This window comes from Hesperophylax consimilis, chromosome 1, assembly GCF_061612785.1.
Source record: "Hesperophylax consimilis isolate HC1 chromosome 1, BYU_Hcon_1.0, whole genome shotgun sequence".
In the NCBI taxonomy this organism is placed as follows: domain Eukaryota; kingdom Metazoa; phylum Arthropoda; class Insecta; order Trichoptera; family Limnephilidae; genus Hesperophylax; species Hesperophylax consimilis.
Genome location: NC_142836.1, coordinates 36625196 through 36769374, shown reverse-complemented (window position 1 = coordinate 36769374; position 144179 = coordinate 36625196). Strand labels below are relative to the sequence as shown.

The following is a 144179-nucleotide window of genomic DNA, read 5'->3' as shown; positions in this document are numbered from 1 at the left end:
CAACACCTCTGCCATAGGTCACCCCAAGTGGTTCGCTACCCTTTGGTATCTAAGCAGGGGTGCCCGGGTTCATGGAGTGAGGTTTGTCCGGGCCTTGGCGGCGAATGCATCTGCCCACCTACTGCGGGTCGGTCCAGATCGGAAGAGACTGGTTGAGGTAGATTTTTTTACCCCTCCAACAGGCCTTTCTCGGAACATCGCCTTCCACCACAGTAGTAGGGATGGATTCATACATCACTTCTGGACACATTGAATCCTACCCACCCCTCTTACCTTTTTCCTTCCCAGAACCTTCTCTCCTTACTTTCCCTGAAAAGACCCTCCACACAGCATCCCCAAAGATGATCTAGACCAAGGCTGCCCAACCTTTTTAACAGTTGGGCCAAATTGACGATTTTGAATCACTGGCGGGCCACTGAATACCTGACGGTTCCTATTTCCATGGGGGGGGGGGGTTGTTAGAGAATTTCTATAAAACATAATTCCTCACAAAAAAGTTCGAAATGAGTGCTCCCCACCAAATATTTAAAATCTATGGGGGGGGGGTTTGTTACGGAACTTCGCTGAGAAAAAATTCCGCGCACCCAAAAACATCATATGTGATTCCCCACAACAATTTTTCGAATTCCATGGGGGGGGGGTGGCTACAAGATTCCATTTCGGACGCAGGCCCGCGACACTTTTTCAAATTGGCGGATTGGCGGGTTTTTTTTAAATGGTTCACACGGGCCACTTAAAATTCGTTCGCGGGCCACATTATGGCCCGCGGGCCTGGGGTTAGGCAGCCTTGATCTAGATGCTGAGGGAATCGCATCGATATAAACCGAGTGCTGTAAGGCCCTGTGCAGAAAATTAAATTGCTATAGTAAATAGTGGTCTGCAACGCAGTTCAGTGTGGAACTTTTTTGAGCAAGGTCTTATGGTTATTTGGTTTGTGTCGATTGCTTACCGACCCGTGGGACGACAGGCAAGGTGACAAATTTACTGTATTACAGTTACTTGTGCGTCTTAGGCTGAATCAATTGGTTTAAGGCGATGCCATACGTAGTAATGCAAAATCATTTGTTTTTGATTTGAAAATTTGGTCGCCTAGAAATGTTTCAGATGCTTTAATTAAATGCTGCGAGTAGAATACATCTTGGCCTTTGAAATAATCGAGTATTTTTTAGATAAGTCTTTTTATAAGCCCAGAAAAAAATAATGTATAAGGCCTATGAAAACTGCTTTAAAGTTAAAAATATCCTACTTACGAACCCATTTTCAGTTATGATTTTATTGTATAATGTGGCAAATTAAGAAAAAAAATTTAAATATGAACATATTTAAATAAATGAAAAAAAGCCTAAACATCCACAAAATAAAATAAAAGGCACTTTTTGGCCATGTTTTTTTCTTGCATAAATCAAAACAGGCGGATGGTGTTAAGCGGGAATTTAAACCTTATCGCCATCTACGTAAGGGTTGTTATTGATAGCGGCTCAATTTAAAATATTACACGACGTAGTGCATCGCCTTAACACCCTGACCTATAGTATTATTTTATAATTAATATTTTTTAAATGGATACAATTTTTTTATTAGACGTGAGATTTAAAAAAAATAATTATTTGAATTCCGCACAAAAGAGTTCCAACTGCTACAACCGTCTGGAGCCAGTGAGACTATGGCATGGGAATTTTGAAGCTGAAGGTATTAGGGAGGGAAAGGGGATGGGCAAGAGGAAGTATCTGGCTATACAGATCTGGTCACCAAATACAACTAAAGTCATTTCAAGCAATATTTGAATTACTAAGTGGTGGTCTTACACCAGGGCGATACTGAGAGTATTTTCCACTCTGGAACATTCCGCAAATATACTACATATTTATAATTTTAATGAATAAATTGTGAAATAACACAAATTAATCATATTGAATCATATTAAAAAACACCAACTATGTTATTTTTTTTTGAAAAATTATCAGTGCAATCTATCATAAAAATTAAGGTTCTCTGAGCGTGCTGGCAGACTTATTTCGCCAGGTTATTTCGCCAGCAAGTTATTTGCTATGTATTATATTAATTGAATTATTATTTTGAAAATCATTTATTCATATTTTTAAGTATTAGTAAATAGACAAAGTGAGCAATTGAATTAGTTAATTAAGAATATTTTTAATGCAACTATTATTAATTCATTTAATTGCTTTATACACAGACATATGAATATTAATAGACTAGAAATTAAGGATGAGGGGTAAAATCAACTGTTGAAGAACGAAGAGGGTAAAGCTGACTGTGATTCGTCAATAAATCAATCTGATTTATTGACATTGTTTATAAAAACAAAAACATAAAATTTCATACAAAGACGTACCGTATCTTTTGAATGTGGTCCCGCCATTCACTCGGCGTGTGTGTACTTAGGCCACTGCGTTGATAGACACAAGTGGGACACCATGATAACTTTTCATTTTTTGTTATGAATGACATACTAGTACTAACGCCATCCGTTGACAAAAATGTAAACTAATGGACTAAAAGGCGCACTTGATTACCGATCTTTTTTTATGAAATACAATTTTATTTTTGAGAAATTCTTGTAGACGTTAGCATCGTGATAGTTCTACGAATGTCCAAGTGAGCAAGAAATACATTTATGATGAAAGAGCGCTGGAATATCAGCCGTCAAAGTTTTCGTATCAACTGTTGATACAGCCGCGTGTGAGTATAGACTTTTTGCCGTAACAACAGTTGATACGGCCGCGTGCAAAGAGTTAACCAGCTATTCCTTAGCATATTTGGAGTAAAAAATCTTATGTGCACTTTGCTGTCCGGTAACGTTTTTTTTTAATAAAAAATTTACTATTCATATTTTCACCACATGTCACCACTGTTTTATCCTTTGTCAAAGTTTGAAAACCCATCTGGCAAATATTTTATTCGAATTCCGTTGAATAATGCACGTGTGTACCTATATTGGCGCACTTTTACAATCACAACGAAATGGCACGGCACCATTCGTCTCATTTTTAACTATTATTATTTAGTGTGTGCGAAAGAGCGAAGACGCTTTTTGAAATACTTGCTTATAACAGCTGTTGAACACGAAACGCAATGCCAATGACAGTGATCTAGTGTGGAAATTTTAATTTTTTTTGTTTTTAATTGAAAAAAAAAATGCTACCGGACCGCAAAGTGCCCATAACATTTTTTACTCCAAATGTGCTAAGGAATAGCTGGTTAAAGTTTGTCGGGTTAGTGCCGATACACCCTGTATAGGCTTAGCAATTACTGTCTTACTCTTTAATCTTTAAAGTCTTATTTAAACACAATTTAAATTTGACCAATCAGAGGGCCTACATCATCCAGACGCTAGAGTATTAATACTATCAGATTTTGAAAATGACACTTACATTCAAAGCAAATTCATTAAACCAAAGTTACGCAGGATGCATAGACAATGCAAATGAGAATTTTATATTTATTTTTCAAGCTTATTGATAAAAAAAAAATTTTCACTAAGATTTAATAATTTTCACCAATTGTTTTCAAATGAATTGCCATTTTGTCAGAGCGGCAGTTGAATTTTGGAAGTGACATATTCCCGCCGCACGCCGTCAGCCGGGTTTAGTGCTGGCTGCCCCACCAGTTTGCATATTGCCGAGATGGTCCTGGGCCTGTGCCGGTGTAGATGTGCCACCCCGCTTTTATTGCCATACAAATCATTACCAGCAAAAAAAACTGTCCGGTAAAGCCAGTGAGTCTGTCAGCACATTAATATATATAGTACATATTGACGGTCCCAAAGAACAATGTAGGATGTGCAAATTCGTAGTTTTGCAGTAAAGTTTTTTGAAGTTTTTTTTTTGCATTTTTACTGTTATTGAGATCAAAAAATATAGTGTTATTCGATATTTATTTAATTGGCGAAAATATTACAAAAACAGTAAACATGCAGAAAATAAACTTTAACGAGTGGATGGGTCTCCAGAGAACATGGCATCATTCTAATAAACTTTAACGAGTGGATGTGTCTCCAGAGAACATGCCATCATTCTAATATTTTGCTCCTTAGAATAATTTGTGATGCCATTTCAATCAATGTTTCAAAAAATGTATGAAAAACATAATTAGCATCGTTTGTGCTAGTAAAACATTAGTTTCCACTTTGATTTTTATGAATTTTCACTCTCTGGAGGCTTAACAATTATTTTTCTATTTTAACCTCTGGCCTTCAACAGGTCAAGAACAGAGGATAAGGGAGGACAAACAATTTATGAACAGCTCTACTTCAAAACTACAAATTTGCGCATCGGGCATTTTTCTTCAGGACCGTCGATATAATTATCGTATTTTATATGATTTGGAACCATCTATGAAAAAAATTTCGTTTTTCATATTGTCTTTTTTGTTGAATATGTACTTGTTTCAATAATTATTAATCACTAGCTGTACCCCGCCAAGCGGTGCTGTGGCTCAGTCTGTCTGTGCAGATAGAGAAACAATAGCGCGTGTTGCTTTTACGTCCAACAGTTGGCGCTGTCTTTAAAAAAGCATGTTTGTCCAACAGATGGCGCTGTTTTTCAAAAAAGCATGTTTTTGTCTGTCACAGGCAGTCGCAGATGACATCTATATAATATAGGTATATAAAAACATGTAGGTATTTGAATGCAAAGTTGTGTCAAAATTTCAAGGCAATCGATGAAGAACTTTCACAGATTTAAGATTTTGAACAAAAGAGCTTTTACATTTTTATCAAGATATTTGCGGCCATATACCCCGTCTCCTGACTCTCAGGTGGTTCATCACAAGCACGGCCAAAAGAAAAATGCTAGGACAGAGTCACAGACACGTAACGACCATAAATTGTCATAATCCCACTTGCTCAGGGCAATGAAACTCTTGACAATATTATAAAAACAACTTCATCCCTGAAAAATCATGGAAAGGTTCTCCTCCTCTATTATAATGAAGGTAATTTATTGCCACTGTAGCAATGATGAACCAAAATTAAAAATGCGTCATTTTATGTAAGATTTATTAATTTTTTTAACCCTAAATTATGTACATTTATATAATTCATCAACTGAACATTATCAAGTGATTCGCTCAAACCAGTGAGAACCTAATGGGGCCACCACTGGCTATAAAATTGCATAAGCAAATTTTCCACACAATAGATAGGATATTAAAATAGGATAATAACTAATCTTTTTATAATGTTACTCCCTAAGAACTCATCAGTTATTACTAAATTGCAAAAATTATATAATATATTCAAAATCTTAATAAATAATAAAACATCAATCATAAAGCATTGCATATCATTTAAAATACTTTGGAATATTAAAAACTTATATCTAAGGAACATCTAACTTGATCCGTTTATAACATATTTTTAAATCATCTACAATCATATCATTGAAAAAAAACAATTTGTACCACCCAAGCAACGAACAACCCAGTCAATAACAACATTATGTAATTGTAATATTTATTAAAAAAGCTGATGTTTAAATTTTAATAATTTCCCTAAAGAAGTTATTATGATTAAATGAAACTAGTATGGCAAATTTGAATTTTACATATTTTTGATAAACACATAAAAGTGATTTGGTAAATTAAACAATAATAAGTTGTTGATGTATATACTAATGAATATAATTGTGCTAGTGTGCGTTTACTCGGTTTTAAATTTCTCTACTATGGATATTTAGTTTTGAAACAGATAATTAATTCATGGTGGAAATCTATTTCAAAACGATTTTTAATTTTAAAAACCCTTAAGTGTATGTAACTTAGTAACAATTAGTTTCGTCACTCGATGATGATTTATGTCTTTGTGATTGATCATTATTAATCTAAAAGGTGGCGCTAAAGTCTTCATCTTATCGGAAGTTCCTTTCATTTTTGCAAATGGCATTTTATGTCGTCACCACTTTACAATTGTTTGTGAAGTCAACAGAAGCAGAATAAACATTGACAACCATTGATCGCTATACTCATCAAGTATGCGGAATAGTTGTTTCATAATAAAAAAATATTTTTATTTATAAATAAATCGAGTAAATCGAGTGAGGACGCCACCTTATAATTTTTTATTATCATTCTTTACTTCTATCTACGAAACTTCAATCCTGCGTAAAAAAGAAAGCATGTTTTATGCTTTGTAGTTAATGACGTTGCTGAAATTGGAAGTGCGTGTTAGTTCACCCAGTTATATGCATTGTGTATTGTGTAATGCTACATATACATACGCGAGCCGAACTGCCGAACTGAACCTCAACTTATGGGAAAGGAACAAAGCAACCGCAAAGGGCGCGAAAAGCAGGTTGCAGTTGCTTCGTTCCTTTCCAGTAATACGTGGCTCGGTTCGCGTTCAGGTTCGCAAATGCATACGTACCATAAGAGTGAACCATAAAAGTAAAGAGATTTTCAACTTATACAAGAATATTTATTTAAATATGAATCCTATAATTTCTATACCCGCTATATCCGATTTTTTGACAAAATGATCTGAGTATGACATCTTGTTCACATTTTTGCGAGCAACAAGAGGAGCCTAAAATTGAGTTTCAAAACCCTCCTTTTCGCGACCAAAAACCATGTTTAAACTGCGAGTGAGAAACCAAATCCGCTATATCATACAGAAAGTTACTATCAAAACCCGCTATATCGGATTCAACGAATCACAAGCAGTTATTTTGCCAAAATACAATATGGCCGCCGCTCTGACGCCACGCTCGTGTGTCAAAATGATCTACGCGTGAGTTTCTAAACCCGCCATGTCGGCTCAGTTGACTTTCAAAATCACGAAGTGAGTATCAAAATCCGCTATATCCATTTTATTTATCGAAATAACTTAATTATTGCTAGACATATATAGAAAAATAAATGCTTTTCGAAATTTTATTACTCCAATTCATTATATAAAAAATTGTAATGCATTTACTTATGTACGCTAGAGATGTGACAGTTTTTTGCGGTTTTCTCCAAATCAATGAAAGTTGATATAGCGGGTATAGAAATTACACGACTCATATGTACTACATAACTTTCATGGCTCTCATTGTGATACAAATATATTAATAAAATTTATGTTGTGTTTCATTTTATTGTAAAATATAAGGTCAAAAAAATTTGACTTGATTGAATTTGGAATTGATTATATATTGACAATATTACATTTAGCAAAAAACACAGCACTAAATGTGGTAGCTTGAGATTAGACAGAGCAGCAGATTTTCTGTGATGTTTTAGTGATTTCCAAAAACCAAGAACACAATTAACGGGAATTCTTCCTGCCATTGCTTCATCTGAATTTCTACGACTCTATATGTTTTACTTGACAGTATTATTAATAATAATTGCGAAATATTCTTACTAGCTTCATGCAATTAAATTAATTAACGGAAAAAAAGATTATGACAAATTATGTATTTACATTGTGGTATGTACATATTACAATAAAATTAAAATATAGATGGTTTACTTAAATCAAAGGGAGGAGTCTTCTCCATATTCCAAAACAGGCAAATTCTTGGATTCGATTCCGGAGGCTGCGTATTCCATATTCAATATCTCGGTGGTCATAGTGTATACGGGCTTGTACCGGATATTGATTCCGTGCACTTTAAATACGTGATTGTTGAGGTTCACTTTATAGGCAAAAGACACGGTGCACACCTGAAAATTAAACAATATTTGAAGAAGAACAATAATCAGAAAATAAGCAATAATTTAAACAACCTCTCCTTCTATCGCTAACAATAAAGGTAAAATAGGATGTTCCCATAAAAATGACAGTTACTGTCTATTATTCAAGAAGGAAAATAATGGGCAAAAAACCAATTAAAAACATATTATCAACCAAATTGAAGTAAATACATATTGAGAATTGATCTAAATAACTACTGCATTGCAAAACTAAAACCATTGTAGGTTATACATTTCACACTCTACACTAATCCGTCACAGGATTTCACTATAACCGTCACAACCTAGGAACATTAAGATTATTATTGATACGGAGAGAGTTGACATAGTTATCCTAAGCACACAAGCCTAATGTGCTACCTCCCATATTGCACCTAATTCCTTTGACAATAGCCCGGTCTATTTAACAGTCAGCATCTAAAACTGCACACTTTGTAGTCTGCAAATGCAAGAAATACTATCAATGATTTAACTGTAAATTCTATATGGATAGTTAGGAAAATGAGAAGCATTTATTTATTTATTTATATATATATACGCCTAAAGAGGCTTTTACATAGAAGTGATACATGATGCAGTATACATAGGAGAATATGTATTATACAGGAGATATTGATAGTAAATAGATGTAATCCATTTTAAAGAAGGTACAAAATACACACTTGTAAAATTGTGATTACAAGTATAATGAGAAAATATTAAAAAATATGAAGCAATATTAGTAAAACGTAAGAGTAACATAAAGTAAAAAAGAAATTAAAACAACACTACATATAAGAAAAATCATTAAAACTAATTTACCAACGCTACTCTAATTTGTAGGATTCAACAAAGTGTTGGTGTAGATTATGCTTAATTCTATATATGGAGTCAATAAATAAATCAATAGCATCCCCATACTTATTGCCCAGATCATGCATCCTATTGGTCAGTGAGTGTGTCTGATAGTTGGTCGAGTATGTATTACAGAAGAATGTTATATTTATGTTCTATACGAAATACATACTGGAGTTTTAGGTAAAATGTTGGTATGTATTTCATAGAATTTAAAGGATTTCGTCATTGGAAAACCTTTTACATTTTCCTAACTACCCTTATAAAATTTACAGATAAAACATTTATAGTTTGCGTGATTAAGGCCATTTTGAGTACTGGTCATTTGAAGTTCACCAGGGTTGACACTCGGCTTTGGCGATATCTCAAAGTGGAATGTGAACAAACAATAACAAATCTGGATATCTGAAATTTTGGAGGAGGTTAATATTGTGAGGATGTTTTACCTCGCAGGTGTACGGCTTCTCTCCAGTGTGCATGCGGTTGTGGTTGATGAGCTGGTGCTTGGCGTTGAAGGTCATAGTGCAGGTTTCACATTTGAAGGGCTTGTAGCCAGCGTGGATCTTCATGTGGCGTGTCAAGTCACAATTCTGTAAACACGTATGAAACAATATTATGTATGTATAAATTCGACGGCTTAATGTCAAACAATATTATCTACAAAACCATGCAAGCAATTCTGGGACTTAAAGCCAAGCAACGTTATCCACTAAAAACATACCAATAATTCAACGGCTTATAATCAAGCAATGATAATAATAATTATTGGTATCAATTTTCGTAGATAATATGTATTTTTGTAGAGAACGTTGTTTCACTTTTAGCCCTCAAAGTGATGTTTTGTAGATAATGTTGCTCGACTTGTAGCCCTAGAATAATTTGTATGTTTTTTGTAGATAACATTGCTTGAAATTAAGCCCTCGAATTGTTGATGATAATACAGATGATAATGATAGTTAGAAGCACTTTCAAATTAAATTCCTCTTCAAAATTGAACGACAATAAAACAAAGCAGGATTACTAAAGTATTTTTAAACAGCTATAAACCCGTAGTCCCTTTCTTATTGTAGTGATCGCTACCAGAATTCAGTATTCGGATTTCACGAATATTTCCGAGTAGGGTTGAAGCATCGCCTGGAACTGAGTTACAGAGAGCGCCGCAGCAGACGAATTCTAGCATTGAGTTAGGACGGCCGCCTGTGGCCCTTATTAGATATTCATGCTTGTAATCTCGAACTATTAAATATTATTGTGATAAAGAATCTTTGCGTTTTTTTGAAGAGATAATCGTATCGATAAATAACACTAAATACAACATAACACAACTGGAACAATACCACACTTATAAACGTAGTGTAAATATTATGTGGCACACAAGGTCAAAACAAATGAAAAGCTTGACTTATTACTAAGGCGTGGGTACAGTTAAACCGGTCGTAAAGTGGACTAAGGCCACTTTAACTATAGCAATGCTAAACCGGCGGGTAAATATCTAATAAGCAAGAGGAGTAAGGTACATATAAAGATGTAATACTCACTGCAATAAACTTCTTGGGACACAATGTGCAAGGGAAGGGTCGCTCTCCTTTATGAATTAGCATGTGTCTGGAAACAAATAAAAGTTTATAAATTCAAATACATTATTTCATTACAGCTGTTGTCTTATAGAATGTCTCTATAGGCAGTGATGCCATGCAGCAGAAAAGTCAGTTGAAAAAATCGGTAGGTCGTCAAAATATAAATCGGTGCTGGATTATTATTAAATATTTATATAGGTCAAAATATAAATATTTCACAAATGTTAATATAATGGGGGGGGGGGGCTAGAGAATTTCCAAAGATATAATTTCTTTATAGCGCATCCTGAGGGTGGCTAGAGAATTTCCAAAGAAAGAAGTTCTCCAAAATCTGCGTAACTTCAAAAAATCCAGTACATCTTTTGTGAACATTGGTGGATTTTAACAGAACAGAATTAGAATTTTTTTTCAATCAGTTGATTTAGACAAATTCCCAAATTTCGGTAGATTTTCTATGAATATTGGTAGATTTTGGCCGAAATCGTTAGTACTACTGAAATTTCGGTAGGAATGGCATTACTGATTACAGGCCATATGAGGAGTTCAAGGTGCTGATGCTGCCTAACTACCCATACAAACAAGAAGAACATCGGGATTAAACTAGTCACCATCCAAGTCAAAATTAAATATGAAGATCATTACTCTACCAAGGCATAATAACTTTTTATTTTATTATTATACAGAGTGTTTGGGGGGTAAAGCGCGCTAACTTCGGTAGGTGATTCTACATTACGGTAGAAGTAAAAAAGATAAACAAGTTTTTTCGAAATTCCAATGTTCCTAAACAAAAAAAATTCCAGATAAGAATATTTATTTTCCTATGCAAACAATTCATCTTTTTTCACCTAAAAACTACCTTAAAACATTTATTTATATTTTTTACTTCTAGAATCATGTACATAGAATCATCCCCCGAAGTTAGTGCACTTTGCCCCCGAACACCCTGTATAATTTAATTTATAGCAAAACTATGGTACCTTATGACGGATCTGACGAAGTAGAATGCAGCCCCGCATATTTCACAAATTTGGTCCTTGTTCCCAGAATGTTTTTTCATGTGCATATCCCAATAGATTTTGGAGGAAAATGATTTTTTGCATTCCTCACAAGAGAACGGTTTAACCTCTAAAAGTAAAATAAAAACACATTCACTGTACAAAATTATTCTTGAAAACATCACATAAAGGGATATAAGAGAAAAAATATATCTACTACATATTATATTACAGTCAAACTTGGTTATAACGATCATGGCAATAAATCCACGGCTTTAACGAGCAATTATATAATGATATTTTAGTCCAGGCTTATCTTTATATATAATTGTTGGAGACCATTCACTCTGGTTGAGCGGTTGTATCAATCCGGTTCAAGTTGAATGTAAGTTTGAACCGTGTGGAGATGTGTTGTATGCGATAAGAGGTCGTGGCTATCACGTTGAATATACCTCCATAGCATCCAACCACCATTCAACAACCCAACCGTCTAACCAAGTTGAATCGCCTTTAGCGCGGTTGAACTGTTGAACCAACTTTACTCAGTCTGCATAGGGAGCCGTCATGTTGCTTGTGGGCGTACGTACATTCAATGAATGAAAATAAATAAAATGCCAAGCATGATTAATGAATGTAAAGTTTTTGACGGATTTTTTTGCATTACAAACGTGCTTGGGTGATTCTACAAGCAAGACGTACTTTGATAGAGATGTATTGAAAAGGATGCAATGAATAAAGTCACAAAAAGCATATGCCTGAATTTTTTTCACTCCATGAGCCATTTTTTTGCCCATGTTTGTCTATTTCTTTTATAACGATGACGATAACGATGCTACTAGAGCGATCGCATTGCGTGTGTTCCCCAAAGTAGTAACTGATGAAATTGAACCAACCGTGGCGTCGTCTGTATTCAACACTCAATGGACGGTTGAAACAAAACGGTTGAACCAACTAAATTGAGTGGTCTGTAGGAGCTTTCATAATGAGGACCATTCGCTGATATACCACAAAAAAATTTGTTAACACAATTTTTAAATACATAAATAGATCGTTCAGTCTGAAAAATATCCCTAACCTTGAAGTAATTAAAAAAATTGTGTTGGCATAACGCGCAGCAAGCTTGGCGCAATTTCCTTAAATCCCATTAAAGATGGATTAACATTTTCATGGCACTACCTGTGTAAGATTTTCAGCCTTGTGAAACTTTCCTAACCATCGGCACTGTGTACTACGTCATTTAAACAGAATACATCAGAAAGACATACCAGGAGAAGGACAAGATCAAACACAACATGCAACAGTGTTTCAGTGTCAAATTGCAAATAAATACATCAAGTACCTTCGTGGGTCATCAGATGTTTGGCCAGAGTAAATGTAAGAATGCCGCATATGGGACACACATGTTTTTCCTTTTCCCTCCTTTTTTCCCCATTGACCTTAGAGCATTTGGTATCGTCCGTGTCCCAGTTGCCACTGCCTCGTTTAACCTTAATAATGCGCTTAGGAACACTTTTCTTGTGAATCGCAGATTCTCGGGGTTCCGTCAGCACTCTCAGTCTGGCAGCTGGATACTTGTTTTTACTCTCTTCAGCCGCATCTGTGATTATATTAACAAGGAGATAAAAAATTAAGAAAGGGATAATAGAATTATTACTGCCTACCTGGTAGCAAAATATGATTTATTTATCTTTAAAGATATATAATATGTATTACATTTTCATCTTAAATTTAAAATTTAATCTTTCCGAAGAGAACAATAATGTATGAAAATAATACGACATCAGTTAAATAATATAATGCATATCATTACATAATGTATTTCATAACATTTCAAATAAATTATTAATAGGAATAGCTATTAATTGGCTGATTGTATAAAAATATTGACTGTAAGAAACAAAAATCATTGCGTTGTTCCACAGTGACTTCATTTGATTTTGTATACTTACAATGCGCATAGGAATTATTCCGGTCTCTGATAGGAATCGCATTTGTTTTTGGGAATTTCCTTTCATATGAAATTTTATCTGGGTTCAAGATCTTTATTTGTACTGTTTTGTACTTGTTTTCTTTGCTCGTCTTTTTAGGTGTTTTAGGTGCTTTTTTGGATGATTTTTTTACAGCAGGTACATAATCCGTGTCATTATCGTTATCACCATCGGACAAAAGAAAATCGAGGTACTCTTCCTGAGGAAACCATAAAAAATACACAGTATTACCATCATTAAAAGTAATACAATATTTACTATATATATTGCTTACAACAAAATATTTATTATGTTGTATTATAAACTGACAGTGGCCACAGAATAAAATGATTTTCCAAAGCAGTTTTGACTTTTTGGCTTGATATTTTAAGTTATTTCAAGAAAAAAGTATGAATCGATGCTTTCAATTACATTAAAATTCAATAATACTTTATTATGATAATAAATAATTTGGGTGAATTTACAAATGAAATGTTATTCCTTGGCGTTTTCTAGTGTAATTTTACACAAGAGGACATTCTGGAACTTTTATGCAATTTAGTTAGAGATAGCACACAACCTTACGCGACACGTGAGTTTAGTACTAAAAGCATTAAAACGAAAGTACTCCAATTAACACTACTTGCCAATTTTGAAATCTCTACAAGGTATGAAAACACTAGGCTTCGTATTAAGAACTAAAAACTTTAATTCTTTACAAGCCATTAAACTATTATATGTATCTCTAGTAAGAAGTCTAATTGAATATAACTCAGTAGTTTGGTCTCCATCTTACAAAATTCACATTAACAACATTGAGCGAATACAAAAAAAATTTCTACGTTTTATAAATTTTAAATTAAATATCCCTGTCGAAAACTTAAAATACAATTTCTTATTAAATACTCTAAAAATACATACATTAGAAGATAGACGTAAAATAAACGATTTAACGTTCTTATTCAAAATACTTAACTCTAAATTCGACTGTTGTGAACTCCTGCAACTTATAAACATACATACACCCACAGTAACAACACGACAAAATACAATATTCTACAGCAGCACACATAAGCGTAACTACATTGCCCACTCTCCGATACAACGACTTCACACCATGGGAAATCATTACTTGGGTGATGTTGACATATTCAATACCAACTTGGCAAGTTTTGTGGATCATTTAAAACATTTATTTCAACAATACTCCTAAACACATCATGTAAACCTACAAATAGCTGTAATTTTATGTTTTTGTTTCTTGTGTTTGTATGACTTGTTGCATAGCTTTTATCAAATGTAATTTTATTCTTATTTTTTATGTTTCAAAGTATCTGTCAAATTAAAATTATACTACCAACCATGTAAAAGCCCTATGGGCGTTAAATAAATAAATAAATAAAAATATAATTTTTTCATTTTAACATGTCTATAGTTTGTAATGCAACTTTTCTTAATTGATTAGAAGATTTTGGAACTTCAAATTTAAATATTGTATCAAATTCCTTTTTTTTCAGTCCACCAATATATCATTTCGATTGAATGCATTACATTTTCAGATGAAGAAGACTTTTTAGAAATAAAATGCCATTTTAAAAAATATTCTCAGACCAAACATCATAAAAACAATAAAAAAGATTACCTCCATTTCAGGAATTGGTGAAGTACTTTGCTTGACTTTCCGGATGCTTGTATTACAAATGGAAACCTCTCCGTCTGAGTTGAGGATGGTAATGGTTTCGGTCTTGGGAACTTTTTCAATAAGCACTTTACCATCGATTTTTTGCTTCAAGTCATCCATATCATCAAACTCCACCTTCAAATTGACATGTCTTGTAGACAAGTCCCTCATCAGCGTATTGTTTGAACTAAAAAATATATATTATTTAATACATAATGGTAAAAATTAAAAACGAAACACAACCAACCATACAAATATAGAGATAAAAACTAACAGCGTGAAATACAAATTGTAAATTATTTCGGCGTGCATTTCTGGAAACACCTATGCATCACCTCCTCAAACCTCTGCAAGCTAAGTCCCGTGTCATAGCAAAAGTAACAATTTCATAATTTCGTCACTTCTATTAGTATGTATAAATGATAGGCCAAAGTAAAGGTAAACCCAACACTGATTATAACTTCTTTTTAACACTACGACATCGAATTTTCTATGTCTGCAAAGAATTTAGGAATGAAATGTGTACTTACTCTTCGGCAAGTTTCTTGAAATTGTAGCATATTTCCAACGTTCGCTTGCATTTTAAGCACATTTTGTTCGGCAGTTTGTCGCCAAACCTAACCTAAAGACAAACATAGGTTATAAAAATTGCTGTAAATTTTATTAATACTAAGTAAAGATTTAGACAACATTTTACCTGCAAATTGGCACAATAGTTGAGCATGTCACTATATAATATGTCAGAAGTGGAACTGATCTTTTGAAACAAAGGTAACATTATCATTTCAGGTTTTAGGCATATTCGACACCCAGTCGGATCAAGAGACATCTCCAACATTATGATGTTTGTGTTATACTATTTGTAAAATATATTAGAATAGAGTTAAATCACAAACACAACGAAATAAATGCTCCAAAGCGTTGTTTTACTGATAATTATTAATAAATAATAAAAACTCTATCTCTGCGAAAACGTCAACAAAGCGTCAAACCAAATCTGTTGAATTTTTTCTATGGATTTATCAATGGCCGGAAATAGTGTAGGACGCATTCGAAAGTCCGTGCCTATTTCCGAAACATATTTAAAGTCACTCTCTATTGTGATTTAAAAAAATCTTCCATTAAAATCACAAAACAATTTTTAATTTCAAATAAATTTGATTTTATCAAGTATTTTCAGAACATAAACATAACGAAATTATCTATGGATCTATTATGGAATCTAATAATAGGAGCATTACCAAGGTTCGCAGAAAATGTATATGAGTAGGTACTTTACGAGATGCGCTCATCGAGTGGAAGAGCGGTGATTGGTTAGAAAGTCGTGACGTAGCTTAAAGTTCATTTACACCAGGAGATTTGAATTTACTGCAATGCAAGTGGAGTCAAGCGACTCTGCATGCACTTCCAATAGATATATTTATAATGCGTTGGTAATATTATACTAATTTTTATATTAAAAAATTTAGGAAAGTTACTTCTATATTAAAGGAAAGGTAAATTGCTTTCGTAGACATTAAAATCCAAAAAATGAAAATCTCATTTAGCAAACTATCATGACAGGGGAAGTATTTAGAATAATTTTATTCATAAAAAGAGTGGCACAGGATTGAAGATACTTTCAGTAACGCCGATTACGAAAGTCGTAAAAGACCATCATTAGGAATCGAAACGTTTTTTAAAAATGGCTTCTGCCGTATTTGGTGACCATATTTGAATAGCCAGTTACTTCCCCACTTTCCTCTTCCCCATATCCTTCCTCTCACAATACAGAAAAAACTCTTTTTTTATCACAGCCATAATAAATTAATAAAATTTGCTAACAATACAACATAATATTATCGAAATAAAACAAATTTTAACATATTTAAATTTGAAAATAATTTAGGAAAGTAATTTGGATAATAAAATAAACATGGGCCTTGAAAAGATCTATGTTTTAGGAGGTAGGTAACGCGAAAAATTTTCCACAGCTGAACTGTTGAACTCAAGAACATGAGATAAATAATGTCAACCAAATATTAATGTTGAGCGTGCGTTTGACGTGTTTCCCAAGGTTCCATGATAACTCAACACAGTGACAACTCAACACACTTTTAAAAAGTGATATAAAGTCATTAGAAACGATGAAAAAAATTTTTTTTAACCTAACCTACAATAACTTAGTAATAAAGTTTTTGTTTCATCACTTTATATAAATTTTTAAAGATGTGATGAATTATCATTGTGATGATTTATCCTGTTACCGTTTCCCAATTGTGCACCGGTGTTGAAGGCATCAATGACGCTAGTTCCTCGGAGCATCTTCCATTGAAATACCGGTAGAACAAGGACATCATTCCCACCCGACGCCTCTGCTCTAAAGATTTCTATCCGTTTGCTTCTGTCTTTATGGGGAGGGTTTTTTTAAAGGTATTTTGGGACTCCAGATCAAAGGTGGCTGCTTGCTTAGTTCAAAAATGGTTAAATAATGAAACAGTGATGTATTTAAGATTTGTAGTGCTGTACAAACCTAGTCTTCCTTGGGGACGTCCCAGACTTCTTCGACCATTCGCTTCCACATCATACATTCTCCTTACAACCCTTTCTTAGTTCATCACATAATCCTAATTTTACCATGCATAAGTATTTGTTTCTCTTGATGGCGCCATGTCTTCCACGACCATCCCCGACTTTTCTATCATTCACTACTGTACTTACACCACATTGTTACTGTTAAAAAACTACATTAAAATCGATTTTAATTCAACTTTGTTTATCATTCCAGTGCAGAGATAAGGCGTTAAGTCTTCCTTGGGCATCCCCTACTTTTTCTACCATTCACCGCTGTATACCGCATTTTAAGTGTTAAAAATCAATACAATCGTGTGTAAATAAGTGGGAGGAAAATAACAAAGAATTAGCAAAAAATTCTATTATATAGTGAAAAGTGAATGAAATCGTTTCTACTGGACTCCAAACTACGTCACGAGCTTACGTGCGGCCGGATGCATTTTTATTTCCCGAAAAGTGCATGAGAGATTTTTTACGAACGCCGTTGCGGTTGGCGAAAATAGTTAACAACAATATTAAATGATACTTCAATATTTGGGATAATACAACATTTTTATATTGACTATGTTTTCTCAATGATTATAAAACGACTAGCGATAAAACGTGAATTTGGTGAAGTGTTTTTTTTTAAATGTAAACTTTTTGTAGTGATTATGAACAATCACCACCTTAAAACCTCGTATTCCCAATTTCTACCTATTTATAACAAGTTTCTCGGTAACTGTTCAAGTTTTTAAGTTCCAAAAAAATATATTTTTTAAGTAATATCTATAAATTTGTTACGCCGAAACATTAATCATATGAAATTTCTTCGATAGAAAAAAATCGCAAAGCTCCGAAAATGATTAAAAACGCATTTTTTCTGTTACTTAAATGTTATAGGCATGAAAAAAATCAGATTATATCTTTAAATGCAACTAAAGTCGTGTTTTATTAAATATTTTCACCATTTTCGCTTAATTATTATCATTTTTTTTTAAATATTATCAAGCTCTATCTAACATTCGTATTAAAACAATTATCTTTCAAACCATCTTTTAACGCTTACTACGGGGCCATACATCACAGGTGTGGTTAGTGACAAGGTTACACCGTATGGGACATAAATATACCACTCTCGTATGGGAGGTACCTACGTTTCAAGAAGCCTGCCTGAACTTTATAACTTCGTATCAACACCGAGTGTCCGCGTGTGGCGAAATTAGGAACTACAACGAAAGTCAAACAGATTAAACAGTCAAAGAGTGGTATATATATGATGTAACTTAAACTATTACCCTGGAATATTAATAATACGCCTCCACTCGAATTAAATGTTGGCTGTATATTACTTGCATTAGCTGGCAACGCTGGCCGCTAGAGGCGCTAGTGTAGCATGTAGCTTCCAGATATCTAATGGCGGCAGATAATTTATTTGTGTGTACTTGGTTGCGGTGGTAGGATTATAACTGGTAACAGAAACCTTAATGATCTAATATTTATATTTAAATTTCCGATTTCTATAAGTTGTCGTAAAATAATAAAATATTTCATATAAAATCCAATGCATGAAAGAAAACCAACCCGCGCCGCTAGGGGGCGCTAGTACTGTTTATTTATGCACTAATGTACGGGATATGTCAGAAGTAGATGATCGGATGGTGTTATCGTTATCAAAAATGACAAATTAGCCGCAGTAATAGACACAAGACAGATGCACTAACTGTTAATTGTCATGAACCCTATTTAGTTAGAGGATTACCAAGAATCAATAAAATAAAATTAAAATAGTCTGAGAGAAAACGATACCACTATTTTTTCTAGGTTTTTCCCTTGTGGTTTAGCAAAAGAAAATAATTGAAATAATGGGTGAATTTATAAAATAACATACTATAAACCAGAGGTTCCCAAACATTTTTGCCCCGTAGACTACATGCCAATTTTTTTTTCTAGTATTACACCAAATGAAAATGATGCAGGATAAGCAACGGGAATTTCTTTCTGTAGCTAGCCCTATAGAACTGCCCCTTAAGTTCTTTGTCAGTGCTTATTCCGGTCATTTCTTCTCGTCACACGATTTCCGATTCTTCGACGTTCCATTTCCATAGTCAAAATGTCTTCAAACTTAGTTTTTAAGGCTGTGTGAAATACATTTAAATGTTGATTAACGTTACCATGGACGTTTTTCAAAAACAAGTTGGTGATCTAGGAAAATTCGCGGCTTCCGAAATGAAATATATAATGTGTTCCTTTATGAAATATAAAAATACAAATAAGTAATTTTCAGTCTATTATTAGTATTACGTAAACTGTGTTATTTGTGTTAGGTGTATTGTGTCATTTACGGAACTTCTAAATGTTGACTTTAGGTAAATGGGGGTCGGCTCGTATGTAACCCATTTGAATCTTGTGGACACCTAAATTTTTTTCACGCTGACATGGACCCCCAGCAAGCCGATATCGACCCCTGGGGGTCCATATAGACCACTTTGGGAACCTCTGCTATAAACGATCAGCATCTTTGAGCAACTATAAATGAAGTACGAAAAAAATTTATCATTTCATCTTTGGTTGCCTGCAAGGTTTACGACTGTTATCAAATTTTTCTGGGCTTGCCTACAGTGTTGGGTTCGAGATTAAATTAAATTTTATTTGAGAAAAGATTTATTTGTGGACGCTAGAAACATTTCCAGGTTACGAATTGTCTGATAATATTTGAATTATTCCGACTTACATTGTCATAAGCGGAAAACGTTGCTTGTGCAATGGTGGAGAACTTACGGCTACTAGAAAATTATCAGCCGCAAATCAGGGCACGCCTAGTGCCATTACGGAAAACAATGTATCACTTGTCACTTGGTCGATGCGCAATAAACACAATTTACATTACGAATTTGTATCACATTTGATGGAAATTTTACACTGTCTTATCGTTTTTGGAAGAAAATTTCGTTTTTAATGGTTGTGGTCTTGGGTTATGGCACAGCTCTATAAAGAGCACGCAACTGCTTCTACAACACTGCGAAAAATATTTTAAAAGAAAATGCAAATAAAATGATTAGTAGTTTATTTTACTCATGTCACAAAGCTAGGCAACATCAAAACACGCTATTTAGAATTAAGTACATTATCCGAAAACCCTTCAACATAATTACATATTCCATTTCCCTTTCGTTCAACAATAATTCAAGCCTCAAAGTAAAATTATTATTTACTTTTCCTTTCCGTAATAATATCCACTCGCAAATGATATACATGAAACACGTGTGAAACACAAATTATAAAATTATATTATCCAGAAAAATTATGCGCTTACGAGTATTTCAATTTTTTACATTAATCCCACACGGGCGGTCCTTAGGAAAATAATTTCTCTTAGGGTCTATTGTCATCTTTTGGGATGCTGTATAGAGAGTCTTTTTTAACGAAAGGAAGGAGACGCAGTTCTGGGAAGGTAAAAGGTATAAGAGTTGGATTGGAATCTAAGGATCAGTGTGGCCAGGAGTGACGGAAATATGAGTATATCATACATGTTGCATTGGTCGAGCGACCAGTTGGAGAGATCAAAGGGTCTCCCCAAACCAGCCCCTACCGATCAGGCACGCCACGCAACTGGGGGGCAGGCGCATCCTGAACACACATCAACCGATGAACCCGGGCACCCATGTTAAGTCACCAATCGTACAGAACCACTTGGGGAGACCTGTGGCAGAGATGTTGGTTATCCAATAAATGGTTCTTGGGACGGCGGTAAACAAACCCCCTTCCTAAATTGTCAAATTGTTAAATTTATTTTAATAATATTCAAAGTTAAGTCAAAGTTCAATATAATATTTTTTCCCTTCTGTCCAATCAAAGCTGCATAAAAAGTAAACCATTTGTTGTTTTTTTTTATGAAAAACATATAAATCAACCCACGAGATACCTACATTTCCGCCGAGGGGAAATTATCTATCCGGTGCCTAGCGAAAGATCGATTCGTCTGACTTGTATGGCCTCTAGCTAAACTTTCAGGCAATACCTAGGGTGCCTACCTCTAAAACTCTTCTATGATTTTTGTTTTATTCGGAATAGGATTGTTTCAAATTCACCTAAATGATAATTCATACATTCCAGATTATCAATAAATTATTTAAAATTTCGGACTTTTTCCCATAATATTATTATTATGATGCCGGAACCATGCATCATACTCGCGTACATAATTGTTGGCCACGCGCACCAATAAATTCTCTCGTGAATAATACGAATTCTAGACGTTTGTTGTGCTGGTCGGAGAAGGACCTATTTCCTGAAAACAACACCTAAAAATTAAACCGATTCTGGTCGGGCGCTATAGTAAAGTGGGTATAATGAAAACAGTGAAATTTTTATAACATAAATGCCTAATGCAAATGTTGGTAAACGTTTTAAGATGTGCAAGCGATGCGTTAATTTTTTCAATTCTTTGTTGTTATTTATCTGTGAATTTAAATTAATTAAAAAAAAAGTTTTTTACTGTAACTGTACTAACGAGGTAAAAAGCGAAAATACAGTTTTCTTGCAAATTCATTTAATAAAAGGAGTATATTTTTGTTTTTTTTTTTAATTCACTGAAATTTTTCGAAGTTTTGATTCAAAATGTTTGTGTTAAATTTTTGTTTTAACTTTTTCATGTTTGAAAATAAAATTTAGCAATATTTAAATATTAAAAGTATATTTTTTAAGTAAATAATCTAAAAGTTAATTTTGTCTAGTTTCTGAAATGGTATTTGTTTTAATTACATCTTCAAAATGAAGAAATTTATAGAACATTTAAAATACTTTGAAAATATTCTGAAATTATTATTATTATATTATATCATTTTTTTTTAATTATAAACCAATGTTTATAAGATAAGGTTTTTATGCGTAGCACGAAGGATAACAGAATATTATAAGCAATAATTTGTGGGACAAAGACAGGAAAAAATGTAATAAGCAATCATTTATTGTCGAATGAAAAATAGTAGTACATGTTGAATTATTTGGCGGGCTTGTAATAAGCCGACTTAGCTTAATGGTTAGAGCAGCTGAACGGCAATCCGAAGGCCACGAGTTCATTTCCCGTCGGCGGCATTATTATTTCTCGGGAGATTTTTTCAATTTGTATATTTCTGGGGAAAAATTATTGCTTGTAATAATTTGTTATTACAAGTTTAAACAACAGATAACAACCCTCTTTGGCTGGATATGCAATGAATATATCTTATATATCTTTCCGTGAACTATTTTAGTTCAGTTTCTATTTTACGTTTCAATTATTAAGGTTTTCATGTAGACTAAAGCCTGTTAATATTTTGACCCTTGCTATGTAAAATATCATATGGGAGAGAAGTTTACAGTTTATTTTGTCTACTCAAAATCCAAATATTAACCTATTAATTTGTTTTCGTATAAAATTTTAATGTCAATTAATAATGTGTCAATAAAATTAAAGATTTTTGTGATAATGCACATACGACTGTATACATAAGACAAAAAATTATGACAAATATCGTATTTATCAAATTTACGCTGAGGTTCATTGATTATGTTTTATTGTATGTATTATGGTACGTATACATTTGCGAACCTGAACGCGAACCGAGCCACGAATTACGGGAAAGGAACGAAGCAACTGCAAGCGGCGTTTCGCGCCATTTGCGGTTGTTCTTTTCCCATAATTTGCAGTTCGGCTCGCGTAGCATAAGATACCATAATTTACGTGGGGATTGTGCAAATATTGGTTATCGTACATGCCATATACGCTTTAATACTTTAGGGAGTAAAAATATAATTAATTTTTGTAATATCAATTAAAATTAAGTTTTTTTTTAATAAGTGTTCTAAATTTATCCAAATTTTTTTAATATTGCCGGATAAAAAAAATAATTAAAGTATTCGGATGCGCCAAAATCGCGAGGGATTAAAACGGGTCTGAGTTAAGACTTGCAATCAGTATTATTATCATGATTATTCTTCAAATGAACGTAAAAATAATTTTAAAAATGTATTTTAAGAACTATAATAATGCCACTGTTAAACTATTTACTTCAAGGTGCCTAGCACGGTCGATCGATAAGGGTTTTATCGATAATTTCGGTAACTTGTAATCGTTCTTGAACATGTCTGCAGACCGGCAAGGAACAAACAATGGTGCACAACGACTAGTGTGTTTTTTTAATTAGACGTGAACTGCTGTTTTGCTGTTTATACGTTAAAGATCAGCAGTCATGCTCGAAAACGATCACAAATTATCGATAAATCCTTTATCGATCAACCGTGCTAGATACCCAAAAGGGATAAGTTTTTTTTGGACCACAAGTGTTGATTGTTACACCTGAAGTAAAATAGTTAATACAAGATAATTCCTATTTGTAATTTATTTTCAATGGATTATTAGAATAAAACATAATGTTTACTCCGTTTTTTCCATTTTATTTTGCCTAGTCGCATCTCGTAAAAGTGAAATTATAATAGTCCGTATGCTTCTTCTATTTTACTACTTTGTATTGTTTACTATCTATTGCAGCCCACTTGTCTATACGGTAGACCATCTAAGGTAGAGTATTATTAACCTTTCCCTTACTGTGCTAAAAAAATACACGCGTTCCGGTGCTGTGTAGTCAATACACATCTTAAAATAAGCGATTTTAAATCGGAAAAATATGAATATTCATAGCCAATCGCTTATGTTTATTATATTTTATGTCAAAAGTGATAATAATTGTAATTTAATAGCTGAAAACATGAAAAAACCATCGGCAGATGCTAAAAAAACGTGCGAGAAGTGCTTATCTAACGACGGTCCGTGACCGAATGGCGGCTGATTCCGCTGATGGGCGCTGGACTATACGCATACAGCTTTGCGTGTTTACGCTGCCAGTCTTGCAGGGGTTTCAAACTTTTTTTTTTTTTTAAATGAAATAAACAAATGTGTAAAAAGAAATATTATATTGAGAAACTAAACATTAAAAATTCCACATGCATTATATTTAAGTATAACAGCAAAATTATGTAAGAACAAAACAATACAGCGAAATTAAAAATAATAAAAAATTTAAACCAAATATATAAAATTGTTAATCTAAATTGCATCGCAATTGTGGCAGGAAATATATTTTTTTTCTTTTCTGTGGCTTTTGCATACAGATTTTTGACAAATATGACAAAATATGGTGCTTCTTTTTTTGTGTTGTATGGGCAAAATCTGCAAGTTTTCGACGGTGCTCGGGACACTAGTACATTTCTTGAATCACTCGTAATATCATTCGTAACAGCAGTTGCGGGTGGTGTTTCTTGATAATATGACAAAACTGTCTCGAAAGCATCTTGTTGTTGTTTGTGAAATTTGACCGTGCTGTTTTTTTCTTTTCATTACATTGGGCTTAGCCAACTCTAAACCTAGCTGTCTTATGAATAATTTCCTTTTACTTCTATTATTTTTTTTCCACTCCGGATACTTTTGAATCCATAATAAATATGTGTTCAGTGCAGCAATGTCTAACATTTCCATGAACAAGCGAAACGGCCATCTTCTTGTCGACCTTACACACGAATACTCGGAGGTCATTTTGTCCCTTGTGTCAACAGCACCTTTGGTTTCATTGTAATGTAAAATAATATCTGGTTTTTTTGTATCAGTTTGGCTTATTTCATTTCCAAGGAATTGAGTTGATAGCAGCAAAACTGCTTTATTTTGCTGAGGCACATATGACACAAGTGTTTTATTTGATGTAAAACCAAACTGGCTACTGTACAATGGCCTTTCTTTTGATGGCAAAAACTCTTAAGGGATTTCCCTCTTATTTTTGCGAAGAGTGCCAGTTATGGTCAGATTTTTAGACAGAAGATTGTCCGCCAGTGGTACTGACGTAAAAAAAATATCTGTGGTTATGCCTCTATTGGTGCCATATTGAGGTTCCACCAATTCCATAACGACACGATTGCCTTGATTTATTTCTCTTTTATTATTTATCATACCGCTGTATATTTGCATGTTACATATATATGCGGTTTTAGCATCTGCAGCGATCCATATTTTGATGCCATACCTGACTGGCTTTGACTTCATATATACCCGAAATGGACATTTACCTCTAAACGCCGCCAAACGCTCATCCACGGTTATATCAAGCGATGGAGAGTAATTTGATTTACACGCATCTACCAATTTACTGAAAATCGACTTAATTGGCTCTAGCTTGTCTGAAGAAGCTTCAAATCTCTCTCGTCTTGTATCTCTATTATCAAAACGGATCTGACTATAAATATTTATGAACCTGTCTCGAGACATAGCTGCCGTGAAAAACGGCTGACAAAATGAACTTTCACTTGTCCACAACTCATTCAAACTTAGTTTTCGGGTGCGATTTCTGCCGGAAGCAAGCATTATACCGATGAAAGCATAAAATTCATCTTCGGATAATTGCTCAATCATATCCCCGGGTAAACGCCTCAATTGACGATTCGTTTCTTGGCATATTTCTGTCACCATATCTGCGCTTATAAATAAAGCAAACATTTCTCTTATTGTGTTAGATAATAAACTACCATTTTTCAGGCCGGAAGTTTCATTGACAATATTGCATTGCCGACGTCTCGATGATGATGGTGGTAATACACTCCATTCGAATCCGTGTTTTGAAACTAGTATTTCTCCCTCGTCTTCATTTTCACTAGTCGATTCCGAGTCCGATTCTTCTAAATGTTCAACCAAATCTTCAGTATCTGATATGTCATTGTTCATTTCAAACTCAATATCACTATCATAATCAAGTTCTTGCGCTATCTCTTCTTCTTCTGTCTCAAATTTCTGTCAGTCATTATTCTTCCTGAAAATGGAAAGGTTTTTGTAAATAATGTAAAACGCAGAAACTGCTTGCTTAACTGAATATTATAACGAATAAGAAAAAAAATCTAAAATTTGAAATAAATATTCAAAAATAAATCTTAGATCAATGATTAAATGATGAAAGCGCACGGATAAATAGTTACGTAATACACACTTTTCAATACTATAATATAAGGTAATAGTATAACACAGTATTCGGAAATAAATGAAAAAGTACTTACAAAAAATTATGAATTTAATTATCGAACGGAAATAATGAATCACTTTAGTACCCCTGCACAAGTTGGTCACGAGACGAAGCTACACAATGCGGCCGTAGGTATCGATGGTCTAAATAGAAAAATAGAACTGGGGACAAGTGGATTTCTCATGTGCACGCATAGCGAAGTAAAGCGGGACATCAATAGCGTGTCATTTCCTCGCACACTCTTCGCGTAGCAATGGCACACGGTTGATTGTATTGGTATATTTGCTCCCGATTTCTTACAAAAAACTCTGATTTTTAATTGAATTTGAAAACTATGTTAAATATTATTTTTTAATTCAGTGCATAAATGTATAACGGAGGAATACCTAAAATCTGAACCCAGTATTTATTATATTTATAGAGTTATTAAAGATATTAGAAGCAATGTGTAGTAAATACACACCACAGATGAGGAAAGGTTAATACGGTTTAATTTTTTTAATTATTCCATTAACAATATGTCGTTAGTATCTGTCTCGGAAATGAATGACTTATTTGGTTTGACACGAAACTCAACTTTATCAACCCTTGAGGTGATGTCTCACAAAAGCGGCGCTCTACAAATTGTCCAATATTATTATTATTATTATTATAGAAATAATAACCAATAAAGCTTTGAAAATGTTGGGATTGATTTTAAGGGTATCTAGTGATTTCAATAATGTAAATACTGTAAAAACATTATATATGTCACTAGTAAGGAGTCATGTAGAATACAATTCCACGGTTTGGTCACAAATTATGAGGTTCATTCACATGCGATTGAAAGAATCCAAAATAGTTTTTTAAGATATGTAAATTTTAAAATGGGCATTCCTAGAGAATAAGGAAGTTGAGTCCATTTTTTTTATTTTTTTTTATCAATGTTCGCATTCAAACTTAAATACTGGTATTTTTTTTTTTTTTTTTAAAGTTTGTTTTCATAGTTAAATTAATTCTCAAAGTTTAAATTTTATTAAGCCCGCCAAAACGAGCGGAATCCGAGCGGTAACAGGCGGGGTGTAGTGTGACGTCATTAGAACTGTGAAAACCACGTCGCTTAAGCATTATGTATGGAAAAAAATTTAATTCTTCAACAAGGAATTCCAGTAATTTTTTTACCAATGTTAACCGTCTATTATAATTGATGTTATTAAAAAAAAAAAGAAAATTGATTAAGATTTCATAGTTAAATTAATATTTTAAGTTAGAATATTTGCTTTTCACGCCCGATACGGTACTTGTACGGTATCGCCGTCGCTACTTGTTGACGTTCCCCGCGCGAATTCAGGACCACCGCGCAGAAAAGTAAAGACCAAAAGTAAAATAACGGTTTACAGCCCAGTTCACTGTGAGACTTTTCTGAGCGGCCGGCGGCCTGAAGTGTATCACATGCTTTGTGACATGTATAATAATAAAAACATCTAAGTTATGCAATAAACAACATATTATTATAAAGCACTATACGAATATGTATCTTTAGAAATCCATTTCATATAATAATAATAACAAATACGTACATATATTTGACAAACCCAAATAAACCTTTGGCCTATACACCTCTCTCATCTAAATCGACCATCTCTCATGTAATAGAAAGAGATGCACCATAGGTGTTCCGTTGTACGTACAAGTCACGACACATGTGACGACAGAATTCTTTCGACCAATCGTGGAGCGTATACAGTATATTGCTATTGAATGCTTTTTCAAGAACGTTTAACTAATTGTAAGAATAATAATATAGAAATATATTTATATATTTAGAATCGATATTTTTTGATCTACATGAACATATTTTTTATAAGTCAAAATATTTTTCACTCAACTTCCTTATTCCTAAATTGCGATAACGTACTTATATGATATGTACTTAACGTACTCATTAAATTTAATAAAATTATCTGATCGTCGAATCATTTCCGATTTAACCTGTTTGTATAAAATTATTGATTCAATATTTGATACCCCTGATTTATTATACGTAATCTCTTTTCATACTCCAAGCAGGTCAGTTACAAGACAGTACCTACCATATTATTGTAGCAATTCTACATCAACGTCCCAATATTACACTCCTATGCGACTGATTCAACAGCTAGGAAACAAATACCCCGATGTTGTTGATATATTTAGTACATCAATTTTACATCAACATCAATTTCAATATATTATATAAGCATACCTTATTCAAGTTTTTTTCATCAAGTGGGTGAATATTTTGATAAAGATATTTAAATTGACTAACACATTAACAGTATTTTGACGGCTGAAAGAAAAAAAATATTTTGGATTTTTAATATTTTTTACCTACTTTATATTTATTTTTGTGTATATTTGAGTTTTTTAAACAATATTTTTCTGCACTATTTACGAGTATAATTTCGTAAATATTGTTATATATATGTTAAAGCCTTAATAGGCGTAAAATAAATAAATCAATAAATTGTTCTTAATCAAAAATTCTTAATTTTGCTTACTTTTTTAATTACCTATCTTTTGCGAGTTTAGGGGTCCGGATAATGCAGTTTTCTTAGCTTCACGGGACCAATTCAACTTAACCTTTGGCATTTATGGACTGAACTTGTTTCAATGTCAAAATTCAATAAATTTGTAACAATTGTAAAAAAACATCTTTTTACCAGGCATTTAGGAGAATTGGGGTCGATTGAAAAATCCACTGAATCTTTGGATTTGTCATAATTTTTATGTACACTACAAAAGCAAAAACCAAAAAATACTGGTATTTATTACAAAGTCAATATTGATTACAAAAAAAAGATGGACTGGAGTTTATCGTTGCTTCAAGCAATGTATAACCGATGTGTTTTGAAAAAAAAAATCATGCACCTATTGTTTTAGGAATCGAAATGTTTTTATGGTTAGTAATCGAGTTTATCAAAAATTATGTGCCAGTTCCCTAGTTACTATGTATTACTAAATGTTGAGTTGAATTTGAACACAGGTCACATTCGCCTCCTTAGTTATGGGGTGAAGAGAATTATCAAGTTTTTTTTTAATTCGCATGTCGCTGATATCAGTCCGCTCGAAAAATATGGGGCACCTACTTACTTATTGCCATCGAAAAATGAAACCTTAGAAAAACATAATAAAAGTAACAGTGCTGAGTGTTTTATCGTGCGACGAAAAATTAGAATGCAGTTATGTTGGTAGTTTTAAATACGAAGAAAGAACTTTTGAATCCCATACAGGAGACATACAGGTTTCTCATTCTTGCCAAGCAACCTTCTCAACTACTCGAGTACGGAGAGATCATCTCCCACATTTCCTATCACGATCTCCTCTGGACCGCCTCCTGCGGCAGGTGATGCGGCCGAAGTCACGGGGCGACGTTGCGCAACTAAATTATCGACCGCCTCTACCGCCCTCCGCCCCCCCGCCGGCTAAACGGGGAAATGGAAATCCCCAACCTCTTCCCCACCACACCCCATACCCCTTCTGCAGCGCCCGGAAAGATCCGCGGGAAGTAACCGAGCGCCGGCTACCACTCGACACATCTGTTAGCCTGGCACTTTTCTCCGTACCTAAGTAACTTGCCAAATAAGAGACTTACGGGTGTTTTAAAGTAGGTACCTACTTATGATTTTTTTTAAATCTATCTAAAGCAACACTGTAATAATTCTCACAGAATAAAATGCTGGCACTGACGTTTTTTTAAGATCATAAAGTTTATGAGTAGGTACTTACGTAGACACAGGTAGTAAAAATATGTTAAATACATTTCATAAAGTATTCAAATCTATTTGATGCTTCTTTTGCACTGGCGATACATTATTCTGGAATGCTCAGCCATAGATTTATCGACACTTTTCCGAGTGAAGAGAGTACGTGAGCTTCTCTCTCTAAGCAATAATCGCGCAGTTATGCTTGGATTATTATCGGTTCTGTATTAGCTATTTTCGCCCATTAACAAAGTACGTACTTCTTTCTTCTTTGATCTTTAACTTTGTTGAGAAAAAAATCTATAGGGGATCGAAAAGTACAAGGTGACGATCAGTATCGCTTGTTGCACGTAATACCTAGGTAATATTTTTGTTTCCGTGGAAGTTGTAAGATGGAAGAATCAGGTATATAATTGGTGGATTTTATATCCACCCCATTATATTTGATCTTGCCTACTCCATAAATGGCGAAAATATTCCCGAAATAGTAATAATCGTTAATACAATATAATTTGTCATATTACGCGCATTTCAAAACACAATATTTGCATATGATAATCAGGTAACTAATAAGACAGTACTGATAAAAATTTATCGTATTTACTAATACATAGTGTATAAACTTGGTATGAATAAAAATATGATAAGTACAACAGAAAATTCATCTGTATAGTATCATTGTAAACTAAAAAGTACCGTGCCAAGTTTTCTCATAAAGAAAATCATTATAAAACTTTGAGAAAACCCTATACTTTGCTTCCGATTTAACCGTCTGGCCAATCATGTACCAGGAATGAAAACTAACGCTCTGAACTGTCAAAGTGTTAGTAAGGATATCACAAATACGGAGGAAGGAACTCCGGATGGAATTTGCTTTCAATTTTACAACTTTCTCTAAGTATAACTACATTTTGTTTTAAATACGTACAATATCTTCAGAAAATTTGCACAGCCTCGATTTTTCTTCTTATGAAAAATTGTTAGTTAACCTTTAAAGAACTTTCAGAATTATTTTTAATTAGTGACAAAAATAATGAGGATTGTTATTTAAATAAAATAATCCGCAACTAATTATTACGTACATTTTTATATTTATTATCATTCTAACCTGCTATACTACTATAGTTAGTGTAGTTTGTCAGCAGGTACACATTGAATACATTTTATGTAATAACACGCTACATTTTAAAATAATTGGTTCATAAAAATGATGATGATAAATTAACATAATAGTATAAGTGGTTAGTACATACTCGGGAAAAAGGTTATATTAAGTGTTGTTATTCAATTAACAAACTTTTGTAAGCCGAACAACCCGAATCAGTATAACAAGGGTAATAAAATAATAGAAATGTTGTTAAGTGGGACGTATTAGAATTAATGTATCAAGTCATTGAATGCATTCATATAGTGGGCTAAGTGACGACAAAACAACTTGACGTCAAGTCAAATTGGCATGTGAAAAATCCCGCCTTGTCTTTCCCGCCAACAGACAGGGCGCGCTGTCAATTAGCGCTGCACTCGAGGCGCGCGCACCCGCCACTGGCGGGGGGAAGGGCGGGGAGGTTCGAGGGCGGCGGCAGGAAGGGAGCGAGATAAGGCCCACAGCATTCAATAATCAATATCGCAGGGCCGCGGGGTGGGCAGGCCTTGCGCAATATTTTACGCTGGACGAAAAGTGATGCGAAAAAAGCGAAGTGTCCACCGGTCGGGCAGGTGGCATGCCTGCCACCCGCGGTACACGCCGCAGCCACCGCCGGCACCCGCCACCAGCCACCAGCCACCCGGCACCCGGCACCCGCCTGTGCCACCCTGGTCACGTTACACGGCCGGTGACGCGCGGGGGTGGCTGCCGCAACCCTTCAACACTCACCCCCTCTCCCCACTCCGAGTGGACCGTGCAGATTGCAGACAGCCGCTGCAGGCGAGACGAAGACCTACCATCACTATTTAAGAGCATAGCCAACCTTCTTTATTTTAACATGATATGTATTGTTCTTCATTTACTAGATATACCCGAGTTATATAAGCCCTTTGTAAATAATTTTAAAAAGCACCATTCAAAAACACAGCCAATCGTTCTTAGCTTCGATTTGATTCACCACAATATTGTCACGTGCTTACATTCTATTTACATTATTAGTCCTTCAATGAAAACAAAGCTATGGCGATTTATCTCATAAATCTTTCGCTAGGTTTCGAAGTCATACTAGGATGCACTGAATGATATTTTACCCAATCAAAAATGATCACGTTAATAAAGTTATAATTTTATAATGTTTGTACATATTAAGCAAAGACATTGTATATGTACATAATGCTGCGTACGAATAATGGGAAAGGAACGAAGTAACGGCACATAGCGCGTTACGCCGCTGCGGTTGTTTCGTTCCTTTCCAATACTTCGAGGTTCGGTTCGCAAATGTATACGTACCTTAACATATAAACCTGTTAAAAATTATTTATAAAATTTAAAAAATTTGTATATAATTTTACAAAACAGTCTTGTCGATTGCGTGTCAAAAAGAAAACGTATGCATTTTTATTTGTAACTATAGTATTATCTAACAAAGGTACAACATTTGTTTGCCTATTTTAATTTTTGCCGGTAAAACATTGAATGTTTTAAAGCTTTGAAAAGTATGACAAGAGATATCCGGAAACTATCAAACTATCTCCGACCCGGAAAACTCCTAATGGATTACGGATTCCGGCGAACAAAAAATCCTGACCTGGACACTAAAAACTTTTCCTATTGAAAATTGTTTACAACAAAGATGTTTTGAGGTTCTTTACACGAAAATGCTTTCAATAAAAACAAGAACTGAGCTTAGGAAAAGTCTAAGGGAAAAAAGTTTGTTATCTCATTGTGATTATTGCTGAGGAGGGGAAAGAGATGGGAAAACAAAGGCTGGGAAGCTGGCTATCCATATCGAGTCACTAAATACGATTACAGCCAATTCAAGATACGTTTCTATTCCAAATAGTAGTCGTTCACCAAGGCAATACTAAGAGCATCTACCACTCTGAAATAATATCGCAGTTGTCTTCTTTCCGCAAAAATTGCTTGAACCTCTGGCGAAATATTAAATTATATCTACTATTTATTGCGACCAATAATATCGTTTTTTTTCAAACAATATTGGCGTTTATTTAATTTGGCTCCCGGGCCTCGCTTGCTGCTTAGTAAGAAACAAGAGAATTGAATCGAGCACACCCATCGGAAAAATTGGCAATATCCCTACACGTATCTATCTACACGTGTAAAACTACAAACATGTGAACACATACACGTGTGCGCAGACGGTCGGCATGCGGCATTGGCGTTCCCACGTGCGAGAAAAAGGGGAGAGGCCACCAACACACTGGCGTACAGTCTGTCAAAAATTTCTGCAATACATTAGGAATTTATTAAAAGTTTATCAGGAAACGGCTTGCTCTCCCGTTTTTGCCAATAATTTGAAGAGATTCTTAATTAGTTAGCAATACTCATTTTTCTCCGTGAAGGATCCGTTATTTGTTTTTTGAAGGCATGTAGTTGGGTATCGGTTTTTAAGTTGTCAGAGAGAAGGTTGAAGATTTTAGGATATATTACTGTATTATTTAAAAAAAACTGATATGTAAAGAAACAATAAGACTATCCCGTGATTTTTCACCACTAAATTCTGAACACCGTTTGATAATGAAGTGAAAAATACTCACTTGAACAAGAGTGCCTGTTTTAAAATAGTTTTTTTTTCTTTCCACCATCTTGGTGTTGACATTTAAAACCATGTAAACGATCGCAGCGCCCTCTTTTTTGTCTAGTATTTGTTGACAGACTGTACCTCGGCCCAGTATCCACGGTACCCACCTACGGCCCAGCCATGGGCGTATCGATTGCCCCCGGTTAATGGCACTCCTCTACCTGTATAATATTATCATGCAGATAAAAAACCTACTGTTCAGAACACTTTGTTGTGGGTTTGATAAGGTGTAATATTGCTGCATTGTAGAGGGCTGCGGACAAGACTAGAATAAACAGCTTTTATTTTCAATTCTACAAAACAAAAAATCATTTTTCCCATACAAATAATTTTTTTATATTCATCTGTGGTTACCACCCGGCTTCTTTTGACATTGAAAAAATATATTTATAACTTGTAACTCATGATAGGAAAAAAATACTACCTGAAAATAACTGTTTTTATCTAGAAATTCCCGACGCCGGAAAATTTTTTGATGCCAGAACCCAAAAAATTATTTTTCTACTTTTTAATTATTTTTCACAAAATTTGAACAATTTATCGAATTTCTAAGATAATATTCAAGTTTTGTGAAAGTTCTATTAAAGTTCTGTTAATGTCCAAATACTGTGAAACATCTGGCCGTTGATAAAATAATGACAGAACGTTCAGAAAACTTGAATTTTAACTGAAACAACTCGTCCTAAGTAGCTAACAAGTTCACAGACTCTATAACTGAATGCTTTGGGCATTGTATGGATAAAAGCTATATTGTGCACAATTTATTAGTTTGATGTGACTGGAGTTCTCCAGGCATGTTATTTAGAAAGGGGAGACAAAGTTTAGGCCACCTGTTGAATTTGAAAAATCAATGAGTTTCCCGTCGTGCCGAAACAAACACGTAGTTGCCCAAACTTGGCTCAAAACGTAGATCAAAAAGTCGCAAAATAAAGCAATAGAAAAGAAGTTATGTTGTTAACTAAGAACCGAATGGAAAAGTAAATAATATAGGTAATAATAACTACTATTGATGGCCTCCGTGGTTGAAGGGTCTTGACTTCGAATAAGAAGGTCGTGGCCTCAAATCCCGGTGTACGCAATTAAATTTTGTTCCATTAACTATGTTTTATAATTTATTTATTTTTATATACGCCTAAAAAGGCATTTACATAGAAGTGATACATGATGCAGTGTACATAGGAGAATATCTGTATTAAACAGGAGATACTGACAGTAAATAGATGTAATCCATTGCAAAGAAGGTACAAAATACACAATTGTAAAATTGTGATTACAAGTATAATGAGAAAATATTAAGAAATAATTTAAAAAAAAACTAAATATGAAGCAATATTAGTAAAACGTAAGAGTAACATAAAGTAAAAAAAGAAATTACAACAACACTACATTTAAGACAAATCATTAAAACTAATTTACCAACGCTACTCTAATTTGTAGGATTCGACAAAGTGTTGGTATAGATTATGCTTAGTTCTATAAATGGAGTCAAAAAATAAATCAATTGCACCCCCATACTTGTTGCCCAGATCATACATCCTATTGGTCAGTGAGTGGGTCTGATAGTTGGTCGTGTATGTATTGCAGAAGAATTTTATATTTTGTCTTGTATTCCTAGTCGGCACATGGAGTTTAATAGTGGCAAGGATGGCAGGACATCAATTAAGTTGTTAATGGCTCTGTGTAACACAACCAGACCTGTAATAATTCTCCTGTCAGACAGTGTTATTAGATGCAATTGATTTATTCAAACTGAAATAATTAATGTAATCAATAGGAATTCTGAGCTTAAAATTTACGTACCTAAGAATTAATTCATTAAAATAACATACGGCATATTTGCGTCACGTTTCAGAGTGGAAGATAGTTATTTGAAATGGCTTTAGCCGTGTTTGGTGACTAGACTTGGTGGATGCCATATTCTCATTTTCTCCAGACAGTTGGGAGCATTTCGGACTCTTGTGCGGTATTTACACTAATTTTCGATCATTTTTTAATGGATAACACTCTATTCAATAAAATAATCAATAACACAAAAAATTATAGAAAAGATATCTTTTAAACACACATTTAATTGGTTCCGTGATAAATGAACACGATGAAAACTGAACACACCTTTTTAAATAAGAGATAAAGTCATTAAAAGCGATGAGAAAACTAACATATTCAAGAACGCTACTAATTTTAGAAAAATCTTTGGTTAAATATCGAAAAGCGCCCATTTATATTGTACACAGGTTCCTATTTTTATAATTTTGTGAAAACCTACTGTTTCCAGCTCTGTACCGTTTATGTTAAGTATGTTATGTTATGTTTATGTTATGTTTAGTTTATTTTTGTTACTTTATATTATGTTTATGATATGAAATCAATTTTATTCTGTAATTTGTTGTGTTTATGATATGTAATCAATTTTATTCTGTAATTTGTTGTATTTATTAATAAGAAAAATGTTAATTGTGTATGGCCAAGATCACCCCTAATGGGTGAAAGCCAAAATAAAGTATAATAAAAAAACCTAAACTGTTTAACCTATTTTTGTTTCATTACTTTTTATGACTTTTATTGCTTTTTAAAGGTGTGTTGAATTTTCATTGTGTTGAGTTATCTGGCCACCATTTTAATTCATTATGTTCTTACGAAACTGCGTAGGTATCTAATCAGTATGATTGTTATATATCACTTTTTGTTAAATTAGACCAAACCATTCACAACACAGTGAAAGAACCATTGTATGCATATTTCAAAAGGCGTCAACGTTGTATTTGTTCCAGGCGCCATTTGGCTCAGGATTTGGGTCGACCTCAATTTACCAGATATCGTCATAAACAACGTTCTATATTATCGTTATTTGTTACAATATTCAAACCTCATCAGTTAGCGAATTATCAAACAAAGGCACCCAAAGTTCTTCCTAGGACCTAGGCCTTACCTTTGATAGCCAGAACTTCCTGGTTGTTATCTTTAAACTAAAAATAGTTATGATTGCATATCGTTCAAATTATGCCACCATTTGTAGAAAAGCAATAATTTGCGTCAAAACCCCAACGAACATTTAACACGAGAGATAAGCTGCATTCCGTAATCCACAGGAACCAAAGGCATACCAATAAAAGCTCAGCTGAAACCTCTCCCTCTTTCCAAAAACAACACATGTATCAGAAAGAGAAGATTATCCGGTCAATACATTTGGCTTTTCTAAACAATCAAATTGTAATACTTTCAGCCACACGAATTAGCGAAACCTTTTATATATATTATTTAGATCTGACAATGCCGACAAAAATAACATACAAGTATTATCATATAAATGTGACAATTTCATAATAAATTATACAAGACCGCGTATTGACACCGGAAAGGCAAAAAGGCGTAAGTGATAATTTAGTCAAAAATGATTTAATAATACAGTTTTGATTATATTTGTTGTCTTATCAAAACAGTTTATTTCTCATTTTTGACTTAATTATCGCTTACGCCCTTTTGCCTTTCTGGCGTTGATATGACTAGCGAAAAGAGTATACTATGGGTGACGTTTCATGAAAGAGCTGTTATGTAATAATTGGTGAATGAAAAAGGATTTACTACGCTATTAGTTTGTATTTACCAGCGAGTAGTTACCAGTTATGGCGGTACTTGCAAAGTAGGTGTTCATATAATTTACAGCTTGAATTAACGCGTAATCTAGATTGAATGTCATAACAATCAAAGTTCACACTGAAAGCACAGAATGATTACTTCGTAGAGCTGTGCGCGTTTATTATAATAGGCTTAAAAGACGGAAAACTTGTAATTCGAGAGTCTTTCAAAATAAAAAAAATTATTAATATTCGCTAGTAATTTTAATTTTTTTTTATTGGATACAATAACTTTACATTTTAACATTATATGATAACGTGGGCCTCACCCGAACCGAGGCCCTTATTTTACAATTTAATAAAATTCAATAAAAAGTTAATATGAAATAATATATTAAAGAAAATAAAATATAATAATAGAGGCGGTAATGAAAAGAAGGCAAATATTATGAGGTACGGTTGTATATAATGAACTGTGATTTTTTTTTAATATTGCGTATTTTGTTTAATCCATCCATCCTTTTGTACCGAGTGAAAGATTGTTTAATGCTTTTATTGCTTGGTATTTGTGGTGTCTTTGTCCAAAGCTTGTATTTACCGTCGGAGTTTATGTACGCTTGTCTAACTGGTCTATTGATGATAATTTGTGTTGATTGAAATTCGTTTTTATGGTCAAAAATTTAGTATAATTGGCGTATATCAAGTACGTTAAAAATGTTGAATATTTGGTCTGTTTCAGTCATTCTATGTTTTTTAAGTGTTACCTTTAAGATTGTTTTTTGTACGATTTCTGTATGACGGATTGTTGAAATAATAACGATTTTTCCGGCACAATTAACAATTTTTGTCTGTGTAACAGATTTTTTTGAATAAAGACCTAAACCTAAAGAGGCTGGCTTACAATCAATATAGTTACGTTATCTGAAAAATCTGACAGTTAAAGCAGTGCTAATTTCATCATATCATATAAATCACCATTTTAGTGTATTTGTTGCATCTTGAAATGAAATTCCTGCAATATAGTTAAGATTTTCTTAAATATGTTTGATACAAAAATTTGTATAACAACTGTTGATTTTGAGATGGTTCATTATATGAACAATAGCAGACATTTCAAAATTCAGTTTCATTATATGTATTTTTTAAATTTCATTGCGTTAGTTTTTGTAATTTTAACTCTTTTTCAGAAAAAAATCGTCTCATATTAAAATTATTCTCAGTATATACATACTTCCACGATAAAAAAAAATATTTAAAAAAACTGTGATGTAATTTCTTACAATAGGAAAATTAACATTACTGTAATCTTTTCTAAATCATTTCAAAAACCCACATTACATACCTACTTGAAGAGATTAATACATATTTTATCAAAGTTATTTTTTAACATCGCATCCTTGACATGAATTGACCTTTGAAACATTTGACGTAATATATTATGAGCCTACATTTGGTCGCAGCTACGATCCATACGCGCTACTTCACGGAACACGCCACGTCAATAAAAGGAGCGACGCAAATGCTGCCTGTCATCCTAAATGCCAGGTATGAAATTCAATCTGTTTAAGTAGTGGCAAATCTATTGATCGCACCGTCTGGAACAAGCTTATGTTTCGGCAACACGGAGCAAGCTGAGCAAAAAGCTTGTCGGAAAACTTGAGAAAAGGGAAGAAATAAATGCGATGCGGGGATAGGAGTAGTAAGGAGAGGTTGGAGCATTCTGTTGGGGTACCTATATAAGATTGAGTTACTAGAAAGGGGTCGTTTAAGACGTCGCGCCAACACCACCTCTCTTTCCTCATACATTCTCATTACCCTGTGGGGAAACTGACTCCGATACGGTGACGTCATGGGACTCTACTTTATCCTAGTGCGACGTCATCGATCGTCCTCTCGCCTCCTCTTTCCCTCCGCGCGAGGGGCGCGCGGGGCGAACAAGGACGGCCATACAGTATCGCAGAAATCAATGCGGTTCGCTATCTCGGTTGCTTGGCACTTGGCACACGAGGAGTATTGAAAGCGCGGGAAGCGGGTGACTTTCCCGCCGGAACCAACTGAACTATTCGACGAACCAAGACTTTTACCGCTATCCTGATATCCTGAAATTAACAAAGTTTTAGGCTACATAATAATTCAAAGCCATTAACAAAGCACACACTTACAGATCATTCGATTCCGTAAACAAGCTGTTTTATAGATTTTTAAAGTATTTCATCAAAAAGTCATAAATTATTTTATCAAAAAGATCTCTATGAAAGTATATGTTTCCTTGTGGCATTTTCCATTCCTGTGGTATACAAATCATATTCCTTGCAGTTCTGCGTTTTCTAAAACCACGTGATTTTGCTTTCTGAATACGTTCTCTCCCACAGTTTCTGCAGGTATCTTTTTATTTTTAAAAGACTTCATGTAACATGTGTTTCGCAATGTCCAGCTATGAAATTCTTCTGTTTTTTTGCAGGTTGTTTATGTTTTTCTCTCATATATTGTGGATTTCATTCCTCTTTCAACAACTTTAGTTACGGGGGAGTAGAAAATGATTTAATTTGGTTGACAGGGACGTTACAATCTCATCACCTATTTCAGTTAAGAGAGGGTATGTACCCATCTAACTCAGACATACGTTGAAATACCACCACTTAAAAAAGGAAGAGAAGCGTAAGAACGCTTCTAATGATAGAATAAAACTAAAAAAACCATTTGTTTGGAAGTATTCTATAATATAGTGCCAACGCCATCCCAAAGCGTTTTCAGTATATATTGGTGTCATCTGGGCCAATTACTCTGTTCAACTTTGCGAGGGTCACAAATCTCGTAATCCACATTCTTAGTAAAATTTTGAATATTTTCATTAAATTGTTGGTTGTCGTGATCAGTTGTACGATTTGTATTTCAAATAACAGCTGTGACTTAAAGAAATAATTAACTTCAGTTGGTCTGCTAATAATACGCTGATAATAGAATTGATTGTTGCTTGACAAACTTTTCTTCTTTCGATCCGCTGTAAAACTGTGAAAAAGTTTTAAAAACCTTCAGAAAGATTATCTATCCAGGATTTAAAGGGACGTAGACGTATTTCAACCAGTGATTTCTGATAATATTTGTAATATAATGATGTAGAGAAATACAGTAGTAATTGGACAGCTAGGGTCGACGCTAGGGATTGAGCGGTTACTCGGCTGAGTTATCAGTGACGACATGTGAAAGAAATTATTTTTTAATTTGAAAAAATTCAAAATAAAAGCATTATAAAAGTCACCGGAGACCAAAATATTGTCAGAAATCGCACGTTCAAGAAATTCAAGTACGTCCCTTAACATAATATAATGGAAAAAACCTGTTTTCAGTTTATTCTGAAATATTTGAGACTTGCCATTGAGGAGATTAACTGCTAAAATAATTAAGTTAAGTTCAAATATTAGTTACTTGTGAAATTGGCAATACGCTGTGAAATGTTGAAAGTGTTTTTGGCGCCTAAAATCATTTTAATTGGTCTGTTTTCGGTCTTGAAGTTGCCAACCATTTTTCCACATTGGTATAGATCACTCTTCTAGAGATTGTCTGTTCAGTGTGTAGTGTTATACGAGTATCTAAACTCACAGAGTTTATACATGCTTTAATCAGAAATATGCTTAGTATATTTTCTCTACACCCACCTGACCCACCCTGAAAAGGGGTCCAGCCTTACCCAGACATCCCCGAGCAAGCAGCCCCGAAGATGATGTGTGCGTGTCCCGCAAAGCGCAGATCCGCTCCTCGTCTTCCCGTGCTGCTGAAACGTTTGCAGCGTGAGGTCGTGTCTAAGTAGGTCGATCGATGCACCGACTGTGTGAAGGGACGGGGCCGGGGGATGATTAGGGTGGCGCCCTGGCTCAGGGGTTGCGAAGGGTGGCCCGCGACCCCTCGTCGATGCGCGCCGCAAGACATTACTCACCACAGTTTTTATCACAAGTGACAGTTCGATACGCGAAAGTTTGTGGTTGGGGAAGTGCAATGCTAATTAGAGAATATATCAATCAGAGCGAAATATCAAATTATAACGTCATGTTTTTATGACTTTAGGCATGTAGCTGTATAAAATTTGAAATTTAGAATGTTTAAAAATAATTCCGTCCAATTACATTATACACATAAAATGTACAGTAAAAAAGAATATTTTAAAAAAATTCAAAAGATGTTTTTCGATTTTAGAAATTTTATTTGTTTTTTTTTTGTTTGTTGTCTCACTAATAACATTATGGCAAACGTACTAACAATATAACATTAAAAGAGATTCAGGTTTATTTTATTATAGACAACTAATAACACTATGGCAAACGTACTAACAATATAACATTAAAAGAGATTCAAGTTTATTTTATTATAGACAACTAATAACAATATGGCAAACGTACTAACAATGTAACATTAACACAGATTCATTTACACGTCTAATCTATTATCCAAAATACTTTGGTAAACAACATTTTATCATATTGAAAATCTTTAAAACAGATCGTCTTCTTCGCTGCAAAATATTAAAAGACTAACTATGCATCTGCTTAATGAATAAATTACCCAAATGATATCTCGCACAAAATTAAGTCCGAGCGCTTTAACATTTAAACTTATAAAAACTTTTCAGTGGGCGTTCAGTCCTTTGCGGCTAATTGATTCCTTCACAAGTGTTTCAGGAACCAGTCCTCCAGAAGTGCTGCAGACGGTCCGGGGGAACGCGAGAAGGCTCCACTTCACGCCCCCTTAACCCCCATCCTTCTAAACCCCCGCCCCAACCCACAGGACCCTTTAGACACAACCTTCTGGCGATACCGTCTCACTTCATAGGGAAGACGTGCGCACTGTCGCCTGCAACAGGATCTAGACACGCTTACATTCTTGTCCTGTCCTGATGCCTCCCTGTGTAGGTGTATCTATAGCATCCTTACCTTACTTGGAAAACATTATATTTAAAACAACAGGCTGGATGAGAATATTAATAAAATGATTTTTTTATATATCTTTAGAATGTCAGCTATTCGCATGATAAGAATAGGTATATATTTGATATTTAGCAAAAAAACTAGTAAGGAAATACGTACATTCAACGATTTAATTATTAGCTATATAATCATGAAATTAAAGCTTTAAACCAGTTTTTTTAATGAGCTGGCTACTATTTATTGAATTATTTGAAAGGTCAAATCGTATTGTTAGAGATAAGAAAAATTTACTGTACACAATGTTTAAAATATATATTTGCTCGAAATTTTCTTTTTATAAAAAATGAAAATCGGTCTAGTAATAGGGTAAATAATGTATTTAAAGTTCCACTGTGCAAAACAAGGCTTGCGCAAAGACATGCTTATTTTATTACACCAAAAATTTATAATGCACTCTATACCAATACAGAAATCAAATGTGAAAATATATCATCCTACAGGAAACATAAAAATGTAATAAAGTCTTGGATAAATACCATAGATATTAATATTTACCTGCTGTAACATCTGATCTTAATCTCTATTAACTTTTAACAAATCCTTATTAACTTTTATTTTTCATATTTAATCCCGTAAATACAGTAAATAATGATTTTACTATAAATATTTTCATTCTTTTCTTTTCAATTTTCTACAAAGATAAAATATGTATATTTAGAGTAATTTTAACTGAACTGCCTTAAAGAAACACAAGTATACCCACGAACTGGCGATGCCTATGTGGGATTTTTTTGCTATCATACATTTATGCATATTATTATTTTTTATGTATATGCTGTTTATGAACTCGTGTGTGTGTGTACGTGTATTGTGTGTGTATGTTATGTATGGTGTGTAATACACTATATATGTATACATATGTTCATGTGTACATATACTTTTCTGTAATTCGCATTGTTTCTTTCTTTTTTTAATATGTATGTAAAAAACATAATTTGTATTTTAAAACCATGTATGTAACAAAAAAAAAAAAAATAAAGTATTAAACTAGACAAAATTTATTTTTTATTTATATTTGTGACTGTTATTTTTCATCTTATCACTTAGCAAACTAACTTTAATTTGCCAGTATATCAATAAATATGTAAGTTTCATTCCACCCAATAATATTTGGTTTTTGACCTCATTAAAATAGAGCGAATAGAACTATTCCAGTATTCTGTTTAATCAAAGAATATTCCCATTTATGCAACCTTCGTGATAATAAAATCAATATAACAACAACAAAAATACATCATACTTGCTCTACGTCGTACGTTGTTATCTTGACTTCCCCTATCGATTAACTTCTAGCATTTAGTTCACGCTGTACATCCGAAAGGAAAATCCTATAGTAGCCAAGTTTCATCTAAAATCATATCCTTCACTATCGATTTTGAAACTAGTATTTTACAATAACGTAATATACAAACTTGAAGCTTTAATGAGAATCCATTTGAATAAAAGACAAGGAAAGGATTGTAATCTAATGATTGGCAAATAATTATATTATTATATATTTTTGTTAGTATAGTATTTAATGTCAGTTTCGTATCTTTAGCACCGCTAATATAGTGAAAAATCTGCTACGACAGTAAATTATCGGAATTTCAGACAACTTCAGCGCTCTCCCGCGCTAAGTTTCCACTTATCGCGTCTCTCCCTCTTTTTTGAATTTGGCGCTCGGTCGATAGGGGCGGCGCGCGCACACCGCCCCCTCCCGCCGCACTTCATCAATAGCCCCAAAGGCTGTACAAGTGTAGGAGTGTAGGATATAGCCGTAGAGAGAAGCCGGCAGATGGGATTTACCGCCCAGTCCACTCGCGACTTCCCGCCCATGAGCACTGTTAGTCAGGGCGGTGGCTTGTACCGCGAGCGCCGCGGGTTTTGCGATCTTTAAATACAGTGAAGAATTAAATCAAGTAAAATGAGACCTTCATTCTAGCAATCATTTGACACAAAATCCTAGTTTCTACGATGCTCGAACTAATTAAGGCATCTCATTGTCAGTAAATGGACTAGAAATAAAATTTAAAAAAAAACAATATTTACATATTATTTTTTCAATGCCTGCCAGGATTATCTCGGAGAATATAATATTGTAATCCATTCCACTAATTGAGAGAAATAGATGATTTAATGTAGAAACATGCAGGATAAGTCAATGGGTATTACACGAAGTTATGGTGATAATGTGTTGTTTATATTTTCGCCCCGCCCCCTATGTTTGCTGCATCAATGTAACGATTTTATTTTCCCGCCAATATCCTTCTGAAATTTTCAACGCGAAAATTTATTTTGTCGATTTGATAATCAAAAACAGTTTTAAAAATCAAAAAGTAAAATATGATTGGCCGCTCATCGCAGTTTTTTTTATTGAAGAAACATTATGTGATTTCACCGCATTCTTATTTGAGTTTTTTTTAAGATTCAGTTAACTTCAGAGTTAAATATTAAATAAATAAATATTATAGCTAGATTTTTAATTGTTTTCAAAAAACATTTATTTTAAAATCTACGTGATAATTGCGAGGTTTCATATTCAGGGTAAATTATTACTTATTATTGCATATTTTAATGAATTAGATAGATAAAATAGATAATTTTTCCGAATTGACTAGTAGTTTTTTTTTTAAATACGTTTAGATGAGTTTAGAACATTCACAGCTTAATCTACGAAAAAAAGTATTTACCTACCGAACCATATAAATAATATAATGATCTTGAAAGAAAATCTCATCGTTTCATTCAAAGCATTAAACTTTAAAATCCATGATGAGACTTACCATCGAAATACCGGAAAGCTTTCAAACTGTTTTCATTGGATATCTGGATTAAAATTCCATGGCTTGGGGGAGGGGGGAGGAGAGGAGATTCTTTTAGATACTTTTCATTCATGCAAAAGTTCCGTTCTAATTGTTCATAAAATAATAAACTTAGATGCAGATCTATTATTTTTGCTAGACCAAACCATATTAAGTCACATCAATATAGCTAGTATTCACATAAAATTTCACGTTGTATCAGCATTTAAAAATGTATCTGAAATTTTTCTCTCTAGAGCTCCCATCGTCAATTGCCATTAAAATGATTAGTAAAACGGCATTAAATATTAGCGTTCTGAAAAACAGCAATTTCAATAGAAGATAAATTAAATAGGGCATGTTTCCCACAATCAAATAAATCTGTTGGAACCTACTTCGGTTTAGTATCGGCAACCGCAAATACGTTATGCGTCGTAGCACGTAGCATTTTATTACCCTTGTTTGAGAGCTAAGTACATTGTGATATACCACATTTACAAAAAAACTTAACACTATTAGTATCCACATAAACCGTAAGATGGAATTTATAAAAAAAAAACAAAATATTACAAAATTTGGCGTTTTCGGATTTTGCTTATAAACGGGTATTTAATCGAAATTTAACTAACTAACCATCACACCGTTTCCCCGCAGGGGTAGGCAAACAGGACGGACCGCAAAATAATTCGGTATTGGCACACACTTCTTGCCTCATTCACATTCATACATACTCTTCCATTATTCTGACTGTTGACATGGCCCAACTCAAGTATCTGATTCACTTGGTCGTGCCATATCTTCCTCGGGCGTCTCCTACTCCTGCTACCAATATTGAAACTTAAATCAATAATATTTTTGTTTTTTTAATTACTGTGCAAATTGTTTATCAAACAAAATATCTTTACTTGCGTAAAATACTCTTTAATTCATGGGAGGAAAAAACAGAATAAAATAACGATTTTTTGCTAGACTTTTGCTAGAGATACATTATAATATTTAAGACGCTTTTCTAATTCAGTATATCTTAATTCTAGAAGGTGTCTCACTGGAATTAAAACGAGAACTGATAATGATTATCAAATAAGTCTTTTGTCGGTTTTCGAATAAAAAATATTACCATGCTAATAAAATGTTTTTTTGTGCAGAAGAGGATTTAAATGATTACAGGATGACTTAACAATAAAATATTGAGTGAACTTTGAAACAGATGCTGATGTGATGAAACGTTCTTGAAATAATTGAATAAAGAAAATCTAACCTAAAAGTTGTTTAAAATTGATACGTTGTACTTGAACAAATTGAACATGTACGCTGAACAAGATGTGTGCAGATCATCAAATTGACTGATTATTGATTGATCATTGCATCGTGATGGATTGCTGCAACTACCCCGAGTACAGGGCAGCCCCCTACTACTACTACCCGGGCCAGTACCCGCCCTACTGGGGGGGCGGCGGGCATTACGGGGGCGGTAGCGGGGGCTACCAGGAGTACGGGCCGCCGCCTAGCGCCTACCCCGCCCACCACCACGTGCAGGCGCCGCGTGACGTGGACTACCACTCGCAGACGCACCACATCCCCACAGGTGGGTCCATTGTTGACGCATTATAGCGACTGTTTCGTGAATTCAAATCAATTCCATTCAATCACTTCATACTTAATATAATGTACTTACTTACTTATTATACGGCCCCGTCCGAAATTTCAAGACTTTCGAGTTATTTGAACTCATCTCATCTAACTAACCAATTGAACAAATATATATTTTCTTCAGTTTTATTCATTGACAGTTCAATAAATATAAGTTTGTTAGCTCATTATAAAACTCATATCCCAGGTCGAAGACCTAGAAATAATTGATAGAAAGATTTTGTAAAATCTCTCACATATCTTCTGATTTTCTAGGGAACTATTGTGGGAAAATACTGTCTAACACTCGCGCTGGGTTAATTTTTAAATATTAATTTAAATTCTAAAAATATTTAGACATTTGGACAGTCCGAAAACGATCCATGCTTGCATTAGTAATTTCAAAATTAGTTTTTATTGATTTTGTTCAAAGTTCACAAACAAACATTTATAAAATGTCTTTTTGATGAGTACATTATAAACCCCCACACAATAAATAGTTTTTCATGTTAAATTATGTCTATAATTAATAATAATTTACTCGCTTAAAATTATATTCAAATACCAAAATTGAAATACAATGCTATAAGGTTTAACGCTTGCCTAGCCGGTGCTATCTCCATACAAAACTTTACCGCGCGTCACAAGAACAATTTTGTGAATAATTATTATTCTCAATACAGATCGATGTCAATATAGTAATATTTTCATTTAATTTAAGCTCAGGAATTACTTACTATTTCTAATTTCGAAAATATACACTTTTAAATACACAGGGTAATAAATATAAAGGGTGTTAAAGGAAGTACTTGACTTACTTTAAACCACCGATTCCTGACATAATTAGAAGTAATAAGTCTCCGGTCATATTTTTGGGTCAGGGTGAGGGGTTAGGTGGTTAATTTGACGAGTAACCAGTGACAAAAAATTGATTTTTTTTGTTTGGTTTTGAACAAAAAAAAAAAGAAAAAAAATGAATAACCAGTTAAAGTAAAAAGATATGCCCCTTAACACCCTACATACATATATAATATATATATTTAACTGTAAAGGTATATCTAATTACCACTGGAAACATTTTTAAAAAATCCGTGTTCAATGAAGTCACCCAGTTTTATATTATCACACCTAATATTATTTTGAAGCTTCTGTATACACCCAGCGCACAACACACTTTATTCGTAACTTCCTTTTAATGCTTGTGATGTTGATTATTTGTTAACTTATTTTAAAAAATCATACAAAATTAGTCTAAATTGTATTTCCGTGAATGAATAACATAATTGGGTAAGGAGTTAATATTCGGACAACAATAACAATCTATTGTATATATTATACATGTATATATGAATACATTTATTTTAATACATAATCGTTAAGCATACAAAAACTTTTGTTTTGTGGTTTTTTTCTCATTTAGAGACGCGTTTAAATTTTGATTTTATCCCATAAGTTCAAATAGAGGTCAGTCCGAAGAAAACTTTTATTTTTATTTTTTTTAAACATAACCCGTATGTATCTTTTTCGTTATTAATTTTTGAGGTATTGTGCCGTGTTGCGCTTTCTCCACCTTTATGCTGTGGCGCTGTCCGAAACATTGGCTAAAGGAGGATGCGCAACACGGAACAATACTAAATAATTTGAGCCGCGAAAATCCTTAATCGAAAATCTCTAAGAGAAAAGGTGAACACATTTATAGATGTATTATAATAAAGTAAAAATATTAATTAATGTTCTTTTAGATTACGGCTATGGTGGAAAAGAGAGGCTTCGACGGATGCGCGATCGTCCTGGAGACAATCATAGGGTGAGTGAAAAATATATATTTCTTATAAATCTTTTGACGTATTTAAAAATATAAAGGTCATAAGATAATAAAATTATGATTATTAACATGATCAGTAATATATTGAAAAAAATATCAGCATTCTAATCGAAACTAGAAAGTAAAAAATATGGTAACTAGAGTAAGAAAACTAATTTACATTTTCATTAGATTAAAAACAATTCCATCATCAAAGTCATCCAGTGAAAACCATCGACATTTCCAACCATGCAGCTGTTTAACTATTTTAGGGTTCTTTGTTTAAACAAAATTTTCTAAAAGAATGCACTGTTACAAATTCACAAAAACCATTTTTATTCAACAATTTCTACAAAAATAAATAATCGATCAAGATCACGTGGTAACTAAGAAATCCCTAAATGTAAAATTAGTGCATATGAACACCATTATACTTATCAAGGTATAATTTTTTAATGCACTTCCGGATAAAATCCAAACTAAAAAACAAATAAAGTTCAATTCTCAAATCTAACAACTTATATTATATTCATCAGTAATCACAAGTTTTAATTGCATTTGATATATTTTTCACAAATTGATCATAAAAGCCCATTTTTAATTTGATTCATTGAATCGTGTTATGGAACCTAAGTGTAATTAATCAATCAATTAATAAGTCATTTAAAAAATACATAATACAATATTTAAAAAAACGATATATTTGTTTTACATATCCTCTAAAATTATTATATGTGCTTCGAAATATTTCTATTGTGTACTACCTACCTTATATTATTACCTACCTAATAAGTACATTTATGTCTATTTTTTATAAGTTTAATAACTATTGTATCATTTAAGTTATATTTTTTTTAATTTAATTAAATTTCTTCTAATGATATTTGTATTAAGTCATTTTTTTATTTTATGTTTAGTAATTATCTTTCTGTTTGGCACTGATATGTAATCCACCGTAGATGTTAAGTTTATTATATTTCTATTCTGTTTTTGTATAGATTAGTCAACAACATATTATGTTATCTAAATTTATCATCTAGGTTTATAACCATTTGTTAATTATTATGTATCCCAATTAATGAAATTTTACACCTTATATAACATAATGACGTCACTCCCCAATTCAAATACGAGAAATAAATTCTCATTTGAGTTGGGGAGGTTCGTTTAAAAAATATAATTTTCTTCGAAATATCTATATTTGTAAATTATTTTAGTTGTGTATTTCATAAAAAAAATTTGTAACAGCCTTACTAATTAAGGTGTTTTATATTTTACACATCTGATAGTCAATTATTTGTGTGTGGTAAACGGTTGTTCATCAGAAGTGTAAAAGTTTAATTGTAAGCCGTTAATAAACATAAAATAACCTACGTGACCTACCTACGCATTAATTCTTTTTTAATTTGTTGTTGTTGTTTGTTTTAAATTGCGACGCACGATATTGACGACCTACGCCAGCCAACTAGTTACGTAAACACTAACCGCGTCATAAACGCCGTCTATTCTCGTTCCCGACACAATTCGTTTTCGGCGGGCTTCGGGACATCAACAGGTGATTCATAAACGCGCTTAGACGCTTTGTTCCAGCTTGATCGTAGCTATAACTGAAACTGAACGATGACATTTATCAGTTTTTTTTAAGTTATTCGATATAGTTGTGTAGATTTAGCAATATAAGCAAATAACTAAAGCAACCTAATAACTAAATTACAACAAAAAGTTTTAATTGTAATTTACTTTATAATATTTTAACATACTTACAAAAACTTACTTAAAATTTTAACAAACTTAAATTTTTTATTACCTATTTTATAATACACACACAAAACTATGCACAATGTGACCCTAAAACGGGGTAGTGACCCAGTAGGGTCTCATTCTTTTCGAGATTCGAATGAATATATATATTTAAAAATGGTAAAAAACGTAACATAATAATCATAATTTGGTGAATAAATGAGAATTGAACGAAAATCTTTTATGAAAAATGTATAAATTAAGTGTATTATATATGTACGAATTCAATTCAACTTATTTTCTATGATATGGATCAATGAGAATATGGTATCCCCAATAGGGGTACATTGTGAGGCTGAAGGTAGTAGGGGGGGGGGAGAAGACGGAGAAGAGAAAGATGGTACCTGGATATTCAGATTACCAAATACGGCTAAAGCCATGTCAAGCAACGGTTTAATACTGAATGATGGTCTTATATCAGGGCGACACTAAGAGTATATTCCACTCTGGAACGTGCTGCAAGGATAATATATATTATTTTTTAATTACAAAATAACGCAAATTTGTAAAAATAAATTTCACCTGACTTGAACCCACAACCTTCGTATTGCCAATAAAGAGCCTTACCCCTCGGCCACGGTGGCCGTCATACTCGAATATCGAATAAATAAAGAAACATGAAGATAATATCTATTTATACCCGTAACATTTCTCATTGGAACAATGTATTATCTATATCCAATTAACTAAAACTAGGCAATCTTACACGAGCTTTCACTCAATATTTCGGTAAAGTTCCAGGAAATTATCACTTTCCCGCCATTCACTACCCCCTTCGGGCTTTAGGCGTCGCCCCCTCCCCCCCCCGCCACTGTCGTCATGGCGACGGCCGCCGCGGCGCCAGTAGAGACAGACGCCTCTCGCAACTGCCCATTACCATGAGGGGGACTTATTCAAGGATCATTTTACTTTCATGCAGTGGCGTCATAACTAATTTCTCGGGAGTATAATTTAACCACTTAAATAAAATATTTTTAAAACAATCAGCTAATCATTATATTCATTTTCATTTTAATATCAGAGAACAATTTTGTCGCAATCATTATTAAAATTTAATAATCACATATTTTTAAGAAGCTTCCATAAATATGTAAAGAACTTGAATATATTTTTAGAAACTATCTCGCTGTAAAAAAATTCAATAAGATATGCATTAACTTTTATCGGAAATGTTGAAATTTTGATCTACTGTTAGATTTGGAAAAGGGTTCTAAATTATCCCTGGTAGATTCGATCGATATTATAGCTTTGAAGGACACTGCTGGTTATCACTTCACAAGCTTACCTAATAGACTCTAATTAAACGCACTAAGGGAACACACGTGTACACTGCGCAGGTTTTCTTAACAGACTGATCATGCGTAATAAATTGTTATAATGTCACTGATGTCGGTACTCCACACTGTCAGATAGGGTCAGGTAATTTGGGTTACAGGTAATTGGGTGAAGGAATGCAGGAAGGATAGTTACGTCAACAGAGACAATAAAAAGTGATCAAAAGCTCCCAATTATTAGACCACATAAAGTACAATCTGGGGAGTCAAGCACATGCATTTAAAAAAAGGTGAAAGGAATTGAAGCAATGTCCAATTCTCATTCGAATACGCCAGAATTTTTTTTTTCCAAAAATAGGGGAATTGTCGAAATGTGAAATGTAATGTGCCAACACTCTTCAAATAATATTTCTTTGTAGTTAAAACTTCAGAAAAATATAAGGTATTTCAGGTTGGCCGTGACTTTGCTACGTCTCTGCCATTACACCTTCTATTTGTGAAGGAAATGTTCTCAAACGTAGAAATGATCACTTTATTAATGGAAAGCTTCCCGTTTTTATTTACCGTATAATTTTAACATTCAATAAGGAATTAATTATTCATTAATGTCAGAAACCGGAGGGACATGGACTCGTTAATATTTTTATTATCCATTAAACATAATTTTGTAATTTTTTCATGGTCTTTAAGTATTTAGGTACATGATAAAAAGTTGTTTTACTACCATGATTAAGTGAGTGTACTCGGAGTATCTTGTATTTTTATTTATTGGCATTTATTTTGAACATTTTATAATGGTACTGAAGTATATATATTTTTTACTTAAAACAACGATGAAATTTGGATAACATTAAAACAATATCGTCTTTTCAAATACATCTATGAATTTAACGTTTTTTCTGTAATGAATGAATACAAATCTTGAAAGTGGAAACTAACGCACTTTCCGACATCCGATAGACCTGAAACTCAGCAGATAGAGTCGGTGGAACTAGTTGAACTTTTGGTAACAATCACGCATACATACGCGGATATTCTTATTTCTCTGAAATTGGATGACATTAAAGAGCAGTTAATATACGGAATAAATGTCGGTTCTACCCAATCGGAATTCGACTCAGTTGTGAGCGTGATTTACTCCAGTCCCTGGGGAGGGAGTAAATCACGCAAACCTGTTCAATCCTCACAGTTCACAGTTCAATCCTCAGTCAAACTTTTTTTAACGCATCTATTAGTAAAAATAGATGAAAAAAAACCTTTTTTTCCGGGTTATTTTTTGTTTAAATGTGAAAACCAAGTAATATTACACAATATCACACGAGAAATTCAAATCTTAATAACTTCCCCCATTTAACTATGTTTTGTTAATTTTGGTAATTACTGCGCATTTATTGCTACTTGCAGTATTGTCTCACTAGACGTTTACCGCATGTATTCATATTTACAAGAATAGTTGTTCAGATGGATTGATTAATTATAAAAAGACAAGCATATAACGATTTTCACTATTCTCTAAATTAAACCAATTCAAAAACGTGACAGGTTGAGAATAGTTTTGAACTTATGCTGCTTAGACAATACAGGCACATTATTGGCAATACAAACGAAGAAGAATAAATACCAATAAGTAGAAAACCCACAAATAAATAATACAGACAAAATAAAACAACTCCAAAACAAGCATAAAATATTATTTTCAATTTGTCGATAACAAATTGAAAGGTGAGGGAACTTGTCACCGACCGAAAGATATTTTGAATTCATTCGATTTACTTACCATAGAAGATTTGGTTTTCGAAACACAATCCTAGAATTTTTCTCAAGTTTCCTGGGAAAATCGCTACGAGCGGAGAGATTAAGCGGAAAATCCATATTTCCTGTGTCTCGGTGGCTCGGCGGGCTATCGATCCCTGGCCCCTGCACAGTGGCGGAGCTGCAGTCCCCCCTGTTGGCTGGTTGGGGTTATTGGAGGGAAGGAGGGGGGGGCACTTGTCAGTCTTCTCACCCTAAACTCAATACCTAACTTTTCAAAAACAATTATTATGACAACCGGTTGTTTAAAAATCGTTGCGCAATGTAGTTGATGAATTTATTTTTGATGAAAAAAAAATTTTTCGTCGAGCTTACAAAAGGATAATTGTGTTTTTAAAAAGGCTTCTGTCTAGGTTTTAAAAAACAATTTTTTTACAAAAAATATTCAAACAAGGCAATATTATGTTTTTTTTTCAAACGAGTTATAACTAAGTTGTTCGAACCACATTGTCCGGACCTAGTGGAACTATCAGTTTCAGTTTCAGTGCCGGCAACCCGGGCGTTTATTTAAGGTTGGTTCTGTACAGATGTTTTTGTGTTTCATTACCCTCCTCACTAGACATAGTCTGTTCTGAGGCTGGTAATTAACAATTTATATATAAACCAAATGTTTAGTAAAAAAATAGTAAAATAAAAATTATAAGAAAAAATAGAATAAAAACATGAATAATATAAAAATAAGTGTAGTACTATATGTGTTGAAAAATTATGTATAAAAATATGGAATGAGTATTTCGTATTATAATTAATTGTAAAATTTTGTAATTTTGTTAGAATTTGTGTGCAGTATGGTTTGTAAAATGAATTAGATGTTTAGAATATTTCTAATATCTGTTCTTTCTTTTACCATCAACCAGTTTACAAATCTTTTGAAACTATGGTATCCCCATTTGAGAAATTCTTCAAAAATCAAGAAAGTGGGGGGAGGGAGGAAAAGGCAATCGGAAGGTTTGGATTTCCAATGTATCTGTGGGAGATTTGGTCGCCAAATTTAGCTACGGAAATCGATCATTCGATTTTGCATGGTTCTTTGAATCTTTTGAAAATAAATGGAATGGAATCTACTATATTTAAATTGGGTAATCTACTATATTTTTACCAAACATGATAAAGTTTATAACTTTAGTTCGTACGTTCTAACATTGACATTGAGGGATCAAGTAGCGTTTCCGCTGAAATTGTAGCTTTCTAATACATCTCCGACTGTCAAGATAATCAATACAAAGTTAGTATCTGTCAAAAACTCCCACGATTTATCACACAATACGCTTATCCTGAAGTACGTATCAGATACGCCAGTGCGATGTGTGTGCTGTTAAACGGTGATAGCGTACATACGCGTATACGGTATGCGTTACAGCCGGGCATACATGCTCGCGGCTCGTAGATCACGAGGCTATGTAGGTAGGGCTTTAAGGGCTTGGGGGCGCGCGTGCGCGGTACGCCACTGGCTGGTCAATATCGCCCTTCCACTAGAAGGATGGCGTAGTCTGACAACTATAGTCACATAGGGTCATTTTCATTACGTATTTTTACTAATAGCGCAGACCCGAGAAAAGAAATATTAAAATGATTTTTTGTTAAAATAAGATATTATGGGTTGGTGCCTTCTGTATTGCTTGCCTGAATTAATCTTCAGTTCCAATTTTGAATAATCAGTTTGTACGGGACGTGTTTGCCTGCACAAGAAAAGACTGTAAATAATAAGCACCGGCACACATCAGTCCTCAGCCTGGGTAATGATTTAAGTAAAACACCGTGAAGTGTTCTATCCAAACCATCATAAAAGAAAGACGATTCAAATAAAAATTCACATTTTAATTACAAGTATTGTACTGGTATACGGAACGTACAAAGGGGTGTAGCTTATAGGTACTTCCTATTTTTTACAGCCAACCCAATTCACAAGAAATAGTTATATGTATTTCAATACAACTGGGATTTAAACACAGATAGAAAACTGAGACAATCGGATTTCTTTCAGCGATAATTTAAAATTGGAGCACATTGTGCATCATCGCGCCATACGATACAGCAAATGGCGTAGGCGACTGCTGGAGCAGTGGCCAGTTCAATTGGTAGCAGGAATCGGCCAGCTTCTAGGCTTCAGAATCAATGGCTAATTCAGTCGGTAGCCAGGAAAAATTGGCCAGCCTCTAGGTTGTCATCATCAATGGCTAATTCAGTCGGTAGCCAGGAAAAATTGGCCAGCCTCTAGGTTGTCATCATCAATGGCTAATTCAGTCGGTAGCCAGGAAGAATTGGCCAGCCTCTAGGTTTTCAGCATCAATGGCTAATTCAGTCGGTAGCCAGGAAGAATTGGCCAGCCTCTAGGTTTTCAGCATCAATGGCTAATTCAGTCGGTAGCCAGGAAGAATTGGCCAGCCTCTAGGTTTTCAGCATCAATGGCTAATTCAGTCAGTAGCCAGGAAGAATTGGCCTGCCTCTAGGTTTTCAGCATCAATGGCTAATTCAGTCGGTAGCCAGGAAGAATTGGCCAGCCTCTAGGTTTTCAGCATCAATGGCTAATTCAGTTGGTAGCCAGGAAGAATTGGCCGGCTTCTAGGTTTTCAGCATCAATTGCTAATTCAGTTGGTAGCCAGGAAGAATTGGCCGGCCTCTAGGTTTCAGCATCAATGCAGCAGGGATTGGCCAGCCTCTAGGTGATCACCGGCAGTGGGCAGTTCAGTCGGTAGCCAGCAGGTATTCGTCAGCCTTTAGGTTGTCAGCATCTGTGGCTGGTTCAGTCGGTAGCCAGGAGGAATTCATCAGCCTCTAGGTTGTCAGCATCAATGCAGCAGGGATTGGCCAGCTTCAAGGTGATCAGCGGAAGCATGGTCATTTGATTATTAGAGCCGGCACACGGAGACGCCCCATTATTGTAATGATGATAGATGCGTCTGGCTCAGCTGATAGAGTGCCGGCCGTAAACAGCTCGTTAGAAATAGTTGTAATCTTTAAAATGATTGTGCCGCGATGGAGGAACAGAAGCGACTACTGATTTCAGTTGACACTTTATAATTATAACTAACAAATCGCGTTTTGACTGGAGGTGTTCCGTCTACTCGTGTTAATTTTTGAATTTTGACTGCCAAATATTGTGGTGTTTTTAGCTATTTATAATTTCTCTAGCAAGCCTTCTTGTGACGTCAATATCTTTACCACAACTTGTCGTTTCAGACGCAGGTGTTTTTAGGTGAGAATAATAATTTCGCCCAGCGACTGGTTTGTCAATATTTTGATTTTTCTCCGGCTTGATTCGCCTAGTAACCGATTATTTTGGTACATTTTTCAACTCGTTAATTTTATAATATTAAATTCAATAAATTCGTGTTTTCATGTTCGATACACAGTTAAATTAAAATCAAATATGAGTTCATTGAACGTGTAAAATTTAAAGCGTGAATAACGCACACCATAAAAAATCAGTCAATATGTTTTATGATGTGTACTCTTGTCAAGATTTATAAAATAACTCTTTATAAACATGTTTTTATAAAATGGATTTTTACTGAAAATACAGATATTCCATTTGTTTCAATCCTTTGTTGTCAATTATTTTTTTAATAATAAACTAATGTTTATAAGACAAGGTTTTATGCATAGCGTAAAGGATAACAAATAATTATAAGCAATAATTAGTAGCCTGAAATATTAATAAAAATTGAAAATATCTCCTGAGTAAACGTAAATACCGCCAAAGGGAATTAAACCCGTGCCTTCTGATGTCCGGTCAGGTGCTCTGTAACCACTGAGCTATGTCGGCTTATTTCCAATCACTTTACCAAATTTTCGTGTCCCTGCATTTCCACGCTCCACGTATGGTACCAATATCAAAATTAAAAATGAATACATAGATTGTTATAAAAATCTCCACAAATTATTGGTAATGCGGTTAAAAACGAAGTTGCTGGTTGTTTCCTTATAAACTTTTAGTAAATTTGAAGACGTGTTTATGCAGATGAGCTGCATTTGTTTTGATAATATACAATGATAAAATTCTAAAACATTAGAATTTTTATGAACACACACCGACAATCTGTACTGACATCGTGATAAAACGTTCGTATTTTACTAAAAGCCTATTACAAAACCTATCAATTCATCCGTTAAGGGCTTCCAATACCATTTTTAACCGGATTACAAATATATTAAAGAGTTTCTTAATAAATTAGTAATATTCAATAGTAATATTTTTTCTCGGTGTAGTAATATAATTATTTACGGTAAAATTTGTTTTTTTAAATTATTGTAGAAAGCAATCACTTTTTGGTTTGACATATTTTATTTTTATTCTTTTTTTATAAATTGTCAATGCACAAAATACCTACAGTGGTTTAAAACATGAATAAAATATTAGAGGAAATAAACATTAAATTTAAACTTCTCGTGTAACACAAGTTCTATTATGCGCATTTCATAATGTGTTCTTTGAAATATGAAATTCAAGAGTAACCGACCTCACCGGAAGGAACTATAAACTTTTACTACTTAGGGCAAGAAGTCGGAAGCGCGCCTTCGTAAGTTTTGCGTACACTTTCCTATCCGCCCACCTCCCTCTCCCCCCTCCCCCCCCCAACACCTCCACAAGGATCCCTCCACTTTCAACTCCCCCCTCGACGAAACAATCAATCAGTTTTCCCGCCAAAAGCACCACGAGCGGGAGCAACAGGTGGCGCATGCGCGGAGAACCAAAACAAAAGCAGCGCGGGGAGGGGAAACCGGGAAACCACGTGAGCTAATCGTGGCTTATTTTTTTGTAGATGGCCAGGGCGAAAGAAAACAATGTGTTTATTTGTTTATAACTAAAACATATTTTATTACTCCTAATACAATTTAATATTATTAACTTTTATAACATAAGAGTTTGCAATTCTGAAACCCCATTACTCATTATAATATATACAGACACTCTGTATATATATACAGTGTCCGAGGGTAAAGTGAACTAACTTCAAGGGGTGATTCTACATCATTTTAGAAGTAGAAAAGAAAAATAACTTTTTTAGAAATTCGTTCGAAAAATATTTTAAGGTAGTTTTTAGGTAAAAAAAGTTAAAAAATTTGATTATTTGTATGGGAAAATATTTTTTTTTCTATGGCAAAAATATTTTAAGTATGGGAAAAAAGAGGTAATTTATATAAATTTATCTTCCTCCGTAATGTGTTCCGAATGTTGGATTTTTACTATGAGTTTTAAATTTTACCAACTACCAACTCTTTGTTTATTGTTTCACAGTGTTTTGCTACATATTTATTTAAATGCATACCAACACCAGTGGCGTAGCTATAGCATTCGCATGGGGGGGTTGACTATAAGGGGTTACCTTAGTAGGCGGGCAATGGAGAAAGAAATTTATTAGAAAATTTTTGTGACCTCCTTAACACTTATTATTTACATTGATAAAAGAGATGGTGCAAATAATCTTGTTTTCTACGGGAATGTAATCTACGAGCACGATTCTCTTTTCTACCTAATACACCCCCTTATAAACGCCCTCGACCGAAACTATTTAAATAATTTAAAAAAAAAATTCTAACATTTCAGCACTGCCATAAAAATTTTCACTGTTCTAAATTAAAAAATAATATGTAGGTATAAATGAAATCTATAATGAGTAACAAAAACCAGTGATAAAAATATTCACCCATAAACGAGCAAAATAGTTTGTAAAAAAAAATGTATAATTTAAAGTACGTACAATATACTATATTCGTTTTCTAGTAGAATAATTCCAGATTTGGGGCCATGTAATTAATTATATTGCAAATAGACCTCTGATACTACAAAGCTGGGATGACTGGAAATAGTTTAATTTCTATAACGACAACAACGGGAATTGGGTATGCATAATTCCCTTCATATTACAATTAAAAGACTGATATTATCTCATTACAGGTTAATGCGCCAGACCACGTATTCACTGTTGAAATAACACACTATCCCCGGAGACATGACTTTGCTGAAATTACACGCAATATAGTACACGAGTACCTTGGTTGTGTAAACCTACGACGGAACTGTACAAATTAACAAACTTATTGTTACCACTGTAGTCAGTGGCGCACCCTTAATTTTATCTTGGAAGGGGGGTAAGCCAAATTCAAAAAGCTACACAATTATGGACCTAAATATTTTACTGTATTTTTACAGTACAGGAAGCTTAATCCCAAATATCATTTTGCCACTAACATGTTTTTAGATCTATTTTCGGCTTTGTAATGAAAAATCTCTGTATATCACTTTGCAAACGTATTTCAGACATAATTTCATTGAAAAACATTTTAGCGTAGAAGAAATTTATTTTATCTTCGCAAGCCGCAGTTCGTTTTCGAAATATTTACCGTGAAGTGCAGTCCAATGGCTTGTGGTACACATAAGTTTAAGTCTGTAATAATTGTTCATGAGTAATTACACAATAACTCTCATAATGTACAGTGCTTGATCCAGTATCAATTGAAGTTATTAAAAACCACTGCAAGCATTAATTAAAAAATAAAAATTAATTTCGATGTATATTTTTTTAAATTTTGGCGGAGACCGGGGTACCCTGTGTAAATTAAATCTCCCCCCCCCCAGGATGCGCCTCTGAGATATGTACTTGTAGTTATTTTACACACCATCTATGTTGACCTATCTTGATATACATAATGAAACAGATTTCACTATGAAGAAGAGTGCGTGAAGAATAATAATTGAAACCACAACACCGTGATGTTAGCCTAGCGCTTTAGACCACTCGGCCACGTGATATATAACAAAAATCGTGCTATAAAAATAAGCTATCGTAGATAACCAGATTAGGCAAGAAATCACTTTTCAGAATCTGCTTCTTTGCTTTAAATTACTTTCCTTATATTATTATTAGTGACAATATCTGAATATAAAGATACTTCCAAACTATTTCCATGTCCTTCCCCACCCTACTTCCTTCAATCTCAATTCAGCAATCGGAACTTTTATGCGAAAATCACATAAACAAAATACAACGACGATCGCCTAAATGAGGATGCCATGGTATCACTGGCTCTGAACAGTCGGTAGTCGTATAACATTATTTATTTATTAATTTTCGGTAAATCGACAGTTTACATTTGTAAGTATTATATAGCCAAAATAAAACCGATTATGGATTTCCTCCTTGTGACTTTACCTCTTCTGAGACAGCATAGTAAGGAAGAGGTAAATTAAATTTGTAAGAAAGGAATATGAATTCAAAAATTTATACAAAACAAAAGATTATATAAAACGAAAAATTACAAAAAAAAAAAACATTTATCAATACATTTATAGCCATGGAGAATGGTTGTAGATATAAATCAAATCATAATAGACATATAAACAAAAGAGACATAACATTATTCACAAACCATCAGAAAAATATTTTTTGACCTCTTGTATTTAGTAAGTTCGCAATTGAAAATATCCACCTTGGATAATACCCTATTATAATTATTGCATAATCTGTTCAGGCAAGAATCCTGCTTAGAATTAATTTAAATTCAACCCAGCGTTGCTTTGAGACTTTTCTCTACATTTTATAAATATAATATGGATGTATTATATATATATAAACCTTCCGGAAAAATCTCCAAACTATAGTAAAACCCTATCAAAATCCGTTGCGTAGTTTAGAACTAAGCGCACAAACAAACAGACACGGAAAGTTTTTATACTACAACTTAGTTTTTACACTTTGTTTTATACTATTTAGAGATTCATGTTGTGTTATTGATGCCCTCAGGCAAACGTGAGTAACCCATTAGGCGCGCAAACAAAACATACTAAAATATTCGTTGGAATTTTGAAAAAAGTCATGTAGAGCACATGTGAGGTCGGTGAGTCCTCGGTCCTCGGGGCGGGCGGCGATCGATAGCCGCCCACACCTCCTCCACCTGCCGTCCCCCTTCACAGCCCCCGCCCATCCAGTCCGCCCGTCCGCCCGCCCGCCCGCCGCGCTGTGTCAATCCAGATCGATGCGAGACCTGTCGCTCGCCTTGCAGATTTTTTGCACTGCTGCGCGCTGTCTCTTCGGTAAATGTAATTTCATAAACAGAGGAAGATTCAGAGATTCTCGCTGGTAATGCAAATGACGTGCCCTGGTACTCGTAACTCTATCGCGGTTCATTCAACGATTGGCCAAGTTTTTCTATAAATTACATATATTTATTTATTGTACATTAGATATAAAAAATCAAGGATTACAGTACTTGGCCAAATAATATATATATATGGATATTGGTTTTAATATGCAGCATGGTATAATATAATAATATGACAAGTACAATTTACGTCATACGAATACATTAGTTTCTGACTAGGCAGTGCCAGTTCTAAGAAACTAATCATGATCAGTTTTTTTTTGTTTAATACATGTTGTCAAATTGTAAAGATTTAAAAAAATTAGAATATATATTAATTTATTTGTACGGGTAATAAATACACTAAAGTCAAATAAAATCGGGTCATAAATACACTAAAGTAAAAATATATGAAAAGAAAGAAAAGCTCTTAATCAATTATTGATGAAATTTTTTAATAATGTTTGACAAATAAATGGAATTATAAGCCAGGGAGCCCCAGGAAAACATCACACGATTAAGTGATTTAAATACCTTATTGAGTAATAGAATAGTGTGAATGAGACGATGCATGAACCAAATAATGTGAAGACAGAGTGGCATATATCGGTATATCCTCATGCCATGCAATGCCATGATGGTAAGTAAGTTAGACCTTGAAATAAATATTTTTTAACCACAAAATGCACATATTAATTTGCTCGATACATCGAAAGGAGAATTCTAGCGATCCGAGGTAATGAACCATATTACAGGCGACGGTTTCCAAGGTAACCCAATCGGATTCAAAATATCTACAGATATCGAAATCAATTGCCTTGAAGATATTAATATCACAGTCTTTTTAATAGCAACCCTTGCAACCTGAATCTGGTTATTGTAAACCATGTTTATGTCGACCCTTTTTGGGGTTGTTTAGTAAACATTAAAGAGAATCGTTAAAAAGTAACGAGTTGTAAAACCGTTAAGTTCTTCGAATATATTACTGAACGACCAGCTTAACAACTATCACGTTTAGTAAGTCAAGACATTATATTTAACTCTTTATTAACGCATTTTATGAAAATTGTAAATGAAAATTAGATAGTTAAAAAGTATTTTACAGGGAGATATTTCTTAGAAACGAGTGTGGTGTATGGAACTATTGCCAAGTAATTAGGACTAGTTGATTGTACAGGTAGAAATTACTTAGATATGGGTGTGGAGTGTGGAACTATTGTCAAATAATTAGGACTAGTTGATTTTACAGGTAAATATTACTTGGATATGAGTGGGAAGTATGGAACTATTGCCAAGTAATTGGGACAAGTTGATTTTACAGATAGATATTACTTGGTTACGAGTGCGGAGAGTTGGAACTATTGCCAAGTAATTAGGAGTAGCTAATTTTAAAGATAGACAATTACTTAGATACGAGTATGGAGTATGAAACCATTGCCACGTAATTAGAACTAGCTGATTTTACAGGTAAATATTACTTAGATACGAGTGAGTATGGAACTATTGTCAAATAATTAGGACTAGTTGATTTTATAGGTAGATATTATTTAGGTACGAGTGTGGAGTATGGAGTATGGAACTATTGCCAAGTAATCAAGACTAGCTAATTTTAGCAATAAATATTTTTTTCTATATTTTTAAAGACATACGATTTACGTTGGAACACAAATTTTTGCACATAAATTTAAAATTTCGACCCAAAAAAATGCTTCTTTCACGAGATTTTACCTTGTAATATTGCATTTCATTATGATAACACACAAGTTAAGAAAGATTTTTTTAATAATTACGCACAAAAAACGCCAATTGCCTATAAAAATGATAAAAGATTTTTTAATGGCCTGTATTGTATAATTTAAAACACAAATAAATTAAACAGTTGACATTCATTTCATATATTTGCTATACCTTTTGATGAAGAAAATTATTATTCAGTTTAGCAAATTATCTTGGACCCTAAATCCAAAATTAAATTTTGTATGAAAAATACCGCGCAGCCGCTTCTTTTAACGGACCGAGTCAAACACTTTAGTATGGCGCCCACTGTTACGTGCAACGGATGGAGAGTGCTTTGACTCTGAACCCAGAGATCACGGGTACATAACCCCGCTAAGTGCAAATAAAACTACTCGATGCATTATTGCATTTACCACATAAAACTAAAACCCCTTTATCGGTTGTTCTAGGTAACATAGATTTTTATTAACAAATAACAAAAATTAAAAAAGAAACAAATTGGTTTCGATGATATGTTAGTTCCTCCATTAGTCGTAATAGTACCTATGCAATGAAAATGGTATAACGTTTGCAGGGTGTATAATTGCAGGCATCAGCACAATGTTTGCGTGTTAGGAATTACACTTAACCCGCCCATTTATAATACTTTGACAAAGACACTTCCTCTTTGAATAATAACTCTATGTCGCGAATCGAATGATTCGCGGACAATACTAACATTGGGTATTTCGATGTTAAGTAGGAAGAAAAAATTGTGATATCGCACGTGTAGTAAATTATCATAGTGTAATTATTGAGCAAACTTTCTCAATGTGCCAAAAAGCATCAAAATGTTAAGTGCCTAAACAAGAAAGAAAACTATATTATTAAATTAGGCAGGTACTTTTTTACGAAGCTATTTTGGGTAGTAAGAGAACGTGCTAACATTTTCTGTCGTTGTTTTTACAGGAATTTAAAAAAAAGTTTTTTGTGTTAAAGAAAGTCGTGAAAATCACAATGCAGTTTACCTCCGACAGATACTGTCTCTTGCACCCTATAGACAGAAATATCAATTTATTTGAACGAATCTCATATTATTTTTTCATAAACAACCAAGGCGTGTAAACGGCGGGAAATATTACGTTTGTATAGAAAAATACCGTATCAATGAGATGTCAAAAATAGTAGTCTATTATGAATACCACGAACAATGCAAATGGGTAGTTCAAGGTAGTTTTGCAATAATCATTCATTAGTGGAGGATTCATTACCGCTATGAATGCCAAATCGCTAATCAATGAATGTTGTTAAATGTCCAACGTGACCATCGCCGACGACCCCGATGGCGAGGGGGTGGAGGTGGGTGGTTGGGTGGTTGGGTTAGGGGGGAAGAGGAAAGCTGCTCGACACATCGATCCGCTGCGCCCCACCGTGTTAAATAACAGAGTACGCGTGTAACACCACTTTCCCCGCTTGTGGCTCGATCACTAGACAGCGATGACGTACAATATACTAGATTGGCAATTAAGGTAGCAAAATGACGCCGTGCTGAACATAACCCCATTTGTGAATGGCAGAAAAGCTTCAAAACATTATTTCATTTTCACAATGCGCACGATAACAGCGGCCAGCGATATAATTTGAAAGTTGGTAGGTACTTACTTCTATAAAGCAAATTAATAAGTACATTGTGTCAAACTTCGAGGTGAGTCGGGAAAAGTTTTTGGGTTATCGGAAAAACTCTTTTTTTCTCTTAATACATAAACCTTTTTAATTTTTTTTTTGTTTTTATTAGGCACATTCTTCGTCGGCCGAAATTACAATCATAAAATCCAATGTTAAATTATTAAATATATTTCTCATTTTATGCATAATTCGAAGAACTCAATTTAAATTTTTTAATTTAAAATAAATCAAATTTAATAAAATTATTATTAAGTTACTTGCAGAACTTAATAATAATATTATAAAATGTTTAGCTTTTCCGGAAACTATAGAACATATTATATCGGGATGTTCTTTATTAGTACCGTCCGAGTATACATTTAGTCGGTATCATGTTTTACAAATAATTCACCAAAGTTTTGTAATTAAACATAACTTGATTGATTGCCGTAATATAGTACCATATTATGAATACGAGCCAAATTCATTTTTAGAAAATGAATTTTATAAAATATATTATGATAAAACTATAATTTTATAAAATATATTATGATAAAACTATACTAACAGAGCGAACGATTAGTCATAATAGACCGGATATAGTTTTACATTACAAAATTAAAGAAATAACTTATGTCATTGATGTCGCCATTCCAAATTCCTGTATTATTCAAAAATCTGTTTCTGAAAAAATAAGAAAATACACAGATTTAGGAAATGAGATTAAACGAATTTGGCATTTTCAGATTATAAAAATATTACCATTTGTTATTTCGGCTACTGGCATTATACCTAGCTCGCTCATTCAAAATTTAGTCTATTAGATTATCAAAAAATGTACATATAAAAAAAATATAAAAAAAGTTTTTAAATACATGTAGGATTATGAAAGATTTTTTAAATATTTATATTGAGGGATCAGTAGGATTTGTAGGTCCAGTTAGGAGTTCTATCGAACCGAATCCTCTGATATGAAAATATCCGGAGTCGGTGAATTATTTTCCCATTTGATCTCTGGTGGGTTGACGTGTTGTTCTTGTATTTTTTTGTATTTATTATGCTTATATAATGCACTTGCACAATGTGGATTGACTAGATGATTATTTGTGGAAAAGTGTGTGGAAGGGTTTAGTTTTTCCTTTGGGGAAGATTTAACCCGGATATAAAGTCAGAAAAATGATTTATATTGAATTTAAAAAAATATATATAAAATAACTATCTGACGAATACCCGGCGTTGTTTGACTTCTCTCTACTTTCAATTAATCTAATATGCATGAATTATATATATATATATATATATATATAATTAGAAAGTTGGTAGGTACTTACTTCTATAAAGCAAATTAATAATTACATTGTGTCAAACTTCGAGGTGAGTCGGGAAAAGTTTTTGGGTTATCGGAAAAACTCTTTTTTTCTCTTAATACATAAACCTTTTTAATTTTTTTTTTTGTTTTTTTAGGCACATTCTTCGTCGGCCGAAATTACAATCATAAAATCCAATGTTAAATTATTAATATATATATATACCTATATATATACATTCCGGAAAAAAATCTCTAAATGAAATTGAAAATCCTATCAAAAACGTTGCGTGTTTTAGAAGAACTAAGCGCACAAACAGATAGCGACTTTATTTTATACTATTTAGAGATATTGAATGAAATAATTTTTTTTTTATTTAATTCATTTTAATTCCTGTAGAAATACGAGTAGTAAAACAAAAATATGACGTTACGATTCAAGATCTAACGTTATACGGTGAGTTTTAAATTTACATTTGAAAACTTGAACCCTTCTGTAATATTCTATGTCGTTGATACGAAGAGGCTACCTGCTTTCAGGCAGGGAAATCAGGATCGATGAAAGTCCTTAAAAAATGCTTTCCGCAAAATAAAATTCTAATATTCGGTGTCTGTATCTTTCGATCAATAACTTTTAGAAAAGCGCTCAATATCTAGCCCAACATTTTGTATTTCCGCGTAACGTTCCGAGCACCTTTCCCAAACATATGTCACGTACTCTTTTCTAGTAGATAGCCAATCTTACTGTCGGTGAAATTCATACTGTTAATCGTTTAATGAACCATGCAAAAATTTTAATTGTATATATATATATCTCCATATGATATATATTAGTTTATTTTGATTGCACTTTTAAAGCGTGCCTCTTCGGTCAGCGTCCAGATAAATATTCCGTTTTACGGATATTTGGTGTTATTCTTTTAAAACCGCAATGCGGAATTGACGGCAGATATGCTCTATTTCCTTGAAGAGTTCAGTTTTCATCGACCGTTTTGTCCGAGTAACTTTAAATACTCGTACATTAAAGTTTATAGGTGGATCTGTGGGAATTTCTCACAACTGACCCGGTGAGCGACCTTAATTTAATAGTCTCGATTTAAAACTTTAATTTTAAAATCTATAAATTACTGTCTCCAAATAAAAATTATGCTGTATCACTGCACGGCATTTAAGTAACAAGCTTAGTGTATTTCATAATTAGTGGTTTGAAAACGTTAATTCATATCGAATTGTGTTTGGTCAATGGTTAACGGTTATGAGTGTGTTTTATTTACTTTTTTTAATAAACGCTTCAGAAAACCTTGAAAAATTTATAAATCAACATTTTTTTACAGCTCTGGTTAAAATCTCTAAATTGGCTAGAGAACTATAGTATAGTGTACACAAGGCAGAGTAAAAGTAATGACGTAATTTGAATGTGCCATAATTTTTGCAAATGGCGTCAAATGTCATTGTGCTTTTTATATTTATGATGCAGACAGATAGAAAATTTAAATATTGAAGACAATATTAGTGATTTCTAAACGAAAATTTGAAACAGAAAAATCAGAAAAGGAAACGGTCACATCTGGGACTTGAACCCAGGACCCTTGTCTTTCCGGGACAGTGCTCTACCGACTGAGCTAATGGGACCCTATTCCCCTCGGTCACTTTTAACTGTATCATACTTCGAATAAGAACTACTAGTACTAAAAGTGACCGAGGGGAATAGGGTCCCATTAGCTCAGTTGGTAGAGCACTGTCCCGGAAAGACAAGGGTCCTGGGTTCGAGTCCCAGATGTGACCGTTTCCTTTTCTGATTTTTCTGTTTCAGATTTTCGTTTAGAAATCACTAATATTGTCTTCAATATTTAAATATTACAATTTGAGGTTTTACTCAATAAAGTTATTCCGAAAAATAAAGATAGAGAATTAGTTGATCCACAAGCAATGGAGCGATACACACCTGAAGAACGCGGAATTATTGTTACTGCTTATTTGACCAAATTCTGGTTTGTTGCTACAGCAAAAATTTCAAAGCACAATGACCTTTGACGCCGTTTGCAAAAAAATATTGCACATTCACAATATGACATTACTTTTGCCCCAACTTGTATTAATATCCAGACTGTAAAAATCTATCAGTTCGGACATTGCAAAAGCACTAAAAAACTCGCCAGACATCCTGAAACTAAAACGCCCAGCATTCCTGAAATTACTGAAAGGACTCCGCTAAAATAATGAAGGTCTATAAACTGTAACAATGTAACGGCGGTGCATCGTGTAACGGGACAATATTGATTTCAGGGTGCACTGGAATGGACGGAGGGTTCCTACCTGCCGCCAGTCAATGATAACACGAGGGATACTCCGTGGAGCTACTATCAAGTAAGAATGTCATTTATCTGTAGATCTTTATCCGGAATTATAAATAGTAGTATAGACAGTCCTGATTTACTTAATCTCATTGTATTTCATTTACCTACGAGAGCTACTCGTTCTGAAATCCAGTTTAAATCTAGCAATACCAGGACTAAGCATTTCAAACACCCGCTCATATATATCCTTCAAGAGCTTGTATTAATTTTATACTTCCTGATGTCATTGTAAAATCTAACGTCACATTTAATGTAATTAATAAAAAAAATATTTATGATTGAATTTAGCTGTGAAGTGCTGTGCTGCGTATGATGTTTTAACACCGTTGATATCAAATTGATTATTTTTTGAGTTTGTGAAAGTATATGGAATGATTAAACTTGTTGAATTTTATTACATATTTGTAGAAATAAAAGAGACGCCCCATGAAAAATATCCTACCTGAAATGCTATCATATAAAATAAATGTAAATTGAACAAAGTTTTTTCAAGGGTTTAAAAGGTAATTTTTAATGTATTTGGGTATTATCAATAAAACTTGCGGAACAATTTATGTGGTGTGTTACCTTAATATCCCAAGTTCATTATGAATGGGGAACTAATGGGAAAAGACTGTGAAATTGATAAGAATGGGATGTGAAACACACGGAAAGTGGTGGAGAAAGAAACGAAGATAAAAAAGAAGATAAGAAACGGTGAAAGAGGTTGTGATGTTATAAAGAACGGAAGTGATAGCTAGGGGATAAGGATGAGGGGGAATGGAATAGATATGAAATAGGGATGAGAAAGAGATAGGAAAGGGATGGGAAAAAATGAGAGAGTGATAAAGAAAATATTCGGAAGGTATGGGAAGGGGATAGCGAAGGGGTTGTAACAGGATGGGGAATAGATAGGGAAAGTTAGGGAATCAAACGGGTATGAGTAAATGATGGAAGAAAGGTTAAAGAAGGGAAAGTGATGAGGTAAACAGGAACGGAGAAGGACAGGGAAACGGTTGTGAAAGGGGTGGTGTAGAGATGATACAATTATGAATATAATGGATAGATAAGTGACAGTAAATTAATTAGAGAGGGATCAAAAATGAAAAAAATAAATAAAAAAGGTAAAGGAATGTTAGGGGGCAGAGACGGTGAATAATGGGGAAGGAATGAATGATGGATGTGAAAATAATGGTATTTGGATGGGAAATAGCTGAGAAAGGGATGGTGAAGGATTTTGAAAAGGATAGGATGTGGATAAGGAAGAATTTAATAGACGTAGAGTGAGGAAGTAAGAATAGATTCTCTACCTTAAGAAGTGAACTATATTTTTCCAAATTGATAACGTAGCCTCTATTGCAGAACGGCCACAATGGCTGGCAGTCCTCGGGCAGCCGGAGCGGATACCCCGTGCGGCCCGTGGCGCTGCAGGGGGGCTTCCCTCCCGCCCCTCAGCAGCCGCCGCCACCACCGCTCGCCTACCCCAACCACCCTAACCACCCCAACCACCCCGCGCTGCACAGGGACCCGCTCAGGGGTATGGCCGCTATGCAAGCTACCCCTATCAACACGGAAAAGGTGACTTTACCTAATTACTAATGACAATTATTTATAACATATCTAACCCAATCAATTTAAATAAGCAGAAATACATAAATCTACCTAACACCAAATAAGTACACCTCAGCAAAATTGTTCTTAGTGAGGTGTTGACGAAACATAAACCATCATTTCTACCTAACGTATCATATCATTACATATCACCATGGTATGAAGTTGTACATCTTGTCTCATAATAGATACAACAAGATTGAGAGAATGTATTATAATTAATAGATACATTATTCCCTCATAATAAAAAATACAACGTTTCCTTCAGTGTCAACATAACCAAATTGTTATATTTGAGAGTAATCGATGTCTGTTGTAGGCATTGCTTACGCGAGTAGTGGAGGAGGTTTAAATAATATAAGCGAATTCCTTAACCTGTTGATTCACAGAGAAAATTATTAAACTCGCTGGCGCTGGCACTGGTAAAATCACATTTTACGTATTTCAAATTCACTAATGGACTAACTTAGACAAAAACTTAGGAAAACTTAGACAGTATAAAATATACCCAATATATTTTTATATGTGTGTCTACTCATCAAATCTATATCTAGCTCCCTGAAAATATGTGTGTTTACTCATCATATCTATATCTAGCTCCCTAAAAATATGTGAGTCTACTCATCATATTTATATCTAGCTCCCTAAAAAAGGGTGTGTTTACTCGTCATATCTATATCTAGCTCCCTAAAAAAGGGTGTGTTTACTCGTCATATCTATATCTAGCTCCCTAAAAAGGGTGTGTTTACTCGTCATATCTATATCTAACTCCCTAAAAAAGGGTGTGTTTACTCGTCATATCTATATCTAGCTCCCTAAAAAGGGTGTGTTTACTCGTCATATCTATATCTAACTCCCTAAAAAAGGGTGTGTTTACTCGTCATATCTATATCTAGCTCCCTAAAAAAGGTGTGTTTACTCGTCATATCTATATCTAGCTCCCTGAAAATATTTATTTATTTATTATTATTATTACACGCCCTAATGGGCTTTTACACACTACAAAGTTTAATAGTAGAGTATCACAGTTATTATAGATTCTACAAAATAAAAACAATAAAGGAAACATAATACAACAAAAAAAAAAATTAAATGTTACAACAATAGCATATAATAAAATAAGATACATTAGTAAAAATGATAAGAAGTCTCATATAAATAGATATTCAAAATAAAAATAAATATATATATATTGCGGAAATTATAGATGTCTATTTGTGTCTCGATCTATAAAAGAATTGAAATAAACAATATTTATATTGATTATTTTTAAGATGAAATATATCTCCCAGATCAGAGTATTTATTTCCGAGACTGTGAAGTCTTGGAATTGGGGAATTTTGATAAGACAGTGTCCTGGTGTTGTAAAAATAAAAGGGTAGTAAATTTCGAATTTTTTACTTTATAATATTTACTCATCATATCTATATCTAGCTCCCTGAAAATATGTGTGTTTACTCATCAAATCTATATCTAGCTCCCTGAAAATATGTGTGTTTACTCATCAAATCTATATCTAGCTCCCTGAAAATATGTGTGTTTACTCATCAAATCTATATCTAGCTCCCTGAAAATATGTGTGTTTACTCATCAAATCTATATCTAGCTTCCTGAAAATATGTATGTCTACTCATCATATCTAAATCAACTTTGAGAGTTCATTTAATTTAATTCGTATTTTTCTATTCTCTGTTATTTGCGTATTGATTTAAGTTTTTTTTTTAAATTAGATGACGTCTTCCTGCAGCTGGGAACAGTACCACCACGAATCCGAAGAGAGGATAACTCCGCGGCCCCGCCCTCCGCCCTCCTCGGTATCTCCCGCCCCTCGCCAGCACCGGCAGCCCCGGGTCAAGGACGAGCCCAAATCCTCTACCATGGAGAGGACCAGGAAGAACAAATCCCCGAAGAGCGTCGCGCGAGAGGAGCCGCCGCTAGTACCCCTCACACCCCCAAAACCCGCCCCAGATGCTGTACCCCTTCCCGCCTTCCAACAGGCTTTCGGCTCCACTGAGATTGGCAGGTTTTCGGAGGCCTTCACTAGCGCTGGCGCCATCACCGAAGATATGGTCAGCAGGGCTATTTCTCAAGGATTATTGGGAGAGTGGCGGGAGGCTAGTTGGGGGGAGGGAAAGGAGCTGGGTTGGGGGGAAGGGGGCGATGATCCTCCTTGGTCTGCCAGGGGGAAACAGATCAAGTGTGAAGACACTAATTAAATTAATATACCTTCATTCAAAAATCCAAATGATGCGACCTTCACACGAGAAGAATTTTTTCACACTTTCAAAATCAGATGGATATTAGGACGGGTTGTTTCACAGATTTAAACAATTTACCAAATTTCAAGTTCTGTGAAAGCCCTATTCAAGTTCTGTTATTACATCATTATGGGCCAGTTGCTTCACATAACTTGAAAAGAACTTTCACAGAACTTGAAAATTAACGTAGAAATTTTATGAATTGTTCAAATTCCATGAAACAACCCGTCCTTAATGTCTATTTATGTATAATTTAAGCACCATTTAAAATGTATTTTGAGTATCGATCAATTAGATTTAATTTAATTTCTTTACGTTGTTTAATCATGCGTGTGTCGCAAACTAACTGGCAAAGAAATTCAGAGTGAAGAAAAATAGCATGGCGGAGGGTATTTAGAAATTTCTTAGTTCTTTCAAATCTATAGATCACCATAACGGGACATGATGTGCTAAAATTAATTTCAACGATGTGCCACCATGGATGATATGATCGGTAATTTAAGGAATTTCAGAGTTAAATTGAATTATTTAAGAAGCTAGATATTAAATTAAGGATTCGAAATAATTATCAACATCTCAAACGCCTTTATTATTTAGACAAAGTGTAATATTTAGGAACCTATATAAAGAACCTTATGAATAGTGATCAACAGAACATTGTTTTAGCAGATTTACTGTACACTAGCATTATGTACTGCCAAAATTATGAATATAATCTAAATATCTATGAAATTACCCTAAAATCCTACAACCTACGCAGAGGTAGTCGGACGTACTTTAAACTAGTTAAACCAAGGCGTTTAAGTGGTTTATCATTTATTATTCGTGCCTTTCGATACATAGTATTACGGACATTTTATTTTATTTTAGGAAAAACCAAACAAATATATTCCTACCATCCAATCGATCTGATTGAGTCGGTAATTATTGTAATTTTTCGGAAATAATTCAATATTATAATTATAAGAGTATTTAATTAGTAAAGAAGTTTGCGCGTGTACAGTAACTTCTGAGACAGACACAGTTTTGTCGACTTTGAATTAGAAAAATCTAAGGCAAAACACACCGTAGTTAGATAGACAAATTTATCATATGGAAAAATGAAACAAAGATTTGTTAATTTACGATTTATGTCATTGAAATTGGGTCCAAATATAATCAAAAATCGAAATTGTTGACGACGTGGTTCTGGCAAATTATATAGGTATCTTTTTTTTGTCCGTCGCAAATGTATTTTCTACATTCTTAGGTAGGTCAGGACCTACATACATAGGACCTACACATCATCCAACCTAGGTAGACAGGAACCGACATCTTTAGGTGGGTAAGACTTACCTACCTAAAGTAGAGATGGGCCTCCATACTTGGGTATGTAATGACCTACATACTAAAGTAGTTCGAGATGGGGACGTACATTCACAGATAGGTGAACCATATAAACTTAGACAGAAAAATCAATCAATTTTTAAGCACAAATCTTCCAGGTCAATGATATTATTTAGGAAAAGTCTTCGAAATGTGGCAAGCAAATTCGCGTTAGGGTATTAAATATTTGAAAAGGGCCACTCTTACACTAACACCAACTTTAATATAATATACCCCAATAAACTACGTAGTGGTTTTTTCGTGTTATAAAAACCTCTGTCATTATAACCAATTTGACATCTTAATATTGCATTGATCCATTTATTTATCAAACATACTGAATGTACAGAATAACAAAATGCCCTGTAGTTTTACCTCACACGACAACAAATCTTTTATCACGCGGTCAGCTGTCAGCTGTCAGCTGTGTGCATGAGAAGTCAATCTTTGTATTATAATCTATTATTAAATAAATGTGTATCATTGCGTAGTTAATCCAAAATGTACCAATATTATCGTAGGATACTAATAACTTTCCAATTTTCTAATCAGTAAATTAATCATGTAAATATATTCCATGTAGATGGTCACACAGCCTGGCTGATCGTATTCAGAGACATAGCAACAGTATGTATACTGAAAAAAATGATCACGGAAGGTAGGATCTTGTTAGAAACTACTGGTGGACAATGGACAGTTGTTGGACAATATCCTGGCAACTCGCCACTCGCAACTTGCAGTAAAGTAGTTTCCTACACCCAGAGGGGTTCCACCACATCCTTAGTGGCCATTGAACGAAATGATCAGGGAAGGTAGGATCTTGTTAGAAACTACTGTTGGACAATGGACAGTTGTTGGACAATCTCCTGGCAACTCGCCACTCGCAACATGCAGTAAAGTAGTTTCCTACACCCAGAGGGGTTCCACCACATCCTTAGTGGCCATTGAACGAAATGATCACGGAAGATAGGATCTTGTTAAAAACTACTGTTGGACAATGGACAGTTGTTGGACAATCTCCTGGGTACTCGCCACTCGCAACTTAAGTGAACTAAACTAAAACAACTAAAGTAGTTTCCTGCACCCAGAGGGGTTCCACCACACCCCTAGTGACCATTGACTTGATGACAGATTAACGCATGTTTTCATGTTTAAAAGAATCGGAGTGCCTTAAGTTTATAGAAAATTATAGATTTATACATATTGAATTAGATTGAGAACACCACTTTTCCTTTGAAACATATTAGAATTAAAATAACTTTGAACATCATTTTATGGTAGTTAAATATTGACACTAAGACAAAGTATTTTTAATTATATTATGGCATTTCTGATGCGATTCTTTACAAAATATTTAATTCAATTATTATCATTCGCAACATGTCATTTAAGAAATTTATCATTAAGTCAAACAATTATTATTATGTAAAGGAAGATGCATCTCTTTTTGCATTAACTAATTAATTAATTTTGCCTTAATTTTAAACCCATGTTTTGTATTTATTTAATTATATCGTATGATTAAGATGGTGCCAAACTGAGTGTAACTCAGGACTATGATTATGTCCCTGTAATTATTATTTTAGGATATAAATGATTCGGTGGGACATATATAAGCCATTACCTATTGTACCGGCGGGTATGTACTATAAAATTATAAATTCTTTCCTCTAAATCATTTATTGTTTCGCAGACATCGCTTGGTTAATTAAAACAGTTCCAAATTTATTTTCATTGTGCAAGTTAAAAAAAAATCCTTTTAATATTTTCAAGTCGCTAAATATTGGAACTTATCAATTTTCAATGAAAGTATTCATGTTTTAAAATTAATTCGATTTAGCCAATAAATTTTATTAAACGTTGATAAAAATGTAAACAATCTTCCATCATAATTACGTAACTTTACCAACTGGAAACATATTGAAAGTTCAGTGACGGTAAAATGTAGATGGTATAAATATATTTTTTAACTATGTTGAAATTTCGAAATTTAATTACTAACTTTATATTTTTAGGATTAGTTATTATTCAGACCTTCCAAAATATTTATTAGTTGGACTATTGCCACGAAAGTTTTATTAGAAAAATTGTGTTGAATTAAAATTTTTGAGCTTCCCAAATTGTATTCCATTCGGCTAGGAAGAAAATAGTTAATTATTTGTTTCCATGCTGTGCCGTTCAATGTTCTAAAATGATTGTTGTTATATTTATTTGTTTTATTTTCCATGCGGCCAATGTCTACTCGTGTTTTAAGAGACGGTATTGCTAGACAAGTTAGAACTCTAAGTAATATTATTTATCTGCATAATTAATCAACGTAAGCGACTTGTATTTGAGCTTAGGAATATGGAATGAACCTCATTGCAACTTAATTATTTACTTTCCAAGTCTCATCATTTTGTAATATATTGATCGGAAATAAATACATTTCAATCACTTCAATGAAATTGTATACCTGCGGATTAAAGAAGCTTGTTATTTTGATTATAATAAATAATAGGTGTTTCTTTTCAGCTTAGCGATAGCAATTACTAAGTAGGTACCCAACATCCATCAACGCAAACCAATGGTATTGCATGCAAGATGATTGATTGTCATAATAAAAAGCTTTGGTTGGAAGTGATATAATATGCATTATTTTTATAAAATAATTTATTTGGCCGGTCGTGTAATATAACATAGGATATAAAATATTGTATTTTTGAGAATAATAATGATATGATGATCAGCATGCTGAGACATGACGACTGCCAACAAAGAAAGACTCTTCCATACAAGAAACACACCGGGTCTTACTCTGAAGTAGTTGGCATACTATTCAGAAAGTTTTCTATTAATCAAATTATTTAATATGATCACTCTGGCTCCGAGACACCATGCAAAAATACAGTTACTTTCGAACATTTTAACTTAACCACTAACTAACATAATAAGTTATTCAGTGTCAAACTTAACAAAGGGAGCTTTGGAAATAACACGTAAGTGCATTTCCACACATACCTACATTTTATTTAAATAAGAAATAGGAAACCGGGCGACACAACACAAATGAATCACTTTCCGCTTAAAGGAAAGTACAGCCTTAGATCTGGTATATTGATGTACTTCCTTTGGAGAAATGTTCACAAATATTGCGCACTTATTGGCAGTCATCAAACTGCGCCCAGTCCCACGATGTAAACACCAGAAAACTGTACAAATATTATACAATTTATATAGAAAATATAACCATATAAATATCTTAATATTAGAGCAAATTCTGATATCTGTCTTATGAGTTGAATGGGCGACAGAATAAATGTAAATCAATACTTAATTACTTTATTAGGTTTTCGCAGATTCCCCCACCCAAGTGATCAAACATTTACTTCTATTATACATACAAAACATAGATTTAGGTAGAAAAATTGTCATCCATATTATGAAATACATATATGTACCGAAGAAATAAACCAAATGAAAAACCACCATGAGTTTTAATTACCTACTTCATCTACTGCCATATAAATATATCGAACGAAAACAACTTACCTTGTAATAGATACATAAAAATGCCTCACATACCTCAATGGATCAAATGTCCTCCAATGGCCCCGGTCTCTAGCGTCTCTAACCATTATCCTCACTCCATTTCCGCCTCCAGCATTCTCTGCCTCCCCAGCCCACCATCCATCATGCCTTTCCGTCCTACTCTAATTTTCTTCTCAGCCTCTAGGATCTAGGTTGCTTCCACTTTTGTTTCCACTGAGGCATCCAATTGGTCTACAATGGGATCAAATGTTCTCCAACGACCATGATCTCTAGCGTTTTTAGCCATTCTCTTCGCTCCATTTCCACCTCCAGCATTCTCCGCCTCAAGCCCACACCATCCATCAATCCTTCCCGTCCTGATCCAATCATCTCACTTGCCTCTGGGCTATATGTCGCTTCCAGTGAGGCATCCAATTTACCGTCCTGCTCCGATCTTCATATCTGCCTCTGGGCTATAGGTCGCTTCCACCGAGGCATCCACTTGGTATAGCCACTTTTTAAAATTAAAATTATACCTACATATATTCAGTATTAGGCGTTTTTATCTTGAGAGAATTCGCAAGGTTTGGTGAATTAGAAAGGGGTGCCGGGTTCTTGGGATGAGGTTTATCTGGGTTTTGGTGGCGGTTGAAAAGTCCCAATACAACGCCCAAGAAAGTTTTTTCATAAAAACAGCACTATAAAAAAAATCAAATCACCCGAATATTATTGATCGCAGTGGTGCAAGGCGTCTACTGGTTTTGACATGGTGCGCCAAAATTTTACTCACGCCAGGTGCTATTTGGCCCTATGTGGACGCAATTAGAGCAGTCCGCTCCGGGCGCGAAATTTCAAGACGCTTATAATACCTAACCTAGCAAAACAAAACCGCGCTACCCAAAAAAAAATCATCCAAAAACCATTGATTAGAGTTATCAACTTCATATGCGTCTACCGTCTACTACAGGGGGCGAAAAGTTTGTGCCAGGCGCCCTTTGGATCAGGGTCGGCCCTGTGTACCTAGAACCTAATAATATTACACCATTCTACTCGCAGAAGGTGCCAATTCGCTCAGTGCCGGCCCTGTGTCTACCTAGAACCTAAGAATATAACACCATTCTACTCGCACCAGGCGCCGATTGGCTCAGGCTGGCCCTGTGTCTACCTAGAACCTAAGAATATTACACCATTCTACTCGCAGCAGGCGCCGATTGGCTCAGGCTGGCCCTGTGTCTACCTAGAACCTAAGAATATTACACCATTCTACTCGCAGCAGGCGCCGATTGGCTCAGGCTGGCCTTGTGTCTACCTAGAACCTAAGAATATTACACCATTCTACTTGCGCCAGGCGTCGATTGGCTCAGGGCTGGCCCTGTAATGCCACATTATTAAAAATTATGTGAGAATTCTCTGTAGGAACCTGAAACATAGAGGGAAATATTTTTAGAAAATAGAATCACGCAACTTCAAATTAAAAGCATTGTTTTTGTTACTTCAGACCACTTCAGACGCGAAATACTGATAAGAAATTTTGTGAATATTACATGGATAAAAATGGGTCTTGATTATTACGGAATACTTTCACTTAAACGAACTTGCACGCTGCAAGATATTCAAAATGCGTAAGTTTAGTTTTGGTTTTATTTGCCTTAAATGTCAATAAAAGTTATTTTTTAAATATGGATTTACGCATGACATTGAGCAAAGAAGATCAATATTTTTTGTACAAAAAAATGGAGACAAACTACGCAAAAAAAGTAAATAGCACTTGGTTACAACATAATTACTTGAAGAAATAACTATTTGTATTGTATTATGTCGTATGAGATGGTAAAAGATGCATTAAAATTCCATTTTTTCTCAATCAATGTTTGGTTTGAAGGTTGGGAAATGCGCATAAATTAAGGTAAAATCAAGTTTGTTTTTTTAAAGAGCCTTTGCATGCAGCGGAATTTGACAAGTTTACCAAAATGGAAAAACACATAATGCAAATGACCATCATCTTAAGGTGCGTATAAACAGGACATTTCCGCGAGCCAAACTACAAATTACCGGAAAGGAATAAAAAAGGGAAATGTTGCTTCGTTCCTTTCGTTCTTAAAATTTGTCCTGTTTATACGTAGCATTAGAAGCTCGAAGGGATAAACAGACTTTTTTATTAGGTACTTACTTCTATAGAAGTAGTGTTTACATGTTTTTTTTATCTGCGTACTGCTTCTGAATCCTGTGTCGAAACTGGTTAGTTTACAAAAAAATATTGGTAAATATACAGAAAATAGGGACACGCTTAGTAAGCTAATTTATATAAAAAAAACACTTTGTATCAGTTGGATAAGTAAGTATTTCAGTTTTCAGAAATGCAAATAATGTATTTTAGTCGCTACTTCGTTAAAAAACGGATAATTTTGCGTTTTTTCATCGCGCTATGTTTTGACATAATAATATTAATATGGTTTTTTAGTCTTGTTTTTTTTTATTATTTATTTACATCTTAATTCAACCCAAACTAAGAACCTACGAATCTATTTTAGTATCATGTGATCATATTTTGGGTAAAAAAAAGAGAAGAAAATTGGTCAATTTCCTAGAAAGTAACAAAATTCTACACAAAAACCAGTTCGGTTTTATAAAATCACTTAGCACACAAGATGCTATTGCAATGTAACTTGATACATTTACGAATCATTCATTACATAAGGGTGAAAAATGTGCAGTTATATTTATTGATTACGGAAAGGCATGCGATAGCATATCCCATGAGATTCTACTGAGAAAACTGAATAATATTGGTATAAAAGATAATGCAAGATTAAATGGATTTCCAACTACATAAAATATCGCCTGCAAGTAGTAAAAATCAATTAGGTTAAAGTGATAAAGAAATGCTTCGACCAATTTTTTTTTTAACCATATATGTACGAGCACTTCATACTCTACTCTAAATGATATTTGTCTAAAATCAAACATTGACATTTCTTTGAATTCACTGCCCAAATTCAAACGTGGCATCATGTCGATAATATAAACGGTGTAATGCGCATACATATATACCCACACGCGCCCTTATACATACACATACACACACACCCTCACACACACACCCTCACACCCTCACACACACACACACACACACATACCCATATACTACACACGTCACCTGGTAGTTAAGTCGATGCCATACGTAGTAATGCAAAATCATGTGTTTTTGGTTTGAAAATTTGGTCGCCTAGAAATGTTTTAAATGCTTTAATTAAATACTACGAGTAGAATACATCTTGACCTTTGAAATAATCGAGTATTTTTTATATAAGGACGGGTTGTTTCGGAGAACTTGAACAATTCTTCAAATTTCAAAGTTAATTTTCAAGTTCTGTGAAAGATATTTTAAGTTCCGTTTTTATTTCAGTTCTGTCAAGCAACTAGCCTATAATGATATAATAACAGAATTTGAAAAGGACTTTCACAGAACCCGTAAACGAACGTTGAAATTTGATGAATTGTTCAAATTCTCCGAAACAACCCGTCCTAAGTCTTTTTATAAGCCCAGAAAAAAATAATGTATATGCCTTTGAAAACTGCTTTTAAGTTCAAAATCTCCTACTAACGAACCCATTTTAGGTTATGATTTTATTGTATAATGTGGCAAATTAAGTTATCTATAAAATGACCGGAAAAAAATTAAATATTTATTCCTGAACATCCACAAAATAAAATAAAAGGCACTTTTTGGCCATGTTTATTTCTTGCATAAATCAAAACAGGCGGATGGTGTTAAGCGGGAATTTAAACCTTATCGCTATCTACGTAAGGGTTGTTATTGATAGCGGCTCAATTTAAAATATTACACAACGTAGTGCATCGCCTTAAGTAATAAACATACCACTTACCAGACATTACAAGGAAACATAATTTTTGGAAAAATGTAATAAGACATGATAAATGTCCACATTTTTGTAGAAGATATGGTCATTTATTGAAAATGAGTGAGGTATTGGTTATATTTGTGATCAATTTAGGTGGAAACAGTTTTTTTTTATGAGATTGTCCTCAAAATATGTTTTCAAAATTAAATACTTTTGCACAAAATTATCATACTTATCTAGGAAGAACTTTCTTCAATCGACTACCGGAAGAAACTAGAAGCATTAACGACAAAATCCAAACATTGAAAACTGAAAACATATTTTGAAGAATGGCGAAAGGCGAAATCAATTAGGTACACTATTCCAGGCTACACATACCATGCGACAATAAACAAAATAAACAAAAACCCAGGTATCGGATTATTTATTTCTAACCAGTATAATGTTCTCAATATTAAAGAAATAATTAATGTTAGTAATGTTAACATATTAAATATAGAATTTAAAGACGTTAATAAATATTATAACATTATTGCTATTTATCGTACGCATACATCGATAGTACCTCAATTTATAGATGAATTAAAAAATATTTTGTTAAATTTTAGAAATAAAAATACTATTATTGTTGGAGATATGAATTTAAATATCGCAAATGACTATTCTAGTAAAGATAAAGACACATATCTAAATATGTTAGCAGAATTCAATTATTTATCGTGCATAAATTCTTATACTAGAAATGTTAAAGGTCAACGCTCCTCATGCTTAGATCACATTTTTACAAATATTCCTGATATCCAAAATATAAAATCAGCTGTCATTCATACAACTATCACTGATCATTATTCATGTATTTTTAACTATAAATTCAGCAATCCAACTTTGCCATTATTTAAACAAAATAATTACTCAAAAAAAGTACTTAATATGGATACATTAAAACACCAATTAGAATCGGAAAATTGGAATAAATTATTACAATGTAATGATGTCAATATATGTTGTAAAATGTTTGAAGAAAAAATATCTAAATGCATAAATGACTCGACAAATAATAATATAATAACCAAATCCAAAGTGTCGAACTTGAAACCTATAAAACCATGGATTACTCATGGTTTAGTAGTATCTGTACGACATAAGCAAGCTTTTTACAAATTAACTACTCAACAACCAAATAATAAAAATTTACTAAATCATTTTAAAGCATATAAAAACAAACTTTCATATATTATAAAAAACACAAAACAAAAGTATTATAAACAAAAGTTGAATCAGGCTGAAAATGATAGTAAAAGAGTGTGGACAGTTATAAATGAAATAATTGACAAGAAAAAAAACAAGAATAACAACATAGCTACTATATTTCATGACAACATGAAAACATGTTGTAAAGAAAATCCCTCAAAAGCTGCAAACATATTTAACACCTTCTTTGCGAATGTAGGGGAAAATCTAGCCAATCTCATTCATACTGACACAAATATAACATTTCCAGACTGTAGTATTGATACTGACAATAATATAGCAACATTCCAAGTCACCACAGAGAACGAAATAATATCAATTATAAACGGTATGCAAGGAGGTTCTGCCCCGGGTTTTGATGGAATAACAGTTAATATTTTAAAAAATATTAAAAATCAAATTTCTAAACCATTAAAACACATAATAAATGTAAGTTTCCAAAGCGGAGTGTTTCCATCAATCTACAAACAAACTACCATTACTCCAATATTTAAATCTGGTAACCCAGAAGAAGTTAGCAATTACCGACCCATATCAGTAATCTCGAACATAGCAAAAATTTTTGAAAAGATAGTTAAAAAAAGGATAAACCAATTTGTAAAATGTAATAAATTAATTAATGAAAATCAGTTCGGTTTTATGGAAGGTAGAAGCACTCAGGATGCAATTGCAAAATTAACTAGTCTTGTTCATAATTCATTAGATAAATCATAAAAATGCATTGGAATTTTCATAGATCTTAAAAAAGCTTTTGATAGCATATCACACGACAAACTTATAAGTAAATTAAGAAACATTGGATTAAGTGGTACAGCTATAGAATGGATAAAAAGCTACCTTTTCAAACGCCCTCAAGTCGTAAAAATCAACGATGTACTTAGTCAACAAAAAACAAGTCACTTCGGCATACCTCAAGGTACAGTCCTGGGACCGTTACTGTTTATCATTTGTGTAAATGACATATTCAATCAAAGATTAAATGGAAAAATAATATCTTATGCTGATGACACTGTCATAATAATTGAAGGTACTGATTGGAATAATGTTAATAACTTAGCAAATACTGATATTAATATACTGAAAAATTGGTTCGATAAAAACCTCCTCTCATTAAATACTGAAAAAACAAAATGTATCCCATTCTCTATCAACAAATTTAAATCAATACCAGAATTAAAAATTATAATACATCAACTTAAATGTAACAGAACTAATTGCAATCAAGAATGTTCTATACTTAGTCTAACTTCTGAAATTAAATATCTTGGTATATATATAGATCAACATTTTAAATAGAAAAAACAAATTTGTGAACTTGTCAAAAGAATTAGAAAATGTATTTATATATTTAAAAGACTTAGAAATATTCTTAGACTAGAAAACCTAAAAAGAGTCTACTATGCAATTGTACAATCTATATTACAATATGGTATTATTGGCTGGGGAGGAACTTATAACAATATATTAAATCCACTTAAAATAGTTCAAAGATTGATAATTAAAGTAATATTGAAAAAACCATCCAAATTTTCTACTGAGATTCTCTTTTCAATATTCAATGTACCCACAATAGACAATATATATAAAAAATATTCAATTCTACAAATTTATAAAGAAATACAGTTAAATAACTTACAATTCAATTCATCGGCAAGATATCAAAAAAATATCAAAATCCTAAAACTTAATACAAAGCACACACAAAATACCTATCTCTATCTAGGTATAACATATTTTAACATCCTCCCATTATATCTAAAAAATATTGAAGATATTCAGGAATTTAAAATAAAATTAAAAAATTACCTAAAACTACTATAAAAGTCCATATCTTACTCTTATTATTATTTCCTTCAAATCTTGAAACTGTATTATTGATAAATCTTGCCTATTTCTTACTTATCCCTTTGGTTTTGCAAATATATTATTTACTTACTTACATGATTCCATATAATTGAGCTAGGATTCACTCACCAAACACAAGAGCCTCGTCTCTTTATGGTGAGGAAAAGCTATTATTATTTACCTTGATAACACTGTATAATATGTATAATTGTATATTTATTGTAAAAAACAAACAAATATTAAATAAATAAAAAAAATAAAAAATAAATAAAAATTATTTTTTACTTTTTCACTACAATGTACTTACATTATAATTATCTAACTTTAAATTGTGTACGAGGTATGTCCCTATTTTCTGTACATTTACCAAAATATTTCATTTGAACAATAGGTGTGCATATTTTTCGATAAGTTGGATGCAAAAATATTTGACAAAATTAAATCAGGATACGACAACGATGCATGGATAAAAAATTAAAACACGTCAACGTCGCAGTATGTACTTCGCTTTTTGTAGTGTAAAATCATTGTCCCCTCTTTCGCAGCTGGTCAAGTCGTCCTCTGTTGAATACTACTGCTGCTGTGTCAACTATATTGGAAATTTCTTCAACTTAGTTGACACCAAGGTGACGGCCAGTTGGCTGTCTCCAACACAGCAGATTGTACTCATAGGTATATCAGAGCCATCTTAGCTTCTTAAATTCGGTGAATTCAGTGCAGTGTAATCAGAGATGTGCTTTATTTCAAATAAATCCATTTCAAATGGAAATGCAAAATGCAAAATGGGTATTTTCCATTTTGCATTTTAAATGCTTTTCTAAAAACCATTTTGCATTTTAAATGCTTTTCTCAATGCATTTTCCATTTTAAATGCTTTTTTGCAACATTCTTCCTACTATCTCCACTCATCTTTTTTCATAAGCCCCAAATATCAGTCGGTCCTCAACCTCGCTATGAGAGATAATTTACATTTGTCAAGTTGCTCCCTGGTAGGAGTTTCTTTTCTAAAAACCATTTTGCATTTTGCATTTTCAAATGGAAAAGTTTTGACCCATTTCCATTTTGCATTTCAAATGGTTTTGGGTACCCATTTTGCACATCTCTGAGTGTAATTGTAAAAAATATTGCAGTAAGGTGATAGTTTACTGATTTCGTATGCATAAATATTGGAAACAAGGATGATGGACCGTTAAACCAGATAAGTGTCGCTAATATCGTTCACCCATACTACTTCGAACTGTACCTTCGCACAGCGGTGCCCCGCCTTTGGCACAGCAAATGCACATCTTTCAATGCTGCTGCCGTGCAGCTGTAGTTCGCACGTTTCCATGCCGTATCTCTCTTTCTTATTAATATCCATGGTCATATCTATGTTTTACTTTTAGGCACCTCGCCGGCGAGCAGCCCACAATGTGTCTGGTGACGGAGGCCTGGTGCTGGTCGACCTCCGCAGCCGCGCGCTCTTCGACCACCTGTACCAGGAAGAGCTTGGTGCGGTGGCCAAGCCCTACGTCTCCCCTGAACATCTGTCTTTGGACAGCATCTCAGGACACTGGAGTAACTAAATGAAATGTTCTAGTTTCAGACGCCTTGCCGTGAAGCTGTTCCCCGGAGAGCAGCGCATGATGTGCCTAGTGGCGGAAGCCTACGAGGTCCTGGCCAACCCCTGCAGCCGTGCGCTCTTTGACCAGCTGGGCGAAGAGGCACTTAAGGCAGGCGTGGTGGCCAAGCCTTATGTCTTCCACGGACAGCCGCTCAGGACACTGGAGTAACTAACTTCATATGTTTTAGTTTCAGTTTAACAGTAGGTATTGAGCAATATATTTGAAGATTCAATCTACAAAATGTCATCAAATCTGAAATATGCTGCCACCCTAATATTAAAAAAAGTATATTAGCAGGCAGTTAAGTGATGACTAGAAGTAAAATTGTATTTCTAACCAAGATATATTATTAGGTTTCTATCAATTTTGAATGCATTCAAAATTTCTTTTTTTTTTCTGTTCCAATTTTCCGACACTTCATTTTAATGAATTCGAAAGGCTCACAATAATAAAAGCGATCAATTTCCGAAAAAAGTTTGGGAATGAATTACTCCTAAAATAAATAACGTAGGTAGGTAACAATCAGAAGATCTGTAAAATGATGTGTTAAAATAGGTTGTAGACATTATGATGCATTTGCCCCAACTGATCTTGAAATAATATTTACTTACCATAGACTAATCAAAAGATAATCCAAATGGATGAAACTTGGATTTTTAATTTTAGGAATTTCTTCGGAGCTTCAAACCCCTTTGAAAACTTGATCAAGAAAACCAACAACCCGCTTCCTATAAACACAAGCGTCCTTGCGAAAGGACACAAGAAACAAGACCCAGATTTGCTGAGAGACCTTCCTCTCACATTGGAGGAGGTGAACAGTTTTAAATATGGTAGCTTCTTAGATTAAGTATTAATTAGGAAGAAAATTTTTCATTCGTAATTAATAGTATTTGAGGAACTTAGAACCTAGGAAAAGAATACCTACCAAACTACCTAGAAAAATGCAGACCCGTTTCTCAATGTCTAAGCACCCGCCAAGGGGCCGAAATGTAACGAAAGTGTGAAGTCAAATTACAGAACTTGTGCCAACCGCTTAGCCCCGGTTCTGAATCATTGAAGACATTTTCAATAGCATTAACAATTGCCCGTACTCTTTCAGGTGTTTTACGGCGGTGTCAAGAAGTTACTAATTCGTCGTCTCGAGTTCTGCGACTCTCAGCGGAAGTATCTGTGCGCCAGGGAGAGGATCCTCAGTGTTCCCATAGAGCCCGGAGTCTTAGCTGGAACGAGGCTGACCTTCGATGAACAGGGGGACCAGGGACCTACCAACATTCCCGGTGAGCTAAAGCACTACATTTTTTAGGTTATACTTATAACTAGGAACTGGAGTCATCGCGAAATTTAAAAATATAATGGATCCATTTTATAGGTTTTATCGTTCATCAAAAACATTTAATTATCATATTCATTCATAATTGAGCTGCCGGGGTATAGACCATGTTAATTGACATTTTTGAAAAAAAAATCGTTTTGTGTAAACAATGTTTTCTGATGTCCTCTTTCACTGGAGAATACTCTCGTACAGGTAGCACTGTTTTAAGGAACAATTTGAGATATCTAATCAATGGTCTCCGACATACTGTTTCAAGTAAAGAATGGTAAGTGATGCAAGATGGCGGATGGTCAATACATGCCATGTTCTGCGTCATCACAATTAATGGATGAAGTGGAACATTGTAAATTCTTTGGATTCTTTTGACAATGATAATCTGAACTCTTCAAGTAAGGAAGATATGACCACGATAACATTTTGGTGCATTTCTAACATGTTTCATGTAAACCATGTTAAGTGTTTTCAATTAACACGTTTTACACGCTACAACTTTGCGTTTTAAAGGTTTTTTAATGGAATCATGCACATGCCATTGCTTACCTGAAAATGTTATTCCATGTCATGTCATATCATCAATCACTTACATCTTTTGTGATTCACAAGGATCCAGATGAATAATCGTGGATGAAAAATTAACTTGTTTTTTAACTAAACTTAATCTCACCTTTAATATGCTTACTGTATATTTTGCACTGGTAATATTTTCCTTTTCGGCACTTATTAGGTTTGGAACATATAAATATGTTATATACCATAAATTGGTTCATGTGTTCATGAAAAGGATAGTAACCAACATTTTTTTCCCATTGTTAAAGCTTAATAATCATGAACATAACTTTGAATTGTCATATAATAAAAAAACGACTCTTAACTTTTACGAATTATGTTATTTTTATGCATCCACTCAAAAAAGCTACATATATCTTAAAACTTGTTTGCCAGTTAACATGGTCAAACCCGTGAAGCTCAATTATTACTTTCAAAAACAACTTAAAACCTCACATTTCGAAACGGTTCCAACTGACTACAATGTAACTATGACATGGATGCTTGTCTGGAGTGTAAAAAGTGCTAAATCTAGAGTTTTAGTTATTCTTCAAAAATCTTCAAGCTACCCACAGTATTGTAACCTATTGCAGCCACAAGCCAAACATAAGATGGATACAACCTGCAAATATTGCGTTAAGCAGCTGAAAGTGGCTGAGTGTATAAAGTGTTCAACTTGCAAATGCACCATCCATTTCGAATGCGCTGATATTCCGGCAAGTGTTTTTAAACGTATGTCGCAAGGTAAAAAGGATGCGTGGGAGTGCAATAATTGTATCCAAACCCTGGACAATTTAGATACACAATCCTGCTCCTCAGATCAAAGCAACGTACTCCTAACTGTTGAGATTAGAAAAATGGCGCTACAAATAGAAAAAATGAGCAGTAAAATGGCGGAATTCGAAAAAGTCATCATTTATAATAATAATGTCATGGAAGATTTTTCAAGTAATATGAAATCTATAAACGAAAAATTAGCTAAAGTTGATAAGCTAGAAATGGAGGTCTCAGAATTAAAACAAACAGTTTACATGTTAGAGAGGGGAAACAACGAAAGGGACCAGGAACTACTATCCAACAATATAGAAATACATGGAATGCCTGAGACCACCAACGAGAATCTACCTACCATGATGTCGAATATCGCAACAGTTATTGGATGCCCTCTCCATCAAAGTGACATTGAATACGTTAGCAGAATCAGTAAGCGCCATCGTACACAAGCCACGACAGATGGACGTCCGGGTAACATAATCGCCAAATTCACCTCCCGCAAGAAGAAGGACGAATTTGTCGCAGCCATCAAAAAAAGAAAAGGAATCACTACCAAGGCCATCGGGATGGTTGGAGCTGACCAGAGGATCTTCGTCAACGACCATCTCACGCGGAAGAATAAATCAATATTGAGGTGCGCTAAAGCCTTCAAAAACGAAAACAACTATCAGTTTTTATGGATAAGAAGTGCAAAAATCTACCTACGGAAAAACGAAACATCACCACCCATACACGTCTCATGCGAATTACAGCTAAAAAACCTTACCTAACTACCACTGCAATGTTAAACCACCCATCCTCTCGTAACTACTATTATTTTCGTATTTTTTTTCATAATTTTTTCAATTTCACCCTTTTTACATTAACCCCACATGCTAATAATTACACTAACTGCTCACTACTACATTCTATAATATACTCACTCACTTTAATTGATATTAATAGTATGTTGTGCTTTGCTAAGCCCAGTGGACTCATGACTAATAACATAACTCTAGAATATAATATTCTTCAAATATATTCTACAGAAACCGAACATAATAATGTAATTACCGAAAATTCTCAATGTATGATTCATTAATAATTTTTTATCAAAATTCAAGAGGTTTGCGCTCGAAAACACAGGAATTTCATCAAAATATACTGCTCAATAATTATGATTTGATCTTCATTACCGAAAGTTGGTTAATTGATAGTATCCGAGATGAGGAATTATTTGATAATCGCTATTCTGTTTACAGAAATGATAGGGATATACACCGAACTAGTAAATCAACTGGCGGAGGCGTACTCATAGGAATTAAAAAAGAATTTTTTGTTACCCCTCGCTCTTGGAAATCAGACGCTGAGGATATCTGGATAACTGTCAATACATCAAAATCGAATCGTCATTGTTATAATATTCATATGTGCTGCGTGTATTTACCTAGCGTCGGTCCAAAATTAACATCATCAGAAAGATTAGCATTATTTACCAGTCATACCAATACTATTTCTGACTTAACAATCCGTTTTCCCAATGACAAGTTTTTAATCATTGGCGACTATAACATGCCCAATATCGAATGGAATAATCAACAAATGCCAAGTAATAGAGATCAATGCGCACTCGCGTTACTTAACTGCTTATCTTTTGCAAATTTAACCCAATTTAACCATTTACCTAACAAATACGGTCGAATTTTGGACCTCGTCTTTTGTAACACTTCAGTTAATGTGTCGCTTGCCGACCACCCATTAGTTAAAGAAGATGCTCATCATAAATCATTGATTGTAGAACTAGAATTTCCATCCACTATTGCAACCCTCTCAATTCCTCGAACAATAAAATTATTCCATAAAGCAGATTATGCAGAGATCAATGAGAGACTGAAAGAAACCGACTGGTCAACCGTTATAAATGCACCGGATGTAAATACAGCGTTAAATTCGTTTTATGTTATAATTGAACAGATTATCGAAGCGTTTATTCCTAAGAAAGTTGTGAAATCTGGAAAATACCCACTATGGTACACGGCAGCCTTAATAAAAATAACAAACGAAAAATTAAAATTCTTTAGAAAATGGAAGCGTTATCGGAACCCCCTTGATTATCTCTCATTTTCATTGCTTCGCAAAAGGCAAAAAACAGTCGCTTCAGCAGCTTACAAAACCTACATTTCTACAATAGAATCCGGTATACAGCATAATGTTAAAAAAATATGGTCCTACGTCAATTCTCAAAGAAAATCTCCTGCCATCCCTGATCATATGATTTACGGTGAAAAAACTGCTAATGACAGTAGAGGAGTAGCCAACTTATTTTCTGAGTATTTTGGATCTGTATTTTCGAATGCTCAACCTGCACATACAAGCAATGCCAGCCTTTGCTCTAATTCAAATAGCATAATCAACTCAATCGAGATCAATGAAGACATCACATTCAAATACCTTAAGTCCATTGATATCAAAAAGGGGCCAGGGGATGATCAACTTCCAGGGATCTTCATAAATTATTGTAGTAAACAATTGACACCCCCCATTTCTGTTATTTTCAAACTATCGCTATCTGAAGGAACATTTCCCGACAAGTGGAAAACAGCCTTGATTACCCCAATATATAAAAATGGCAGTAAAAATGATGTCTCGAACTATCGACCTATATCCAAATTACCGATACTAAGTAAAGTATTGGAAAAAATTGTTTACGATCAATTATATTCTACTATCTCACCCTCACTCTTAAATAATCAACACGGCTTTATGAAAAATCGCTCCACAACTTCAAATCTTGCATTTTTTACAAATTTTCTTCATGCTCAAATGGATATGCGATGCCAGGTAGATGCCATTTATACGGATTATTCTAAAGCATTTGACCGCGTTAATCATTATATTCTTTTACAAAAGTTATTAGGTCTAGGAATTCACGGTGACCTCTATAGATGGATCGCATCATACGTCAATAATCGGCATCAAATCACGGTTGTCAATGGTTTTGCATCTTGCTTAATGGAAATCGTCTCAGGTGTGCCCCAGGGATCGCATCTTGGACCACTCTTATTTAATATTTATATAAATGACATTTACGTATGCTTTAAAAATAGTTACTTTGTTTTATACGCGGATGACATGAAAATTTATAAAGCTATACAGAGTTTACCCGATTGTATGGAATTGCAAAGCGATCTTGATAATTTGTGCGTATATTGTGAATCAAATTTATTGTCCTTAAACATATCTAAGTGTCACTCGATTACATTTACTAGAAATAAAAACAAAATCATATATCCATACAACTTGAATAACAAACCTTTACAACCTATGTCTACGTGTAAAGATCTAGGTGTTTACTTAGATAGCAAATTAATTTTTGACAAGCACATTGAACACATTATTTCAAAATCCTACAGAATGCTAGGTTTCTTATTACGAATATGCAAAGTTTTCAAAAGTGCTAAGACTCTGAAAATTTTGTTTTGTTCATTGGTCAGAAGTCCACTGGAGTATGCTTCCACAATATGGAATCCTCAATATAAGGTATACATAGATTTAGTAGAAAGTATACAGAATAAATTTTCGAAACATTTGCTCAAGAAATACAACAAAACTACAAATAATATGTTAACTTTACAAAAAAGACGCACATTGTCAGACCTGTTGTTTCTACATAATCTGCTAAATAATAAAATAGATAGTCCCGAATTGCTATCCGTCATTGGTTTAAATGTTCCAACAAGGCGTACCAGGCACACTACACTTTTTCATATTGAAGCCAACAATACCAATGCAGCAAACAACTCAGTAATTACTCGCGCAATCACAACATACACCCATTACGAAAAATTACTACATTTAGACATCTTTCATGATTCCTTTCTAACATACAAAACTAACTTATTAAATTTCTTAGCATGACATATTTCAAAAATATTTTCACATCATTTTTCAAAACTCCTATGTACATATTAACAGTCAATTACAATTCGTGAGCTTATTATAATTATTAAATTTCTTGGCATGACATATTTCAAAAATATTTTCACATCATTTTTCAAAACTCCTATGTACATATTAACAGTCAATTACAATTCGTGAGCTTATTATAATTCTTGTTTTCAATTCATTTATTACTATTATTATTTATCATTTTTATTATTATCCACACACTTCCTTCCTTTTATAACAATCTCAGGCGAAATTACGTAATGATATTTTATGGACATACGTAATAGGTACTACAACTATGTAATAACTAAATTTATCTAACTGTATCTTATTGTACTGTGTATGTCTTAAAAAATAAATAAATAAATAAATAAATGGATAACGCCAATGTAACAAACGTCTTACCAAATATAGAAAGACGTCTGTCACCAACGTTGCCTGGGTGACGTTAACGCCGCTGAATTCACAAATAAAAATTAACATGTCGTTTTGGCGGCAAATCAACAATGGCACAATTTAAATCATTATGGAAAATTTATTCGTCAACATAAAAATAAAATAAAAATTCAGACAAAACTTCATTATCGTAATTTTTTCAAGAATAAAAAAAACAGTGCTCATTACAGAGATGTTGTTACAGCCAACGTGGTGGTGGTGATTCAAGACCGACCCCATGAACGATTTGTGCGGTCGGGAAATGATCTGGTGCTCAATGTGCCTGTTAGCTTGAGGTACGCCATGTCAGGAGTACTGCTGGCCATACACACGCTGGACAGGCGCACCCTTCATGTCAGGCTGGTGCCACCATTACGGTACATATTAACTAACTTTACTGCCATTACTGTACACATTAATTTTATTTTTTTCATATAGCCTAAAATTAATGGAATTTAAAAAACCACCAAATACGTTTTATGTAGTTTTGGGATAATACGCAGTTATTGCCTTCGGTGTCACGCATGTTGAGAACGACACAGAACCGAAAAAGAGCTTACTAACTGAAATAATAGGGAAATTGAGTCCATTTTTAAACATTTATTTTATCAACATCCACATTCAAACTCAAATACTAGTATTTTTTTAAGCTTGTTTTCATGGTTAAATTAATTCTCCAAGTTTGTATATTTTTTAGCCTGCCAAAACTATCGCAATCCGAGCGGTAAGAAACGGGATAGTGCGTGACGTCATCAATGTGCTGAACGATCTGTGGTTACTGCATTTTGTATGGAGTTTTTTTTTATTCTTTTGTAAGGAATTCCAGAACATTATTTTTATCAATGTTTTCTGACTAACTAAATTGAGTTATTTTTTTTAATATCAAAATTTCCTACTGAAATTAATTGTAAACGTTAAAATTTGTGATTTTCGTCCAAAACATCGCCAGAAAAAGCCCTTACACTGAAGTCTACACGGTATCGTCGAAAGTGACTCACACCGTGGCAGTAAGACGGGCTCTCGCCAGCGCGGTTATCGTCATTGCTTTTACGTAAATTTGAAATGAGTTCCTACTGACTCATTTTTACAAAAACGTTAAATTGGCATTTAAAATATCAGGAGATACTATGATGTAAGTTAAAACAATCGATAAAACGAAAAGCGCAAACACAAATCATCTCAAAAACTTAAATCAACACACCTATATACACAATTCACAACTGTATAGCGACCTCTCTTATTATCAAAGTACGCATGTAACAGAAAGCGATGTTTAATTATTACGTTCTACAAACTTAACGCGGAGTACATTTGACATCAGATTTAGTTTGACCAATCATGGAGCGTATACACAGTAGAGCTTTTAAATCATTTTTCAAAACGATTTATTAATTCTGAGAGTAAATTTATATAAGTATATTCAGAATCTTTGTTTTTTTGATCTACATGAATATATTTAAAAAAAAGTCTAACAGCCGTTGTTCCTAACTTTTCGAACGATCAATCTCAGGCTCAGATCAGCCAAGTGATTTGATCAGTAATGTTCGATTGGCCTGTTTCATTCATATCTTTACCGTTGTCTATGAAAGTGGCCCCGACCACTTTCATAGACAACAAAATGACATCAAAGTAGAACTTTCAATGTTAAATAAATATTGATGAATTATTTAATGCATATAATATTTTTTTAAATACTGTAATACATAAGCTGATATTTTACATTTTTTTAAACAAACGTTTGTAATACGTTAAAAGTAAGGTGTTAGCTTGACTTTAATGCCACCATATCTTGACATCGCGAATATTTTTCACTCTATCGACACTTTTTATAACTAGTCATTTACTGAGGCAAGCTAAATCCAGAAGTTTGGTTTCCTTAAATTGGTTGTTCAGATAGTCCTCACCTTTCCGTTGGAAAGAGAGAAGTTGTGCGTTAGAGATGTGTTGAGCTAAAATTTCAGCTCAACAGTTGATCGGAAGGATTGGGAACAATGGCCGTAAATATTTTTACTCAAATTCCTTATTGAGAACACTAAAGATTGCAGTCAGATTAGTGTGTCATTTTACTTGGGTTTTCGACATATAATGTTGCTGGTTTTTAGGAGTGAGTGCACCAAGACAATAGAAGAAGAAGGGTTGCCAATACCAGGAGAGAAAGGGAGGAGAGGAGATCTGGTAGTGGTGATTGAGGTCAACCTCCCCACTGCCCTACCCAAGGCAGCCATGACCATGTTAGCTGATACCTTCAAGGCCATTGAATCTCTCGGCCTTGCCTATGAACAGACTGAGGATGGTAAAAAGACTGAAGAAGGTCAAAAGCAAAAGTGTATATTATAAATTTTTGGAGACGGAAGAATAGGAACAACAAACTGCAATGATAAATAAAATATTTTTTTATTTGAAAACAAATAAAATATTACAAATCAAATTCAAAAAATTGTGCTCAGACATAATGTAATATAAATAATATGAAAATTGTAAAGGCACTTTGGATAGTAATAAATATTCTTATTGCTAAATAAATCTATTAAACAAAACAATGAATATGCATAATAAATAGCTCTTGCTCACAGTGACGGTTGGAGACTACATTCATGCTGGAGGACAACATTGAAAAACGTAAATATTAGCAATGTTGTAGTTGAAAAACAAAATATTTTGATTGAAGATATTTGAAGCTTACACCGGAATCCTGATAATAATCTTCGTACAAAATTTTGACTAAAACAATATAAATTATGAATAATTTTGTTTAATAATTTTTCAGCCTTGTAACATGAAAATGTATCAGCCACCACTGCTTGCATGTAAACAAATGAATAGAATATGTTTAATAATAATAAAATATCTGAAATGTAGTAAAAGTAAAATTTACGCAATGTAAATCCCTTTTTTGTCATCTTCAGGCCAACAACAGCCAGCATCAAACCTAAGTTAACACTAAAAATAATAAACAACTACACCTAAAAAAATATGATGGCGAATAATTTTTATCACTTCTAATTTTCAGTCACATTGCAAACAGTTCCTTTATTAAATGTTCTAACCATTGCAAATAAATTTTGTGTAAATATTAACAAAATATAAAACACACCCAAAGTTTTTTTTTTTTTAGTTAATTAACATAAACTCAATTTAGGAAATATCACTCAAAAAGCAAAATTAATAAGCATTAAAATATAATGGATATATTGTAAGTTCACAACTTTTCGAAAAAAGATTAAAAACTAACGCACTAATAATAAAATGTTCAATAAAATTAATTGAAACTTGGTTCTAAAAAACCATGAAAATGGTTTTAAAAAGTTGAAGATATTATTTAAACAATTCTAATAATTAATATACCTAAACAATGGTAAAACATATTATTATATATCCTTTTTTGAACTTTGAATAAAACTTAATCAAAAATGTTATAATCAAATGTTAAGTGTAAATAAAGATATTTATAGAAAGTTGTTAGTTAAACAGGCGGCAGTAGAGATGGTAGATGTATGCAGGTACACCATTATAAGATTATAATTTCAATATAAAGTAGATTATTTATAAACAAATTCAAGCAGATAGATAACAAAATCATAAACACCTCAATAAAATTATGATTATTTAACACCACCAAAAAAGCAAATGAACACAAAAATAATTTAAATATGAAAGAGATAAGTCTTGATGACTTACCATAAAATGAGGTGGTCAGCGCAGAAGTGGCGTAACCCACGAACATGTCGAGCTAAGATACATATTTCCTTTAAGTCTTAAAGGTTGGACCAAAAAACATGAAATTCGGAGTGAAATACATTTCTTAGTTGATCTATTCACTTCTATTTGATGAAACAACATTTAAAGCCATTTTCGATTGTAAACTTCTTTCGGGATTCTTTGTGAGTTACTCCAGTCTGCGCTTACCTCCTCAAATATGACCTTTGCAACTGTGGGGGAATTTTTTATACCAACACCTTGAGTATGAGCGTGCAAAGTCATTAAATAAGAATTATTTACATTCATCGTGTAAAATACTGGGTTGTGCCAAACAAAGCTTCCGTAGGTGCTACGCACGGAACGTTGCTTAGCTTAATTTAGCATTAGTAAGCAAACTGACTTTAAAAAGTTTTTTCATAACATAACCATTCACAGTCGTTGTGAATGACTTCAAATTTCAGATATAAAATACGGTTGTACCCATGTGATATGTAAAAATATATTTTTTAACTTACTTTATGTTAAATTGCATTATTTGAGATACTGATATAAAATAATTTATTAAAGGCACACACATTTAATTTTACCTATATTTTTATACTGTTTGTATATTTTAATGGAATATTATAGTACTATTCGAGAACTGAGATAATTTGTAAAATGTAAATAGTTGTATTGGGGACAAGTTATAGCCAGCGTACCGGGCGCGTGTTCGAAGCCAAATAGTCCAAGGGATCTACGCAACGAATTATAACAGGCGGCCGACACAAGGCTGGGCGCGCTCCCTTCGCAAACTTCCGCGGCGCTCCGGTGCAAGTTTGTACACAACTCATTGATAACAAGATAAAGGAAGTAGACAGGATGGACGCCCGCGCATTCTGTCACGTGTCTGTCTGCGGGCCTTGGGAAGCGCTTGCTATAGCTAGTCCTGTATTAGATTATTTATGATCTATGATTTTCTCTTATGATTTAAGAAAATTTCCCATCTTTGTGAACCAATTGGGTTTGCCGAACTCAATAAAGTCAACCATTTGCACACATATAAAAAATCACTCTCAATTTAAATCCCAATTTGGTAAATGCCAAAACTCACTTCCCTTCAGCATATCATAAGGCGAAACTTAAACTAATATTTAATTATCCCACTTTAGTCATATTTAAAAAATATATACCTGTCAGCAAACACTCTTTCAAGGACACAAGCTCAGACTTTGGTAACAACAGCAGAGCGCAGCCAGTACCATGGACTTTACATAAGACTCGTTTACACTTCATACCTTCGTGACTTCGTATTACAACACTAAATTTTTCTTTTATTTATTACAATAATTTTAAATAGTTCTTGTCTGGATTATAATAACAGTGACTTAAAAAACCTTAAATATCTCGCAACAATGCAATACCGAGAATTTGGTATATTTCCAGTAAAAAAGCACAAACGCATAAATAAATTGAAACATTTTGTTTCTTTAACCCATTGGCCTCCGAATTGTTTAGTTAAAAAATTGTCCTTCACATCCGAATTAATTTTGTACCAAAGTTTTAAATCTGCAGTGGTGTACTAAATCTTACATAACGTTTAAACTAAAAATGCAAACGAAACAATTTTTTTTAATTTACTTGTGCATTGAATTAACGTATGTAAAAAATATATGCAGTTTTAAAAAAAATAATAATAATATGATTAAACGAGGATATAAAAATATTTTTTTTATAAAAACCATTTTTTTTTCTTTTTTTTATAATTGGATTAAGAAAAGTTTTACACTTATCATTCTTATTACAATATATATTTTTTCAATTTGGGCTAATGTTAGCCGCCCACCACGCGTTTTACGAACAAGCTTGTCAATTCCCGAACCACACGCCATTTTGAAAAAATTCAATGACGCTGAAATATAACAAAATTTCAATCGTAAATATCAGGAAAAAACTGTACCAACGGAGTCCTGCAAATTACTGCGAAATGAATGCTTAATTATCTACAGAGCGATTGGCATTTAAAATTTGAAACACAGATGTTACTAATGTATCCCTTTTTCGTTTTTAAGCCGACAGACAGCAGACCCGCCGGGACGGCGTCGTTTGATTTTAACATCGCCGTACACACGCCGGGACGGCGTCGTTTGAGGCCAATGGGTTAAATTCAGCTAAATTATTTTTTTCTATTCATGATCATATTGATCATTCTGAAATGTTGTTAAAAAATTGACATTTTCAAATGTATGTATGAGGAATTTTAGGTTTTAGGACAAAACAGTGTAAAAAAAAATGTTGGCAAATAAGTCAAATTCAGGATATTGCTGTTGGAATAAGGCAAGTTCCAACGACTAAACGGAGCAGATTTTGGTCAATCCCAAAAATTGCAATTGAGAATTTTAAAAAAATGTTAATAATTCCATATTTTCAATTTCAAACAAAAATTATATCCCCGTTGTGGGACATATTGGTTTTACTAAATTCATGCTTGTTTGTTAATGAGGCGGTTTAATAGTCAAAGTTTTGGAGAACTAAAAAAGTAACAGCAAAAAGTCTTGTAAGAAGTAGATCCCAATGAAGACTAGGATAAAAAGTAGTTCTCAACCTCAAAAAGGTTGGAAAGCCTTGAACGTATTGTACATGACAGACACCTCAACCAAGAAATAGAAAAAATAAATAACTAGCAGTTGTAAAAATCTACTAGCACTTCAGAGTAGATAAACACAAATTAACAATACAATAAGATTGAATTTTCATTATTAAATGATAAAAAGATTCACTGCAAAAATTTTCTCAGCAGATAAGTTTAAAAAAACGCTTAAACATTACTTACATTATGGAGAAAAAATTTGCTGCATTGTATTTAATGCAATAAAATATTTCATTCATGTTGAGGCATAAAATATGAATAAGTTACAATTTTTTTTTGAAAAAAAAGAGACGATTTAGATTGCAGTTCAATTTCTCTGTCCGTGAAAAGACCACATGTGTTCTTTAAAGGTGTCCCTTACGGTGAAGGAACGTGGACACAGGTAACAGCACAGCCTGTTAGTTAAGTCTGAGTGCATTAGTCTTACGTGATACTTAAGGGCGGACTGATTGGAGTACTGGGTCCCGCAGTGGGGGCAGTCTCCGCATATGGCCGCGTGGTTTGCTGGTGGTCCACCGGCACCTCGGCCATCATCTTCCGCAATGAGGATCTCCGGCTCCAGACTGTCACCGCCCGGAGAAAGACGCTCACCCTTGATGTCGGCAGGTAGAATCTCACCCGTGCTTTGGGCCGACTTTGCTTTAGGCGTGGTGGATGCTGGGAAGGTTGCATCACTTTTGAGTGACTGTGTTCCTGAAAGATAATATAACAAATTAATCAGTTAATTCGGATGAATATGGACTGAAGAATTGATGATCTATCATCCCAGTGTGTTATATGAAGAAATTAGGAATATTCAACCAACCAGAGAGCAGAGATCGTGCCAGCATACTAGTCTCATAAAAAGGTTTTGAACTGGGGGAGCTGCTACCTTCCGCTTCTTGTATCACCGGATCCATTTCTCGATCCTCATCTTCAAGTACTTCGTGTTTCACCTGAAAGCAATTAAAAGATGGCATAATAAATAGGTTTCACTTCAAACTGTGTTTGATGAAGTCTTTTTGATAATGTCTTCGGAAGACGAAACAAATAATAATTACATGGCAGAATTTGTTTTTCTAAATAAACAGTTTTTATATAAATGAAACAATAATATTAAATATAAAAAAAACTAAAAATTGAAAGGGCATTATACAAATTAAATTTGAAAACATTCATTTAAAAAAAAAAAGAAAACCTTATGAAGAAACATTATTTAGGTAATAATAATTACCTTAACGGATGCTAAGAATTCAGTGTCATCGGGTTGGGCAACTGGAAGTTCAATGGTTACTAGTTTGGGCAAAGGCAGGCTATCGTCTTTATTTACTCCGGAAGATTTATCTTTCTCTGTATTATCAGTCTTGGCAATTTCAGCACTTGTGGAAGTAGATTCGGACATTTTGGAAGAATTGGGAAATACTTTTTCTTTTTTACTCTTTTTCACTGGATCGGACAGAAGGCATTCTGCCAGTTTTTCTGAGGTACTATTTCTCCTTTTTTTATTTTGATAGATGGCTGGTTTAAGATTGGTGACTTGGTCTTTCTGCTGACTCGTGTTTGTGGCTGCTGGCTTTTTTGTGTTGACTGTTTGTGGAACAACTCTTTTAGGGTGACTCGGGGAAGATATTAATGTTCGTTGTTGATTGTTTTTATTCTAAAAATATGAAAAGGATGATAGTACATTAAGCAGTTTCATTGTCGGTACAATCAGGTTGATTAGTGAAATATCTGACTATATAGTACTGACAATAAATAGTGTAAAAATAATGCTTTAAATAAAATACAAAATATGCAATTCATATGCTTTAACATGAAGAGTAATATCAAAGTACTACGATACTGTAGGCCAGAAGAGACCATGGATGGATGGATTGATTGCTGACCTGAGGAGTGAGGGTGTAGGCAGCCAGTCCCGACACCTGCAGCAGCTGGGCAGTCTGCAGTAGTGCCGGGAGTTGCTCCTCCTGCACCGTCACCTCTCCCTGGTACATGTACTCCAGCAGCCGGGCCATGTCTCCTGCCAGCACGTCCTTCAGTATGATGATGGGATGCTGACATGGATTCTCCTATATCAGATATAGAATCATGTGAAAAACAATTATTGCAGTCGATTCTGCTTAGTTAGTACGCCGGTTTATCGGGGCAGCTGGTTATTAGGGCCAAAACCCAACACCCAAAAGCCAAGCCAAGGAACAGAAACCAAATAAAGAAATTAAAACTAATTTAATTTGGTTATCTGGGACACTATAATATATTTACTTTAATTGAGACAAATTTCCATTTCAAGTCAGAGCAAAACGTGTCTCAGTAAACAAATTTTTGTTAAGTAGGGCGGGGGTGCATTACGCGGCACGGGTGAGGAGTGGATGCGCCGCGCTACATAAGATCAGACTTCTTTTGAAATGTAATTCAGTAGACTTCGCCCACGCCCGCTAGTGTCTGCCGTCCACCGACATTCGTCAATGTTAAGTTGTTCAGTTTGCAGTACAGGCATAAGTTCACGTGTAAGAAGTCATTTTTTGGGTTACTTTACTTATTAAGATTATTTTACTGTATCCTTATTGGATCTAGGGATAAACGCTTATATTGCTCGCTTCTTCAGTAGGGTTGTATCAATCATAGTATTGACATTAACCGAGAGCAAGCAGTCAATCTCAAAATTTGAATGCGCCAATCATTGCGACTTGTGCCGTTTGATATGCTTGTTTAAAGTGGTAACTTACTTAGAAATGATACTTGTTTTTGCTAATACGATTCGGATACTGACTATTGTAGTCAATTTGGAAGGAATTTGATGTTATGGGCAGGTTTGGGCACAACTATTCATTTTACCTTTAATGGATAACGATATACATAAACATCATTTCATTCTAGTGATTTGTTTTTGGGGTATTATGCCGTGTTGCGCTATCTCCTTCTTTAGCTAACGTTTCGGACAGCATTGCAGTGTCCATCATCAGGGCATCATCATTTAATTCATCGGATTTTGAACATTCGTTTCAAAACAAAGAGATTAAATGCAGATAATAATGATACCTAGTAAGTTTCACCTACATAAATTTCTTGCATTGATTGTAAAATATATATTTATATAAGTACCATAGGCATTCAAATTGATGGTCCAGCCAATCAGGGAAAGGGGAACAAACAGACTGCAAGGAGCACGGGTGGCAGTGTGACCTCCCCGTTCTAGGTGATTTGTAAATAGTGATGTATAAATTCCCGGGAATTTATTTCTGCGGAATATTCCCGGGAATATTCCCCTGGACGGGAAATTTTGGGAATTTTGATTTTAACAACATAATACCTCAAAAAGAATAATATTTATTAAATAAAAAATAAAATATACACACATATGATACATATAGAGCAGGATAGATCCATAAAAACTATTCCCATATATATAGGAATAGGATCCAAGAGAAAAATAACAAAAAAACACAGATCAAAATTATTTTAAAGTGAGTAGTATCTCTACATAATTGTATACTGTACAGTATTAGTAGCCTATATACATTCTATGCTATTAAACGGTACATATAAAAAATCAATCGTAAAACTGTAAAAATGACACAACTTCACAGATCGTTACTGTTCATCTGATGATACCGATTGGACACTGACATTATCAACTTCGCTTCCACTTTCACCTTCATATTCTTCTTCTTCTTCATCCGACCCGGACGAAGTTGTTGCCGACTCAGGATTATCTACGTTTTCTTCTTCCTCAGCACAGTCAATTGGATGTTTGCGTTTGCGAGTACCAGATAGGTTTGAAACGTTATGATGCGAAGCAATCTGCTCATCCGTGGAAGAAAGGGTTTTCTTGGGAGCAACTTGAGAGCCTCTTTCAGAAGAAAGAAGTTTCCAATTGTGTGCCACAAATGTTATTTTCCCTGCTCTTTGAGTTGTTAGACGATTCCTCCGTGTTGTATGAATGCGACTAAACATGCTAAAAGATCTTTCAGTGGCTGCTGAAGTAATGGGAGCAGTCAATATTCTTATGGCAACCTGTGACAAATCAGAACATCCGCACATCCCCTTCCACCAGGTCACTGGCGTGATTTTATCGACACACTTTCATAGGAATGCTCCATGATTCTTCTTTAGCCCTATAATTGGCTAAATCAACAAGAACATTTGCACTATCAACAGTATCCATTTGACTTGCTACTTGGTGAATGAATTCAAGTACTTCAAGTTGCTGTGCGTGGCTTAGCAGATGTCCTTGGGAACCTGGATCTAGTAGGGCAGCAGCCAGATGTATTGGAGCAATAGCAAATTCTTTGCGCTGCGCCGCCTTTTCCAGTATTTGCTTCTCTGCGGCATGTGACAGTAGAGACGCTGGAAGAGTTTTACTTAGAATGCTCTCAATATCCTCAAAAGCATACAATGCTTTGTGTGTTAGTGGATATTCTCTCTCTAGCTGTGTAATCCAGGAAACAATCGGTCGCAGAACATCGGCTAATGATGTCACTCTTGTCCAGTAAACATCATCGTCCAACAGGCTGTTCTTCATATCACGAAGTAAAGATGAGGCAGCTTCGTTTACTGCAAATGTTTGCAGGCTTACTTTACATGCTAACACTCAATAAAGCATCCAAGAGAAGTGTAGAAACCATTTTATTAAAAATAAAATAAATTCCCCGTTTTCGGGAATTTATTTCAGGCCGGGGAATATTCCCGGGAATATTCCTTATCCCGGGAATAATCCCCGGGGAATATTCCCCGGGGAATATTCCCCGGGGAATATTCCCGGGTCTACATCACTATTTGTAAATAAATGAATCTCGACAGTATACAGGCAACTCGCATTTTAAAATCACCATTAGTCCTTTTTACAACGGTGCACAAATTGCAGGCTTAAAAAACTTAACTTACATTTGTTTTTAAACGGTTTGTTTGTAAACAAACATTCAGATCGTGCGTAGAAAAGTCCCACAATGTACTGCGCTGCAAACATTTGCCTTACTTTAGGGAACTTTACTTTACTTTTCTGCGCATGGTGTGGTTATTTCAATGTGCGCTCTTCGGAGGTTAATTTACGACTAATGTTATTCAAAGCATTCACGAATCCTCCTGGTGGTGCCGATAATATGGTCATGTGGTTTGCCCCCGGCTAATCGAAATGATGGCCACATTTCATGTTAGGGCAAGTCTATCAATTTGGAATGTCTACGATAAGTACAAGGACTATTTTCATATTATGTTCACTTATTTCTAAACAAAAAATATGGTTGACCTGTCATAATATTATATATCAAATAATGCATTTCTAGCTGCACCTAGGTAGGTGTAGAATAAAAAGTTTATCAAATGTATGTGTAAAACGTACCTTGAAAACTCCTCTAAAGTACGGACTGCACGCGGATAGAATAACTCTGTGGGCTTTCATGTTCTGTCCCTCACAGGTTAGAGTGACATCCACCAGGTCCTCGGAACACTTGAGGGACTCCAGGGCAGTGACAATACTGGAGTGGAAGTCCGTCCACTTGAGGCACAACGCTTCTGCCATGTTAGAACGCAAATCACTCAATATTGTCAACTTTTCAAATCTCTAATTTGACAATAGAAAATTTAGAGGGGTCACTACGGTCAAAACATACAGGCAAAACCATAATAATGACGATAACAAATATGGCCGACAATCATAACATGTTCACAAAAATTAATATTTTTCTTCGATATTTCTTAAGAACACGTACACAAGTAGCCAAGATTGAGCCGATTTAAGTTAAAAACAAACAATTTTAAGACAATACTAATAAATGTTATTAAAATACTACTTTTAGAGATTCTGTTTAGATTCTATGCGTAAAAATTGGAAGAAGATAAAAGTCAAAAACCAAAAAACACCAACCAAAATAATTTCTGACCAGAGATAAAGCAAGATACAGATAACATTATTATTGTTTTCGATTGTAAATAGTGATGGGGTTAAGCACATGGTTGATTATCGAAGCGAATGTGTTTTCGAAATAAACGAGCGACGCGCGACGCTGCCAGTGTAGTTTCATGTCGGTCATAAATAAATCATGCTCTGATGTTGGTCTACAGTCTACCCATAAATATACCACTCTCTAGATCGATATCTTCCGGCTTTTTGTATCCAACAGAATTATACAGTACTTAACCACAGATATACAAGCAGTACCTACCGTGCGGAGCAGAGCAGTAGACAAGGTAGAGGAAACTCAAGGCCATTTAAAAAAAGATGCGACCATAGACAACATTATTACTCTCAGCCTACTCTATTCACTCACTAGCCCAAAAAAACTATTATAAAAATAAAAATGTCCTTGAAGCAGAAAAATGTCGAAATGTTTTCCAAGGGCAAGGTTCATCTGACTAAGAAAATAAACTTTTACAGTGCATTTCCTTAAGATGAAACTTGTTAATCTGAGAAGAAGACACCCAAAATGACAAGAAATTTGCAAAAACACTGAAGAAAATTTCCAAAACATGATTGTCCGACAGTACGACGAAAAATTCCGACATTTTTCAGCCTCATGAACTCATGGTTACATATGTTTAAAAATCTTTAATTTCACCAAAACAATAAGATAATACAGGATAACACTAATCAATAACATGAATAAGTTTATCGATATAATAAATAACATTTATACGTTGTGGAGGAAGACACATGTCAAGTATCAAGCATTGTTCAAAAAACCGAACGAATAACCTAAAACTGTTAATTCACTTTAAACTTGAACTTACGTAGGTAGGTTGAATATAATATGTTTATAACTCGCTAACACTATACTGGCTTATATTGTATTTTTATCACGAACAACTTTAACACGCAATATTTTCGACGGAAATGATAGTATTTCGGCAGCAAATGACAACCCGCGTGTATAAATAAACCACTGTCATTTTGTTTGAATGATTTGAAAACTGTCAAACGGCATAATTCCGGCATCTCTTTCTGTTACACGAGTCATTATGGTAGAGAGCGAGAGATCAAACCAATCCTTCTGTTCTCACCAATGAGATCTGAGCTTTTAGCCATATTATTCGTTTTCTATAAGAATTTTGAGGTGGGCGTGGCGGTTTCAAATGAGTTTCATGGCCAAAGCTTAGTTAAATGCCCCTGAGTCTACCACATGATAGAGGAGAGGCGTATTTATCGTACCCAGTAAAAGTACCGGGTATATTCATGCGGTACTTTGTACTTGTGACAATCTCCAAAATACATGGTTCCAAAATACTCACAAGTTATTTATACTGGGACTAAGTGTTTATTACTTTCTGTCCCCAGTCCCCAGATAGGTTTTAAATACTCGTGAGAATTTTGTAACCGGTATTTTTAACAGGTGTTTTTTAGGTATTTTTAACTGGTAATTTTAATCGGTACTTTTACCGGGTATTTTTAAAGGTATTTTTAATAGGTATTTTTAACACGTAAATAGGTACTACTAACAGATATTTTTTTAGACACGAAAAAAAATGTGGGGAAATTTCTAGCTACCCCCCCCCCCCTCATGGATTTAAAAAATTAGTGTGAGGAATCACACATAGGAATTTTAATTTTTGTGGGGAATTATCTTTCACAGAAGTTCTCTCACAACCCCCCCCCATGGATTCGAATAATTATTGGGGGGACAATTTTACGTGGAAAATTTGTGGGGAATCGTTGTGGGAAATTATCTGATTACAGTTACAAAAAAACAACTGTTAAAAATACTTACAAGTATTTATTACTTTCCGTCCCCAGATACTCAGGTGTCTTAATCCTCAGGTGGGTATAAAATACTTTTGAGTATTTTGTAACCGGTATTTTTACCAGGTATTTTTTGTATCTGTACTCACTGTCCCCAGTAGCGACACAGCCTCTACCACATGAAGCTTTTCTTTTCTTTTTCTTAGCTGTGGGATAAGGGAAAAGATGTATGAAAATGTATATTTACCTTCATAACACGTCCCAATCCCTGTCTCATCAAATACTCAATAACAATCACAATTATTTGCATTACCAGTAAAAAAATAAAATTGACCATTTTATAAAAAGAATAGAAGAAAACTAGAAGTGCCTTCCACACAAATTTGAATGGAAACAAATGTTTCATTCAAATGCCCAATAACCCAGCGCTCTGTCTTACATACATTTGCCTGTATCGTAGATCTCCAACCAGTTTTGTATTGGAAATGGAAGCCCCGATTGGTGATCAAATTTCTAGTATTCTGCTTTATTTAAGGATTTTATTCTACTTTGAATACAAATCATTTCAAAATTTTGTCATACAAGATGGCAGTCAGGCAATTTCCCCTCACCCTAGATTTGGCTTCGATGTCATTTATACAAAATTTCACGGATGCTCAGTTCTTTAGGTTCATGGTCCACCAACGTGTCATAATACTCGTTTTAACTTTAATGAAGGACTTATTGTGCCTAAGTATACAAATAAATATGGACAAATAACGTTAAACTATATGATTCCCAGTTGTTTTCATATGTTACTTGCTGAAATTAAAAACTGTGCGAAAAACAAAGACTTGGCCTACTGAAATAATTAATTTGTATTAGCTTACAATTATATATTATTCAAAAGACTTTTAAAACTCTTATGTATGTCTTCATAATTTTCTTTTGCTATATTTCTGTAAAAATTTTATTTTTTTGTTGTATATATTTGTAAAAATGTAACGGTAAACTCACTATAATAAGATTTATAATGAAAATAACCCGTTAGACGAACTGCTTAAAAGTAGTTTATCGGGACTTTTTTGCCTTATATTTGTAAAGGGTGTAAAATTATAATAAAAAAATACTTCAGGCTGATAAAAAAGTACTAGTTTATTTCGCTGTGGATATCTCGATCTTACTTATAATTATTTGGACAATATACGGGATTGGGTTTAATCGAAAAAAAAAAACAATAAATGGGATCTATGTATGTCGTATGACATAGTAAAAATATTCATCAAGAATGAGATGATCTCTTTTGAAATGCAGTGAATCAAGTAGGTATATATATTTGCATATTTTGTCAAAAATCATCACATAGTCCAAGACAATCGTTTTGAAAATTATAAAAAACTACAGCCGTCACGTCAATGGTCAGAAATCACTCTAATCTTTAATCTAAAACGTAAATCGATTCCCAACTCCGAGAAACGTCAAAAATATCTCGGATTGCTTGACAAATGAGGTATTATTACATGTGGTACATTGTATTACATGCTACCTAATATAATTTAATATCTACTGGGAATTGGGATTACGCAATTGTTCTTTACTAATTGTCAAATGTTTAATTATGATATAATCTACCAACCGAAGAAGCTACGAGTATGTGAACATATTTTAGGTTGAGATTTACGACGCCCATGCATTTATTGTATGTAAAAAATGGCATTCTGACTTATAATAAGTTGCGAAGGTTATTAATAAAAACATAAATTGATAATTTTAAATATAAAAATAAATTAATATAAATTGAAAAATCACCTCGAGGGCACTCCATAAAGAATCTTAAGGTTGAATGCATTTTAAAGTTACGTACGTTTTTTTGGGAAGGATGCTATCTGCCGGATACAAAATTATTATATTCGGTATTGTTTAAGGACGGGTTGTTTCGGAGAATTTGAACAATTCATCAAATTTCAACGTTAATTTGCGAGTTCTGTGAAAGTCCTATTCAAGTTCTGATATTATATCATTATAGGCTAGTTGCTTGACAGAACTGAAATAATAACAGAACTAGAAAATATCTTTCACAGAACTCGCAAATTAACGTTGAAATTTGACTAATTGTTCAGATTCTCCGGAACAACCGGAAAAACCTGGACACTAAGTCCAGGTTTTTATGTCCATGGGGATGAAATCATTTCAGTATTTCTTCTATTGAAGAATGATTTCACGGAATAATGAGAAATGTGAGGAGATTTCAACCTTTTTAGTAGAAATATTGAAGTATGTAGTATTCCCTTATAATTGGAAGTAGGTACAAAACTTATTTGTATTATTTATTTAGTTAAAATGCAAATATTATACATTTAATGTCATATGAAACGCATTTCGTAGTCATTCACATAATTATAATAATATTACTATCATTAAGTTGCTATCTGCAAGTAAATTAGAGGTGAGGCGTATTTATCGTACTCAGTAAATGTACCGGGTATTTTCATGCAATACTTTGTACTTGTGACAAATCTCCGAAATACCTGGTTCCAAAATACTCACAAGTATTTTATACTGGGACTAAATATTTTTAATAGGTACTTTTACCAGGTATTTTGATGGGAATTTTTAATAGGTACTTTTATGAGTACTTTTACCAGGTAATTTTGATAGGTATTTATTTTTGATAGGAAAAATGTTGGGAATCTTTTCACAGGGAATTTTGTAGCCACCCCCCCCCAGTCACGGATTTTTAATTATTGGGGGAATCAAGTAAACTTAAGAAAATTTGTGGGTAGAATTTATGTGAGACCAATTTAGAAATGACTTATTCTTAATCAAACTTCAGTTCGCTATTAGATACTTAAGTATTTTGTAACAGGTATTTTTTGTACCTGTACTCATTGTATCCAGTAATGAAAAGTATTCACAGAACCCACCTCTAAAGTAAATAATAAAAATCATTGCCAGTATAAAAACACCGGCTTAGCCCATTTTTTGCAAATGCAGTACTTACCTGCCAAAATGTTGCCATACCAATATACCATGCTTTGTCTATGTGTCCTCCCCTACTCCACAAAAATCTGCCACTGTCCGCAGCTACTGCTCCCGCTGAACTCCGAGCAATGGAGCGATTAAACATTTGATCCTTTTGATGTTTCGATCCTGCCTATTACTGTTACTACTATACTAAGGGAGTTTAATATTAATACTATGCATGTAAAAGAAAAGGAGGAACGAGTAAAAAAAAAAGAAGTTACTTAGTTACAAACACTATTAAAAATGTATTTAAAAAATGTATAAAGTTAGGGGTTAGTCTTAATCTAGGCTTAGTACTAGTCTTAAATTGTAATTCTTAAAATTAATTGTCCTTTTACTTAATCCTAAATTATTTTTCATTCAATGTGTTAACATACAAAAATTGTTCAGGCACTTCCCTTTACGATGATGCTGGATCCTTCGCGTTCGCACTTATAACTGATAACACAAGCGGCAACTTGGGCTGGTTCCGAAGGGCGGAATTAGTTCAGCCTGGGCCAAGGCTCCGAAGGGCGGAGTCGGCAGGCAGCAACTCCTGAGAGGGCAGCTTCCTGGGCGGAAGAGCCTCGGCGACAGCTCCAAGGGGGAGGGCAGGAGGTTTCTCGGCGGAGGCGAGATGGTAACTCCTGAGAGGGCAGCTTCCTGATCGGAAGAGCCTCGGCGACAGCTCCAAGGGGGAGGGCAGGAGGTTTCTCAGCGGAGGCGAGATGGTAACTCCTGCGAGGGCAGCTTCTTGGGCGGAAGAGCTTTGGAGACCCATAAAAGGGGTAGGGCAGGAGGTTCCTTGGCGGAGGTGAGATGGTAACTCCTGAGACGGCAGCTTCCTGGGTGGAAGAGCCTTGGAGACCCATCCAAGGGGGAGGGCAGGAGGTTCCTTGGCGGGCGAGGAACCTCCTGCTCCTGAGGCGAAAGGGTGACTGTTTGCTCCTGAGGCGAGATGGGAACTGTTGAGAGGCGGGATGGGAACTGTTAACTGTCGTTGCGGAATCAGTTGTCTTCAGCCGCGTGATCCGGCGACCGTAGCACGCCTGTGGTGGGGTGCTGGAACTATAGTGGTTCCGCTTTACACCACTTCGGTACGTTGTTCGGGTCCATGGCGCTGGCATCGCCATTCTCACCGCTAGATTTATCATTATTTTAAAATTACATTTGTTAATACAACCTTTAAACAATTGCAATATAGCCTAGCCTTGGGCGAAGGTTTTTATTGCCCTTGGGTCGCTGGCTTAACGTTTTCCCATTTCAGATTTACGACTTTATGGGTGTATTTGTAAGTTGGCTTTCTATTTTTTTATTGCGGTTGCCGGCCAAGCTATTCACTAAATATTTAAGGTCTAATGATATGAACTGCCGCCTCCATCTGCGTGTTAAATTACAGAGATATGCGCAGGCGCAAGTGTTCAATTTGGTCGTTCTATTAATTCAAGTCACGTAGATACCTAGGGACATATCAACTATTTTAAATGAATAACTGGTTAAGCCTCTCGGTTAATTTATGTTGTGAAATAACACAAATAAAATTTACTTGCGCATGTCAGGATTTGAACCGGCGACCTTCGGCTTGCTAGACCAGGGCCTTACCCATAAATATACCACTCTTCAGATCGATATCTTCGGGATTCTTATATCCAAAAAGTTTATACAGTACTTAACTGGCCTTACCCCTCGATCACGTAGGCCGTCTGAAAAGTGTAGTGTAATATGAATAAGTCTACATATACCACCTACCTATTCGATCTTTGGATTTTTTTATAAGCCCAAATCATCACGTTTGTAAGTACTGGTTGCCTGTCACAACTTACTAGGGCAGAGGACCGAAAACTAGAATGAATGTATATATTATACTAACACTCAGGCCGAGTCCACTCAGTCTTTTAACTATTGACTACCTATCAGAGAATGAAACAAAAACCAACTTGATTCTCTAACAGAGTTCTTCCTTTATTGCTGAAACTGTAGCTATAAAGTAGTAGCGTAGACTTTTCCTTCCGTATCTTCTGTTTCGAAAGTAACACTTCAATTTGTGTACCGCTGCCCGGGAACCATTTATTGAATAATCAACACCATTGCCAGAAGTCACCCTGAGTGGTTCGCTATGTTTGGTGATTTAGCGTGGGTGGTTTGTCACTCCTGGACACACTGATTTCTTACCCAACCATCATACCTTTTGCCTTCCCAGAACTTCCTCTCCGTATCGGTATCCCAAAAGATGACATAGGCCCTGAGGGAAATTATTTTCTCAGGGTCTCCTGCGTGGGGTTAATATATATATATTTTTTAAAACACTACCGCTCCACTTCTTCTCCATCTACTGTATCGAACGACGATAACCTGTTTTAAATGAACCCTTTTTTTCCCGCCGAATGCTCGTTGTACAGTAGGGATACACAATTAATCAATCTTTACAGATATCTTTATTAAAAAAATCAATAAGTGTATTCTTTAGAATAATAATAATATAAGGATGATTTGTATAGCGCCATTTTTGTGAAAAATCACCCAAAGGGCACTGCTGTTGTGTATAGGTAAATAATGTGCATTGAAACTTTTGTTTAATTAACTTCTCAAGCGCCAAATGTACCCATTGGATACGAAAAATTTGTATCCGTTGAGCACCAGCATATCCATATGGTAATCCGAAAACAATACTTTCTGTTTGTGGGATTTTTACCCTGGGCATTCTGCGGAGGATATTAGGTCACAGGAACTGGGCATTTCAAAGGTTAATGAACACATACCTTAAACGAGTGAGCCTTCAAAATAAGTCTTATTAATATTAGTAAGTATTAGAAAAAAGAGATGATCGGTTAAACTGGGCAAGATATTACGTTTATGCTAGTCAAGTCTCCATTGTAAAATTTGTAAAGTTTTAATATAATTAGGAAAAAAATAATTGTGATGCTTTTAGAAAGAGGTGGATGATATTAATTCATCAATAAATTGGTAACTTTGAGTGACCAGCAACACACTTAGAGCTTTAATACCTTCACTGTCATTTGGACACATTTTATTATGATACTTCAGTATTTAGGTCGACAGACATTAACGCTAGTAAAAAATACACTTTATTATAAACTAGATAAGGCACATTATTATTACATATTGAACAATGAGTATTATATTCAATGTACATTTGATTAACCTTTTTAACATAACATGATCGTAATCTTCTATATAAAATGAAAATGTAAATGTTCAAAATCTTAAATCTCCAAAAGTTTTTCACCGATTGCTTCGAAATTTTGACACAACGTTGCATTCGAAAACGCGTGTGTTTATATATACCTATATTGTATAGATGTCACCTGTGACAGGTAAATTTTTTTTTTTTTTTTGTTAAACGGTGCCATCTGTTGGACGTAAAAGAAACACGCAATATTGTTTCTCTATCTGCACAGACAGACTGAGCCATAGTATATAAATATCAACAAAAAAGTGCCGTACTATTTTCTCCCAGAAACTTAGAATCATCCAAACCAATGTGCCGCCATACAATCGCGGGTCCAAAGGGTTTGGCAAACCCAGCACCATTCGTAACCGCAGCCAGCCCTAGAAAAATAACAATTTTGAATTATAAAATTTTACAGTGCAGGTAAATAAATACTAGCATCTGTTGAATAATTAAAACTGTTTGATCAATTTCACCCGAAGTAAGATAAAATTGCCATTACTTCATGCACACATACACTCACGTCTTTCGGTTTATCTATTTGACGAATGAAACTAACGAATGGGTGATTTGCAATGAAACTGTAATGCTTGCAAATCACAGTGTGGGGTTTGCAAGAGGTTCAGCTTGAAAGTTGAAACGCAACGCAAAACATTATAAGTAAGTTGTTGCCCCATCAGTTAAGTCAGATGGCATTAAATGTTATACCTTGTGCAGATGATGTGCATACATCCACCATCTCTCTGTGTGGGTGTTCGGCAAGCAGGGCAAGGTTTGGAAATAACTCTGATAGTTGTGCGACTGGCAGCCTCCCAGGTGGCCTGTATTTAGAAAGTAAAATATAATATGTGTAAATGTAAATACATACTTATAGAGTACATAAATACTAGCTGTAATTGATTCTATCTCTTATAACATAGAGAAAGCTGTCAGCGGCAGGATCATATATGTACATTTTTTATCTTGCTCTCATAATATCAATATTATGAGAGCAAGTATGTATGTACTTAATAATATCAATATTTACATTGTATAATGGCAACCATACAATCGTCCTAACAGAGGCAATGTTTTGCCGAAGTTGGCATATTTGTGTGAATTGACTGATGTTCAAAGTTAGCTTGTTCAGAGATTCATTTAAAGAAACATGTACCTACTCATGAACGAGATGAAGTATTATAACATAACAAACCTAGCAGAAATACACTTTTCATAGTAGAGGTAAATTAATAATTATCTTATCATTATTCAGTCAATTCGCAAGTGAAATAAGATAAATAATGTGAACACAGACCTGTTCAGCCTTGGCGGGGTCCACATTATAGCTGCAACTTCCAGAGGCTTCGGCTGTTGGGTCCGTCTCTCCGCATTCCCCAATGTGGTAGCCTTGCAGGCACTTCACACAGAACACATACTGAAAAGGACGAAAGCCACTTAGTGAAAAACCACTGGTATAGTATGACTATATTCCAATAAAGTTTTTGCAACTTGTTGAGGTTGGAAAATCACGACTAAAATACAATTTATAAATGTCTTAACTAACCCCACAGCCATTGCTACAGGTCACTTTTATACATTCTGGATCAGGGATAATTCCCATACCGCAATCTGCAAGGGAAGAATTAATAATTATTATTCAGTAATTCATAGACATTCAATGGAAAAAGATAATGTTGTTTGATGAATTTAAAAGAAGACAAGATAACTTTTATATAACAATTACCGGGTTGAGGACACAAGACACCACCTGCCTGCAACACATATTCTTCAGTTGCAAATCGCTGATACTGCGAATACTGTAAAAAATTAAAATAAAGTATCAATTTTAGTTAACATCCATTCAAATAGTCATACCTACCCAGTCCAGATAAGTCCAGAGAGTGAAACGAAGAAAAACTTAAAATTTTACTAAGTTCATACAGGTAAATCATTTTAAAGAGACCCTTGCTTGTATAGCAGGGTACTGGATGGATAAATTTTTTATTTAATAATAATTTTGTTTTTGGTAGGAAGTTGAAGAATGAAATAAAAAAAAAAACATACAATCATTGACGCCAGAAGAGATAGACTTGCCCTAATATGAAATCTGGGTATCATTTCGACGAGCTGGAGACAAACCACGTGACAATCATTTTGGAGCCAGAAGAGTTCCAGCATGTCTTGAATAAACAACGATATCATTCATACATTGACTGCCGGCGAGCGAACATCAAAATAACGAGACCTTTCACAGAAAAGTATAGTTCGCTAAAGTAAGGTAATAAGGTTTGCAGCACAACCCATTATGCGACCTTTCTGCGCAGGGTCAGAGTGCGCTTTTTTAACCGAGCCGACTAATAATAACTAATAAAATTTCGTATTTATTTATTCATGGTAAAATTATTATGTGCACAATAGTCTCAACTGCTCCCAACCGTCTGAAGCCAGTGAGACTACGGCATCCCCAATCGGAGTATTGAAATTAGTGGGGGGGGAAGGAGATGGGCAAGAAAAAGGTGAGAGTACCTGGCTATTCAAATCTGGTCACCAAATACGGCTAAAGCCATTTCAAGCGACTTTTCAATTCGGAATGGTGGTTTTACACCAGGGCGATACTGAGAGTATCTTCCACTCTGGAAATAGCCACAAGTATATATTATTTTAAATAAATAAATAGCGAAAAGTACAAATTCATCGAATAAAGTTTGCATGCGCACGAAGGGATTTTAGCCTGCGACCTTCGGATTACTAGTCGAGGGGCGGTCAAAAAATAAAAACCCAGAAATATTACATTTTTCAAAAGCCTATTCACAAATACATATCAATTTATTCTTGCATAAAATTATGGCGAAGTAATATTTAATACGGGGTTTATGTATTATTTAATAAAGTGTGAGATAATTCAAATAAATTAATTATATTTAAGAGGTTGCAGACTATAACATCCCCACTCCCGGCTATGTTGTGTGACTGGAGGAGTGATGACAAATATCTGGTTAAGCATGTCTTGTCACTAAACAAGACTAAAGCCATTTCAAGCAATCAGGGCGAAACCGAGAGTATCTATTGCACCTTGGCGCAAATAATAATGTACTTGCTATGCATTATTTTAAATAAATTATTTATGTGTGAAATAATTAACATAACAAAATTATAATTAACCTCTCCGGGAGTAAGTTACGTAATGCTGGCCGTGCTCTGGGGAGTGAGTTTTTTTTACATAAACAAAAAAATATATTTTTTGATTAAATTTTATGATAGTATGCAAAATAAATAACAGCCGATATCTCTGTGAATAATGATGTAAAATGTTTAAATTGGTGTAAAGTTACAGGAATATGCCCATAGATGTAAATACGATGCATATTTACAGAATATGCATCGTATATGAATATGTGACCCTGTCGTCCATAGCAGTCCATACTCCTTTGGCGAAAGTTTATTTTTTATTTTTTTTATATTAATTCCACACGGGAGGCCCTGAAGAAAATAATTTCCCTCAGGGCCTATGTCATCTTTGGGGATGCTGTGTGGAGGGTCTTTTTGTGGAGAGGAAGGAGTGAACATGGGTCTTGAAGAGTCCCATGTTGTAGGAGGGAGGAAACAGAGGCCGGCAGTTCGTTCCACAGCCGAGCTGTTGAACTTAAGAACGAATCGTAGAAGCGACCCGTTCTCATGTGACAAATGTCAACTGTGTACAAATGTTGGGCGCGCGTTTGGCGTGTATCCCGACTACGCACCGGTGCCGAAGGGATCAATGACGCTAGTTCCTCAGAGCATTTTCCATTGTAATACCAATAGAACAAGGACAGCATACCTACCTGACGCCTGTGCTCTAAAGATTGCAGTCCGTTTGTTAAGATTGGGGAATCTATCAAACGGACCGCCCGTTTTTGCACAGAGTCAAGGGTTTTTTTCAGGTATTTAGGGGCTCCGGACCAGAGATGGCTGCCAAATTCGACAGTAGGGCGCACTTGCGATTTGTACAGGGTCAGCAGTTGTGTACTATTACTTGTAAGTATCTGCGAGCCCTGTACAGTACGCTCAGCTTCTGAGAGGCCAGCTTTACTCTGGCTTCGATGGAGCCCCCGTACCTGAGCTGGTCACTTATAGTTACACCAAGCATATCAATGGAAGGCCTGTTCAGAAGATTGCTTCCGTTGAAGGAGACTAGATTATCATTTAGAAAGTGTGTACCGTCGTTCATTAGCGTCCATACTCCCGGAAAAGAGATGATTGTATTATTTTTATGATTTGAGCTTTTATATGATAATCCTAAATTTACACGAATCATGGGCGTTCACTCGGTGTGCACGTGTTTGTTATTGCGGTAAATAAATTATAACTCATTTGTAAAAGCGTCTAACTAAATACAAATAGAAACGAGGGGAAATTTGCGCACTATTGTAAAAAGTAATTTGTAAGTAGATTTTATTTATTTCTATTTTATTTTGGTCTTAACACACTTCAGGCTGGTATCTTTTGCACCGGCAGATTGCTTGCGACAGGCGAAAATAAATGTCCCGTGCGAATAATTTTAATTTGTTTTAAATCGCTATATCTTCGAAAATAATGAAAATATTTTAATTTTAATATTAATTTCTACATACTAACTCAGCATATCCAAGCTATAAAATGACTAACTGAAAAATTACTTTTTTCGTTAATCTTCAAACGCATTGCTTATCAAGTATAAGGTATTCAATAATAAAGGTCCCTTTGTTGAAATACCAATGTACACGAAAGACTCGAATATAAATATAAAAAGAAGAATTGTATTGCGATTTGATAATTATGTACCTACATATAGTTGGGACCTTTAGAAAGAGATTGGCATATAATATTCGGTGACCGGATAAATCATCACAATAATAATTCATCACATCTTTAAAAAGTTATATAAAGTCATGGAAAGTGATGAAACAAAAACTTTATTAACTGGGTTAAGTAGGTTAGGTTAGGTTAAAAAAATTTTTTTTTCATTGTTCTAATGACTTTATATCACTTTTTAAAAGTGTATTGAATTGTCACTGTGTTGAGTTATCATGGAACCATAATATTCATACAAAAATATTGGATAATTTATTCTTTTTTGCCATTGAAATGAAGCCTGCGCAAAAGGTAAAAATACCCTTCCCGTCCTTAAGCAACAATCGACCGAACGGGTAGAAATACCTTTTCCGTCCGAAGTGTGTCAATTGTGATGGTAGAATGCAAGCTGCCTCAAAACTGTCGGATTCATTTATTGACCAGTTATTGAAAGGGCGAGGCCCAACATGGTTTCGTTTCTTCCCCTCAACCTTATAAGATAAGTCTACTTATCCTACCTAATCTACCTTCCTGTCTACTGTTTCTCTTGTCTATTCACAAAATGAAATTGAACTAACTCTAAACCTCTCTCCTTTGGAAGTCCGTCGGGAAAGAAATGACCTCATTTGCTTCTTCAAAATTATAAATGGTATTATTGATTCACCTACTCTACTGCAACTCATTCCCTTCAATATCCCCTCGCAAAGACTCAGAAATAATGAACTGCTTTTCCTCAAACACCATTTGACAAATTATGGATATTATTCACCATTGTCCAGAATGTGTAGACTGGTCAACTCAAGTCAAAACCTTAACTTTTTTGGGATAAGTCTAAATGATTTTTGCCAGTCGCTAAACAAGTGACGGAATATTATAAGTGTCCTGTGGTCCTGACCCACGGCGTATTCTTGACTTGATTCGACTTGTCACATTATTTTCTTATATTATATCTACCATATGTCTTTGCTTTCATGTACCTTTGTCTACTCCTATATTTTTCATTTTACTTTATTTGTGTTATTATTTTGTAATTTGGACGATGTCCGTTAATAAATAAATAAAATGAACATTGTTGAATTGAATCTAAAATTAATTTAAATAAATAAGTCTCATCCCAGTATCTTTCGAGATTTGCGGGGTTAGAATCCCTTCTCCCCCCTTAGTCCCCTGCAGGAGGGGGATCTAAATTAGTTTGAAAAACTTCTTCGAAACTTTCAATATTATTGGTGTACACAAATACAACCATACAAACATATCCTCTATAAAATGATTTGCGTGTACATTACTCAGTTTTACTGTGGGGGACTTTTGGAGATTTAATATTTTCAATATGACCGATTTTGCCTTACCTGTTGATTTGTTAAAAGTCTAAAGTGATGAATTTCTTGAATTAATGAATTCTCACAACCAGCTGGGCACGGCAGTGAATAACCATATTCAGGGTGAATCCAAAATTGCCGGTCACGTAATCTGAAATAGTTAATACGACCATTACGAATAAAGGAATTTTATTAAGATCTCTCACTACGGTAAGTTTCATGGACTCAATCAATCCTGCAAATCCCACTTAACCATACAACCGGAGAGGATAAGAAGATTGTAATAATCAATCATTATGTATTTACCTTGAAGAACAATACAAGCGGAAGCATTCCAAGCATGTGACATGCCCGGCATCGCAAGGGAAGACTAGAACTGTTTCGCTGAAACAAATACACAAATAAGAATTTTTGGTTCATATGTATCACTTATTTAAATCACACAGGATAGCTACTGAATCACATATACCGTACCTGACATCCCCACAAGCCAGACAGGGAATATCCTTGAGATTTGGTTTTATCAGGTTGAGAGGAATGGCCTGGTCCTTCTCCCCCTTTGTTGCGTGCTCCGCACATTTGAAGTAAAATTCAGCAAAACCTGGCCCTTGCTCGTGGTTAACCTAAAATAATTAAAATGATAAATTTCAATGTGTATCTCATGTTATTCTTCTCCATTTTGGCACTTTTAAAATCTAATATAAATACAGTACTCTCTCAGTAATCCGCCGATTGATTATTCAACAACTACTATAATCAACCATTATTTTTACTAGTTGAAAGCACAAAATCAAGTTCTATAATTAGCCGATATTCGTATATCAAATTCAGTAGTTGGTGTGCCTAGACTTGAGCGCCAAGCTTTGTACACCGACGGATTGGGTCATCTTACTCTTAGACACTCAGTTACTATACTGCCATCTAGCTTCTCGGACCATTTACCATATTGTTGTTTACTTGTTTGTTGTTAATCAAAAAATGGTAATTTTACGAAAGATCTGTTTGTTTTTACGAAATACTAATTTTAATTTTTGGCATATTTTGTATTTATGCAATAAATTCGCCCGGCTTTTGAGGTGGCGGATTAGTGGAAGATTACTGTAAAGATGACCACTTTTATATTCTTCAAAAGTGAGAAATTCAGAACGTGCCAATCAACAGAGCAACTCGACTGCATTGATTATCGACATTTTCAACATTACTTACAGACAGTTCAGCAATTATCTTTTGACGCATGTCACTCTTCGTAATATATTGGTGTACATATAACCGATTTACGGAGATCATGAAGAAATAAATTCTTTTCTCAAAAAATTATTATGCATTTCAACTAGTAATCTCCTATTATGAATGGCATACCACATATTATTGTTAATGATGTTCTTGTAGGGCAAATAAAAAATAAAAAATAACTTCGTACAAGGTTCGTACATTGTATATGAAATTTTAGGAAATAATATGGTTTAAGACTAACAGCCGAGCAGCTGGGCTGATGCAGACACTCCCCGGTGATCTGATTGGGTCGCAGCACGTGCTCCCAGTTGTGGGGGTCACTGTGCACAGTGAAGGCGCCACCGTGACATCCGGCGCAGCGCACACGCAGCTTGCCCTCACGCATCATCTTGCACTGGCCGCACCACACATAGAAGTGCGCACGCAGCTTGGCTCTCTCTGGAATGAAGGAATGACCACAGATGCAGATTAGAGAAGAGTTAGTAAGTTAGACAAAGAAAAGTGTATTAATTCAGTTAGACTAGAACGTGGGACCATGTAAGCATTGAAACCAGCGCTCTTTCCTTTTAGCCTTGACTTTTTAATAATTTGTTATTTTCAAATGTATTATTGGCAAATTTTTCATGTATCCCCTACTCATTTGGGTAAATATACAGAAAAGTGGGACACAGTTAATACTCACTTAAAAAAACCCGCTTTGTATCAATAAGATAATAGAAAAAAGTAAAAATTTCAGTTTCTGAAAATGGAAAATAATGCAATGCATGGTAGTTATTTCGTTAAAATTAAAAGCAATTGTTCACTTGGCGGCCATTGTTACCGAAGTGAAAGTTTTTAGTGAAAAAACTGCAAAACTGTAAAATAATAATTTTCCATTTTCGGTCACTGAAATAGTTGTGTCCCATTTGTCTTTTTATTTATCAGTGGCGGTTTTCCCTAAAGTGCGTTTGTTCAGTGAACCCCATTAACAAGAAGAGATTATGAGACAAACTTGCATTATAATAATATTAGCACATTATAAACAGAGCACCAATAAATTTCATGCGACTGAAAAATATGGTCAAAGAGCAATCCGATATTCCCATGTTGTGCGTTATAGAATCAGCACAAAATACTTCATACAAAAAAACTAAAACACAAAATCCTACTGATGGTTGAATCTAACAACCTACACCAAAAGAAGATGATCTTTGTGCGTCGCGATAGAGAATGTCTGATGCCAAGTGACCTTCGGAGTTTGATGAGTGTCACCGAGATTGGCCTAGCTATCACCGCCCGTGCCGGCAGCTGAACTTTACACTACATAGCAGAGGCAGCCGTGACTGAAATTGCCAGCAGTGCATTTCACTTTTAAAATGTAGCTAGTATGTAATTTAGGTGGAGCAAATTACCTACTGCAATTCATTTTATGTACTAAGTTATATTTGTAAAATAATTGATTAAATAATACTGCTATGTTAGCGTTCCCAAAATTATATCGAGAGTAAAGGACATGCAATTCATCGTTGAAAATAAAGCGAAACCATTTGAATTCACCATTCACAATGTCTGAATATCGTAGCGCTAACACTGTACATTAGTCACATCACTAAGCGAATACACTACAGATGCATTGGATTACGCATGATCAAAGTGTTGGAAAATTCACTCGCCGTCAAGGCGCTTCGATAATGCACAGGATGAGTTATATATCTGTACTGCTCTAACATGTGATTTGACGTTAAGAGTGTAATCTGTCTCGTTCATGTCACTGTTTCGGCTAGGTCGAGCTGTCTCGATACCGCCTGATGCTGTTTCAGTAGTACAGTAAAACATGATTCTGTGCATATCAGCGTATGCACGGTCCGCTTGCTCTTGAGCGGGAGTCTTGTACTAGAAGATAGCTCAAATAATGACCTGGCGCGAATTACAACTGGAGCATACTTTAGTACACCGATGACTTGGCACAGATGTCATTGTAAGTTGTTATTTGAAGACTGAAGACAAGCAGTGCAATGCACAAATGCATTGCACCAAGGAACCGCCTCTGCTACATTGATGCAAGTTAAATATTATTTTTCTTTATATGTAGTACCTAATTGGTTTTAAGTTTTTATTTTCTTGTTAATGCATTTCTCCAACCGTTTGCATTACTAGTATATTTAAAATGGCATTTGTAAATATACTAGTAAAACAGATTTTGTCTAAATAGTCGTAAGACACTTGTAATGCAATATTGTGCTGCGATTTATCTAGTTTGGCTTCGGCTTTCAACTAGAAAGCGGTTGCGTTTATTGATTTGTCGCAATTATTTTTGTTAGTTATACCCAGTATTGTACAATGGCGAAATATAGTGTTGTTTACATAAAAAATAATGTGAGTTTGTGTGAAAAGGGGCTTGAAATTAAAAATAAGGAAACTCCATAAAATTCGATAAAATAGGTATACAAATATCTTCTCTTTATATTCTGAACCCCCAGTAAAATAGGTATACAAATATCTTCTCTTAATATTCTGAACCCCCAGTGAAATAGGTATACAAATATCTTCTCTTGATATTCTGAACCCCCAGTGAAATAGGTATACAAATATCTTCTCTTCATATTCTGAACCCCAGTGAATAGGTATAAAAATATCTTCTCATGATATTCTGAACCCCCAGTGAAATAGGTATACAAAAATCTTCTCTTGATATTCTGAACCCCCAGTGAAATAGGTATACAAATATCTTCTCTTGATATTCTGAACTCCAAGTGAAGAATTTTCTCATTTATAAAAAAGTAGATAAACATCATTTTTACCAGAGTCAGACACATTTGCACGTTCCACGGTAGTCAGTTGCAGATCCAGCATTGTCTCTGATAGAGGCTTAGACCCTTCTGTTGCATCTCCATCAACAGTTTTACTATTAGTCCCCTCCGTTTCACTTTCCCTTCTCTCTAGAGTGGCAGAGAGTCTATTGGCTTTACGACTTTTACTACGAACGGCATGGAGAATGCTCTTTTCTCCCAGATCACATTCCTGAAAAAAAAAGTAGATATTTAGCAAAACTTGATGGTAAAGTTGCATTACTCTTCTACGTGCTTAATATGAAAAAAAATGATACTTGGTTTCAACTTACTTACCTACTACTAGAAAAATTGTTTATGGGGAGATGGGAAAACATCCATAAAATAGGTTTTTAGGTTCTTAGTTTGAGTTATTTTAATATTTTTTGTATATTTCCTAACGTTGAAACATAACAAACAACAAACGTCACATTGGTCCTAACTATCAAATTTGAATTTTGATTGAAAAATATATAATGCTTCTTTTACAATCTCCCTTCGCATAAATAGTGGAATTTAAAAAAAAATGTGCAGCCGAGTAATGCAACTTTACCGATTTGATGTACATATATATGTTTGTATATATATATAGATTTGAAGTACATATATACATTTGCATAAAAAATAGTAATAATTAGGTACCTCTATCACCGTAGAATCGCAAAGTTCTTTGCCAGCAAATATTATCTTCATCTCATCAGGATCAAAGCCCAACCGTGGTCCAATGACTTCTTTTACGTTTTTTATATCCCATTTTGGATCAAGATCGACTGCTAAGGTATCCCCGGTGTTCGTCTTTATATAAATACTTAACGAATGCTTCAAATCTGCTTTTCCGAATGTGAATATTTTTAACATTTTGCAGAAGAAGTTAAATACGAAATTGATAAAATCGCTCATAGTTTTAAATACACAATAATATTATCAGTTTGATTGATAATATCAGTGATTATTACGTTGTTTACAACGACCATACAACGACGTTATAATAAACCAATTGACCACAATTGACGTTATTTACAAGAAATTGAAGAAATTATTATTTATTTTAAGAAAACCATAGAAGAGAATAATGTTTGACATTTTGACGTTCGCTAGGGATGGTACATGGTGGTAGTGATGATAATGATCGAAGCATTTTCGTTATCGTAATAACGAATTCTGCAACATCAAAATGTAAAATGGTGAATTTCAACAACTCTAGCCGATAAAGGAAGCTAGTGTAGCTTGTTGACTTTTACATTTCTTTCGATGGCGGCAAATTGGATTTACTTAGTATTTGGTGGAGGTGTTTTGCGCATTTAAAATTTGTATTTTGCCACGCTTAATACGATTTTTTTAAAAATAAAACCTTTTGTTTTACCTGAATTACTTTAAAAGGAAACCATCTGCATTTTAGAATTTTTTTAATTTTAGTTTTCCAATTTGTAATTATATTGGTATTCCTGATTCTATACGAGTGGCTAGAAGAGACGTTATTACCATTTACTCTATGTAAATTAGGTTGGTACTTGGCCAACTGAGGAAATAATACAAAATTAAATAAAGGTATTCAAACACTTTTTTTAAAGATAAAAGATTTTTTAAAAAGAAGGTTAGGTTAGGTTAGTATAGGTTAGGTTTGTATAGGTTAGGTTAGTGTAGGTTAGGTTAGTATAGGTTAGGTTAGTATAGATTAGGGTAGTATAGGTTGGGTTAGTATAGGATAGGTTAGTATGGTTTGGTTAGTAAAGTTTAGGTTAGTAAAGGTCAGGTTAGGTTACTCATTTTACGTAATTAAAAAAAGAATGTTAAAATTAAAAATTCATCAAATTAGTTGCCTTTTATAGAAATTAAGGTGAATCAAAAGATTTTAAAAAAAAATTACTAAGCGTGTCCAGCGATCCCGAATATTTACCAACAAATATATAAAAAAGTGGGTTTGATATTTCAGTTTACGAACAAACAGCAAAAACACTTCCAAGTTGTTTTTCAAGATGCCAAAATCGTTGACAGGTTATACGTTGGTGAAACGATTTTGTTAAATCCTAGCAAAAATGTTTTTGATTACGTAAAACGTGGATTAAACCACGAAAATGTAATTAAACAAAATAAGGTTAATTCACCAAAGTTGTGTTAGTTCCATGTAGCATTCTGTGTTCAAGTTGATGTTATAATCACCGTCAATGTTGATGTTCAAAACACATTTTTGTATTTTTTTATGTGACCCTCGCAAGAACGCCCCAGCCTGTACACAGTGTAAAGGCAGGGGACCAATGCGGCCACTCGGTTGGGCAGCCTTGTAAGGCGTGTAGGGGCTGTAGGAAAGGATTTATTAATGCGTGTCTTGAAGAGACCTGGATTATATAAAGGAGGAAAAACTTAATTTGATGTGTTAATTATAGAATATATGAATATATAATATTAATAAATTAAATTTTTTTATACATTTATATTCTTGATATCTTTTTGTAAAATTTCTTAAAATTATATAGGTATTTTTTTACCTTTCTAAACTATCAAAGACAGAGTAAGGTCGTGTGTGGGATATCTAATATAAAAAAAATCGACTTCTATGATATACATACTAACGTATAATAATATTTAACATAAAAAAGTACGAGAAAACCAAGGCGCACAACTCATGCCGCTAGTACGCGCGAGTGGGAGGCAAATATATTTTTTATAAATACTTTCAGCGTTACGAATCCTACCTTCATATATTGTAGTAATTTTTTTGTGACACACAATCATTTTTAAATTGTATAGGTACATTAAAAACAGCTTTTACACACAGTAAAAATATTATGTACTTACCTACCTTCATAATTAACAATACTATTCACATATTATTTTGGTTTTTATTCTTTGTACTAAGATTGATACGCAATGATATTTTTTTCGGGTCCCTCAAGCGTAACGTACATAACGAACGTAAGAAAATTCTAAGCCCCTAGTTGGAAAAGTTAACTACATTCATATTCTATTCAATAGCTGATACAAATAAGGTTTTAATTTCACCAAGATGTAGATTAAAGGTACTTACCTAATTATTAAACGACCAGTATTGCATTAATTGAAGAAAAAAATGTCTACGATTTTTATACGTTCAGATCAGTTCAGACGTAATTAAGGCGAAACTTAATGCCAATATTTTGATTAATCTTTATAACGAATTGGTGTACATTATGAAAACCGAAAAATATGCTTTAGTTAAATTGAAGGTTTTCCTATCGCTTCGCTTGAGTAGAATACAAATAAAAAAATAAATTACTCAATAAAAAAATATAAATGCAAACTACTACAATTTTTTTTTTAATGATATATTTGCATATTTTTAATATGATATATAATGAACGCATAAAGGAAACAACTTTAAAAAATACAGTATTATAGCTAAAATTATCTGTGACAGTTTCACTTGATTAACTTTTTTGCTTTCTTATAAAATTATTTACAAAATAATTAAAAACCAGTTTTTTGCTTGAAATCGAACGTTTCTAGACCCCGTTTGTCAAGCGATTTTAATGCCTATTACCTACTTTATAAGGTATACCAAGAACATACACATTTTTGGCGTTCTTTCACCGGCGGTAGGCAGGATCGGCAGGGCCGGCCACGTGCAGGTGAATGAATACCCACAACATATTTATAACATTATTTGTCGGGATCACAGACATATGAATATATAGACTAGAAATTAAAGATGAGGGGTAAAATCAACTGTTGAAGAACGAAGGGGGTAAAGCTGACTGTGATTCGTCAATAAATCAATCTGACAGTATATAGGCATCTCGCATTATAATATCACCATTTAGTTCTTAAAAGTAAAATCTGCTTTTGAATGAATAGACATTTTTACATGGGAGCGCAAATTACTCGCCACGTTATGAACAAATTTGCGAAGTCCAAATTCGGCAAAATAAATTTCTTCTATTTTCAGAGTCGAATATTTCGCTTACGTATTTAGTTAAGACACTTTTATAAATGTTCATAATTTACTTCCCAGCAACCAACCAGCTTTGTGTTTCGCGTCCAGACGTGTCTTGATGTGATAGTATAATTATGTTTCTACAACTGATCCATATTATACGATGTGAATATGCTTAAAATAAAGTAAAATAATGCTTATATATGGAATGTAATACGACAATTGGGTTTATTCTCTTTTTCACATCTATTTTTACAAGTTTTCATAGTACAAGTCACCATTTTGCCGTGTTATTTCGTAAAATGAACCGATGATGCCTCGACCATAGTTCGCACAAGAATGATGACGTCACGTTTTCTAAATTCACTTGAGGCCATACGCGAGCACAGCCGGCTCCAATGGAACCGGTATGGGGAGTGGGGAATAATACGCTTTTAATCTCTTAGGGCAGGTCTAATAATATTCATATGTCTATGGTCGGGATGAAAAAATAACATTAGTGAAGTAGTGGCTAAAGTTTCGGCTAAGCTTTGAATATTTGATCAAAGGGTAACAGTAGAGACGTTGTGTATGGATGCAAAGCTAATAAGGGCTTACATTTTCCCCGGGGCAGATACAGAACGACGTAAAGTTGGGAACTACGAACTTCAGTTCTGTCCACGTTTCTCAACTTCCATTTTCAGGTTTAATGCCTTGTCGTATTGTTCGTACATCCCTTCCCCTGAGGCAGCACACCTTTTCATTGTTTATATGACACTTTCACTCGCATTGACATAATATGTACGAAATTTACGATATATTATGAAATTTCTGGTTTTCTTGTCCACAGTCAAACACCAAGTAAATTCTTTAGATTTTTATCATTCGCAAAATACCTCAGTTAATAAAATAAGTATAGATAAGTGCTGAAGATTTTTATCATTCGGATAACAATTTAAAAAAATATATTTTTTGCCAAAATACGAGTATCACGGAGCGAACATTTTTATACAATTTAAGGTGCTGATCAATAAAATGCATTCGTTTTAGTAATACATAATATTATAATAGTGATTTGTTTTTGGGGTATTGTGCCGTGTTGCGCTACCTTTTTCTTTAGCCAACGTTTCTCACACATCTGCCCTGATGATGGACACTGCAATTGTGTCCGAAACATTGGTTAAAGAAGGAGGTAGCGCAACACGGCATAATACCACAAAAACAAATCACTATTGTACTTTTGGCCGTGAAAATCTCAAATCATACCTATGTAATATTGTGAATTAAGTTTCGCACCGTAATTAATTATTTTGCAACACGTGCAGTTATCGTCGTTGTTTCCCAAGTAAAAAATATTGGTATATCGATGGTTGACTGCACAGGGGCTTGAATGTGTTTTTTTTAAAGTGCTAGGCAAGAATTTACTGTAAGAACTTGTTATTGCCATTTTTGAAAGTTACGATGTGGATTTATAGTTATCACAGCATAAGCGTTCACTTTCATCTTGTATTTTTAAAATTAAAATAGAAGGAAATAAAATACCTACGCATATTTATAATGGTAAAATCTACTGCGAATAATGTATTATGCTTTTAATAAAAAATGTGAAAAATTAAAACTACGACTTAAAATTAAATTAAAACTAAGCGAAAAAAACCCAACGTGTTTTTGCGCCCACCGTAGTCTGGTGCCCGGGAAAATGGCCCCTCCCTAAACCCCTAGCTCTGCATTCTATTCTGCTTCTAGGTTTCTATCACTCGGGCACTCAGTGAGTCATGATTTTTGGCTATGTTTAACATTGGACTCGATTCTCAAAAACGCCACGTAAATAACAGTGAATGCAAAATGGCTAACTAGTGACACCCGCACAGTGGAGTATTTTACCTGGAAAGTTGGCCAAGACTGTGAAGTAAGTTTTTCGAGTTGATTAATAATAAAGGGTTCTTTAGATGGATGATTTTACTAATCACACACTAAATTCGATTCAACAAAAGCAAATATATGTAAGTATTTTTTTTTATGAATATGTGAAAAAAAGTGAACAGCGCAATTTAAGCAGTCTGCTCCGGGCCCCGAATTTCCAATGCGCCAAGGCCCTGATAACACCTAATCTAACACATCATTATTATTTTTTATTATGATTATTTTTCATAAAAGCCTATGTTTTAAAAACGTGCGCTTTTCATAATTTCCATTTGATCATTGTTTTATACGATTAATGAAGTTTCAAGAAAATTTTACCAACTCCGAAATATCTAACAAAAATAATACATAATATTTTGAGAAAATCTCTTTTTGGCACCTAAAAGTTTAAAGTGATCGAAAAAAAATGGCGCAAAAGGCGCCCAGTGTTTTTGAATATTCAAATTTTATGGTACCATCAAAATTATAACTTAACTCTCTTAAACGTTCATACTAACATGCTTGTAATGATGATGTATAAGCAGAAATAAATATTTTTTAACACTTAAAAGTATATGATTACAATACATTGACTAACATATTAAAAGTTTTTTAAAGGAACGCATACTTTCTACTTATATATCCAAAACGATTTTTTTCAAACTTTTCGACGAACTCTAGTGACATTCCGAAAAGGTTAATGTAAAAAACTCCTACGAAAAAAACAAACCAAAGCGATTCATAAAACAGCTGCGATAAGATTGTTGGCCGGTAAGATTGCACGGTGGGGAGGAGGGTTGAATTATTAAAATGGCCGCGAATGATCAAAATGTGATGTGATGACAATCTAGCTTTAAGAATAAATATTTTTTATGGATTTTTAAAAAGTACAACGTACAATGGACAACTTTCGTCAAAGAGATACTCGTCTGTGACCCGGTGCGAAGCACACCGATGATGCTATTGTCCAGGAACGTTTTTGCCATGTAAAAATCTAGGGCACAATATCACAAGAAAAATCATATTATTTCAGTGCGTTCATTATTTTATCGTAACAATAATGATAGTGAAAATCTTTTAAAGACAAAAATAATTAAAAAGTTACCATATACAGTTATTTTTAATTTGTTGATTGATTGAATTAATTGAATATTTTTAGGTGGTTGTTAGTAACTTTGAAATAATAAACATTCCGGCATTTCGTTAGATAGGTATGTTATTAATGTTGACATACCTAAGCAAAGTTTTGTTTTTGAAGTTTTAGGCGAAATGTGAGTGATGTTTGAAAAGAAATTATAATTGAATTTCGGGAAATCGATTTGAAGAAATTTAAATTCAATAAAAGTTTGTTGGAGGTTACCAATTATGTACTGTTTACACAATTTACATATTAGTATCGACGGTGTTATTATTGACGTGTTTTAACTAGTAATAATGGGATACATCAGAGATGGGCAAACTTTTTAAGGAAAGGGCCAGATAAAATAAAAAATTATCTAGGCGGGCCGGAAATTTTTTTTATTTAAAATAATAATGTTTTGTAAGTGATATAAGTACTTTATTTTTTAATTTTTACATCATGCATAATATTGAGTACATTATATGCTAAAATGTTAAAAAAGTAACACAAATTGATTATTCTTTAGAAGAGTGTGAAGGCGTATGTGACAGATGAAACTGTGGCTGAGCTTCTAAAAGTTTATAATAATCTGGTAAAAACTGGGATGAGCTGATTCGCAGTAGTGAAGCTAAATGGTGGTCAGTCAATCGGTTTCTAACACTGTTTTTGCGAAGCTTCATAGTAGAAAACACCTGTTCACAGATGTAAGAAGATGCAAACATCGCAATTATCTTCTGAGCGTGAGATTTCAGGTTTGGGAAACTTGATTTTGACAGGGCCTTGTAGAACTCAATTTTGGAAACGTTGAGAAACAGTTGCTTCAATTCAGTGTTACATTGCAACTCAATCAATTCGAGCTGCAATTCTGGTTTGACTGATTCACAATCCATATTAAATGGCATGCTAAAAATGTCCAGGTCCTGTTCTATAACTTTGATGTCTTGGAATCTTCTTTCAAATTCTTCATAAAGATATTTCACGCTTTTCTCATAGTTCTTAAGTTGGTCCTCCCTAACTGCAATAGTTTTTAGTCTTGGAAAATGGGTAAAGTCTTTCTTGACTAGTTGTTTAGAAAATAGATTTAATTGCATTTTGAAACTCCTGATATGACCCCAAATATTATTGATTAATTGATTTCTTCCCTGGAGTTTAAGGTTCAATTTATTGATGTGACTGAGAAGATCTGTAAAAAATGCAAAGTCTGAAAGCCATACAATAACTTTCATATGTTCACATTCGTCCATTCCTTTTTCTTCCATGAAAGAAATTATTTCGTCTTTTAAATCCCAAACTCGTTCGAAAACTCGTCCTGCACTGAGCCACCTTACTTTAGTGTAGTAAAGTACATCAGAATACTCAGACTGCAATGAGTCAAGAAACTCTCGAAATTGTCTATGATTGAGTGCTCGTGAACGAATGCTATTAACAAGCTTAATAACAACATCAAGCACATGTTTCATGTCTAGAGCAGATTTACACAGAGCTTCTTGATGTATGATACAATGAAGAAACACAGCTTCGTTCCCAGGAAATGATTCCTTAAACATGTCTACGAAACCAGATTTCGTCCCTGTCATATTCGGTGCTCCATCAGTAGTGATGTTACAAATTTTGGTCAAAGGTACTTTCAAAGACGTGATAGTTTCTTGAAATTCTTGAAAAATGTCTGATCCTTTGGTCGTTCCCTTTAATGAACACATGCAAGCTAATTCTTCAGTAACACAAAAGTTGTCATCAACACCTCTTATAAATATCAGTAACTGAGCTGTGTCAATTATGTCCGTACTTTCATCCAACGCAAAAGAACAGAATTTAAACTCGCTTATCTTTGACTCTAGTTGTGAGATAAACTGCTTATCAATTACTTCAATTCTAGAAGAAATTGTTTTTCGAGACAAACTTACTGTCTCAAAATCCTTTGTTTTGTCAGGACACAAAATGTCACATACTTGGATCATACAAGTTTTTAGAAATTCACCATCAGAAAATGCTTCGTTACTTTTTGCAATATTGTATGCTACAACGTAACTGGCACGTGTAGCTAGCTTTTGAGAACAGCTTTGAACAGTTATGTTTTGTCATGAAGTGTCGTGAGAGGTTGAATTCCTTAAATACCGCAACAGCTTCATTGCATATGAGGCACACAGGTTTATCCTTAATACGTGTAAAAAAGTATTTCCAAGTCCACTCATATTTAAAAATACGACATTCTGAATCAACTTTACGTTTTTTACTGGCCATTGTAACGATCAAAAATGTCAAAAACACTACCAAAAAAGCACAACCATAGAAACACAAGCCAGGCATAAAGCCGCAGAGGTGACTTGACACTGACTACTGTCGCGTCGTGACTGTCCGAACTACACTGATGAACATTGAACGATTGAACACTGACATTGACAACAGAGGAAACGAAAATGGTAGCGCCCGATTCGTCCCGAACTTAGCCGAGCAACACACGCATTGCACTTCACATCGCCATTCATTCGCCATGCTACCGATCTGCAAAGCGCGAGGTTGTGTGCAAACTAATATTAGATGCAATAATACCGTACTTAAAACACAATGAGAAGGAAACCGTTAAGTATTCTGTTCTATCTACGTAGAAAATACATTTTGTTCAATTGGTAAACTGTGGTAGGGTTATTCAAAACAATGTCGCGGGCCGGATTGACTAGCCTGGCGGGCCGGACTTGGCCCGCGGGCCGTACTTTGTCCATCACTGGGATACATTTACGTAAAGGAATTTCATTTAATCTTCTTTAAACCTGCATTGTTGGGTGATGTATGCAATACGCAACCTAACAAAAATAACAGAAAAGCATTACTGCGTGAAAAAAAACGAGATATCACTAACCTATTTTCTGTTTTACCATCGCAACTTTCGTATTAAACATTGCATTTCAGTGTAATTTTATCCTTTATACTAACTTACTAGATGATGCTCGAACTCGTATAGAGTTATTGCACCCGGTACGTTGGGAATTGGGATGGAAGCTAACAACGTTGTCAACAAGCTGCAATAGACCGAGAGCCGGTCCTGAGCCAAACCTCTGTGTTAGGTGATTATCAGCGCCTCGCTCCTTGGGAAGTCAGCGCCCGGAGCGGATTGCTTCAATTGTGCCTGCACAGGAACCGCCCTGTCGGGAACTTTATAACTATTCTAAAAAAGTCATTTTTGTGTTTTTGAAGCACCTATTATTCTATGTAACTAAACATTTTTGTCACATGCGTGATGTTGCAAAACTCTTTATAATAACTCGGACGCAGCAATAAAGCGAAGGTAGGTACCTATTATATTATATTACCTATTACCTATATGAGGAGGTTCTCCAAAGAATCGAAGGAGGAAGGCACCTGCTCCTGACCTTGTCCGAAAGGCGTGCAAGATGGATCGGCCATGTTATACGACAAGAAGGCCTCTTGCATGTCATAATGAAGGGTATGACCGAGGGGACCAACTCTAGGGGACGCCCACGCCGAGAATACCTGGAGGACCTGCTGGTGGACGTGCGCTGCTCATCATATGTAGAAGTCAAAAGAGCCACACAAGACAGGGAAGAATGGAAGAGGAGATTAGATGAAATTGCTGCAAACCAATCCCAGGATTGAAACCACAGAGAGAGAGGTACCTATCATCAATTCAGACGGGGATGTGAAATCACTATTTTCGATAAAACTTTTAAAAGTTAATTAAGTCCCTCAAATTGGATAATGATATATTGTACCCCTAATTTTCTTACACTTACTCAATCTGTAAAAAAATATATATATATAACGGCCGGACGGTCGGCCGGAGCGACGGTCGGCATAGTACAGTGGTAACGCATTGGACTGCCATTCCGAAGGTCGCGGGTTCGAACCCGGCGTGCGCAAATAAATTTTATTTGATTAATTTGTGTTATTTCACAATGAATTAATTAAAATTAATTAATTAAAATAATATATAGTATATTTGCGGCACGTTCCAGAGTGGAAGATACTACCAGTATCGCCCTGGTGTAAGACCACCATTCAGAATTGAAACGTTGCTCCAAATGGCTTTGGCCGTGTTTAGTGACTAGATCTGAACAGCCAGGTACTTCCCCACCTTCCTCTTTCCCTTCCCCACTTACCTTCAGCCTCACAACATCCCCCAATTGGGGATGCCATAGTCTCACTGGCTCCAGACGGGAGCAGTTGGGACTCTTGTGAGGTATTCAGTATAAAAAAAAAATAAAAATATATATATATTAATTTGATTGTCTTTGAAAAAAAACTATTTTTCTAAATTTTTCTTGATATATTGTACCCTTAATTTCCTCACGCTTACTTTTTGTTTTATCAAAAAGAAAGACAAACATTCCCGGGTTACGAATAACCTGACAATATTTGAAAATCTCCTACTACCACCACAGTAAGCTGAAAATGTTGCTTGTGTTGTGATGGAGGACTTAGCCAGCCGAGGAATTGAACACACTACGCCCGAGTGGGACCCAAGCGCGATGTCAACTCGGCCACCGACCGGTTAACTTAATCTGTAAAAAGATGTATTATTTTAATTATCTTTAAAAACGCAATTTTCTAATTTGTGTACCTATGTTAATATTATGTTTGTATTTATTTCAAAAGTTTTTGATTATTGTTTAAAAAATCATTAGAACTAAATGTAAATACTCCTCCCATGAACACGAGCTCCTGGAGCTCAACTTATGGAGAAATAGAATAATAACGAAAAAATTATATGTATAAGTCTACATATTGTTATCATTTATAATGTTAAAAAAAATACATATCTAGCCTTTTGGATTCTACGCCTACGCGTTATATTATTACTTGTACTAAATCATTGCGAGTAAAAAGTTTACAGGATTGAATGAAAATAACGTCTTCGAAAGTTTTAATCGGAAAAGCGGAATAAATAAGTCATGTCTCCAACCAACCTATTGCCGTCCAAAAGTTTAAATTAAAATGTGTTGGTTAGGAATATTTTGACCTCGCAAATCTTTTGGCTTATATAGGGATAAGGTTATTCAAAATCGCACAATGTAAATAAGGTTTCTATTGATTTCTTACGAGGGTGTAGGCTTAAGGAAATTGGTTTTTAAAAATTCGAAGGTTTTACCCGATAAATTATCATATCGTGATAATGTTACGTTTTGTTGGTAGGGGATTAGGCAGGTATGTTTATGAGAATCGAGCTAGAAAATCAAATTCATACTGAAAACTGGGCTATTGTAGGATTATAAATATGTACGTTAATTCATGATAATGCTAAACTTTGCGTATTTACGCAGTTATTTGGAGTAGGTACACCTTTCAGATTTAGAATTCCAGGTACAAATTACACATAAAAAGGATTGAGAAAGTGAAAAAATTCTATGATACCTCGTCTTCTGAGTATTGAGAAGTTTCGTTTTTCAGGAATTTGTCGCTGGAAAGTCGTAGAAATTTCGCAGATATAAATATTTTTACAAAAATAGCCACCTCTATGATAGAATTCCTGGAATTACTTGAAAGAATGTTTATCAGATAAACCAGACATAACCACACACTAAGCATCCCTCAATGCAACACCAACTCAAAGCAAAACACATTCATTCGCCGCGCTTCAAACATTTTTAACATTTCATACAGTGAAATTGACACGGTTCACATTTTCAAACCTTAAACAGATATATTCATCCCCTTCCCCTCTCTCCCGTCCTCCCATCCCCTTAAGGCTAACGTAACTCTTTTCCCTTTTACATTCAATAAATTAAGGTACATTAGCAAAAATCTATTATTGCTTAAATAATTATAAGTATTTTATAGTACATTATGAAATATAGCAACTGTTTTCTTAACAAAAAATGAATAATGTAATATTTCTAACAAAAAAAAGGAATTAGTTGTAATTCGATAAAAATAATTCTTAAAATAATATAAATTTTTTATTATCTTCCTTTTTGTAAGGCTAGCATTACACTTGTAAGTTTTTTCGTAAATTTACGACTTCTAGCCAATGGGCGCATTGGATTTTCAAAATGCAAGATGCCCATTGGCTAGAAGTCGTAAATTTACGAAAAAACTTACAAGTGTAATGCTAGCCTAACAAATAGAAATAATGATATCCTCAATGGGATCTCCCGTACTGAGGATTTCATTTACATATATTTAAAATTTTGTAGTATGTATAATATGAAGTATATATAAATATATATAGTATAAAAATTATTACGTGCTTAGTAGCAATTTTCTGATTTACTGAAGGGGTAGGCAGATAAAAGTAAAAAGTCACACAACTCTGTATTGGTAGATATACACTGTTCGCTTCAAGCACATTCATTCAAATTATATTACAAAATTTACATATCAAAACTACAAAACGGAATATGGCAACTAAATGTATTTTTCATAGTCTTCAAAAAACAGTTGTACAGCATTATAATATTACTGAGAAGATTACAAATGTAGAACACAAAAGTATAGTAAATGATAAATGGCCAAAAAAATCAGTTGTGCAAGAATGAAATGGGAAGTACTCTAGAGTGAAATTATTCATGATCCATGAATTGAAATTTGCTTTGAATTTAAGCATCAAATTCAAAATTGGAACTGCTTGTGTGAAGTACATTTCAGATAAGCGATAAAGTGGGTAAATACCCATAATATTATATTTTGATAGAAAATAATTTGAATTATTTTTTCAAAATTGGAATTATATTTTCTATTGGAATAATCTTAGGTAGGCTATTGACTGAAATTAGATAGCTTTGTTTAAACTTAAACACGGTATTGTCTTTACTTGAGAAGTTGTTATAAAAACATAAGATTGTTCATTTTAATAGTAGGTTTATTTTTTTGGTAATCATAAAATTTTCAAAATTGGAATCGATTTATCGAGAACTCAGATTATACTCATTGTTGTTATACATTTAAACAAGAGATGAAGTAAAAAATTGGTTCTAATTTTTTATCCCCCGATTTTACTACCAACGCTTTTAACTCGAACGCTGAATTACCGGAAATTACCGAATCCGGTCCTCGCGCACTGCTACTCGCGTGATAATAGTGAAACACGTTTCGGCGAGATACTAGTTCGCAATAGCCTCTTTTTTATAAATTCCATACCATTATATATTGTATTATTTATTTGCAGAAAGCAAATTAGGTATTTGTATTTGTCATCCCATACAATAGAAACGAATTTTCATTTAACGTAATGAAAAATTTAAATGATGAAATCAAAAATTTCCCAAATCTAGTCAGTTTCCTTCTATAGAAATTAAGGTGAATCAAAAGAATTTATTAAAATAAAATCGTATTCAGCGTGGCCAGCGAATATTTACCAAAATAATTTTCACTATCTACCAACATTTTAAACATGAGTTCAATTCTTTGAATGTGTCTGAATACACAAAAATAATAACTACATCTAGATATCTAGGCATTACGCGGAATAATAAAATTGTTGCGTTAGCGGGTGATCCATTGCAGATATGGCACTAATTCCCAATAACTCAGTGAAATAGCTTAATTAGATAGTTATGCTGATTTACCAATGATGGCATTAATAAATAGGGAATTACATTGCCGAACCGTAGGTATTAAATTTCATAATGGCAAACGCAAACCGAACTTCTGACCCAAACATTCGTGGAAGTTAATATTATACGCAATTCAGAGTCAGAGTCAAATATATCTTTTGTCTGTTTAACGTGGGACAATTTGCCCAACATATAATTTTTTTAATTCACTGTTCCCCAGCCCAGTGTAGTATGAATGATCTATTCACTGTTCCCCAGCCCAGTGTAGTATGAATGATCTATTCACTGTTCCCCAGCCCAGTGTAGTGTGAATGATCTATTCAATTTTTCCCAGCCCAGCGTAATTTGAATAGTCTATTCACTGTTCCCCAGCCCAGCATAGTTTTGAAAAATCTATTCACTGTTCCCCAGCCCAGCATAGTTTGAATGATCTATTCACTGTTCCCCAGCCCTATGAATGATCTATTCACTGTTCCTCAGCACAGCATAGTTTGAATGATCTATTCACCCTCATATACCCCAGCCCAGTATAGAATGAATGATCTATTCACTGTTCCTCGGCACAGCATAGTTTGAATAATCTATCCACTGCTCCCCAGACCAGCATAGTTTGAATAATCTATTCACTCTTCCTCAGCCCAGCATAGTTTGAATGATCTATTCACTGTTCCTCAGCCCAACATCTTTTGAATGATCTATTCACTGTTCCCCAGACCAGCATAGTTTGAATGATCTATTCACTGTTCCCAAGCCCAGCATAGTTTGTATTGAATACGTGCACACACTTAAGTAAATATGTTAGTACCGTAAAACCTTAAGGCTCCGAAGTAAGCGTTCAAAAAGAAGAAGAAGATGGTTTGAAAAACTATTTAAAAAGATAATAATTAAGCGAAATTTGTGAAAATATTTGAAAGAACACGACTCGTTTAAAATAGAGCAAGAATCTCTCGACAAATGTCTAAGTTGCATTTAAAGATTCACCACATTTTTTTCGTACCTATAACAGTAAAACCTATACCTATAACGTGTTAAATAACAGAAAAAATGTGTTTTTAATCATTTTCCGAGCATATTTTGCTATTCTATTGAAGGAATTTGCTACATATATTATCTTAAAAAAACAACATACATTTTTTTAGGAACTTATAGGGCGGCTTGCACCATAAGTTAAATTTGGTTTAAATATCATTTTAAACACATTATTTAATTTAAGTCGACTTGGCGTCTTGCACCACAAAGTTTAATTCGTTAAATGCGTTTAAATAACTGTCAAAGTTAAATACCCAAAAGGGGCTGTTTAACCGAGTTAAACGTGTTTAGCCCTACTCATAAAGCAGTAATGTCAATTTTTTTTAGTTTATCCCTTCGATTTCTGATTGTGGTTAAAATCTATCTCATTTTAATTTGTATTCACAATGAACATTTGGGATTTGTTTTCTCACGATGATGGAGACATTATAAAATTATGGAAATTATAAATAAATTATACTTATATTTAAGTAGACCGTTTATAGTCAGAGAAGTAAACACAAGAAAAACTTTATTTGAAACAGTCAGTGCCAAGAAGTTTCAAAGAAGATTTCGTCTCAGTAAAGAAACGGCATCATTATTAGTGCAAGAAATTGAACCTTAGTTAAAATTCAACACCAATAAAAACATCAGCGAGGTGCTCGTAACTTGGAGCTAACACTCCTTATCGAGGAGTACTTTGCAAGGTTGTAAACTTCTAATCATACCTACAGCATTCTTATAATACTTTAAAAGAATATAATATGTAAAAGAAATAAAAAACAAAATTACTCAGATAATTGTTTTATTTTTAATTCCAACAGAAGCTCTTTTTGTCTTATTTGAAAGAACACACTATTAAACCACACACACAATCACAAAATATTTTGACACTTCAAGTAAAATGAAACATCGTAGCTGTTTTATATACGCGTTAATGGCGGTAACCACGCGGTAACTGTTTTACCTAAGCCAACAATTTTACAAAACCCACAACATTATCAAAAAATGTTGCACGTATTGACAGCTAACCGAAGCTTATCAGACTCATTGGAGACCACACTAAGATCTGGCGGCTTTTGTCTACTGACTGTCGTGATCATGCTGACCGTGCTCGCAAATATCACCAACTGACCATAGATGATGGTTTTAGTCAATATCGTATTGGTAGAAGATATGTGGTTTTATCGATCGAGCGTGCTGGATACTTTGAATACAAACAGTTGTAGTGGTGGTCTTTTAGTGTATTTCAACATGAAACTGCTATTAATGTATTCAAAGCATTTAGAGAATTTGAACATGATCGCAATACATTTTTTTTTAGAAAATTAAGTTATTTTAATTATAAATTAAATACGGAATATAAAAATGTTTAAATAATTTTTTAAGTACATATAAAAATCTATTCTTTCAAGAAATACATAAAAATACAACAATGGAATGAACCACCGATAAGATATTGTATTTTTACACAGACAAAACTAACTGATATAAAATCTTGCTAATTTATTATAAATCTTGTCAAACGAATGAATTGACAGATTTCAAAACTATCAGTAAAACACGAATGTGTTATGAGGATGTCGGAACAAGTGTTCATAAAACTTATAATATTTTCGCATTTCGTCACTATATTTATAATGATAAGCACAGCTGCATGAACACGTGTTCCGATTATTAACTTGCAAAAAGTATTTTTTTGTAAGAAAATTTAATTAGCGCCATCTATGAAAGCCTAGATTATAACGTATGTTCCATGTACCCAAACTAAGGATAGTTGTATCGAAAACTGATAGCGAACGGCTTATTTCAACAAAAGCTTCGCACCAAATATTGATCGTCTGCGTACAGTCTAAAATGTTTTGTCATAATAAATAGAGGAGAAAAGTGTGGCACTATAGGTCAGCAGATTGGTTCGGTATGCGGGCCCATTTCAACGCTTTTCCGTGGTCAGCTGTTTGTTTTCAGACTTGGGACCCTTCAAGATGTGCCCAGGAGATTGGTGAAGTCATCAACTCGGCGTTGGATGGCTTCATACAATCGACTTCTAAATAAACTGGTGTGGGCTCAAAGCCGTGGTTCAGTCGACAATGCTCCGAAGCGTTCGACGAAAAAACGCGGCTTACCGAGCCTACAACACATCTCGAGCGCCCGAAAGCAGATCAGCATACAACAAATCGGCAAAGGAATGCAAGAGAATCATTAATAGGTCAAAATTCGAACACGACCTGCAGATCAGCAAAAAGCTGGCTGCCTGCCCGCATGGCAGCAGAGCATTCTGGTCCCTTGCGGGCTCAATAGGTCGGAATTTTCGCAAACCCAGTTTGCCACCTCTTACCAGACCTGACGGCTCACTAGCAAACACCGCCACCGAAAAGGCTAACTTATTAGGGAAAATGTTTGCGGAAAACTCGACCCTCGATGACGGAAGTGCTGTTCCGCCGTCGGTTCCTCACTGCGGCTTCTATATGAAAAAACTGAAGATCGGGCATCGGGATGTACTCCACGTTATACGGGGGCTCGATGTTAACAAAGCTAGTGGACCTGATGGAATACCTGCCCTGGTATTGCAGAGGTGTGCTGCGGAAATAGTTCCAGTTTTGACAAAGCTCTTCAAAATGTCCCTGAAGTGTGGCACTGTGCCCTCTGGTTGGAAAAAATGCGGTCATTCACCCTATTCCCAAGAAAGGTGACCGCTCCAACCCGGCCAACTATCGCCCCATAGCGATCACATCAGTTCTGTCCAAAGTGATGGAACGTGTGATCAACGACAAACTGCTCACATACCTCGAGAAGAATAAAATTATCAACGACCGTCAATACGGATTCCGGCGGAACCGCTCGTGCGGTGATCTTCTCGCGTATGTGTCACATGTTTGGGGGCGGTGCCTGGAACGTCACGGTGAGACCCAAACGGTCGCACTAGACATATCCAAGGCCTTTGACCGGGTCTGGCACCGAGGACTTGTCAACAAATTGCCTTCTTACGGACTTCCCGCATCCCTGTGTACGTGGATTGCTGATTTTTTAAGGCATAGGTCGATTCAGGCAGTTGCTGACGGTTTCATCTCATCCTCACACTCTATAAATGCTGGCGTCCCACAGGGATCGGTTCTGTCTTCGACTTTGTTTTTGTTGCACATCAATGACCTTTTGACATGTGCACCGATTCATTGCTACGCGGATGACAGTACAGTTCATGATAGCTTTTTGTTTGACAAGCCCCCAAAGGGCACACAAACTCCAACGGCTCGGAGGGCTTTGAAGCAGAGAATGGATGGTTATCTCGAGAGTATTTCCTCCTGTGGTAAAAATAATCTCGTCGAATTTAATGTTTCGAAGACCCAATCCTGTCTGATTACGTCTAAAAGGGATCTAAATGATAATCTAGTCTCCTTCAACGGAAGAAATCTTCCGAACAGGCCTTCCATTGATATGCTCGGTGTAACTATAAGTGACCAGCTCAGGTATGGGGGCTCCATCGAAGCCAGAGTAAAGCTAGCCTCTCAGAAGCTGGGCGTACTGTACAGGGCCCGCAGATACTTTAATAGTACACAACTGCTGACCCTGTATAAATCGGAAGTGCGCCCTACTGTCGAATTTGGCAGCCATCTCTGGTCCGGAGCCCCTAAATGCCTGAAAAAAACCCTAGACTCTGTGCAAAAAAATAATAAATGTACATGTGTGTATGTATGTATGTATGCATGTATGTATGCGTATGTATGTATGCAACTATGTATATGTATGTGTGTACGTATGTATTTATATGTGTATATGCATGTGTATGTATATATATGTATGTATGTGTTTATACGTGTATATATATATATACATTTTCTCTTATTATTTCCTTGTTTTTAAAATTTCTTTGTTTTTAACCTTTCTTTGTTTTCTTTGTTTGTTTATTGCTTTTTAACCTTCTTTATCTTTATTGCATGATGTGAACATTGGTTATTGGGTTGTAACCTAATTCTTTTACTTATTTTTTCTCTCTCTATATGCATGTTATGTTATAAACCTGTTAATGTTCCTAATAAAATAAAATAAAATAAAAAACGGGCGGTCCGTTTGATAGATTCCCCAATCTGAACAGACGGACTGCAATCTTTAGAACACTGGCGTCAGGTAGGTATGCTGTCCTTGTTCTATCGGTATTACAATGGAAGATGCTCTGAGGAACTAGCGTCATTGATCCCTTCGGCACCGGTGCGTAGTCGGGATACACGCCAAACGCGCGCCCAACATTTTTACACAGTTGACACTTGTCACATGAGAACGGGTCGCTTCTACGATTCGTTCTTAAGTTCAACAGCTCGGCTGTGGAACGAACTGCCGGCCTCTGTGTTTCCTCCCTCCTACAACATGGGACTCTTCAAGACCCATGTTCACTCCTTCCTATCCACAAAAAGACCCTCCACGCAGCATCCCCAAAGATGACATAGGCCCTGAGGGAAATTATTTTCTTCAGGGCCTCCTGTGTGGAGTTAATATATAAAAAAATAAATAAACGTTGGAAAAAAACGTTTAAAGTATTACGTGATATACTTTTTCTGCGTCTAAAATGAGTTTGCGAAAACGCTAACTAGAGAGGTGAAATTCGTCTGAGTTATAATATCTGTTAATCATACTTTTTTTAATTAACTATCGCCCCCCTAAAGATGAATTAAAAAAATTAAATAAACACAGGTGACATCTTTGTTAATTTAGTTTTGAATGTTCCAAAGCTTACCTTTTCCAGCTTACTTCCCCACTTTACTCTACCTCTTAGAAAAAAGATCTATGGCACCTCTTTCCTACCCTGCTACCACAAAATACCTTAATTTGGGATGCTATAGTCCTCCTTGATCCAGACGGTAAGGAGAAGTCGGGTATTTACACACATTTTATGTGTGTAAATACCACATAAAATGTGTTATATATATATATATATATATATATATATATATATAATATATATAAAAAATTAAAATACATATACCCCATTTCTAAACCAGATTAGCCCAAAGGCATATTAATTTTTTTGCCTCTAAAATGTACAACACACAAAAACTTTTGATGAAACCAATGTTACGAAAAAATATTAACTATTACAAAAAACGCGTCAACTCTTGGCCAAAATACACAGGAAATCTATTTTTCTTGTAAGTCAACAGTCATCTGTAGTAGTACTGAATGTTGGTTGTGATGGACCAAAGTCACAATCCAAAGAAGATGGCGCAAAATAGCATGGCAGAGACATCTATCGGAAAGATCACGTATGAATTGAAGGGGACTAATTTTCGGCTAAGGATTTTTGATTAATACGACGTCGACCTTGAATATACTCCCATCGAATTTTTGGCTGAACTAACTGCCTAGAGCCACTCAAAAATCAAGGTTGATCAAATTGAAATTTTGAGGGTTCACAATCTTTTGAACTCCAAGTGCAGGTACGATGCCAGGCAGGGTTGCAACAGAATTGTTATTTGCGATATAGGTTTCCGATTTTTTTAGAATTCGAGAGGAAGGATTTAAAAAAATTTAGTTAAGTAACCACAGGAATTATCGCGGAGAATGGAGAACACAATTATAAAAAATC

The 144179-nt window shown here is 34.3% G+C and overlaps 5 protein-coding genes across 6 annotated transcripts; 2 read left to right on the top strand and 3 right to left on the bottom strand.

The window, feature by feature from the left end:
- Positions 1-5021: 5021 nt before the first annotated feature.
- Positions 5022-15747, bottom strand: LOC149426795 (uncharacterized). The gene is made up of 9 exons (XM_089638498.1): positions 15450-15747; positions 15283-15374; positions 14714-14939; positions 13054-13291; positions 12444-12701; positions 11087-11234; positions 10071-10137; positions 8979-9122; positions 5022-7668 (listed from the first exon to the last, which is right to left on the bottom strand). Exons 1-9 carry the CDS (start codon positions 15588-15590, stop codon positions 7480-7482), a joined length of 1503 nt encoding a protein of 500 aa, XP_089494624.1. The 5' UTR covers positions 15591-15747; the 3' UTR covers positions 5022-7479.
- Positions 15748-44151: 28404 nt separating this feature from the next.
- LOC149426794 (uncharacterized) lies at positions 44152-72381 on the top strand. Its single transcript, XM_089651096.1, has 6 exons — positions 44152-44248; positions 46276-46715; positions 48502-48566; positions 68505-68585; positions 69917-70132; positions 71896-72381. Exons 2-6 carry the CDS (start codon positions 46502-46504, stop codon positions 72379-72381), a joined length of 1062 nt encoding a protein of 353 aa, XP_089507222.1. The 5' UTR covers positions 44152-44248; positions 46276-46501.
- Positions 72382-78852: 6471 nt separating this feature from the next.
- Positions 78853-95814, top strand: LOC149426793 (dnaJ homolog subfamily B member 13-like). The gene is made up of 7 exons (XM_089650986.1): positions 78853-78920; positions 85837-86025; positions 86528-86672; positions 86961-87138; positions 93082-93253; positions 94979-95169; positions 95783-95814. Exons 1-7 carry the CDS (start codon positions 78853-78855, stop codon positions 95812-95814), a joined length of 975 nt encoding a protein of 324 aa, XP_089507112.1.
- On the bottom strand, positions 95264-105046 carry LOC149426792 (uncharacterized). 2 transcript variants are annotated; one of them, XM_089633256.1, is made up of 5 exons: positions 104522-105046; positions 101070-101252; positions 100418-100840; positions 100010-100139; positions 95264-99897 (listed from the first exon to the last, which is right to left on the bottom strand). In XM_089633256.1, the coding sequence occupies exons 1-5, from the start codon at positions 104699-104701 to the stop codon at positions 99512-99514; spliced, it is 1302 nt and encodes a 433-aa protein (XP_089489382.1). In that variant the 5' UTR covers positions 104702-105046; the 3' UTR covers positions 95264-99511. The 2 variants fall into 2 exon arrangements, with proteins under 2 accessions (XP_089489382.1, XP_089489390.1); XM_089633264.1 differs by lacking the exon at positions 104522-105046 and adding an exon at positions 102019-102363.
- A 5968-nt stretch (positions 105047-111014) lies between these two features.
- Positions 111015-124240, bottom strand: park (E3 ubiquitin-protein ligase parkin). Its single transcript, XM_089638487.1, has 11 exons — positions 123817-124240; positions 123148-123367; positions 120609-120805; positions 119609-119757; positions 119441-119518; positions 119165-119285; positions 114751-114823; positions 114571-114635; positions 114322-114441; positions 113736-113848; positions 111015-113407 (listed from the first exon to the last, which is right to left on the bottom strand). The coding sequence occupies exons 1-11, from the start codon at positions 124072-124074 to the stop codon at positions 113326-113328; spliced, it is 1476 nt and encodes a 491-aa protein (XP_089494613.1). The 5' UTR covers positions 124075-124240; the 3' UTR covers positions 111015-113325.
- Between the last annotated feature and the right edge of the window lie 19939 nt (positions 124241-144179).

Excerpts from the sequence above, each read along its gene's own strand:
- LOC149426795 (XM_089638498.1), bottom strand. The coding sequence starts at position 15,590 with ATGTTGGAGATGTCTCTTGATCCGACTGGGTGTCGAATATGCCTAAAA. Across the intron at positions 9,123-10,070 it reads GTCCCAAGAAGTTTATTGCA|AATTGTGACTTGACACGCCA; the intron begins GTGAGTATTACA and ends ACGTGTTTACAG. Across the intron at positions 7,669-8,978 it reads AGAAGCCGTACACCTGCGAG|GTGTGCACCGTGTCTTTTGC; the intron begins GTAAAACATCCT and ends TTTAATTTTCAG.
- LOC149426794 (XM_089651096.1), top strand. The coding sequence starts at position 46,502 with ATGGATTGCTGCAACTACCCCGAGTACAGGGCAGCCCCCTACTACTAC. Across the intron at positions 46,716-48,501 it reads GACGCACCACATCCCCACAG|ATTACGGCTATGGTGGAAAA; the intron begins GTGGGTCCATTG and ends ATGTTCTTTTAG. Across the intron at positions 68,586-69,916 it reads CTCCGTGGAGCTACTATCAA|AACGGCCACAATGGCTGGCA; the intron begins GTAAGAATGTCA and ends CCTCTATTGCAG.
- LOC149426793 (XM_089650986.1), top strand. The coding sequence starts at position 78,853 with ATGGGTCTTGATTATTACGGAATACTTTCACTTAAACGAACTTGCACG. Across the intron at positions 78,921-85,836 it reads CTGCAAGATATTCAAAATGC|TTTCAGACGCCTTGCCGTGA; the intron begins GTAAGTTTAGTT and ends GAAATGTTCTAG. Across the intron at positions 93,254-94,978 it reads AGGCTGGTGCCACCATTACG|GAGTGAGTGCACCAAGACAA; the intron begins GTACATATTAAC and ends GCTGGTTTTTAG.
- LOC149426792 (XM_089633256.1), bottom strand. The coding sequence starts at position 104,701 with ATGGCAGAAGCGTTGTGCCTCAAGTGGACGGACTTCCACTCCAGTATT. Across the intron at positions 101,253-104,521 it reads ACTTTAGAGGAGTTTTCAAG|GAGAATCCATGTCAGCATCC; the intron begins GTACGTTTTACA and ends TATCTGATATAG. Across the intron at positions 100,841-101,069 it reads CCTACACCCTCACTCCTCAG|AATAAAAACAATCAACAACG; the intron begins GTCAGCAATCAA and ends TCATATTTTTAG.
- park (XM_089638487.1), bottom strand. The coding sequence starts at position 124,074 with ATGAGCGATTTTATCAATTTCGTATTTAACTTCTTCTGCAAAATGTTA. Across the intron at positions 114,636-114,750 it reads TGTCTTGTGTCCTCAACCCG|ATTGCGGTATGGGAATTATC; the intron begins GTAATTGTTATA and ends CTTCCCTTGCAG. Across the intron at positions 113,408-113,735 it reads ATGCACATCATCTGCACAAG|GGCTGGCTGCGGTTACGAAT; the intron begins GTATAACATTTA and ends TTATTTTTCTAG.